The sequence below is a fragment of the Salmo salar genome, chromosome 06, assembly GCF_965601325.2.
Source record: "Salmo salar chromosome 06, fSalSal1, whole genome shotgun sequence".
NCBI lineage: Eukaryota > Metazoa > Chordata > Actinopteri > Salmoniformes > Salmonidae > Salmo > Salmo salar.
Window position 1 is genome coordinate 91,780,968 of NC_138296.1, and position 144,179 is coordinate 91,925,146.

Below are 144,179 nucleotides of genomic sequence, written 5' to 3' on the forward strand. Positions count from 1 at the left end.
ATGGTCTCACAAGGGGTCTGAGGATCTCATCTCAGTACCTAATGGCAGTCAGGCTACCTCTGGCGAGCACATGGAGGGCTGTGTGGCCCCCCAAAGAAATGCCACCCCACACCATGACTGACCCACCGCCAAACCGGTCATGCTGGAGGATGTTGCAGGCAGCAGAACGTTCTCCACGGCGTCTCCAGACTCTGTCACGTCTGTCACATGTGCTCAGTGTGAACCTGCTTTCATCTGTGAAGAGCACAGGGCGCCAGTGGCGAATTTGCCAATCTTGGTGTTCTCTGGCAAATGCCAAACGTCCTGCACGGTGTTGGGCTGTAAGCACAACCCCCACCTGTAGACGTCGGGCCCTCATACCACCCTCATGGAGTCTGTTTCTGACCGTTTGAGCAGACACATGCACATTTGTGGCCTGCTGGAGGTCATTTTGCAGGGCTCTGGCAGTGCTCCTCCTGCTCCTCCTTGCACAAAGGCGGAGGTAGCGGTCCTGCTGCTGGGTTGTTGCCCTCCTACGGCCTCCTCCACGTCTCCTGATGTACTGGCCTGTCTCCTGGTAGCGCCTCCATGCTCTGGACACTACGCTGACAGACACAGCAAACCTTCTTGCCACAGCTCGCATTGATGTGCCATCCTGGATGAGCTGCACTACCTGAGCCACTTGTGTGGGTTGTAGACTCCGTCTCGTGCTACCACTAGAGTGAAAGCACCGCCAGCATTCAAAAGTGACCAAAACATCAGCCAGGAAGCATAGGAACTGAGAAGTGGACTGTGGACCCCACCTGCAGAACCACTCCTTTATTGGGGGTGTCTTGCTAATTGCCTATAATTTCCACCTGTTGTTTATTCCATTTGCACAACAGCATGTGAAATTTATTGTCAATCAGTGTTGCTTCCTAAGTGGACAGTTTGATTTCACAGAAGTGTGATTGACTTGGAGTTACATTGTGTTGTTTAAGTGTTCCCTTTATTTTTTTGAGCAGTGTATATATATATGGCATGTAGAATTCACAAATACATCATGTTACAGATAGTATATTGTATTAAAATTGTGCTGTATTACTGTAAATTCTTCATACATATCTTACGGTACATTGTGATTTTCAGACTTGCATTTACCTTTGCAATAGTTGCTGTATTGTTGTATTGTATTGTATTGTAGCGTAGCCTAGTGGTTAGAGCATTGGACTAGTAACCGAAAGGTTGGTGGATTGAATCCCTGAGCTGACAAGGTTCAAATCTGTCATTCTGCCCCTGAACAAGGCAGTTAACCCACTGTTCCTAGGCCATCATTGTAAATAAGAATTTGTTCTTAACTGACTTGCCTAGTTAAATAAAGGTAAAATAAAAACTACATTCTGTAAGTAAAGAACGAGTACATATTTATCTGTTCTCCCGAACGGAATATTTGCACAATTGATGACACTGTGGACTGGCCCTGTTTTACATTAGGCTGTACTCTCTGACCAGCCTCTTCCATTGTAAGACCATGGTTTATGACATGGTCCAGAATTGTGGCTCTGATTTCATCAGGGACTCTTATTCTTTGCCTTCTACCTCTTCCTCTATGATGTCTTCCCCTAACACCACCACCATCACCACCCCAACAACACCACCCCAACACCACCACCATCACCACCCCCAACACCACCACCACCAACACCACCCCTACCCCTAACACCACCAACACCACCCCTAACACCACCACCCCCAACACCACCACCACCAACACCACCCCTACCCCTAACACCACCAACACCACCCCCAACACCCCTACCACCACCACCCCCAACACCACCACCACCAACACCACCCCCAATTGTATTTAAGAGGATTTTCAAATAATTATTTCAGATACTATTTTCAAATACCTGGGTTAAATGCATGGGAGTGTATTTGAGTCAGTGAATTTGCATTTTTCAAATACTTTCAATGTGCATATATCTATCTATCATCTATCTATCTATCTATCAATCATCTATCTATCTATCTATCTATCTATCTATCTATCTATCTATCTATCTATCTATCTATCTATCTATCTATCTATCTATCTATCTATCTATCTATCTATCTGTCTGTCTGTCTGTCTGTCTGTCTGTCATTCATATATATATATATATATATATATGTGTGTGTGTGTGTGTGAGAGAGACAGACAGATAGATATGAATATTTCCTTCGAATGTATGTGAAAGTAATTGAGATATTGTAACACAGGACTATGTCTGCCTTCCATATTGACTTTACCAAACAAAACCTTTGAATAGTACATAATAGCGGGGGATACATTGAAACGAATTTCAATCGAAAACAGACATCTGCGTTGTTTCTTTGAAATCCCAGCCACTAAAATACTAAGAGTTATATTTCCCGGAATGACCACCTCAACCGTTGTTTATTACCGGTTATGCCTACTCTCATATGTTTTAATGAAAATGAGTGGGTGAAATGAGGACATGGTAATCATTTTTTAGTCATCTAAAATGTGTTACGTTACCATTGACAATTCTTTACAATTCTATAATCTTTGCAACCTCGGTTTCATGTATTTCTCCAAACCGCCACGAGCACGCACAGCAGCAGGGCGCATCGCTGAGAATATCCGTCCCACTAAACCGCGTTTCCATCCACAGTTTTTTATGGAGTAAAGTCATAAATAAGGACAGCTGTGATGGAAACAGGTCGTTTTGGTACAATTGTATGAATGCAATACAGATACTTTGTTTGTTGGACAGGGTGGGATATTTTTGTTCGTGTCAGTAAAATTAATTCTGAGAGAAATGGTGGTGGAAACGCTTTTAATACTCAAATGTTGATATAATAACCATAATTTTGAAGTAAACATGGAGTCACGCGATGATATATTGTGTGGTCCTCCCACTACGACTCGGGAAACCATGCAGTTTATTAGGCTACATATAAAAAATAAGTTATTTATGAACTTCACAGGGACCTTCCAATAAATATTGAGTGTCTTATTCTGGTGACATGACAAATTATGCTTGACTGCCGTTTGATAAATAAAAATAGTCTCGCTCTTATCCATAATATTCTCAACATGTAGACTAGCTGCACAGGCTACCCACACTGTGTCTGTTTAGCTGTTGGCTAGAGCGCATATGCCAAGACCAGAGTGAGCACGTTTGCTATTTAACTCAACAGTTTTTGTGACAAAACTATCCGTTGAGTTAAAAAATGACGTTGAACTTTAGATTTGTATTAAGTACATGAACATTTAAGCGAAAAAAGTACATTTTGTGTGCACTACGTCATCACGCAAATCCGTTTGGTATAAACACCGCTGGTGGGAAAAATGCGCATTCTTTCTTTATGCGGATGTAGAATAATTCGCATGAAAATCTGTCTCCAATTGAATGTAAACCTCGCTACCTTTCTAAAAAAAAAAAAATTCGCGCACAGTACAAGATTGTAGGTTGCAACACGAGTCACATCTTTTGACTCCAGCAAAGAGCCTGTGCTGTGCGTACTGCCATTAATTCCTTCCCTCGTTCTAACGATAACCGCTGCGGGAGAAAAAGCTTCTTCATTTAACCAAGGTGTTGTCAGGTTGCAGTTGTAACCTGCTATACCAGACTCGCAATAACCTCTCCGCGGTGTACTGGCTGAACATGTGTGGATACCGCGCGAACATACACATACCGTGCAGACAGTGACAGAATGCTGTTGCAATCAGGCTTGGTGGAACTTGTATTGCACTTCACAGCAAAACAGTTCGCAAACTGGACTGTCTAATTTGGAAAAAGAAAGACGACAATACATACAGTATTTTGGGATTAATATAAAAAAAAAAAATGTTAAAGCATCCTCTGAAATTGTCTTTCTGAACATAAAAAAAGTACTTCTGTTTGTAAAAGAAATAAACTAATGTATTAGAACCCTGACGATCAGAACAGAGAAGTAGAGACTCGTGTCGTTCTAAAAAAAAATTTTTTTTATCCAAGTGGTTTGGTGCAAATTTATTCTTCTATATCAATCACCACGCCGAGACCCATTCGTGTCTCTCATTGGAGAGATCGCAGTGAAATAACGGACTCCTTAACAGACGCGATCACGTCAGATGAGTCCTTTTCAAAGAGGACCAGGCTATCACTGAGCTCACACATCAACCCACAATAATGCCTACAGAAATACAAGCAAGTGGCTGTACATGTCAAACTACGATTGGATTGTCAGGAATTCGCAGCTAAGGTATTGTATTTTAGATCTTATTTTACAATGTGACCAAGTCGTTCTTTACGCATACAACAACATTGCATGGGATTTTGGTGTTTACAATCACAGCCTGCAGGTAAGTACATCATGTCTCAGCGCGGAGTGAATGGAGTGCTTTTTGATTTCTGAGAAGATTTATCAACTGCCTAAATGTACATTATCAACTCAAATCGATATAAAAACTATAGCCTATGTTCAATCTTCGGATTTTACTGTTGCTTTTTAGGTAAACCAATATACAGCACACGCATTGCACATAGGTTATGATGTGTCTGTGTGTCGGTGGCAGAACGGCGCTGATAAAGACCTGGTTTATAGGATGCTCCCGCGCTTTGTCTCGGTGATTTTTCAAGTCTACCTGCTGCCAAGTGTTGTGCAATTGTCTACCCCATCAGTGCATTGTAATGTATTGTATTACTGCATTAGATAAGGATAGTTTAATTACTTGGTTTATAGGATTGTGAAACACTGAGAGTTACTTTTGGAATGTTAGTAGTCGTCTCAGGTGGTTTGAGAGGTGAGTGACAAAAGCATGTCATTCATCCGCAAAAGCCTATGCATGAATACATGAAATAGAAACAAATATGCCACTCTCTAATTGTTTTACATTGTGTCAGGAAATGCAGCTCTGTCTCAGGTTCTGCTGTTGTGCAGTGGTTGCACAGCCTTTCCTCTACAGGGAGCCAGGTTTTCCTCTTGTCTACCCTTCTCAATGGCAAGGCTGTGCTCACTGAGCCTGTACTTTGTCGAGGTTTTTCTAAGGTTTTGATCAGTAACCATGGTCAAATAGTTTGTCATGGTGTACTGTCGATTTAGAGACAGATAGCACTGCATTTTGCTTTGTGCTTGTGTTTCTCAATAGGTAATGTCATTTTGTTTTGACTGTGTCGTAATTTGGTTTATTCTGATTGATTGGATGTTCTAGTCCTGAGACTTCAGTGTGTTAGTAGAACAGGTTTGTGAACTCAGCCCCAGGACCAGCTGGATGAGGGTCCTGAGGCTTCAGTGTGTTAGTAGAACAGGTTTGTGAACTCAGCCCCAGGACCAGCTGGATGAGAGTCCTGGGGCTTCAGTGTGTTAGTAGAACAGGTTTGTGAACTCAGCCCCAGGACCAGCTGGATGAAGTGACTCTTCTTTGCTCAGCTCTTGGTATTGAAGTTCTTGATAATTATATTAGACGGGGTCACTGTATTTTAGATGTTTCCAAAACTGAATTGCTCTTTGAGTTTTTATTATTAATGGATGTTGGCTTAGTTTTCCTCTGTACATGTAGGAGAATCATCCAGGACTCTGCATGCATGGTTTCAATGGAGTGTTTGTCCCAATGGGTGAAATCTTGTTTTGCAAGTGGACCCCACACCTCGCTGCCATCAAGTGCATTTGGTTCAATGACATATTCAATTAGTTTTAGCCTAATTGTAATCGGTATTTCAATTTGAATTCATTTTTTAATGGTGTAGAATGCTCTCACGCACACACACACATACACACACACACACACACACACACACACACACACACACACACACACACACACACACACACACACACACACACACACACACACACACACACACACACACACACACACACACACACACACACACAGCACTGAAATACATCCCTCCTCTCAGGGCTAATACCAGAGAATGGACGGATAATACTCCCAGTGTGTGTGTGTGTGTGTGTGTGTGTGTGTGTGTGTGTGTGTGTGTGTGTGTGTGTGTGTGTGTGTGTGTGTGTGTGTGTGTGTGTGTGTGTGTGTGTGTGTGTGTGTGTGTGTGTGTGTGTGTGTGTGTGTGTGTTAAAAGGAACAGCAGCAGTATACAACATCCGTCTCTTCTTAGATCTACCCAGAGAAAGGAGGGAGGTTTTCTCAATCCAAAACAGAGCTGTATATCCAAAGAATTCCGATCCAGAAGGATTTCGTTATAAAATAGTTTTTCTAACAGTAGAGGAGGAAATGTTTCAGATAGAAGATACGTATCCAACTCATTTAACTCATTCAGATGTAGGACCTTAATTTGATCACTCTTTTGCTGCTGCAAATTTTTGCTGCACAGCAGGAAATGCAAACTTGTAGTGTATCCAAGGTAAAAAAGGTTTCTAAAGTTTGTAATTTCCACTTTAAAATATCAGACTTGATTTACCCTAATGAAAAATCCCTAGAAAAAATGTCCACATAATAATTAAAAGCTCCTGTTGCTGAAGGAGTACTGTGCATTTGGAAAGTATTCAGACCCCTTGACTTTTTCCACATTTTGTCTTACGTTACAGCCTTATTCTAAAATGTATTAAATAATTTTTTTCCCTCGTCAACCTACACACAATACTCCATAATGACAAAGTGAAAACACATTTTCTTTTAGGGGGGGGGGGGGGGGGGGCACCTTGGGCAGCAATTACAGCCTCGAGTCTTCTTGGGTATGACACTACAAGCTTGGCACACCTGTATTTGGGGAGTTTTTCCCATTCTTCTATGCAGATCCTCTCAAGCGCTGTCAGGTTGGATGGGGAGCTTCGCTGCACAGCTATTTTCAGGTTTCTCTAGAGATGTTTGATCAGATTCAAGTCCAGGTTCTGGCTGGGTCACTCAAGGACATTCAGAGACTTGTCCTGAAGCCACTCCTGCGTTGTCTTGGCTGTGGTGTGCTTAGCGTCGTTGTTCTGTTGAAAGGTGAACCTTCACCCCAGTCTGAGGTCCTGATCGCTCTGGAGCAGGTTTTCATCAAGGATCTCTCTGTACATTGCTCCATTAATCTTTCCCTCGATCCTGACTAGTCTCCCAGTCCCTGCTGCTGAAAAAACATTCCCACAGCATGATGCTGCCACCACCATGCTTCACCGTAGGTATGGTGCAAGGTTTCCTCCAGACGTGACGCTTTGCATTCAGGCCAAACAGTTCAATCTTGGTTTCATCAGACCAGAGAATCTTGTTTAGATGCCTTTTGGCAAACTCCAAGCGGGCTGTCATGTGCCTTTTAATGAGGAGTGGTTTCCTTCTGGCCACTCTACCATAAAGGCCTGATTGGTGGAGTGCTGCAGAGATGGTTGTCCTTCTGGAAGGTTCTCCCATCTCCACAGAGGAACTCCAGAGCTCTGTCAGAGTGACCATCGGGTTCTTGGTCACCTCCCTGACCAAGGCCCTGCTCCTCTGATTGCTCAGTTTGGCCGGGTGGACAGCTCTTGGAGGAGTCTTGGTGGTTCCAAATGTCTTCCATTTAAGATTGATGGAGGCCTCTGCGTTCTTGGGGTCCTTCATTGCTGCAGATTTTTTGGGTACCCTTCCCTAGGTCTGTGCCTCGACACAATTCTGTCTCGGTGCTCTATGGACAATTCATTCCACATCATGGCTTGGTTTTTGCTCTGAAATGCACTGTCAACTGTGGGACCTTATACAGACAGGTGTGTGCCTTTCCAAATCATGTCCAATCAATTGAAATGACCACAAGTTGTAGAAACATCTCAAAGATGATCAGTGGAAACAGGATGCATTTGAACTAAATGTTGAGTCTCATAGCAAAGGTTCTGCATACTTATGTTAATAAGGTATTTCTGTTTTTTATTTGTAATACATTTGCAAAAAATTCTAAAAACCTGTTTTTGTTTTGTCATTATTTGATATTGTGTTTAGATTGTTGAGGGAAAACAAATATTTAATCTATTTTAGAATAAAGCTTTAACGTAACAAAATGTGGAAAAAGGGACGGGGTTTAAATATATTCCTAATGCATTTTATTTTCCTCCTTTAGCAAACTGTCTCAAATTCAGATTCTACATCTCTAGGGAATAAGTGCCGTTTTGGCCGTATCCCTAGTCAGACATTTCAGAGGGTGTAGTGTTGAACTGGATAATGGAGTCCCTCCTCCCTGTCTTTCAGAGGGTCTTGTGTTGAACTGGATAATGGAGTCCCTCCTCCCTGTTATCACCAGGGGAACTGTAATCAATGGCCAATAAAAGCATGTCCATACATACTGGGCACTCTGCAACAGCCCTGGAACAACCTTGTGGCTACACACATGCAGAGGGATGGACAAACACACACACTCCTCCCTTTAAATCATTCACACGAGTGTGTGCGTGAGACGCATGCCCGTGTGTGTGTGTGTGTGTGTGCATCTGTGTGTGTGAGACACATGCCTGTGTGTGTGTGTGAGACACATGCCTGTGTGTGTGTGTGTGTGTGTGTGTGTGTGTGTGTGTGTGTGTGTGTGTGTGTGTGTGTGTGTGTGTGTGTGTGTGTGTGTGTGTGTGTGTGTGTGTATGAGAGACACATGCCTGTGTGTGTGTGTGAGACGCATGCCTGTGTGTGTGTGTGTGTGTGTGTGTGTGTGTGTGTGTGTGTGTGTGTGTGTGTGTGTGTGTGTGTGTGTGTGTGTGTGTGTGTGTGTGTGTGTGTTTGTGTGTGTGTGTGTTTGTGTGTGTGTGTGTGTGTGACGCATGCCGTGTGTGTTGTGTGTGTGTGTGTGTGTGTGTGTGTGTGTGTGTGTGTGTGTGTGTGTGTGTGTGTGTTAGAGCTGTAAGGTTAAAGAGCTTCTGAAGGTCCCTAGTAAGTGGCCCTGTGGTAGCAGGAGTTGTAATATTGTGCTATTTTATGTTCTACACGGAGATGACATGGGCAGACTATCAGTGATGTGTGTGTGTGTGTGTGTGTGTGTGTGTGTGTGTGTGTGTGTGTGTGTGTGTGTGTCTGTCTGTGTGCTGTACAGGAAGATGAGAGAGCAAGGCTATCAGTGATGATGGCTCCTGATAACATCATTAGAAAGGATTCAATTCTAGTGGATTATGACTTAGTGTTGCCACTGTTTCCTTTGATGACTGTAGTAGTTCCTAAAATGATCAATCTACATGTTACCTATTCCATTATCCACATATGTGTGTGTTAAGAGATTGGATCATACTGTAGGACTACAGCAGTCTTTAACCCTATCAGTCCAGAGATCCCAGCAAAAATCAGCGTTTCCATTTATCTGAATGTCCAGCCCTTATATTTAGCCTCAAGATGAAGTGGTTTACCGTTTTATTTTCAGGACAACCAGGGATACAAGTGAAACACAAAACAATTTGACATAAAACAGTTGTATTCATGAGCTTTATTGACAAAATGTCAATAAAAAAAAGGTCAGCCAAAAACAAAAGCCTAATGAAAATGAAAATTAATTTATATGAATGCTGTAAGTACAGACATGAAAATTAATTTATATGAATGCTGTAAGTACAGACATGAAAATTAATTTATATGAATGCTGTAAGTACAGACATGAAAATTAATTTATATGAATGCTGTAAGTACAGAAATGAAAATTAATTTATATGAATGCTGTGAGTACAGAAATGAAAATTTATTTATATGAATGCTGTGAGTACAGAAATGAAAATTTATTTATATGAATGCTGTAAGTACAGAAATGAAAATTAATGTATATGAATGCTGTGAGTACAGAAATGAAAATGTATTTATATGAATGCTGTAAGTACAGAAATGAAAATTAATTTATATGAATGCTGTGAGTACAGAAATGAAAATGTATTTATATGAATGCTGTAAGTACAGAAATGAAAATTAATTTATATGAATGCTGTGAGTACAGAAATGAAAATCCAACAAGTCAGTGACAACTGTGTGGAGTTTGTCACTGCAGCTATGTGAGGTTATTACAGTATTATAGATTTCCTATTATCTTCTATGTAGAAGAACCCCTTACAGTATTATAGACATTATGACCTGGGATTTCCTATGATCTATGTAGAAGATCCTCTTACAGTATTATAGACACTGTGTCCTGGGATTTCCTATAATCCAGAAGAACCCCTTACAGTATTATAGACATTATGACCTGGGATTTCCTATGATCTATGTAGAAGATCCTCTTACAGTATTATAGACACTGTGTCCTGGGATTTGCTATGATCTATGTAGAAGAACCTCTTACAGTATTATAGACACTGTGTCCTGGGATTTCCTATAATCTAGAAGAACCTCTTACAGTATTATAGACACTGTGTCCTGGGATTTCCTATAATCTAGAAGAACCTCTTACAGTATTATAGACACTGTGTCCTGGGATTGCCTATAATCTATGTAGAAGAACCTCTTACAGTATTATAGACACTGTGTCCTGGGATTGCCTATAATCTATGTAGAAGATCCTCTTACAGTATTATAGACACTGTGTCCTGGGATTGCCTATAATCTATGTAGAAGAACCTCTTACTGTCATAATCTTCGTCTTCTGAGGAGTAAGAAATATCGGACCAATACGCAGCGTGGTAAGTGTCCATACTTATACTTTTATTTTTTAAACGTGAACACAAAACAAAACAAGAAAACGAATGACAGTCCTGTAAGGCTAACCAGCTATACAAAGAAAGAACCACCCACAAACACAAGAGAAAATAAACCCACTTAAATATGGCCTCCAATTAGAAGCAACGACAACCAGCTGCTTCTAACTGGAGGTCGTTCCCAAAACTAACATAGAAAGAGACAAACTAGAAAACCCACATAGAAATAGAAAACATAAACCACACAGAACCCCTTACAGTATTATAGACATTATGACCTGGGATTTCCTATGATCTATGTAGAAGAACCTCTTACAGTATTATTGACACTGTGTCCTGGGGTTTCCTATGGTCTATGTAGAAGAACCTCTTACAGTATTATTGACACTGTGTCCTGGGATTTCCTATAATCTATGTAGAAGAACCTCTTACAATATTATAGACACTGTGTCCTGGGATTTCCTATGATCTATGTAGAAGAACCTCTTACAGTATTATAGACACTGTGTCCTGGGATTTCCTATGATCTATGTAGAAGTACCTCTTACAGTATTATAGACACTACAATTTATGAACCACCCTCGTCGAACAAACACTGCGGCTCTATGGATGCAGAAGAAATAGACAAATCCAATTGTACAACCCAGAAGTCTGTAGCTCAAACACAGTATGTTTATTGTAAGGGGTTAGAAGCGTGCGTTACGGTGGTGGTCATTGGGTTAAATTATGGTATAGGAGAGCTGTAAGAGAACCATTTTGGAAGATAATTTGTGATGTGTTTGATTCATGTTCTTTAGCATTGTGTTTAGAAAATCTTCTGCTTCTTCTTCTGCTTTGTCTTCTTCTTTATCTTCTTCCTCTTCTTCATCTTCGTCTTCATCTTCTAACATAGGCCAGGCCCTGTTGTTACGTCATATCCCAGCGATAATGCCTTACATTACGGCTGGGAAGAAAACACTTGAATTTGCTGAACTTGCTATTGGCTCAACTTACCCCATGGCCATTGGCTCAACTTACCCCATGGCCATTGGCTCAACTTACCCCATGGCCATTGGCTCAACTTACCCCATGGCCATTGGCTCAACTTACCCTATGACCATTGGCTCAATTTACCCCATGGCCATTGGCTCAATTTACCCCATGGTCATTGGCTTAACTTACCCCATGGTCATTGGCTCAACTTACCCCAGGGCAAACATTTTGACTATATTAGCCAACACAGCTACAATGATGCACTTCCATGCTAGGTTTAGGACGTCATATTGAAGCTTAAAGAGACCGCAACTGATGTACAGAACAATCATATAGGTACTTTGATTTAGATACAAGCATCATGAAACCTCTAACACAATAAATTAGTTTTTTTGGACATAACTTGCTTCCCAAATTTTTCCATGTGATTTCTTCCTTCAAAGACTCCCTGAAATGATGACTTCTTCCTAATGATTCGTTTTTGTGTATGGTTTCCTTGAAATAATGCCTCAACTTACCCCACCGTCTCCTATGTACCAAGCCTGCTGGTTACAGTGGCCCCACTGGTATAGGCTTGAGTAGGTAACACCTTTATGCTGCTTACAGGTGGAGGTGAAACCTCTCCTCAGTTGTGTTGTCACCTGTCATCCACCAGCTACTGATGCCAGACAACAAAACCCAGGTTATGTAGGCTACATATAGCTCACTGTCTCTGTCTCCTTCTCACTCACTCACTCACTCACTCACTCACTCACTCACTCACTCACTCACTCACTCACTCACTCACTCACTCACTCACTCACTCACTCACTCACTCACTCACTCACTCACTCACTCCACACACACACACACACACACACACACACACACACACACACACACACACACACACACACACACACACACACACACACACACACACACACACACACACACACACACACACACACACACACACAGAGAGATACATAGTCATATAAATACTTTTTCCATCACCATCGGCATGGTGTATCTACTGTATCCTGCATCAGCCAGCCTCCCTTCACACAACTCAGCTCCATCCATCCATCAGCCAGCCTCCCTTCACACAACTCAGCTCCATCCATCAGCCAGCCTCCCTTCACACAACTCAGCTCCATCCATCAGCCAGCCTCCCTTCACACAACTCAGCTCCATCCATCAGCCAGCCTCCCTTCACACAACTCAGCTCCATCCATCAGCCAGCCTCCCTTCACACAACTCGGCTCCATCCATCAGCCAGCCTCCCTTCACCCAACTCAGCTCCATCCATCAGCCAGCCTCCCTTCACACAACTCAGCTCCATCCATCCATCAGCCAGCCTCCCTTCACACAACTCAGCTCCATCCATCAGCCAGCCTCCCTTCACACAACTCAGCTCCATCCATCAGCCAGCCTCTCTTCACACAACTCAGCTCCATCCATCAGCCAGCCTCCCTTCACCAAACTCAGCTCCATTCATCAGCCAGCCTCTCTTCACACAACTCAGCTCCATCCATCAGCCAGCCTCCCTTCACACAACTCAGCTCCATCCATCAGCCAGCCTCTCTTCACACAACTCAGCTCCATCCATCAGCCAGCCTCCCTTCACACAACTCCGCTCCATTCATCAGCCAGCCTCCCTTCACCCAACTCAGCTCCATCCATCAGCCAGCCTCCCTTCACCAAACTCAGCTCCATTCATGTGTGCCTAACCCATAAACCTCAATTTCCAGGTCCTGCCTGTCTGGCTCCATGATGAAGTGTATGGGTTTTAGGCTGTTGTGCTGTCCCAAACTGATTCTACACACATCACTGGGAGGTAATAGCATGGATATAAACATGATGTAGATGGCTAGCTCTGTAACACACACACACACACACACACACACACACACGCAAGCTGGTGTAGATGGCTAGATCTTTAACAGACATCACTGAGTATGAATGGGATTTACAATAACAGACAGCACTGAGTATGAATGTGTTTTACAGTAATAGACAACACTGAGTATGAATGGGTTTTACAATAATAGACAACACTGAGTATGAATGGGTTTTACAGAAATAGACGTCACTGATTATGAATGGGTTTTACAATAATAGACAGCACTGAGTATGAATGGGTTTTACAATAACAGACAGCACTGAGTATGAATGGGTTTTACAATAACAGACAGCACTGAGTATGAATGGGTTTCACAGAAATAGACGTCACTGATTATGAATGGGTTTTACAATAATAGACAGCACTGAGTATGAATGGGTTTTACAATAACAGACAGCACTGAGTATGAATGGGTTTTACAATAATAGACAACACTGAGTATGAATGGGTTTTACAATAACAGACAGCACTGAGTATGAATGGGTTTCAAAGAAATAGACGTCACTGATTATGAATGGGTTTTACAATAATAGACAGCACTGAGTATGAATGGGTTTTACAATAACAGACAGCACTGAGTATGAATGGGTTTTACAGAAATAGACATATCACTGAGTAAGAATGGGTTTTACAGTAATAGACATTACTGAGTAAGAATTGGTTTTACAGTAGTAGACATCACTGAGTATGAATGGGTTTTACAGTAGTAGACATCACTGAGTATGAATGGGTTTTACAGTAATATATATATCACTGAGTATGAATGGGTTTTACAGTAATATACATATCACTGAGTATGAATGGGTTTTACTGAAATATACATATCACTGAGTATGAATGGGTTTTACGGTAATATACATACCACTGTGTATGAATGGGTTTTACTGTAATATACATATCACTGAGTATTAATGGGTTTTACAGTAATATACATATCACTGAGAATGAATGTTTTTACGTTAATAGACATAGCACTGAGTATGAATAGGTTTTACAGTCATAGACACCACTGAGTATGAATGGGTTTTACAGTGATAGATTCTGAACTGGGTATGAATGGCTTTTACAATAATAGACAAATCACTGAGTGTGAATGGGTTTTACAGTAATAGACATATCACTGAGTATGAATGGGTTTTACAGTAATATACATAGCTCTGAGTGTGAATGAGTTTTACAGTAATACACATCTATGAGTATGAATGGGTTTTACAGTAATAGAAACTGCACTGAGTATGAATGGGTTTTACAGTAACAGACAGCACTGAGTATGAATGGGTTTTACAGTAACAGCCACTGAACTGAGTATGAATGGGTTTTCAGACACTGTGTGAAAATTAAGGTTTGTTCTGAGTCCCAAATGGCACCCTATTCCTTATATAGTGCATTCCTTTGACCAGAGCCCTATGGGTGCGGCGCACTACATAAGGAATAGGGTGCCAATTGGGACGTAGATTAGTCTACCAGCAGCTTCCAGACAAGACCACAAGCTTGGTGATGTGCCGGCCTGTTGGCTGTCTATTTAGGAACAGATTCGAATGGAAGAGTGAGTTAGTCATTATCATTAATTGATGTTCAATATGTGCAGAATAGCATTCAGCATCATCACTGTCTGAAAGGGGAACCACGATGATGAGGAGGAAGAGCTTTAACTAATTCTGACCAGCTTCTGTCTCTTGGTTGGGTCGAACTGGTACTCTGAAGACCTCCCATTGGAAAACCCTTTTTGGTTCCAGGTTGAACCCTTTTTGTTTCCATATGTGGAAAGGGTTCTACATGGAACCAAAAGGGTTCTACCCTTGAACAAAAAAGGGTTCTTCAAAGGCTTCACCTATGAGGACAGCCCGAAGAACTCCTTTAGGTTCTAGATAGCGCCTTTTGTTGAAGGTAGTGTCAGACAGGAAGGAATGGGGAGTAACAACACCAGCAGGGTGAGACAAAGCTTATCCAACCAATTGTATCCGGTATGAAGGTGCATTGTCTGTGGCCAATTCATGCCCTCCATGACGTGAGTGTGGAAGCACGTAGCGTAGCGCCAAGCAGGAAGGAATGAGTTGAAACAACAGTGTCATTATGACGGCCAGCATGGCAACACAAAGCTAATCCAGCATGAACCCCTGAGGAGTGTGCTGTGTTCAACCATGCCCCAGTGCTTCCTGGGACCAAAGACCTGCTGGTTTATTCATGGGGGGGGGGGGGACTATGTGGAAGCCAGTGGGGGCAAGAGGATGAAGAGTGAGTGGGTGGAAGGAGAGAGAGAATGAGAGACAAGTGAAAGAAAGAGGGAGAGGCAGGGGAAGGAGTAAAGGAGAGGTAGTGAAGAAAGAGAGAGAGAGAGAGAGAAGAAGAGAGATGGACTGAAAACCCAGAAAGGTAGACAGAAAGGAAGAGAGAGAGAACGAGAGAGAGAGAGTGAAAGAAAAGAAAGAGAGAGTGAGAGAGAGAGAGAGAGAGAGAGAGAGACGGGGGGAGGGGGATTAATAGGTGAACCACTTCAGACTGAAAACCTAGAGACTGACGTAAAAATGAGGGATAGTGAGCTGTGTGGTCCCCTGATAGTGTTCCCAGGCTGTGGTGAATGAGGCATGGATAAAACGCCAGGGTTTAGAAGGTCACTGGATACATAATCAATCTTCTCTTTAGGTGGTCATCCCACGGTGACTGGCTGCTTCAGTTCCATAGGCAGCCAGCCAAGCAGGCCAGACCTGCCCCAGATTCCTTTACTTATTCATCTAGTACTGAATGTCTATGACAGATACATGGTAGTTTATGGGATACATGTATGACATGGTAGTTATGGGCTACATGTATAACATGGTAGTTATGGGCTACATGTATAACATGGTAGTTATGGGCTACATGTATAACATGGTAGTTATGGGATACATGTATAACATGGTAGTTATGGGATACATGTATAACATGGTAGTTATGTGATACATGTATAACATGGTAGTTATGGGATACATGTATAACATGGTAGTTATGGGATACATGTATAACATGGTAGTTATGGGATACATGTATAACATGGTAGTTATGGGATACATGTATAACATGGTAGTTATGGGATACATGTATAACATGGTAGTTATGGGATACATGTATAACATGGTAGTTATGGGATACATGTATAACATGGTAGTTATGGGCTACATGTATAACATGGTAGTTATGGGGTTCATGTATAGCATGGTAGTTATGGGATACATGTATAACATGGTAGTTATGGGATACATGTATAACATGGTAGTTATGGGATACATGTATAACATGGTAGTTATGGGCTACATGTATAACATGGTAGTTATGGGATACATGTATAACATGGTAGTTATGGGCTACATGTATAACATGGTAGTTATGGGCTACATGTATAACATGGTAGTTATGGGATACATGTATAACATGGTAGTTATGGGCTACATGTATAACATGGTAGTTATGTGATACATGTATAACATGGTAGTTATGGGATACATGTATAACATGGTAGTTATGGGCTACATATATAACATGGTAGTTATGGGATACATGTATAACATGGTAGTTTATGGGATACATGTATGACATGGTAGTTATGGAATACATGTATAACATGGTAGTTATGGGCTACATGTATAACATGGTAGTTATGGGATACATGTATAACATGGTAGTTATGGGATACATGTATAACATGGTAGTTATGGGATACATGTATAACTTGGTAGTTATGGGATACATGTATAACATGGTAGTTATGGGATACATGTATAACATGGTAGTTATGGAATACATGTATAACTTGGTAGTTATGGGATACATGTATAACATGGTAGTTATGGGATACATAATGACATTTTTTTTAAATAACCTTTATATAACTAGGCATAGGACCGACTCAGTGGCCTTGTGGTTAGAGTGCCCGCACTGAGATTGGAATGTTGGAAGTTTGTGCCCCTGTCATATCAAAAGACTGTAATACTGTGACCCACTGCGTATCTGCGTGGCACTCAGCATTGAAGTACCACAAGAAAATAAATACCAGAGCTTACCTATGATGTTGCACAGTGATTGAAGTCAGCAAGTCATAATTTTAGTCAAAAGTAGGATATATGTGGGAAATCTGAAGTGGGGACTACTGACTTTTTCTGTGTCAATGCCATGTGTTTCCCTTACGATATGACGTGCTAATATTTTTGTCTATGTTTCTTTTCAGGGTTGGGTGTTATTTGAATGTTACCACACACAAGCATGGCATTGTTTAATCATCAGAAACACCTACAAAGTGTTCCCTCTTCACAAGCCATGACTGAGCTGAACCTAATAGCTTTTCGCTGTAGTTTACACTGAGCCATGGAGCAAATTAAAATACAAGGTGTATGTTTTTGCACCTCCAATTTTTACCAGAAAATGAACTATCCATTGGGTCATTTGTAAATGTTCACTTATTTTTGTGCTAGTCTGTATAAAAAATGTAGCATCTGACCATTTTATAAATGGTATATTTGCGTGATATGATTACATTTTGCAACCCTGCTCCCACCGTCACCCAAAGATTAATGGTTTTGACCACTAAAGTCTTGCTTCACTGCTTTGATTGGTGCAGCTAAACCACTAGTGTCTATCCTGTAATGAACAGGTTCACGTGATATAAAACTCAAGGAACCGGTTTATCTATACTGAACAAAAATACAGTACCGAAAAAGTTTGGACACACAACTACTCATTCAAAGGTTTTAAATTTATTTTTGCAGTTTTCTACATTGTAGAATAATAGTGAAGACATAAAAACTATGAAATAACACATATGGAATCATGTAGTAACCAAAAAAGTGTTAAACACATCCTTCAAAGTAGCCACCGTTTGACTTGATGACAGCTTTGCACAATCTTGGCATTCTCTAAATCAGCTTCACATGGAATGCTTTTCCAACAGTCTTTAAAGAGTTCCCACATATGCTGATCACTTGTTGGCTGCTTTTCCTTCACTCTGCGGTCCAACTCATCCCAAACCATCTCAATTCGGTTGAGGTCGGTTGATTGTGGAGGCCAGGTAATCTGATGCAGCACTCCACCAATCTCCTTCTTGGTCAAATAGCCCTTACACAGCCTGGAGGTGTGTTGGGTCATTGTCCTGTTGAAAAACAAATGATAATCCCGGATGGGATGGTGTAGCGCTGCAGAATGCTGTGGTGGCCATGCTGGTTAAGTATTCCTTGAATTCTAAATAAATCACAGACAGTGTCACCAGTAAAGCACCCCCACACCATCACACCTCCTCCTCCATGCTTCATGGTGGGAACCACACATGCGGTGATCATCCGTTCACCTACTCTGCGTCACGGTGGTTGGAACCAAAAATCTCAAATTTGGACTCATCAGACGAAAGGACAGATTTACACCAATCGAATGTCCATTGCTCATGTTTCTTGGCCCAAGCGAGTCTCTTCTTCTTATTGGTATCCTTTAGTAGTGGTTTCTTTGCAGCAATTCGACCATGAAGGCCTGATTCACGCGGTCTCTACTGAACAATTAATGTATCTGTTACTTAGCATTTATTTGGGCTGCAATCTGAGGCCACGGTTGCCCTTAGTTTGAAGATGTAATCCGGAGACAGGTGTTTTCTCCATCTTTTTAGCTATCATACTCTAATTCCACTGATTTCAAAACTTCCAGAAAGTGGAGAGCAGCTCCACTACACAATACATTATAAAAAAAAGGTTGCGTTCGACAGGATTACCAATGTATCAGTATGGCTTCTATCCCTCTCCTCGCCCCAACCTGGGCTCGAACCATGGACCCTCAGGACACATCAACAACTGGTTCCCACGAAGCATCGTTACCTATCGCTCCACAAAAGCAATGAGTAGGTGTGTACAAACCTTTGACTGGTACTGTATGTGTTTACATACCTGTTAGTGAGCATTTCTCCTTTGCCAAGATAATCCATCCACCTGACAGGTCTGGCATATCAAGAAGCTGATTAAACACCATGATCATTACACAGGTCTACCTTGTGCTGTGGACAATAAAAGGCCACTCTAAAATGTACAGTTTTGTCACACAACACAATGTCACAGATGTATCAAGTTTTGAGGGAGTGTGCAATTGATATGCTGACTGCAGGAATGTCCACCAGAGTTGTAGCCAGAGAATGTAATGTTTATATCTCTACCATAAGCCACCTCCAAAGTTATTTTAGAGAATTTGGCAGTACGTCCAAACAGCCTCACAACCACAGGCCACGTGTAATTACGCCAGCCCAGGACTTCCACATTTGGCTTCTTCACCTGTGGGTACGTCTGAGACCAGCCACCCGGACAGATGATGAAACTGTGGGTTTGCAAAACTGAAGAATTTCTGCACAAACTGTCAGGAAGCGTCTCAGGGAAGCTCATCTGCATGCTCATTGTCCTCACCAGGGTCTTGACCTGATTGCAGTTCGGGGTCGTAACCGACTTCAGTGGGCAAATGCTCACCTTCAATGGCAACTGGTACGCTGGAGAAGTGTGCTCTTCATGGATGAATCCCAGTTTCAACTGTACCGGGCAGATGGTGTTGTGTTGGCGAGCGGTTTGCTGATGTCAACGTTGCAAACAGAGTGCCCCACGGTGGCGGTGGGGTTATGGTATGGGTAGGCATAAGCTACGGACAATGAACAGAATTGCATTTTATCGATGGCAATTTGAATGCACAGAGATGCCGTGACAAGATCATGTGGTCCATTCATCCGCCACCATCACCTCTTGTTTCAGCATGATAATGCACGGCGCCATGTCGTAAAGATCTGTACACAATTCCTTGAAGCTTAAAATGTCCCAGTTCTTCCATGGCCTGTATACTTACCAGACATGTCACCCATTGAGCATGTTTGGGATGCTCTGGATCTACGTGTACGACAGCGTATTCCATATCCCGCCAATATCCAGCAACTTTGCACCACCATTAGGAGAGGAGTGGGATAACATTCCACAGGTTACAATCAACAGCCTGATCAACTCTATGCGAAGGAGATATGTCAAGGTGATCACACCAGATAGTTACTAGTTTTCTGATCCACGCCCTTACTTTTTTTTATGTATCTGTGACCAAGAGATGCATATCTTTATTCCCAGTCATGTGAAATCCATAGATTAGTGCCTAGTTCATTTATTTCTTTCAATCTTTGAAATTGTTACGTGTTGTGTTTATTTTATTGTTCAGTGTATTTTGTTGTGCTCTTGTTACATTTGTATTGGTGTTTCATGACTGATGCTCTCAGGTTTTTGTTAAAGTCATTGAAGCCTATCATTTCACTTCCCTTGTAAGAACCATGAGCACGGGTTGACTTGGCTTTGCTCTCCCGCAGCCAAAGCCTGCCAGCAGCCTACCTACCAAAGGTTGCCCTGTGTCCATTACGATGTAGAAAAACGCATGTATTTTATGGAAGATGCCAAAACTTTGGATATAACAATAGATGGCGAAGTCAAAGTTTACTGGTTTTCGTCTGAGGCGAAGATTTCACTAAATGCTTATGACAAATCCAGCTCCAGAACCAGAACTAGCCACAGAGCCAACTGGCTAATCTTATGAATATGGTGTAGTTAAAGAAAACCCAGCAACAACAGATAACATTAGCTAGCTAGATAAGGTTAGCATGAAAGCTAGCTAAGGTTAGCATTAGAGGTCGACCGATTAATCGGTTTCAAGTTTCACAACAATCGGTAATCTGCATTTTTGGACACCGATCATGGCCGATTACATTGCGCTCCACGAGGAGACTGCGTGGCAGGCTGACCACCTGTTATGCGAGTGCAGCAAGGAGCCAAGGTAAGGTGCTAGCTAGCATTAAACGTATCTTATAAAAAACTATCCATCTTAACATAATCACTAGTTAACTACACATGGTTGATGATATTACTAGTTTATCTAGCTTGTCCTGCATTGCGTATAATCGATGCGGTGCCTGTTAATTTATCATTGAATCACAGGCTACTTTTCAAACGGGTGATTTAACAAGCGCATTCGCGAAAAAAGCACTGTCGTTGCACCACTGTGTACCTAACCATAAACATCAACGCCTTTCTTAAAATCAATACACAACTATATATTTTTAAACCTGCATATTTAGTTAATATTGCCTCCTAACATGAATTTCTTTTAACTAGGGAAATTGTGTCACTTATCTTGCGTTCTGTGCAACAGACTCAGGGTATATGCAGCAGTTTGGGCCGCCTGGCTCGTTGCGAACTGTCTGAAGACTCTTTCTTCCTAACAAAGACAGCCAACTTTGCCAAACGGGGGATGATTTAACAAAAACTCATTTGCAAAAAAAGCACAATTGTTGCACGAATGTACCTTTCCATAAACATCAATGCCTTTCTTAAAATCAATACACAGAAGTATATATTTTTAAACCTGCATATTTAGTTAAAAGAAATGCATTTTAGCAGGCAATATTAAACTACGGAAATTGTGTCACTTCTCTTGCGTTCATTGCACGCAGAGTCAGGGTATATGCAACAGTTTGGGCTGCCTGCCACGTTGCGAACTAATTTGCCAGAATTTTACGTAATTATGACATAACATTGAAGGTTGTGCAATGTAATTTAGACTTATGGATGCCACCCGTTAGATAAGATACGGAACGGTTCCGTATTTCACTAAAAGAATAAACATTTTGTTTTCGAGATGATAGTTTCCGGATTTGACCATATTAATGACCTAAGGCTCGTATTTCTGTGTGTTATTATATTATAATTAAGTCTATGATTTGATAGAGCAGTCTGACTGAGCGGTGGTAGGCAGCAGCAGGCTCGTAAGCATTCATTCAAACAGCACTTTACTGCATTTGCAAGCAGCTCTTCACAATGCGTAAAAGCATTGCACTGTTTATGACTTCAAGCCTATCAACTCCCAAGGTTAGGCTGGCAATACTAAAGTACCTATTCGAACATCCAATAGTCAAAGGTATATGAAATACAAATGGTATAGAGAGAAATAGTCCTATAATAACTACAACCTAAAACTTCTTACCTGGGAATATTGAAGACTCATGTTAAAAGGAACCACCAGCTTTCATATGTTCTCATGTTCTGAGCAAGGAACTTAAACGTTAGCTTTTTTACATGGCACATATCACTTTTACTTTCTTCTCCAACACTTAGTTTTTGCATTATTTAAACCAAATTGAACATGTTTCATTATTTATTTGAGACTAAATTGATTTTATTGATGTATTATATTAAGTTAAAATAAAAGTGTTTATTGTTTATTCAGTATTGTTGTAATTGTCATTATTACAAATATATTAAAAAAAAAATCGGCCGATTAATCTGTATCGGCTTTTTTTGGTCCCCCAATAATCGTTATCGGTACCGGTGTTGAAAAAAAAATCATAATCGGTCGACCTTTAGTTACCATGTTAGCTAGCTACGCTGACAGCTGTCAGTTCCCCTATTTTATTGATGTTCCTCCCCGCCACGTGGAAAGCACCATGACGTTCTTTCCCACCCCCAATTCGTGAATATGTTTAAGTAGCCTGCATCATCGTTAAGAAACCAATTTAACTAGCCTGCTAACATTGTTGCACTCGCTAAGTCTAGCGGTCTTAGGCCTAGTTAACTGGTCTGTAACCTGAATGAAAGTGTGCAGGGAGACAGAAAACTTACCTTAGATCCAGGGACAGCTCTGTCTTGTCTCTTTTGGGAAACCAAGAGGATTAATATGTTCAGATGGTGACGGAAACAAATAGATACAAAAAGGAAAACAACGAACAGGCATGCCTTAACTAAAGATACAAAAACAAATAAAAGGTCTCGTGGCCACCAAACCAATCAGCAGCCTCACGACTCGCAAGCCGCAACAACAACAGACGATCACCCTAATTGGAAGCACCATAATGTGCTTATCCACCAGGCTCAGCACCTAGACCTAGCACCTGCTGCCCCCTGGGGGATGGAGTTTGGATGGAGTGTGGAAGTGTTTCATGGACAGTGTGTTTGACTATGTCCTAACACTAACCTTCCCCAAGTTCCCACATATCATAACAGTCATTCTTCAGAGGTGGAACTTAAACAAGCATTTCTGCTCTAGGGCAGGAATTATCTATAGATATAGGGGCGGCGTTGCCCTCTAGTGGGCACCTTTAAGGAGATAGATTGGGGGTATGGCCCTGCGATAGACTAGCGTGCTGTCCAGGGGTGTACTGGTACGTCAAGTGAGTGATAGCATCCATCTATTCATCAATCCATTCACTGTCCATTCACCGTCCATTAATCCATCCATTCATCATCCATTAATCCATCCATTCACCATCCATCCATTCATCCATTCACCATCCATTCACCATCCATCCATTCACCATCCATCCATTCATCATCCATTAATCCATCCATCCATTCACCGTCCATTCATCATCCATTAATCCATCCATTCACCATTCATCCATTCACCATCCATTCATCATCCATCCATTCATCATCCATTCACCATCCATTAATTCATCCATTCACCATCCATCCATTTATCCATTCATTCACCATCCATTCATTCATTCATCCATCCATCCATTCATCATCCATTCATCTATCCATTCATCATCCATTAATCCATTCATTCACCATCCATTCATCATCCATTAGTTCATCCATCCATCCATCCATTCATCATCCATTCATCATCCATTAATCCATTCATTCACCATTCATCCATTCACCATCCATTCATCCAAACAAGCCTTAAGGATGAGAGCATCGACATCTGTGGGGAGGGAGGTGCACACACTCACTCACTCACTCACTCACTCACTCACTCACTCACTCACTCACTCACTCACTCACTCACTCACTCACTCACTCACTCACTCACTCACTCACACATATATAAATACATGTATACACACACACACACACACACACACACACACACACACACACACACACACATACATACATACATACATACATACATACATACATACATACATACATACATACATACATACATATACACATACATATATATATATACACATACATACATACATACATACATACATACATACATACATACATACATACATACATATATATATACACACACACACACACACACACACACACATACATCACACATATACAGTGGCTTGCGAAAGTATTCACCCCCTTGGCATTTTTGCTCTTTTGTTGCCTTACAACCTGGAATTAAAATAGATTTTTGGGGGGTTTGTATCATTTGATTTACACAACATGCCTACCACTTTGAAGATACAAAATATTTTTTTATTGTGAAACAAACAAGAAATAACTATTCACGCCCCCAAAGTGAAACACAAAAGAAAACCGAGAAAACTTGAGCGTGCAGAATGATTCACCCCCCCAAGTCAATACTTTGTAGAGCCACCTTTTGCAGCAATTACAGCTGCAAGTCTCTTGGGGTATGTCTCTATAAGCTGGGCACATCTAGTCACTGGTATTTTTGCCCATTCTTCAATGCAAAACTGATCCAGCTCCTTCAAGTTGGATGGGTTCCGGTGTACAGCAATCTTTAAGTCATACCACAGATTCTCAATTGGATTGAGGTCTGGGCTTTGACTAGGCCATTCCAAGACATGTAAATGTTTCCCCTTAAACCACTCGAGTGTTGCTTTAGCAGTATGCTTAGGGTCATTGTCCTGCTGGAAGGTGAACCTCCATCCCAGTCTCAAATCTCTGGAAGACTGAAACAGGTTTCCCTCAAGAATTTCCCTGTATTTAGCGCCATCCATCATTCCTTCAATTCTGACCAGTTTCCCAGTCCCTGGGAAACATCCCCACAGCATGATGCTGTCACCACCTGTCACGATTCCCACCTCCGTCCGGATCGCCCTGCGCCTCGCCCTCCGGGTCGACCTCGAGGCCGGTGTCGGCGTGCTGCGGGAGCCGCGCGTCAGGAGGGGGGTACTGTCACGATTCCCACCGACGGTGGCGCCCCCTCCTGCTCGGGTGGCGCTCGGCGGTCGTCGTCACCGGCCTATTAGCTGCCACCGATTCCCTTTTGCTTTTCCCTTTTTTTATTTTGTGACACCTGTGGTCAATTAGCCATTAGAGGGGCTATTTAGTTTAGCTGGCCCGCACCTGTTCGTGCGGGATTAATGATTGTTTCTTGTGAGACGGCTTGTGTTCGTGTCGACGTTGTTGGACGCCGTATGTATTTTCTCCCCTGTGTGTGGGAACATTTGTTTTTTTGTGTGAGTGTATATTAAAAACACCACTAAACCTGTGTTCGCTGCTTCCTGCGCCTCATTCCTCCTCCACAATTACCAAGCCGTAACACCACCATGCTTCACTGTAGGGATGGTGTTCTCGTGGTGATGGAAGGTGTTGGGTTTGCGCCAGACATAGCGTTTTCCTTGATGGCCAAAAAGCTTACGTGTTTGTTAGTTTTCTACTTTAAGCAATGGCTTTTTTTCTGGCCACTCTTCCGTGAAGCCCAGCTCTGTGGCGTGTACGGTGGTCCTACGGACAGAAACTTCAATCTCTGTGTAGAGCTTTGCAGCTCCTTCAGGGTTATCTTTGATCTCTTTGTTGCCTCTCTGATGAATGCCATCCTTGACTGGTCCGTGAGTTTTGGTGGGCAGCCCTCTCTTGGCACGTTCCATTTATTTTATAATGGATTTAATGGTGCTACGTGGGATGTTCAAAGTTTCTGATATTTTTTTACAACCCAACCCTGATCTGTACTTCTCCACAACTTTGTCCCTGACCTGTTTGGAGAGCTCCTTGGTCTTCATGATGCCGCTTGCTTAGTGGTGCCCCTTGCTTAGTGGTGTTGCAGACTCTGGGGCCTTTCAGAACAGGTGTATATATACTGAGATCATGTGACAAATCATGTGACACTTAGATTGCACACAGGTGGACTTTATTTAACTAATTATGTGATTTCTGAAGGTAATTGGTTGAACCGGATCTTGTTTAGGGGCTTCATAGCAAAGGGGGTGAACACATATGCATGCACCGCTTTTCTGTTTTTAATTGTAATTTTTGTATTTCACTTCACAAAATTGGACTATGTGTGCATGTCCATTACATGAAATCCAAATAAAAATCTATTTAAATTAGAGGTTGTAATGCAACAAAATAGGAAAAACGCCAAAGGGGATGAATACTTTTGGGCACTGGAAACACACACACACACATATATACACATATACTCACACACACATACATCTTGCTCTCGTGTTTAATTACGATGCCTCTGTTATTATGATACAGGTTCCAAAAGTTGGGCTTTGTGGGATTGTATGTGTGTGTGCGTGTGTGCATGCATGTGTGTGTGTGTGTGTGCTTCTGCACACTTCTGTAGGTTTGTTCATGTTTGTTTTTAAGGGAGGCAGATTGAAGTGTGTAAATAGCGGGACACTTGCCAGGTGTTGTGAGGTTTGTAGCTGTGGGAGAGGAGAGCAGGTAACCTGTAATGAAAATGGAGTTCAACGTGTTGGGAGAACTCGTGGTGGATGTTGGATAGATGTCTAACATTTTTTATATATTCTTGTGAAAATTCTGTGTTAAAATGCAGTGTTGTCTCTTGCTAGCCCAGTATGTGTTGTGTTTATACTAGTTTCACTGAGACGAAAAAAAACCCTGATCAAAGTGAGTTTACTAACTCTCCTCTCCTCCCCATTCTCTCTCTTATCCTCTCCTCTTTGCAGCTCTCTTCCCGTTGAGCAACATCAGTAGCTGTCACCTCCCTCTCTCCATCCCTCTCTCCTTCCGTGAGGTCCTGTTACGCCACTCCCACTGACCTCCTGACACCTCGTTGCCATGGAAAGCCTGAGCGAGCTCCAGAACCCGCTCTTGGACAAGAACAGCAAGCACGTCGTCAACGGTTACGGGGGCGACTTCCCTAACAACCAGTACCAGGAGAATATTATCAACTACTTCGTAACCGGCGGGAACGGAGGAGGAGGTGGAGGAGGTAACACTAACAACGGTGCCGTGGCCCACGTGGGACAAAACAACAGCAACGGCAAAATGAAAGCTCAACAACTCCTGGACGCCACCTCCCTCCATCTGGCCGTCGAGGCCTTCTACAGGCCGAATTTCATCCTGTACAAGGAGGATGGGGGAGGAGGCGGCGTCAAGGCCAAGGATTATAAGAGCGAGTGCTGCGAGACTACCTTCACAGAGAAGAAAGAGAAGGAGAGGGAGGCGTCTGTAGCAGTGGAGACCCCCGGAAGCACAGAGGACCCTCAGGCCAAGCTGCTAGAGGACGGAGACAACGTTAAGATACAGACTGTCTCCTATGAGGTGGAGGAGGAGGAGTACGTAGAGTATGAGGTAAGACCATAACCAAACTGTAGTTAACGTGATCATGATAGACAGTAGAGGAGGAGGTCAGACCAGAGGTATACTGTAGTTAATGTGATTATGATAGACAGTAGAGGAGGGGGTCAGACCAGAGCTATATTGTAGATAATGTGATCATGATAGACAGTAGAGGAGGAGGTCAGACCAGAGCTATACTGTAGTTAATGTGATTATGATAGACAGTAGAGGAGGAGGTCAGACCAGAGCTATACTGTAGTTAATGTGATCATGATAGACAGTAGAGGAGGAGGTCAGACCAGAGCAATACTGTAGTTATTTTGATCGTGATAGACAGTAGAGAAGGAGGTCAGACCAGAGCTATACTGTAGTTAATGTGATCATGATAGACAGTAGAGGAGGAGGTCAGACCAGAGCTATACTGTAGTTCATGTGATCATGATAGACAGTAGAGGAGGAGGTCAGACCAGAGCTATACTGTAGTTCATGTGATCATGATAGACAGTAGAGAAGGAGGTCAGACCAGAGCTATACTGTAGTTAATGTGATCATGATAGACAGCAGAGAAGGAGGGCAGACCAGAGCTATACTGTAGTTATTGTGATCATGATAGACAGTATGTAGAGGAGGAAGGAAGGACATACAGTCGTGGCCAAAAGTTTTGAGAATGACACAAATATTAATTTTCACAAAGTCTGCTGCCTCAGTTTGTATGATGGCAATTTGCATATACTCCAGAATGTTATGAAGAGTGATGAGATGAATTGCAATTAATTGCAAAGTTTCTCTTTGCCATGCAAATGAACTTAATCCCCCAAAAACATTTCCACTGCATTTCAGCCCTGCCACAAGAGGACCAGCTGACATCATGTCAGTGATTCTCTCATTAACACAGGTGTGAGTGTTGACGAGGACAAGGCTGGAGATCACTTTGTCATGCTGATTGACTTTGAATAACAGACTGGAAGCTTCAAAAGGAGGGTGGTGCTTGGAATCATTGTTCTTCCTCTGTCAAACATGGTTACCTGCAAGGAAACACGTGCCGTCATCATTGCTTTGCTCACAATTTTAGCTAAGAACACAGCCATGAATAAAGAATGGTACCAACACATCCTCCGAGAGCAACTTCTCCCAACCATCCAGGAACAGTTTGGTGACGAACAATGCCTTTTCCAGCATGATGGAGCACCTTGCCATAAGGCAAAAGTGATAACTAAGTGGCTCGGGGAACAAAACATTGATATTTTGGGTCCATGGCCAGGAAACTCCCCAGACCTTAATCCCATTGAGAACTTGTGGTCAATCCTCAAGAGGCAGGTGGACAAACAAAACCCCACAAATTCTGACAAACTCCAAGCATTGATTATGCAAGAATGGGCTGCCATCAGTCAGGATGTGGCCCAGAAGTTAATTGACAGCATGCCAGGGCAGATTGCAGAGGTCTTGAAAAAGAAGGGTCAACACTGCAAATATTGACTCTGCATCAACTTCATGCAATTGTCAATAAAAGCCTTTGGCACTTATGAAATGCTTGTAATTATACTTCAGTGTAACATCTGACAAAAATATCTAAGGACACTGAAGCAGCAAACTTTGTGGAAATTAATATTTGTGTCATTCTCAAAACTTTTGGCCACGACTGTGCACGACTGTACACTCTGCTGCATATTTTATTTTAACAGATATTTGGTCTGTCTATGAGACATTTGTTTGTCCCTTGCACCTGCAGTGTTATTGGATGTACTCACTGTGGCTCTAGCAAATATTGTGGTGGCTAGGGGAACCAGTGAGATTGGTTAGGGTTGGGCCATAGTGCAGAGCACTGGGTTGGGCAGTAGTCCAGAGAAGAGGGACTCTCTCTGTCTCTCTCTCTCTCGCTCGCTCGCTCGCTCGCACACACACACACACACACACACACACACACACACACACACACACACACACACACACACACACACACACACACACACACACACACACACACACACACACACACACACACACACACACACACTGACTGACTGACTGACTGTATCTCTCTATCTCTCTCACACACACACTGACTGACTGTATCGCTCTCTCTCTCTCTCTCTCTCTCTCTCTCTCTCTCTCTCTCTCACACACACTGACTGACTGACTGTCTCTCTCTCACACACTGACTGACTGTCTCTCTCTCTCTCTCTCACACACACTGACTGACCGTATCTCTCTCACTCAATGACTGACTGACTGACTGTCTCTCTCACACACACACACTGACTGACTGCTTTGCTTTTAGCGCCTCTCTCCAGATACACAGTCAGAGAGCGAGATATAGAGAGACAGTCAGAGAGAGCAAACAGAGAGAGAGAGAGAGAGAGATAGACAGAGAGAGAGCTAGAGAGAGAGAGAGAGAGACAGTCAGAGAGAGAGATAGAGACAGTCAGAGAGAGAGATAGATAGACAGTCAGAGAGAGAGATAGATAGACAGTCAGAGAGAGATAGATAGAGACAGTCAGAGAGAGAGATAGATAGACAGTCAGAGAGAAAGATAGAGAGTCTTATAAGATGCTTCCCAGCATCTTCTTCCTTGTAGTGGACCAATGATATTACAGCTACCGGGCACTTGACCAATGGATATTAGAGCAATACTCCACATTTAGACTGAGGTTTTCACCGCTCTGCTGTCTACCTATGCTGTGTGTGTATACACACTGTACTGTATCTCACACATGGAACATTGCATCTCCTAAAAAATACATGATAGGTCCTAGCACGACTCTTTACCCGGTTGACATTTAAAGTGATAGTGCAGTATTTTGGCAATCAAGACCTCCTTTCTACTTGTGAGACGAACTCATGGATACAATTTTTTTTATCTCTGCATGTAGTTTGAAGGGAAGTTGCTATCTCGTGTTAGCGCAATTGCTAACTAGCGTAAGCACAATGACTGGGAATCTACAGGAACAGATAGCATGCTAGCAGTTGTTATCGTTCCTGGTATCACTGTCTGCAAACACAGGAAAAAGTGCTTTGTGCTATTTTGAGTGTTTTTCTATGGGTATTTTCACAATCTTTTCAGGTTCAGCCAGAATCAGACATCCGGTCGAAACAGTCACCATAGATTTTCTATAGACATCCCTATCTATACTCTGAACAAAACACTATCCAAATCTATCCAATATGTGTCTCGGTTGTGGTCCTTTCAAATCTGCTTGATATTCTGTGTGTGTGTGTGTGTGTGTGTGTGTGTGTGTGTGTGTGTGTGTGTGTGTGTGTGTGGTGTGTGTGTGTGTGTGTGTGTGTGTGTGTGTGTGTGCGCACAGCCAGGTCGCTCAAGATTCACGCTGGCTCAATCTATTGTTTTTCTCAGATTATAATTGTAATTGGTTGTGTAACAGAACAGGCATTGAATAATAAAACAAAATATGATCCCATTTTGGTTTTAGAAATGTTTGCAAATGTATAAAAATAAATTACATTTACATAATTATTCAGACCCTTTGCTCAGTACTATGTTGAAACACCTTTGGCTGCGATTGCAGCCTCGAGTCTTCTTGGGTATGACGGTACAAGCTTGGCTCACCTGTATTTGGGGAGTTTCTCCCATTCTTCTCTGCAGATCCTCTCAAGATCTGTCAGGTTGGATGGGGAGCGTTGCTGCACAGCTATTTTCAGGTCTCTCCAGAGATGTTTGATCAGGTTTAACTCCGGGCTCTGGCTGGGCCACTCAAGGACATTCAGAGACTTTTCCTGAAGCCACTTCTACGTTGTCTTGGCTGTGTGCTTAGGGTCGTTATCCTGTTGGAAGGTGAACCTTCGACCCAGTCTGAGGTCCTGAGCGCTCTGGAGCAGGTTTTCATCAAGGATCTTTCTGTACTTTGTTTCGTTCATCTTTCCCTCGATCCTGACTAGTCTCCCAGTCCCTGCCTCCAAAGAGTTCAATCTTGGTTTCATCAGGCCAGAAAATCTTGTTTTTTCATGGTCTGAGAGTCTTTAGGTGCCTTTTGGCAAACTTCAAGCAGGCTGTCATGTGCCTTTTACTGGCTTCCGTCTGGCCACTCTACCATAAAGACCTGATTGGCGGAGTGCTACAGAGATGGTCGTCCATCTGGAAGGTTCTTCCATCTCCACAGAGGAACTCTAGAGCTCTGTCAGAGAGACCATCGGGTTCTTGGTCACCACCCTGACCAAGGTCCTTCTTACCCGATGGCTCAGTTTGGCCGGGCGGCGAACTCTAGGAAGAGTCTTGGTAGTTCCAAACTTGGTGGAACCAAATTTCTCCAATCAAGTTGTAGAAACATCATCTCAAGGATGATCAATGCAAACAGGATGCACCTGAGCTCAATTTCGAGTCTAATAGCAAAGGGTCTGAATAAATGTAAAAAAGAGTTTTCTAATTTGTATAAAAAAACAATTCTTCTAAAACCTGTCATTATGGGGTATTGTGTTTAGATTGCTGAAGAAATTGTTTTATATAATACATTTTAGAATAAGGCTGTAACATAAGAAAATGTGGGAAAAGTCAAAGGGTCTCAATACAATTTGTCAATCCGTCTGTCACGGATTCAGTCCATAGATTTACCATTGATATTCTTAGTTTAGGCCGGGATTCTCTCTCTCTGCATACAGTCTAGACAGCGCTGTCGGGTTCCTACCCGCCCTTTTGTGGATCAACGACCTGCTCAAGACACCTTGTTGTCCTGACATCCTCTACTCTATTTCACCTAGGTGAAGGAGGGATTTTAGGGGGATGGATAAAACTGGGGTCAATTAAGGATCTAATTCGCAGTTTTTTGAGAGACAGAATACTATTTTTCTCCGTTTTCTGGGCTTGTGATTCAAATGTAATAAATCATTAAAATGTTTGTGAAGCACTGTGCAAGTGATACATTTGTGACATCATCAATATTATTCCTATTATTTTTCAACTTGACACAGTCACAGGATGCCACCTTCTCCAAACAAGTCAGTTCGTCAAATGTATGCCCTGCTAGAACTGCCCCGGTCACCTGTAAGTGCTGTTACTGTGAAGTGTAAACGTCTAGGAGCAACAACGGCTCAGCCACTAAGTGGTAGGCCACACAAGCTCCTATGACTACTACTCTGGCTCGTCGGATGTGGAAGGGCTTGCAAACTATCATGGATTATAAAGGGAAACTCAGCCGTGAGCTGTCCAGTGACGCAAGCCTACAGTTGAAGATGTAAGTTTACATACACTTAGGTTGGAGTCATTAAAACTCGTTTTTCAACCACAAATTCCTTGTTAACAAACTATATTTTTGGCAAGTCGATTAGGACATCTACTTTGTGCATGACACAAATCATTTTTCCAATAATTGTTTACAGACAGATTATTTCACTTATAATTCACTGTATCACAATTCCAGTGGGTCAGAAGTTTACATTCACTAAGTTGACTGTGCCTTTAAACAGCTTGGAAAATTCCAGAAAATGATGTCATGGCTTTAGAATCTTCTGATAGGCTAATTGACATAATTTGAGTCAATTGGAGGTGTACCTGTGGATGTATTTCAAGGCCTACTTTCAAACTCAGTGCCTCTTGGCTTGACATCATAGGAAAATCAAAAGAAATCAGCCAAGACCTCAGAAAAAAATGGTAGACCTTCACAAATCTGGTTCATCCTTGGGAGCAATAAAAACGAGTCCTATATCGACATAACCTGAAAGGCCGCTCAGCAAGGGAGAAGCCACTGCTCCAAAACCGCCATAAAAAGCCAGACTACGGTTTGCAACGGCACATGGGGACAAAGATTGTACTTTTTGGAGGAATGTCCTCTGGTCTGATGAAACAAAAATAGAACTGTTTGGCCATAATGACAATTGCTATGTTTGGAGGAAAAAGGGGGAGGCATGCAAGCCGAAGAACACCATCCCAACCGTGAAGCACGGAGGTGGCAGCATCGTGTTGTGGGGGTGCTTTACTGCAGGAGGGACTGGTGCACTTCACAAAATAGATGGCATCATGAGGTAGGAAAATTATGTGGATATATTGAAGCAACATCTTAAGACATCAGTCAGGAAGTTAAAGCGTGGTCACAAATGGGTTTTCCAAATGGACAATGACCCCAAGCATACTTCCAAAGTTGTGGCATAATGGCTTAAGGACAACAAAGTCAAGGTATTGGAGTGGCCATCACAAGCCCTGACCTCAATCCTATAGAAAATGTGTGGGCAGAACTGAAAAGGCGTGTGCGAGCAAGGAGGCCTACAAACCTGACTCAGTTACACCAGCTCTGTCAGGAGGAATGGGCCAAAATTCACCCAACTTATTGTGGGAAGCTTGTGGAAGGCTACCCAAAACGTTTGACCCAAGTTAAACAATTCAAAGGCAATGCATCCAAATACTAATTGAGTGTATGTAAACTTCTGACCCACTGGGAATGTGATGAAAGAAATAAAATATGAAATAAATCATTCTCTATACTATTATTCTGACATTTCACATTCTTAAAATAAAGTGGAGATCCTATCTGATCTAAGACAGGGAATTTTTACTAGCATTAAATGTCATGAATTGTGAAAAATTTAGTTTAAATGTATTTCACTAAGGTGTATGTAAACTTCCGACTTCATCTGTATATACCTTCTATGCTTGCTTCGAAGCAAGCAACACTGAACCATGCATGAGAGCACCAGCTGTTCCGGACATCTGTGTGAGCACTCTCTCCATAGCCGATGTGAGTAAGACCTTTAAACAGGTCAACATTCAGAAGGCCGCAGGGCCAGATGGATTACCAGGACGTATACTCAGAGCACATGCTGACCAGCTGGCAAGTGTCTTCACTGACACTTTCAACCTCTCCCTGGCCCAGTCTGTAATACCTACATGTTTCAAGCTGACCACCATAGTCCATGTGCTTAAGATCACCAAGGTAACCTGTCTTAATGACTATCGCCCCATAGCACAAACATCTGTAGCCCAGAAATTCTGTAGCCATGAAAGGCTGGTCATGACTCACATCAACATTATCATCCCAGACACCTTGGACCCACTCCAATTCGCATACTGCCCCAACAGATCCACAGATGATGCGATCTCTATTACAAAAACCTCTTCTTCAACGTCAGCAAGACAAAGGAACTGATCGTGGACTACAAGAAATGGAAGGCCGAGCACACCCCCATCCACATCGATGGGACTGTAGTGGAGCAGGTCGAGAGCTTCAAGTTCCTCGGTGTCCATATCACTAAGGAAATATCATTGTCCACATACACCAACTCAGGTGTGAAGACAGCACGACAGCACCTCTTTCCCCCCAGGAGGCATAAAATATTTGTCATGGGCTCCTTGGATCCTCAAAAAGTTGTACAGCCGCACCATTGAAAGCATCTTAAAACCTGTTGGGGCTACAGGTTAGCAATGAACCCCGAGTCGGGATTGCTAACAAGGCTGGAAATTCAAAACATCAAAAATCTAATAATTTCAATTTCTCAAACCATCAACTATTTTACACAATTTAAAAGATAAACATCTCCTTAATCTAACCACATTGTTCGATTTTCAAAGAGGCTTTACGGCAAAAGTATAAAGTTAGATTATGTTAGGACAGTACATAGCCACAAAAGTACAAACATCCATTTTCAATTCAAGGTCAGGCGTCACCAAAAGCAGAAACCAGCTAGAATTATGCACTAACCTTTGTCAATCTCCATCAGATGACACTCCTAGGACATTATGTTATACAATACATGCATTTTTTGTTCCATCAAGTTCATATTTATATCCAAAAACAGCATTTTACAGTAGCGTGAAATTCAGATTTTTTTCTTCTCTGAAATGCTTCCGGTGAACATAACAAAATTACTATTCGACAACATTGGTAAATTATAATATTGTCATTCAAAGAATAATATATTATCATCTCGTAATTGCTACCGAATGGCCAGATCTCAAAATAACTTTACTGGGAAATCACATTTTGCAATAAACGGGGTGCTATGCTAAGAACAACAGGCTATGCTATACAGTTAGCATCATCTAAAATCGATAATAACATTGTAAATACCCCCTTACCTTTGATTATCTCCATCAGAAGGCAGGATCCCAGGTCCGGAAGGCATTCCAGGTCCGGAACAAATGTGGTTTCTTTTGACAAAGTTCATAATTTATGTCCAAATAACACCAAGTACTTAGCGTTCATTATGCTCCCACAAAACGTGGTTGGGGGGCTGGTAAAATCACGCCGAAAAGCTAAAAAAACCTAGTAAATAATCTATTTATGTTCGTTCAAACATGTCAAATGTTGTTTAGCATTAATCTTTTGGTCCATTTTTAACATTAAACATCAGTAATATTTTCACACAACCTATCCTATGTCTAGATAAAAAATGATGACAAACTCACGTTTCTCAGATTTATGCGCAGGCGCAAAAAAATGAAGTGATGACATGTCAACTTCCTTGGATTCTAATTTGCTCTCTGTTTATCATAGACGCTTCAAACAACTTTATAAAGATCGTTGACATCTAGTGGAAGCCGTAGGTGTTGCGAAATGAATCCTTTCTCACTATGGTATCTATAAAACAATGACACTAAATAGTACAGTCACAAAATTCACATTTCTTTTAATCTATTTTTCACAGGTTTTTGCCTGCAATATGAGTTTTGTTATACTTACAGACACCATTCAAACTGTTTTAGAAAATTCAGAGTGTTTTCTATCCGAATGTGTTAATAATATGCATATCCTAGCTTCTGAGTTGGTGTAGGAGGCAGTTAAAAATGGGCACATATTTTTTTCAAAATGTCTCAATACTGCCCCCGAGCCCCAACAGGTTAACTGTCTGCATCACCGCCTGGTATGGAAACTTATTGGCATTCGACCGCAAGGCGCTACAGAGGTTAGTGTTGATTGCCCAGTTCATCCCGAGGGCCAAGCTCCCTGCCACCCAGGACATCTATACCAGGCAGTGTCAGAGGAAGACAATAAAAATTGTCAAAGACTCCAGCCACCCAAGTCATAGACTGTTCTCTCTACTACTCCTGAACAGCTTCTAGCCCCCAAACCATAAGACTGCTAAATAGTTAGTCCTGGTAGATATTAGTTAACTATTTAACTATCTGCATTGACCCTTTTTGCTCTAACTCTTTTGACTTATCACATACACTGCTGCTGTTTATTATCTATCCTGTTGCCTAGTCACTTTATCCCTACCTATATGTACATATCGACCTCAATTACCTCCTACACCTCCACATTGACTCAGTACTGGTACCCTGTATATAGTATATACTGTATATAGCCAAGTTATTGTTACTCATTGTGTATTTATTGCTTGTTATAATTTTGTATTATTCAAAAAATATATATATTCTCTGCATTGTTGGGAAGGGCCCGTAAGTAAGCATTTCACTGTTAGTCGGGGGAGAGAGAGAGAGAGAGAGAGAGAGAGACACTACAAGCAAATAGCACAAAAGGATGAGAAAAGCGAAACACATCCTGTTAGTAGTGTGAGACTGAATTGCTCCGTTGAAGGGTCCTCATCAGAGCACAATGGCCATGGTTTTCACCGTGGTGAGTGTCTATCTTAGGAGGAAGAAGGGCACTAAAGTGGATCTACTTTAATCTCCGGAAAGATGATGATGAAACAGTTTACTATTAGCTTCATCTCTGTGTCTCAAATGGCACCCTATCCAGAGCCATGGTCAAAAGTAGTGCACTAGGTACAGAGATGTAGGACCTTCATAAAAGTTTGTAATTTCCACTTTGAAATTTCAGACTTGATTTGCCCTAATGAAAAATGTATCAACCCCTGTAAAAAGTTGCATGAATTATATTCAACATAATTCACATTTCCTGCTCAAAGTAAGATACTACATCTGTAGGGAATAGGGTACCATGTGTTATTCCAAGCAGGAACTAGTGATGGCCGGAGACGGACTGGAATACATACTATAAGGCATTTGCCAATGTTTGGGTGGCATCACATGTACAGAATTAGAATGAAAAGAAGAATGGGATTCTTCTCCAGAATGGTTTTTCCTCCGGCCACCCAATGGGGTTGTGTCTCAAAGGAATGTTCATGTACTGTAGAACACTGAGAAAGGATTCTAGAATTCGGTAAGATTATGTTAAATTTCCAGATGGTACATCCAATATGGCCACTGGTCCACACACCACAGAATGTTACTTTGAACCTGGATGTCTGCTGTGTTCTGATCCTGTGGCCATATGTACAGCACAGATGTAGGATCTTAATTTGAGCCAGTTTGCTACATCAGGAAATTAATCCTGCAGCAACAGGAAATGTGAATTATTATGTTGATTATAATTAATGGATATTTATGTAGGGTTTGATACATTTTTCCAAAGTGAAAATCAAGTTTTACATTTCAAAATGGAAATTACCAACTTCAGAAGCCTTTTAACCCCTAAAATACACTACCTTTGTTTTTTGTTCCTGTTCTCCTCCAACAGGGTGATCAAATTAACATCTGTAGATGTACAGTGCTAGTGGTAGTGTCCTGAAGCGTAAGTCATAAGCTGTGGCCCTCTTTGATCTCCTATGAAACATTCAGAGAATTCACAGATGTATCTTAGAGTTACTTTTTCCTCCAGTATGGAACATTTCAGTTGATCTGTTAAGGCTAGGGAAGGGAAGTGCAACAGTATACAGTGTATGTAGACACCTCTTCAATTTAGTGGATTGGGCTATTTCAGCCACACCCATTGCTGACAGGTGTATAAAATCGAGCACACAGCCATACAATCTCCATAGACAAACATTGTCAGCAGAATGGCCTTACTAAAGAGCTCAGTGACGTCTAGGAGCAACAACGGCTCGGCCGCAAAGTGGTAGGCCACACATGCTCACAGAATGGGACTGCCGAGTGCTGAAGCGCGTAGTGCGTAAAAATTGTCTGTCCTCGGTTGCAACACTCACTACCGAGTTTCAAACAGCCTCTGGAAGCAGCGTCAGTACAATAATTGTTTGTCGGGAGCTTCATGAAATGGGTTTCCATGGCCAAGCAGCCTCACACAAGCCTAAGATCCTCATGCGCAATGCCAAGCGTCGGCTGGAGTGGTGTAAAGCTCACTGCCATTGGACTCTGGAGCAGCGGAAACGCGTTCTCTGGAGTGATGGATCACGCTTCACCATCTGTCAGTCCGACAGAGGAATCTCGTTTTGGCAGATGCCAAGAGAAGGCTACATGCCCCAATGCATAGTGCCAACTGTAAAGTTTGGTGGAGGAGGAATAATGGTCTGGGGCTGTTTTTCATGGTTCGGGCTAGGCCCCTTAGTTCCAGTGAAGGGAAATATTAATGCTACAGCATACAATGACATTCTAGATGATTCTGTGCTTCCAACTTTGTGGCAACAGTTTGGGGAAGGCCCTTTCCTGTTTCAGAATGACAATGCCCCCATGTACAAAGCAAGGTGCATACAGAAATGGTTTGTTGAGATCGGTGTGGAAGAACTTGACTGGCCTGCAGAGAGCCCTGAATTCAAACCCATCGAACACCTTTGGGATGAATTGGAACGCCGACTACGAGCCAGGCCTAATCGCCCAACATCAGTGCCCGACCTCACTAATGCTCTTGTGACTGAATGGAAGCAACTCCCCGCAGCAATGTTCCAACATCTAGTGGAAAGCCTTCCCAGAAGAGTGGAGGCTGTTATAGCAGCAAAGGGGGGACCAACTCCATATTAATACCCATGATTTTGGAATCAGATGTTGAAGGAGCAGGTGTCCACATACTTTTGGTCATGTAGTGTATTTGTCTGCCATCTGCCACACCATTTCCAATGCATTACATTTGCATTTATAGGCAGCTTTCAGATGTCCATTTCTTAGATGGAAATGTTTTATGTGTAGTCGGAATGCAGTGATCTTTTCATGGAAATGGCCCTGCTCCAACTCCAACCTCTTGCTCCTGGCAATTTCCAAAAAACACAGACACACTCCAATGCAGACTTCACCAGAGCATGATCAATACAGGATGTGTCCTAAATGACACCCTATTCCCTATAATGGGCTATAGGGCTCTGGTCAAAAGGAGTACAGGAAATAGAGTGCCATTTTGGACGCATCCAGATAAATCCATTTTTGAAACAGATCCATTAAAAAGTAACTTTTCTTTGTTCTCTGCTCTCTGGTGCAGTGTTGATCAGAACCGGTTTGGAAAGGGGGAAGAAAAGGTACCGTTATCCATTCTGTCTCAATCTGCTCTCTGGTGCAGTGTTGATCGGAACCGGTTTGGAAAGGGGGAAGAAATGGTACCGTTATCCATTCTGTCTCAATCTGTTTTCTGGTGCAGTGTTGATCAGAACCGGTTTGGAAAGGGGGAAGAAAAGGTACCGTTATCCATTCTGTCTCATTCTAAAGGGATGCAAATAGACCTGGCTTCTTCAAACAATCTAGAATGTTCCTCGCTCCACTGCTCCCATTTCATTCCATTATAGGCCAGCGAGACATCCCAGGGAAATCTTTCAGGGATATCCCCCCCCCCCTCCTCCATTTTTCATTTAGAAGCAAATGACAAACCAATCGTTCTGTACCAGTTGTAATCTCTCAAATCATTTGGATTTGGCATCGAGAGGGACTGGTCTGTTACATTTCAATGGCCTTCGTTTATTGGTAAAATTGTAATCAAATCAAATGTATTTTGTCACATGCGCCGAATACAACAGTTGTAGTAGACCTGTGAAATGCTTACTTACAAGCCCTTAACCAACAATGCAGTTCAAGAACTAGTTAAGAAAATATTTACTAAATAACTAAAGTAAAAAGTAACATAATAAAATAAGAATAACAAGCCTATATACAGGGGGTACCGGTACCTAATCAATGTGCAGGGGGACAGGTTAGTCCAGGTCATTTCTACATGTAGGTAGGGGGAAAGTAACACTTTCAGTGTTGGGTTTCTGTGTCTTCCTCATATATTAGTTGTAAGAGAACGATGTATTCAGGTTTTCCCAGATAGCAATAAGTAATATGCTTGATATTGAGGGCTGATACTGTCAGTGTAGCCTCCACTCAGAAAGAGGTTTGATCACAAAATGCTCTCCTTAATGCTCTCCTTGATGCTCTCCTCTGCAAATGTACTTTGCACTTTGCAAATGTCACATCAGATGCTAGTAAACAGTAGAAGTAAACCTCACATGCATTCTCCATGCTTCACCCAAACACTCCCACACTTTCTCATACAGCTGTCCCAAACACTGCCACAATCTCTTATACAGCTGTCCAAAACACTCCCACAATCTCTCATACAGCTGTCCCAAACACTCCCACATGTTCTCATTCAGCTGTCCCAAACACTCCTGCATATACAGCACACTAGTAAACAAACACTTTCTAATGTCTTTGTTGGTAGTGTGTCATCTTTCTGCTCAAGTTCAGTGGTAGAAAAAGTACCTAATTGTCATACTCGAGTAAAAGTAAAGATACCTTAAAACCTCTAGGGGCTAGGGGGCAGTATTTTCACGGCCGGATGAAAAACGTACCCAATTTAAACAGGTTACTACTCTGAACCAGAAAATAGAATATGCATATTATTAGTAGATTTGGATAGAAAACACTCTGAAGTTTCTAAAACTGTTTGAATGGTGTCTCTAAGTATAACAGAACTCATATGGCAGGCAAAAACCTGAGAAAAAATACAAGCAGGAAATGAAAATCTTGTGGCTGTACTATTTTCAAGTCATTGCCAATAAAACACACAGTGACAAAGGATTCATTTTGCACTTCCTATGGCTTCCACTAGATGTCAACAGTCTTTATAAAGTTGTTTGAAGCGTCTATGATGAACATAGACCGGATGAGAAGGAAGGGAAGTTGATGTCCCTGGGATGTCGTCACTTCATTATTGCGCGTTCATGCGCATTCATGTGAGATGAGACCTTTTTCAAAACGTTTTTCAAGACACAGGAAAGGTCCGGTTGAAATATTACTGATGTTTCACGTTAAAAATGGCCCTAAAGATTGATGCTAAACAACGTTTGACATGTTTGAACGAACGTAAATAGATATTTTTTTTTACTTTTTGTCGTGACTTTTCCCTCCCGCACCCTACATTTTGAGTAGCCTACTGAACGCGCTAACAACACGGAACAACATGGAGTTATTTGGACATAAATTATGAACTTCATCGAAAAAAACAACATTTGTTGTGTACCTGGGATTCCTGGAAGTGCCTTCTGATGAAGATTATTAAAGGTAAGGGAATATTTCTAATGTTATTTATGATTTTAGATGATTCCAACATGGCGGCTATCTGTATTGCGTAGTGTATTTTTCTGAGCAGAGTACTCAGATTATTGCAAAGTGTGCTTTCCCAGTAAAGTTATTTTGAAATCTGTCAATGCGGTTGCATTCAGGAGATGTTAATCTATAATTCTTTGAATAACAGTTTAATACTTTAACCATGTTTTATAATGAGTATTTTTTGTAAATTCACTGGCAGATTTGGGGGAGACACATTTTCTCAACGACACGCGCCGATGTAAAATACTGTTTTTGGATATAAATATGAAGTTGATAGAACAGAAAATGCATGTATTGTCTAACATAATGTCCTAGGAGTGTCATCTGATGAAGATTGTCAATGGTTAGTGCATAATTTTAGCTGGATTTCTGCTTTTGGTGACGCCTGTCCTTGAATTGAAAATGGATGTGTGTACTTTTTTGGCTATGTACTCTCCTAACATAATCTAACTTTATGCTTTCGCCGTAAAGCCTCTTTGAAATCTGACAATGTGGTTCGATTAAGGAGATGTTTATCTTTCAAATGGTGTAAAATAGTTGATTGTTTGAGAAATTGAAATTATTAGATTTTTGCTGTTTTGAATTTCCCGCCATGCTAGCAATCCCGTCAGTGGGATTCTATCCCCAAGAGGTCCCTAACAGGTTTTAATAGAAAATGACTCAAGTAAAAGTGAAAGTCCCCCAGTAAAATACTACTTGAGTAAAATTATAAAAGTATTTGGTTTTAAATATACTTAAGTATTTACAGATAGCCAGGGGCACACTCCAACACTCAGACATAATTTACAAACAAATAATTTGTGTTTAGCAGTGGTATAAAGTAATTAAGTAAAAATACTTGAAAGTACTACTTAAGTAGTTTTTTAGGGTATTTGTACTTTACTTTACTATTTTACTATATTTTTTACAACTTTTACTTTTACTTCACTACATTCCAAAATAAAATATATTGTCCCTGACACCCAAAAGTACTTGTTACATTTTGAATGCTTAGCAGGACAGGAAAATGGTCCAATTCACACACTTTTCAAGAACATCCCCGGTCATCCCTACTACCTCTGATCTGGCGGGCTCACTGAACACATGCTTAGTTTCTAAATGATGTCTGAGTGTTGGAGCGAGCCCCTGGCTATCTCTTTAAAAAAAACAAGAAAATGCTACCGTCTGGTTTGCTTAATATAAGGAACTTTAAATGATTTATACTTTTACTTCTGATACTTAAATTTGAGCAATTACATTTACTTTTGATACTTTAAGTATATTTAAAACCGAATACTTTTGGACTTTTACTCAAGTAGTATTTTACTCGGTGACTTTCACTTTTACTGAGTATGACAATTGGGTACTTTTTCCACCACTGGTGTCCAGTGAGTCCACCAGATCAGAGGCAGTAGGGATGAACAAGGAAGTTCTCTTGATAAGTGCGTGAATTGGACAATGTAACAAGTACTTTTGAGGGTCAGGGAAAATGAAAGGAGTAAATCGTACATTATTTTATTTAGGAATGTAGTGAAGAAAAAGTTTAATTTGTCAAAAATATCAAGTGCAGATACCCCCACAAAAATACTTTTTTACTTAAGTAATTTACACCACTGCTCAAATTGGCCAATATTTCAGCACAAGTTGGTGAGGGAGAGAGAGCGAATTAGGCAGATACCAGCTACTTAAAGCTGTTAAATTCTACAACCACCTAAAAGGAAGTGATTACCAAACCTTCCATTACAAAGCTATCATGTAAAGAGAGATTAACCTAGAGAAGAGTCCCCTAAGCAAGCTGGTCCTGGAGCTCTGTTCTCAAACACAAACAGACCCTACAGAGCCCCAGGACAGCAACAGCAACACAATTAGACCCAACCAAATGATGAGAAAACTAAGAGATAATTAATTGACACATTGGAAAGAATTCACCAAAAAACTGAGGAAACTGGAATGCTATTTGGCGCTAAACAGAGAGTACACAGTGGCAGAATACCTGACCACTGTAACTGACCCAAAATTAAGGAAAGCTCTGACTATGTACAGACTCAGTGAGCATAGCCTTGCTATTGAGAAAGGCCGCCGTAGGCAGACCTGGTTCTCAAGAGAAGACAGGCTATGTGCACACTGCCCACAAAATGAGGTGGAAACTGAGCTGCACTTCATAACCTCCTGCCAAATGTATGACCATATTAGAGACACATATTTCTCTCAGATTACACAGACCCACAGTGTCCAATCACACCAGCAAGATTTGTGACCTGTTGCCACAAGAAAAGAACAAACACCATTGTAAATGCAACCCATATTTATGTTTATTTATTTTCCCTTTTGTACTTTAACTATTTGCACACCGTTATAACACTGTATATAATATGACATTTGAAATGTCTTTATTCCTTTGGAACTTTTGTGAGTGTAATTTTTACTGTTCATTTTTTATTGTTTATTTCACTTTTGTACATTATCTATTTCACTTGCTTTGGCAATGTAAACATATGTTTCCCATGCCAATAAAGCCCCTTGAATTGAATTAAATTGAAAGAGAAAGAGAGTCCTTTACTTAGCGGAAAACACTTCGAATCTAGTAAGCTCAAAATGCCCCCAAAAACATATATTTTGTTTAGATCAAGTATCAAGAAAGACAATGTTTTGATCCAAACTAAACATTGTCAGGTCACAAAGTCTGACAAATATGACAACATTCCACAGAACAGTCAATTACCATGCAGCATTGCATGATGTGTACTTGTGATGTGTTAAGCGGTCTGACAGTGTGATGTGTACTTGTGATGTGTTAAGCGGTCTGACATTGTGATGTGTACTTGTGATGTGTTAAGCGGTCTGACATTGTGATGTGTACTTGTGATGTGTTAAGCGGTCTGACATTGTGATGTGTTAAGAGTCCTGGTCTGACATTGTGATGTGTTAAGAGTCCTGGTCTGACATTGAGTGATCCTCTCGTATCCCTCCAGATCCTCATTGATTCAAATCTTTTTTCGGTCTGTCGAAGACGGTAAATGCGCTACTTTTAATGTCACGGCCGTCACCTAGAGGGCTCGTCATCTCATCTCTTGTCCTTGTTGATTTTGCTCTCTGATTGGCTGATGTGAATTTGCAATAAGTCAGCTGATTGGTTGTGAATGTCTAATATGACTGCTAGTAGGCTGTGAATATGTAATATGTCTGTTGATTGGCTGAGGTGAATATGTAATATGTCTGTTGATTAGCTGAGGTGAATGTGTAATATGTCTGTTGATTGGCTGAGGTGAATATGTAATATGTCTGTTGATTGGCTGAGGTGAATATGTAATATGTCTGTTGATTGGCTGAGGTGAATATGTAACATGTCTGTTGATTGGCTGAGGTGAATATGTAATATGTTTGTTGATTGGCTGAGGTGAATGTGTAATATGTCTGTTGATTGGCTGAGGTGAATATGTAACATGTCTGTTGATTGGTTGAGGTGAATGTGTAACATGTCTGTTGATTGGCTGAGGTGAATGTGTAACATGTCTGTTGATTGGCTGAGGTGAATGTGTAACATGTCTGTTGATTGGCTGAGGTGAATATGTAATATGTCTGTTGATTGGCTGAGGTGAATATGTAATATGTCTGTTGATTGGCTGAGGTGAATATGTAACATGTCTGTTGATTGGCTGAGGTGAATATGTAACATGTCTGTTGATTGGCTGAGGTGAATATGTAACATGTATGTTGATTGGCTGAGGTGAATGTGTAATATGTCTGTTGATTGGCTGAGGTGAATATGTAATATGTCTGTTGATTGGCTGAGGTGAATGTGTAATATGTCTGTTGATTGGCTGAGGGGAATGTGTAATATGTCTGTTGATTGGCTGAGGTGAATATGTAATATGTCTGTTGATTGGCTGAGGTGAATGTGTAACATGTCTGTTGATTGGCTGAGGTGAATGTGTAACATGTCTGTTGATTGGCTGAGGTTGATTGGTTGATTGAATGTGTAATATGTCTGATTGGCTGAGGGGAATGTGTAATATGTCTGTTGATTGGCTGAGGTGAGGTGAATATGTAATATGTCTGTTGATTGGCTGAGGTGAATGTGTAATATGTCTGTTGATTGGCTGAGGTGAATGTGTAATATGTCTGTTGATTGGCTGAGGTGAATGTGTAACATGTCTGTTGATTGGCTGAGGTGAATATGTAATATGTCTGTTGATTGGCTGAGGTGAATATGTAATATGTCTGTTGATTGGCTGAGGTGAATATGTAACATGTCTGTTGATTGGCTGAGGTGAATATGTAATATGTCTGTTGATTGGCTGAGGTGAATATGTAACATGTCTGTTGATTGGCTGAGGTGAATATGTAACATGTCTGTTGATTGGCTGAGGTGAATGTGTAATATGTCTGTTGATTGGCTGAGGTGAATATGTAACATGTCTGTTGATTGGTTGAGGTGAATGTGTAACATGTCTGTTGATTGGCTGAGGTGAATGTGTAACATGTCTGTTGATTGGCTGAGGTGAATGTGTAACATGTCTGTTGATTGGCTGAGGTGAATATGTAATATGTCTGTTGATTGGCTGAGGTGAATATGTAATATGTCTGTTGATTGGCTGAGGTGAATATGTAACATGTCTGTTGATTGGCTGAGGTGAATATGTAACATGTCTGTTGATTGGCTGAGGTGAATATGTAACATGTATGTTGATTGGCTGAGGTGAATGTGTAATATGTCTGTTGATTGGCTGAGGTGAATATGTAATATGTCTGTTGATTGGCTGAGGTGAATGTGTAATATGTCTGTTGATTGGCTGAGGGGAATGTGTAATATGTCTGTTGATTGGCTGAGGTGAATATGTAATATGTCTGTTGATTGGCTGAGGTGAATGTGTAACATGTCTGTTGATTGGCTGAGGTGAATGTGTAACATGTCTGTTGATTGGCTGAGGTTGATTGGTTGATTGAATGTGTAATATGTCTGATTGGCTGAGGGGAATGTGTAATATGTCTGTTGATTGGCTGAGGTGAGGTGAATATGTAATATGTCTGTTGATTGGCTGAGGTGAATGTGTAATATGTCTGTTGATTGGCTGAGGTGAATGTGTAACATGTCTGTTGATTGGCTGAGGTGAATATGTAATATGTCTGTTGATTGGCTGAGGTGAATATGTAACATGTCTGTTGATTGGCTGAGGTGAATATGTAATATATTTGTTGATTGGCTGAGGTGAATGTGTAATATGTCTGTTGATTGGCTGAGGTGAATATGTAACATGTCTGTTGATTGGCTGACGTGAATGTGTAACATGTCTGTTGATTGGCTGAGGTGAATGTGTAACATGTCTGTTGATTGGCTGAGGTGAATGTGTAACATGTCTGTTGATTGGCTGAGGTGAATATGTAATATGTCTGTTGATTGGCTGAGGTGAATATGTAATATGTCTGTTGATTGGCTGAGGTGAATATGTAACATGTCTGTTGATTGGCTGAGGTGAATATGTAACATGTCTGTTGATTGGCTGAGGTGAATATGTAACATGTCTGTTGATTGGCTGAGGTGAATGTGTAATATGTCTGTTGATTGGCTGAGGTGAATATGTAATATGTCTGTTGATTGGCTGAGGTGAATGTGTAATATGTCTGTTGATTGGCTGAGGGGAATGTGTAATATGTCTGTTGATTGGCTGAGGTGAATATGTAATATGTCTGTTGATTGGCTGAGGTGAATGTGTAACATGTCTGTTGATTGGCTGAGGTGAATGTGTAACATGTCTGTTGATTGGCTGAGGTTGATTGGTTGATTGAATGTGTAATATGTCTGATTGGCTGAGGGGAATGTGTAATATGTCTGTTGATTGGCTGAGGTGAGGTGAATATGTAATATGTCTGTTGATTGGCTGAGGTGAATGTGTAATATGTCTGTTGATTGGCTGAGGTGAATGTGTAATATGTATGTTGATTGGCTGAGGTGAATGTGTAACATGTCTGTTGATTGGCTGAGGTTGATTGGTTGATTGAATGTGTAATATGTCTGATTGGCTGAGGGGAATGTGTAATATGTCTGTTGATTGGCTGAGGTGAGGTGAATATGTAATATGTCTGTTGATTGGCTGAGGTGAATGTGTAACATGTCTGTTGATTGGCTGAGGTGAATTTGTAACATGTCTGTTGATTGGCTGAGGTGAATGTGTAACATGTTAAATGTATGCAGGCATGACTCTGTGTCTTTGGATTAAAAGCGTCTGTCAGGTGACATGTATTATTATGTTATTCATACAACTGATTGGTCTGTTCAGTCAGGTCTGATTGGTTATGCATGTGTAATATGGCTGTTGATTGGCTAAAGTGAATGTGTAATATGGCTGCCATGACAGGCCATATTCCATATAAAATGCCAAGGGCCAGCGTATAATCAATTACCTACCGAATTATTAATCAAGCGTTTCTCTGTAATGCCAAGGCAATTTCAGTAAGATGGATATTACACTACACTAATGGTACACTGCAGGGTTGTGTGTGTGTGCGTGGTGTGTGTGTGTGTGTGCGTGTGTGCATGTGTGCATGTGCGCCCGTGTGTGCGTGTACATGGTGTGTGTGTGTTTGTGTGTGTGTGTGTGTGTGTGTGAGAGAGGGACCTTACACTAAACACACTAGGCAGAGCGGTGGAACTGCAGAATAGTGTTGAAATCCCAGGTGACATGCATGACTGTTTATACTGCTGAAGTCCTTCACTTAGGTAACTACACTGTTAAAATGAAGTGTTTTGTAACACTTCAACGAGTGGAAACGGAGCTGCCGCCTACGTTAACCTCGAACAGGATCGATGTCACCCCCGCGCGGGACTGTTGAGCTAATGTTATAGATCAAATCAAATCAAAATGTGATTAGCATGAGGTTGTAAGTAACAAAAACATTTCCCAGGACATAGACATATCTGATATGGACAGAAAGCTTCAATTCTTGTTAATCTAACTGCACTGTCCAATTTGCAAGGAACATTTGCTGGAGTTTTGAAACACATGGGTGTAAAGGGGTTATGAGATATGACATGGTGTGTTGTAACACCACTGAATCAAGAGTTGTGCAACACCTTGCCAGGGACTGGGAACACTAAACCTGGAAAAGGTTGAAAACACTATTGTGGTGCTTCGAGTCCTGTTGAGTGCAAAATTAGATATCTTCTTCTAGAGTTTACAAGCACTGTAAATGGTAGTCTCGCTTCTTATTGTGTGTTCCCTGCTCTGATACGGTGAGTTGTGTTCCCTGTTCTGATACGGTGTGTTGTCAAATCAAATCAAATTTCAAATCAAATCAAATGTATTTTTATATAGCCCTTCGTACATCAGCTGATATTCTCAAAGTGCTGTACAGAAACCCAGCCTAAAACCCCAAACAGCAAGCAAAGCATGTGAAAGAAGCACGGTGGCTAGGAAAAACTCCCTAGGAAAAACTCCCTAGAAAGGCCAAAAACCTAGGAAGAAACCTAGAGAGGAACCAGGCTATGAGGGGTGGCCAGTCCTCTTCTGGCTGTGCAGGGTGGATATTATAACAGAACATGGTCAAGATGTTAAAATGTTAAAATGTTCATAAATGACCAGCATGGTCAAATAATAATAATCATAGTAGTTGTCGAGGGTGCACAAGCACGTCCGGTGAACAGGTCAGGGTTCCATAGCCGCAGGCAGAACAGTTGAAACTGGAGCAGCAGCATGGCCAGGTGGACTGGGGACAGCAAGGAGTCATCATACCAGGTAGTCCTGAGGCATGGTCCTAGGGCTCAGGTCCTCCGAGAGAAAGACAGAAAGAGAGAATTAGAGAGAGCATATTTAAATACACACAGGACACCGGATAAGACAAGAGAAATACTCCAGATGTAACAGACTGACCCTAGCCCCCCGACACATAAACTACTGCAGCATAAATACTGGAGGCTGAGACAGGAGGGATCAGAAGACACTGTGGCCCCATCCGATGATACCCCCGGACAGGGCCAAACAGGCAGGATATAACCCCACCCACTTTGCCAAAGCACAGCCCCCACACCACTAGAGGGATGTCTCCAAAAACCAACTTACCGTCCTAAGACAAGGCTGAGTATAGCCCACAACGATCTCCGCCATGGCACAACCCAAGGGGGGGGGCGCCAACCCAGACAGGAAGACCACATCAGTGACTCAACCCACTCAAGTGACGCACCCCTCCCATGGACGGCATGGAAGAACACCAGTAGGCCAGTGACTCAGCACCTGTAAAAGGGTTAGAGGCAGAGAATCCCAGTGGAAAGAGGGGAACCGGCAAGGCAGAGACAGCAAGGGCGGTTCGTTGCTCCAGCCTTTCCGTTCACCTTCACACTCCTGGGCCAGACTATACTTAATCATAGGACCTACTGAAGAGATAAGTCTTCAGTAAAGACTTAAAGGTTGAGACTGAGTCTGCGTCTCTCACATTGGTAGGCAGACCATTCCATAAAAATGGAGCTCTATAGGAGAAAGCCCTAAGCCCTAATTTAACATTATGTTTTCGAATGACATCCCCAAGATGTAAAATATATAGTGAAAACAATAGTGGTCCTAAAACGGAACCTTGAGGAACACCGAAATTTACAATTGATTTGTCAGAGGACAAACCATTCACAGAGACAAACTGATATCTTTCCGACAGATAAGATCTAAACCAGGCCAGAACTTGTCCATGTAGACCAATTTGGGTTTCCAATCTCTCCAAAAGAATGTGGTGATCGATGGTATCAAAAGCGGCACTAAGATCTAGGAGCACGAGGACAGATGCAGAGCCTCGGTCTGACGTCATTAAAAGGTCATTTACCACCTTCACAAGTGCAGTCTCAGTGCTATGATGGGGTCTAAAACCAGACTGAAGCGTTTCGTATACATTGTTTGTCTTCAGGAAGGCAGTGAGTTGCTGTGCAACAGCTTTTTCAAAATGTTTTGAGAGGAATGGAAGATTCGATATAGGCCGATAGTTTTTTATAATTTCTGGATCAAGATTCGGCTTTTTCAAGAGAGGCTTTATTACTGCCACTTTTAGTGAGCTTGGTACACATCCGGTGGATAGAGAGCCGTTTATTATGTTCAACATAGGAGGGCCAAGCACAGGAAGCAGCTCTTTCAGTAGTTTAGTTGGAATAGGGTCCAGTATGCAGCTTGAGGGTTTGGAGGCCATGATTATTTTCATCATTGCGTCAAGAGATATAGTACTAAAACACTTTAGTATCTCCCTTGATCCTAGGTCCTGGCAGAGTTGTGTAGACTCAGGACAATGGAGCTTTGGAGGAATACCCAGATTTAAAGAGGAGTCTGTAATTTGCTTTCTAATGATCATGATCTTTTCCTCAAAGAAGTTCATAAATTTATTACTGCTGAAGTGAAAGCCATCCTCCATTTGCGAAGGCTGCTTTTTAGTTAGCTTTGCGACAGTATCAAAAAGAAATTTCGGATTGTTCTTATTTTCCTCAATTAAGTTGGAAAAATAGGATGATCGAGCAGCAGTGAGGGCTCTTCGATACTGCACGGTACTGTCTTTCCAAGCCATTCGGAAGACTTCCAGTTTGGTGTGGCGCCATTTCCGTTCCAATTTTCTGGAAGCTTGCTTCAGAGCTCGTGTATTTTCTGTATACCAGGGAGCTAGTTTCTTATGACAGATGTTTTTAGTTTTTAGGGGTGCAACTGCATCTAGGGTATTGCGCAAGGTTAAATTGAGTTCCTCGGTTAGGTGGTTAACTGATTTTTGTCCTCTGACGTCCTTGGGTAGGCAGAGGCAGTCTGGAAGGGCATCAAGGAATCTTTGGGTTGTCTGAGAATTTATAGCACGACTTTTAATGCTCCTTGGTTGGGGTCTGAGCAGATTATTTGTTTCAATTGCAAATGTAATAAAATGGTGGTCCGATAGTCCAGGATTATGAGGAAAAACATTTAGATCCACAACATTTATTCCATGGGACAAAACTAGGTCCAGAGTATGACTGTGGCAGTGAGTAGGTCCAGAGACATGTTGGACAAAACCCACTGAGTCGATGATGGCTCCGAAAGCCTTTTGGAGTGGGTCTGTGGACTTTTCCATGTGAATGTTAAAGTCACCAAAAATTAGAATATTATCTGCTATGACTACAAGATCCGATAGGAATTCAGGGAACTCAGTGAGGAACACTGCATATGGCCCAGGAGGCCTGTAAACAGTAGCTATAAAAAGTGAGTGAGTAGGCTGCATAGATTTCATGACTAGAAGCTCAAAAGACGAAAACGTCATTGTTTTTTTTTTGTAAATTGAAATTTGCTATCGTAAATGTTAGCAACACCTCCGCCTTTGCCGGATGCACGGGGGGTATGGTCACTAGTGAAACCAGGGGGTGAGGCCTCATTTAACACAGTAAATTCATCAGGCTTAAGCCATGTTTCAGTCAGGCCAATCACATCAAGATTATTATCAGTGATTAGTTCATTGACTATAACTGCCTTGGAAGTGAGGGATCTAACATTAAGTAACCCAATTTTGAGATGTGAGGTATCACAATCTCTTTCAATAATGGCAGGAATGGAGGAGGTCTTTATACTAGTGAGATTGCTAAAGCGAACACCGCCATTTTTAATTTTGCCCAACCTAGATCGAGGCACAGACACGGTCTCAATGGGGAAAGCTGAGCTGACTACGCTGACTGTGCTAGTGGCAGACTCCACTAAGCTGGCAGGCTGGCTAACAGCCTGCTGCCTGGCCTGCACCCTATTTCATTGTGGAGCTAGAGGAGTTAGAGCCCTGTCTATGTTCGTAGATAAGATGAGAGCACCCCTCCAGCTAGGATGGAGTCCGTCACTCCTCAACAGGCCAGGCTTGGTCCTGTTTGTGGGTGAGTCCCAGAAAGAGGGCCAATTATCTACAAATTCTATCTTTTGGGAGGGGCAGAAAACAGTTTTCAACCAGCGATTGAGTTGTGAGACTCTGCTGTAGAGCTCATCACTCCCCCTAACTGGGAGGGGGCCAGAGACAATTAATCGATGCCGACACATCTTTCTAGCTGATTTACACGCTGAAGCTATGTTGCGCTTGGTGACCTCTGACTGTTTCATCCTAACATCGTTGGTGCCGACGTGGATAACAATATCTTTATACTCTCTACACTCGCCAGTTTTAGCTTTAGCCAGCACCGTCTTTAGATTAGCCTTAACGTCGGTAGCCCTGCCCCCTGGTAAACAGTGTATGATCGCTGGATGATTCGTTTTAAGTCTAATACTGCGGGTAATGGAGTCGCCAATGACTAGGGTTTTCAATTTGTCAGAGCTAATGGTGGGAGCCGTCGGCGTCTCAGACCCCACAACGGGAGGAGTAGAGACCAGAGAAGTCTCGGCCTCCGACTCCGACTCGCTTAATGGGAGAACCGGTTGAAAGTTTCTGTCGGCTGAATAAGCGACACCGGTTGAGCATTCCTACAGCGTTTCCCTCCAGAAGCCATGAGAAAGATGTCCGGCTGCGGGGACCGTGCGAGGGGGTTTATACTAACGTTACTATCTGTACTTACTGGTGGCACAGACGCTGTTTCATCCTTTCCTACACTGAAATTACCCTTGCCTAACGATCGCGTCTGAAACTGGGCTTGCAGCACAGCTATCCTTGCCGTAAGGCGATCGTTCTCCTGTATATTATAAGTACAACGACTGCAATTAGAAGGCATCATGTTAATGTTACTTAGCTTCGGCTGTTTGAAGTCCTGACGAACCATGTCCAGATAAAACCTCCGGGGTGAAAAAGTTGAATGAAAAAAGTTGAGTGAGGGAAAAAGTAAAAATATACGGTAATGAAAAAGTAAAAAACCGTCAGGTAGCAAAGTAAGATCGGCAACAAAACCCACAGCAGCGTAAACAAGTCTGCAAGTTGTGACCGGAAACAGGCTGCTGTAAACTCACTGTTAACCAGAGACAGTCCTATAGGCCAGTTGTGTTCCCTGCTCTGATACGGTGTGTTGTGTTCCCTGCTCTGATACGGTGTGTTGTGTTCCCTGCTCTGATACGGTGTGTTGTGTTCCCAGCTCGGATATGGTGTGTTGATAAACTCCTCATAGATAATTCCAAAAGGTCATATTTATAGTATTATGCTCAAACAGAGGACCCGAGAAAATATAGTTTTATGAAAATACTAATTAATACATTTGTCCAGGATAATAAATAATGAGTACAAAATAACTGTTTTAAGACATTATTTTGAAGCTTCAAATGCTTCATCTTTTCTTTGCAAATGATCAAATAACAACATTAACATGTACAGGTCTTTCACATTTTTAAAGATCTGAAAGGTAATTATCATATTCTTCAATATCAACAGAAATATGTTGTTATATTTCACATTCATGGAAAAACTAAAAATACAAACAGGAAGTTTCGGTACAATAAATGCCATCGGATAATCTGTTCGTTTGGAATGGTGTGATCTTTTTGTGTCAGTAAAATTACTTATGTGAGAAATGGCGATGGAAACGCCAAACACCTTTGTATATCATTATTTCATTTTTTTTACCTTTATTTAACTAGGCAAGTCAGTTAAGAACAAATTCTTATTTACAGTGACGGCCTACCAGGGAACAGCGGGTTAACTGCCTTGTTCAGGGGCAGAACGACAGATGTATACCTTGTCAGCTCGGGGATTCGAAATTGCAACCTTTCGGTTACTAGCCCAACACTCTAACCACTAGGCTACCCTGCTGCCCCATAAACAAAATCTAATTGTATTGGTCAGATACACATATTTAGCAGATGTTATTACAGGTGTAGCGAAATACTTGTGTTTCTAGCTCCAACAGTGCAGTAATATCTAACAATTCACAACAATTAACAAATCTAAAAGTAGAAGAATTGAATTAAGAAATATATAAATAATAGGATGAGCAATGCCGGGGGGGCATTGACTAAAATACATTAGAGTAGAATACAGTATATACATATGAAATTAGTACTAGCAGTATGTAAACATTATTAAAGTTGCAGAGGGAGCTGTTCATTCCCAGGTTCCTTAGCTTAGTGATTAGCTTGGAGGGCACTATGGTGTTGAACGCTGAGCTGTAGTCAATTAACCACATTTTCACATAGCTGTTCCTCATGTTCAGTTGGGATAGGGCAGTGCGGAGTGCAATAGAGATTGCATCGTCTGTGGATCTGTTGGAGCGGTATGCGAATTGGAGTGGGTCCAGGGTGTCTGGGATGATGGTGTTGATTTGATCCATGACCAGCCTTTCAAATCATTTCATGGCTAAAGATGTGATTGCTGATGGCTAAAGATGTGATTGCTACAGACTATCTGTTTGAAGGTATTACAGACTGGGTCAGGCAGAAGGTTGAAAATGTCTGTGAAGACACTTGCCAGATGGTCAGCGCATGCTCTGAGTATGCATCCTGGTAATCCGTCTGGCCCTGCAGCTTTGTGAATGTTAACCTTTTTAAAGATCTTACTCACATCAGCTACGGAGAGTGTGATCACAGTTATCCTGAACAGCTGGTGCCCTCATGGATGGTTCAGTGTTGCTTGTCTCGAAGCAAGCATAGAAAGCATTTCGCTCATCTGGTAGGGTCATGTCACTGGGAAGCTCGCCGCTGTTTATATCTGTCCTGTTTCAGTGGGTAGCCTGTACCTGTTTCTCTCTCTGTGTCTCTGTCTCTCGCTGTGCCTTTGTCCCTCTCTGTGTCTCTCTCTCTCTGTGTCTCTGTCTCTCGCTGTGCCTTTGTCCCTCTCTGTGTCTCTCTCTCTCTGTGTCTGTCTCTCTCTGTGTCTCTGTCGCTCTCTCTCTGTGTCTTTGTCTCTCTCTGTGTCTCTCTCTGTGTCTCTCTCTGTGTCTGTGTAAGTATAAAGCTATCTGACATGTGAACCGAGTGTGTTGCCTTAGCCTCAGATTTTGTCATATCTCTCACCTCATATGTTAATATGCATATATTTTCTGTATCTGTTGATTAAGTAGTGGGGGTTGTATTGAGAAACATTAATTACGGTGTAAAAACAGACAGTCAAGTAGCAGGTTGTGAAGTATCATTACTCATATTGTATGAGATACATACACCATTTACATAGAGAGACAGCTGTCTAAGCATCGATCATCTGGAAAAACATTTACATAAAGAGACAGCTGTCTAGGCATCGATCATCTGGAACATGAGAAGTGTTATTCAGAACATTGAGGTGAGAGACTGTGACACAGAGTGCAACAGGGAAGGAAGGAGAGATGGGAGGAAGGGGAGGAGAAAAAGTGATAGAGAGCCAGACGGAGAGGTGGGAGATGGAGAGGTGGGAGATGCAGAGTGAAAAGGGGGAGAGGGGGAGGGAAAGAGAGGAGAGAGTTATTTGGTGAAAAGAGGAAGAGGAGGAGGAGGGAGCAGAGAGAGGAGAAGGGAAGGGGAGAAGAGTCACAGAGTGGAAAGATAGAGATGAGGAGGAGGGAAAGAGAGAGTCACAGAGTGGAAAGAGGGAGAGGAGGAGGGGAGGAGAGTCACCGAGTGGAAAGAGGGATAGGAGGAGGGAAGGAAGGGGAGGAGAGAGTCACAGAGTGGAAAGGGGGAGAGGAGGAGGAGGGGAGGAGAGAGTTACAGAGTGGAAAGAGGAGGAGGGGAGGGGAGTCACAGAGTGGAAAGAGGGGTAGGAGGAGGGAAGGAAGGGGAGGAGAGAGTCACAGAGTGGAAAGGGGGAGAGGAGGAGAGAGTTACAGAGTGGAAAGAGGAGGAGGGAAGGGGAAGAGAGAGTTACAGAGTGGAAAGAGGAGGAGGAGGGAAGGGGAGGAGAGAGTCACAGAGTGGAAAGAGGAAGAGGAGGGAAGGGGAGGAGAGAGTCACAGAGTGGAAAGAGGGAGAGGAGGAGGGAGCTATGGAGCGACAGAGGCGGAAGGAAGGAGGAAAGATCAACAGTGGAACGAGGCAGGGAGGGAAAGGAGGAGGAAGTGAAGAGTGAAGGAGTGAGGCAAAGAAAGTAGTGATGGAAAAAATGTGGTATTGTTACATATCGCAATAGTATTTTGGACAATATTATATTGATATTTGACTGCAAGTATCGATTTGTAAGAAAACAGATATAATACAAAAAGTAAGTCTTCAGACCCCTTCAGGATAGATATTAGTAAGGTATTTGAGGTAGATACACTTCATTCAGAAAGTCTTCAGACCCCTTCAGGATAGATATTAGTAAGGTATTTGAGGTAGATACACTTCATTCAGAAAGTCTTCAGACCCCTTTAGGATAGATATTAGTAAGGTATTTGAGGTAGATACACTTCATTCAGAAAGTCTTCAGACCCCTTCAGGATAGATATTAGTAAGGTATTTGAGGTAGATACACTTCATTCAGAAAGTTTTCAGACCCCTTCAGGATAGATATTAGTAAGGTATTTGAGGTAGATAACTTCATTCAGAAAGTTTTCAGACCCCTGGGCTTTTCCCACATGTTGTTACATTACAGCCTTATTCAAAAATATATAACATCGTTTTTTTCCCCACATCAATCTACACACAATACCCCATAATGACAAAGCAAAAACAGTAGTTATATTTTGGGGGGTAATTTATTAAACAGACATTTACATAATGTAATTTGTTGAAGCATCTTTGGCAGCGATTACAGCCTCGAGTCTTCTTGGGTATGACACTACAAGCTTATTTGGGGAGTTTCTCACATTCTTCTCTGCTGATCCTCTCAAACTCTGTCAGGTTGGATGGGGTGCATTGATGCACAGCTATTTTCAGGTCTCTCCACAGATGTTCGATCAGGTTCAAGTCCGGGCTCTGGCTGGGCCACTCAAGGACATTCAGAGACTTTTCCTGAAGCCACTCCTACGTTGTCTTGGCTGTGTGCTTAGGGTCATTGTCCTGTTGGAAGGTGAACCTTCGTCCTAGTCTGAGCGCTCTGGAGCAGGTTTTCATCAAGGATCTCTCTGTACATTGCTCTGTTCATCTTTGCCTCAATCCTAGTTTCCCAGTCACTGCTGTAGAAAAACATCCCCACAGCATGATGATGCCACCACCATGCTTCACCGTAGGGATGGTGCCAGATTTCCTCCAGACGTGACGATTGGCATTTAGGCCAAAGAGTACAAGCTTGGTTTCATCAGACCAGAGAATCTTGTTTCTCATGGTCTGAGAGTCTTTAGGTGCATTTTGTCAAACTCCAAGCAGGCTGTCATGTGCCTTTTAATGAGGAGTGGCTTCTGTCTGGCCACTCTCCCATAAAGGCCTGATTGGTGCAGTGCTGCAGAGATGGTTGTCCTTCTGATAGGTTCTCCCATCTCCACAGAGGAACTCTAGAGCTCTCTCAGAGTGACTATCGGGTTCTTGGTCACCTCCTTGACCAAGGACCTTCTCCCCCGATTGCTCAGTTTTGGTCGGGTGGCCAGCTCTAGCAAGAGTCTTCGTTGTTCCAAACTTTTGCTGTTTAAGAATGATGGAGACCACTGTGTTCTTGGGGACCTTCAAAGATGCAGAATTGTTTTGGTACCCTTCCCCAGATCTGTGCCTCGACACAATCCTGTCTCAGAGTTCTACGGACAATTCCTTCGAGCTCATGGCAGGGTTTTTTGCTCTGACATGCACTGTCAACTGTGGGACCTTATATAGACAGGTGTGTGCCTTTCCAAATCATGTCCAATCAATTGAATTTACCACAGGTGGACTCCAATCAAGTTGTAGAAACATCTCATGGATGATCAATGGAAACAGGATTGACCTGAGCTCAATTTCGATTCTCATAGCAAAGGGTCTGGATACTTATGTAAATAAGGTTTTATTCGTTTGAAACTATTTCTGAAAACCAGTTTTCACTTTGTTATTATGGGGTATTGTGTGTAGATTGCTGAGGATAAAAAAAAAATATATATATATATAATCCATTTTAGATCAAGGCTGTAACGTAACAAAATGTGGAAAAAGTCAAGGGGTCTGAATACTTTTTTTGTGTATATTTATTGGTAGCATTAGCTGGCTGTAGTTGGCTGTACCTGTACCAAAACTACGGTATTTTCAATCCTATAGTTTTTTTCTACTGAATTCTTTTAAAAGGTGAGCCAACATGTTTTAATTCACCTTAATTTCCATGACTGATCAAAACAAATGTTCTCATGATCTCTCTGCAGCAGACATATAGTTAGAAATATGTTTGCAACTTCAAATCCCAATATCGAATCCCAAAACATATAGAATCGTGAGAATTGTAATACATTTCATATTGGCACCAAATTATCTTGATAATATTGTATTGTGAGGTCCCTGGCCTAAAAGAAAGGAGCGGGTCGTCTCATGTCACCCACGCCGTGGAGGCAATTTGGCAACATAAATTACCCAGACCTCTCACTGTTTCTGCTGTCATGGCGATGGAATGGAGCCATCTATTACTCTGTGGTTACTTGTCAGGACGCTAGCTACACCGCGTGACAGTGAACTGGGTGGGTGTCTGTCTGCATGTGTGTGCAGGATGTTATGTTCTCTCTCTCTCTCTCTCTCTCTCTCTCTCTCTCTCTCTCTCTCTCTCTCTCTCTCTCTCTCTCTCTCTCTCTCTCTCTCTCTCTCTCTCTCTCTCTCTCTCTCTCTCTCTCTCTCTCTCTCTCTCTCTCTCTCTCTCTCTCTCTCTCTCTCTCTCTCTCTCTCTCTCTCTCTCTCTCTCTCTCTCTCTCTCTCTCTCTCTCTCTCTCTCTCTCTCTCTCTCTCTCTCTCTCTCTCTCTCTCTCTCTCTCTCTCTCTCTCTCTCTCCTGTAGAAATAAATGAAAAGTATAGATCATCTCGGCTGGGTTATATTGTGTTAAGAAATTCATAAAGCACAGATGGAACTCAGGTGGTTAAAACGATTTTGACTGTATATCCCTCAACCTCGTGTCTATTTGTGTAGGACAATCAGAGGGTCTTGCCCTCCAATGACTGGCTGTGGGTTTTATGATAAAACAGTACACTTAGACTTTTTTGCTATTTACCTCTTCTTCTCCTCTCTCTCCTTCAGTCCCCTCTCTCCCTCCTTCCTCTCTCTGTATCACACACACACACACACACACACACACACACACACAACACACACACACACACACACACACACACACACACACACACACACACACACACACACACACACACACACACACACACACACACACACACACACTCTCTCTTTCTCTTTCTCTTTTCATTGCCTCTCTCTATATTCCCCTTGTCTTTGCTACATCCTCCCTTCCCACAGGGTTGGGCTCAGTTCAGAATGGAATTCAGAATGCCTAATAAGTTCTTGATTTTCAATTGAAGTAGTAAACATAATTTAAATATGAATTTGTATTAAGGGAAATAGAATTGAATGCAATGAAATCCAAATGCTTCTTCTATTCTATATTAGGTATAGTCTATACAAATATACAGTTGAAGTCAGAAGTTTACATACACATAGGTTGTAGTCATTAAAACTCGTTTTTCAACCACTCCACATATTTCTTGTTAACAAACTATAGTTTTGGCAAGTCAGTTAGGACATCTACTTTGTGCATTACACAAGTAATTTTTCCAACAATTGTTTGCAGACAGATTATTTCCCTTATAATTCACTGTATCACAATTCTAGTGGGTCAGAAGTTTACATACACTAAGTTGACTGTGCCTTTAAACAACTTGGAAAATTCCAGAAAATTATGTCATGGCTTTAGAAGCTTCTAATAGGCTAATTGACATCATTTGAGTCAATTGGAGGTGTACCTGTGGATGTATTTCAAGGCCTACCTTCAAACTCAGTGCCTCTTTGCTTAACATCATGGGAAAATTAAAAGAAATCAGCCAAGATCTCAGAAAAAAAATTTGTAGACCTCCACAGGTCTGGTTCATCCTTGGGAGCAATTTCCAAACGCCTGAAGGTACCATGTTCATCTATACAAACAATAGTATGCAAGTATAAACACCATGGGGCCACGCAGCCGTCATACCGCTCAGGAAGGAGATGCGTTCTGTCTCCTAGAGATGGACGTACTTTGGTTCGAAAAGTGGAAATCAATCCCAGAACAACAGCAGTGTCACGACTTCTGCCGAAGTCGATGCCCCTCCTTGCACGGGTGGTGCTCGGCCGTCGACGTCACCGGTCTTCTAGCCATCATTGATCAGTTTTTCATTATCCATTGGTTTTGTCTTGTCTTCCATCACACCTGTTTCCAATACCATTAATTACTTGTGTATTTAACCCTCTGTTTCCCCTCATGTCCTTGTCAGTGATAGTTTGTATGTTATGTTACGTGGATTTGTGTCTCGGTGTGCGACTGGTATACTTTACCCATTTTATTTTGTACTTTGGTTATGGAGTTTGTTTTTTCATTAAATACTCCATATTTAACCAACTTGGTTTACCCTGCGCCTGACTTCCCTGCCACCTACATTCACGAATATGACAAGCAGACCATGTGAAGATGCTGGAGGAAACAGGTACAAAAGTATCTATATCCACAGTCAAACGACTCCTATAGTTACATAACCTGAAAGGCCACTCCGCAAGGACGAAGCCACTGCTTCAAAACCGCCATAAAAAAGCCAGACTACGATTTGCAACTGCTCATGGGGACAAAAATCACACTTTTTGGAGAAATGTCCTCTGGTCTGATGAAACAAAAATAGAACTGTTTGGCCATAATGACCATCGTTATGTTTGGAGGAAAAAGGGGAGGCTTGCAAGCCGAATAACATAATCCCAACCGTGAAGCACAGGGGTGGAAGCATCATGTTGTGGGGGTGCTTTGCTGCAGGAGGGACTGGTGCACTTCACAAAATTGATGGCATCATGAGGTAGGAAAATTATGTGGATATATTGAAGCAACATCTCAAGACATCAGTCAGGAAGTTAAAGCTTGGTTGCAAATGGGTCTTCCAAATGGACAATGACCCCAAGCATACTTCCAAAGTTGTGGCAAAATAGCTTAAGGACAACAAAGTCAAGGTATTGGAGTTGACATCACAAAGCCCTGACCTCATCCTATAGAAAATTTGTGGGCAGAAGGGAAAAAGTGTGTGTGTGCAAGGAGGCCTACAAACCTGACTCAGTTACACCAGCTCTGTCAGGAGGAATGGGCCAAAATTCACCAACTTATTGTGGGAAGCTTGTGGAAGGCTACCCAAAACATTTGACCCAAGTTAAACAATTTAAAGGCAATGCTACCAAATACTAATTGAGTGTATGTAAACTTCTTACCCACTGGGAATGTGATGAAAGAAACAAAAGCTGAAATAAATCATTCTCTCAACTATTATTCTGACATTTCACATTCTTAAAATAAAGTGGTGATCCTAACTGAACTAAAACAGGGAATTTTTACTAGCATTAAATGTCAGGAATTGTGAAAAACGGAGTTTAAATGATTTTGACTAAGGTGTATGCAAACTTCCGTCTTCAACTGTACATCATGTCCAAAACATCAAACATGTCATGATATACATACATATAAAACAATTGATTATCAGGACAAACTTAAAATGAGTGATCAGGGAAAACAAAACCTGTATGTGGATATTCTAAGTTATTACATTTCATTAATCAATATGGAGTAAAATACTACATTTCCCAAAATGCATTCGTTCCCAATTTGAAAATCAACACAAATGGCTGCCCTGTCACAACAAGCTTAGAGATGTGATCTGGTTGATGTTACTTACCACCCTCAAATTCACTAAGAGGGCTTTGGATGCAAGGACTTTTGGGCCCAATTGCTCTGTCATTACAAAACACAATACCTAAGGTAAGGTCTAATATAATGGCATTGGTTGTCGAGAAAATAGAATTGGCTATTGTAAGCACTTAGGTTAAAAGTGTATGTGAATATTGTTTCCGGAGAAAAGTGATATAATCTTTGGTATCTGGAAGTTGTGACCTGTCAGAGTCAATGAAACTCTCATGTTCTACGACTGAGTGGAATATCTTTGAATTGCACTGAATGAAAAATTATATTTTCTGTCACTCAAAGACAAAAAAAATCAAATTTTGCGTCCTGTGGGGTGTGGCCAATTCAATTTTGAATTTCAACTCATGAGTTGAATGGGAGTCAATTCCAAAATTCTGAATTGAGCGCAACCCTGCTATATAGTGCATTATGGGCCCTGGCCAGAAGTAGCGTACTATATAGGACATAGGGTTCCATTTGGAACAGATACACACTATATTTTGCAGGTAAATTTGACCCATTTCCACGTTTGAGTTGCCCAAAATACTAGTTAACCTCTTTTTTTCTCCATGAAATTAAATAACTTTTCCTCATTTAGGGTCATGAACTTAACTTCAAAATGCGGACACACTGATGTGTTGATTTTGTATACAAACATGGATGTTGTGGGTTATTTTGACCCGGGGGTTTTCATGTGTATAGATATTTGCACAGGTCCAAAATAAACAACTGTCTCTGATGTTTTATTGTTTTGACTGCTTCTGCATGCACTTTTATAATTATGTTTGGATGAAAGTGAGCTTTCCCAAGTTTCTCTTTCTCAGTGCGAAAGCAGCAGATCTCTGACACCGACACTCAAAAATGAGCTCCAAACAGAAAATGGTTGTTTGTGAGAAAGGAAATATGTTTAACAAAATAGTTAAATGTATAGTTTTGAAATCAAATGTTCTTGTATTTCTTCTTTCTGAAAGGTCTGACAAGACAAAATCAAGTTTTGGCTGTTTTTACTTTGACTGTCTTGAGTGTGTTTAAACTTAACTGTGCGGGTCAGTCTGACCCATACCACAATGGGATGCCGTTTTTTTCTCAGCAATGCACAAGGGTTAATGTCACTCCTGGAATGATGGAACTGAAAAATGAAAATCCTTGCATCATAAATCCCCAATCCCCAGTTCCCAGCTACAGTACAAAGGACTTCTGTAATGACTAGGATTTATAGTTCAGGTATACATCACACAGTCATATAACTGGTATTCTGGCACAGGACATTGCTAGTCTCTTCCCTAGAGGATTGGGAATTTATTATGAGGATATTGGATGTAAAATGTTTTTGGCTCTGGCCAAAAAGTATTGTCATTTCAGATTCACCGTATATGACCCTGCAATGTCAGTGAAGGGTGAACTGTCCCATTAACAGTGTATCTTTCCTCCTGTAATGTGGGTGAACTGTCCTTTTAGCAGTTTATCTTTCCTCCTGTAATGTGGGTGAACTATCCCTTTAACAGTGTATCTTTCCTCCTGTAATGTGGGTGAACTATCCCTTTAACAGTGTATCTTTCCTCCTGTAATGTGGGTGAACTGTCCTTTTAGCAGTTTATCTTTCCTCCTGTAATGTGGGTGAACTATCCCTTTAACAGTGTATCTTTCCTCCTGTAATGTGGGTGAACTATCCCTTTAACAGTGTATCTTTCCTCATGTAATGTGGGTGAACTGTCCCTTTAAATCCAAACCAATGTTGTATGAGTATGTTATCTTTTGAACTATCCATCTAATATCTCTCCCTGTAATGTGGGTCAACTGACAGAGATGGTGCTGCAGTGGATAGCAGCTGTTTTACGTGCTTGCAATTTTTTATTTTTTTTTAAACGCTAATCGTAATTTTCTTTGTACATAAAATACCTGTCATCATTTCCTATGACTGAAACAGCTTCCGGATATCAGAACAGCGATTACTAACCTCAATTTGGACAAGCATTTCTACTTCAACAAGTTGGCAGCTCTGGACGTTCTGCTTTCTCTGGAGCAGAAGCCCTGATCCCCGGGACTCAAAAGAGAAAACGGCGGCGAAAGAAACGCAGGCGAGCCGGAACCCTAATCAGACTACGTTGGTGAGCAAATTGTCCTCTGTTCTATTGGCAAACGTGTAATCACTGGAGAACAAACTGGATAGGAGCTCCTATCCTATCTACAAGACCTATGTTTCTCAAGAGTAGTGGCTGAACGAGGACATGGATATGCGTCTCAATGGTTTTTCTATGCATCGTCGGCGTTTCTCGTGGTTGGTGATTTTAAGGAAACTGACATCCGTTTTACCTCATTTTTACCAGCACGTCTGTCACGGCTGTCGGAAGGATCGGACCAAAATGCAGCGTGTTCGTAGTTCCACATATTTATTTAGACTGTGAAACTTAATGCAATACAAAAATAAACTGAAGGACAAAACAACAAACCGTGACGCAGGAGAAACAAACACTACTCACAAAGTATAATCACCCACAAAAACAGGTGGGACAAATATCAACTTAAATATGACCTCCAATTAGAGACAACGACAACCGATGCCTCTAATTGGAGGTCATGCCAAACAAAAACCAACATAGAAATACAAAACTAGAAACTGAACATAGAAATAGAAAAACAGACAAACACCCCCTGTCATGCCCTGACCTACTCTACCATAGAAAATAACAACTTACTATGGTCAGGACGTGACAACGTCACCCGTGCAAATAGAGGTGACAAAATGCTACAGTGAGGGAAAAAAGTATTTGATCCCCTGCTGATTTTGTACGTTTGCCCACTGACAAAGAAATTATCAGTCTATAATTTTAATGGTAGGTTTATTTGAACAGTGAGAGTGTCACGATTCTCTAAAGCTGAACCCAGAAGCAGACCAGGACAAGGTGAGTAAAATGAAGGTGAGTATTTATTTACAGACTCGAGGTGAAAATAGAATAATCCAGGAGACGGAGCGGCAGCGGAGGTGAGTTGATGAGAGTGAATAGGCAGATCCAATGATGTCACTGAAACCACCGACGACCAGGCAAGGGGGGTGAATGTTCTGGGAGGATGACTGTAGACAGAGTAAACGGGGGTGAGTAACCGGCAAAAAGTACAGAACAACAAAACTAACTCTGGTAACATGAGGCTGATACGCTGACACAACATACTGTTCACTGCTAACGATCCGGCAGGGAATGGATGTCAGGTCAGAGCTTATGAAGAGAAGAGGTGATGATCAGGACTAGGTGTGCAGATGGCTGATGAGATGCAGGTGCGGGTAATCGAGAGATCTCCCGCCTAGCTTCGTCGCCCGGCAACCAGACAGGGTGTGTTCAGAAACCTCAGGAAACAACTCCAGAAAACAGGCAGCTCAGGCAGAAAACAGACTCAGGAAGCGGGATTCATGACAGAGAGACAGAATAACAAAAACAAAATCCTGAAAAACGCATGTCAAAAATGTTATAAATTGATTTGCATTTTAACGAGGGAAATAAGTATTTGACCCCCTCTCAATCAGAAAGATTTCTGGCTCCCAGGTGTCTTTTATACAGGTAACAAACTGAGATTAGGAGCACACTCTTAAAGGGAGTGCTCCTAATCTCAGCTTGTTACCTGTATAAAAGACACCTGTCCACAGAAGCAATCAATCAATCAGATTCCAAACTCTCCACCATGGCCAAGACCAACGAACTCTCCAAGGATGTCAGGGACACGATTGTAGAGCTACACAAGGCTGGAATGGGCTACAAGACCATCGCCAAGCAGCTTGGTGAGAAGGTGACAACAGTTGGTGCGATTATTCACAAATGGAAGAAACACTAAAGAACTGTCAATCTCCCTCGGCCTGGGGCTCCATGCAAGATCTCACCTCGTGGAGTTGCAATGATCATGAGAACGGTGAGGAATCAGCCCAGAACTACACTTGGAGGATCTTGTCAATGATCTCAAGGCAGCTGGGACCATAGTCACCAAGAAAACAATTGGTAACACACTACGCCGTGAAGGACTGAAATCCTGCAGCACCCGCAAGGTCCCCCTGCTCAAGAATGCACATATACATGCCCGTCTGAAGTTTGCCAATGAACATCTGAATGATTCAGAGGGCAACTGGGTGAAAGTGTTGTGGTCAGATGAGACCAAAATGGAGCTCTTTGGCATCAACTCAACTCGCCGTGTTTGGAGGAGGAGGAATGCTGCCTATGACCCCAAGAACACCATCCCCACAGTCAAACATGGAGGTGGAAACATTATGCTTCGGGGGTGTTTTCCTGCTAAGGGGACAGGACAACTTCACCGCATCAAAGGGACGATGGACGGGGCCATGTACCGTCAAATCTTGGGTGAGAACCTCCTTCCCTCAGCCAGGGCATTGAAAATGGGTCGTGGATGGGTATTCCAGCATGACAATGACCCAAAACACATGGCCAAGGCAACAAAGGAGTGGCTCAAGAAGAAGCACATTAAGGTCCTGGAGTGGCCTAGCCAGTGTCCACACCTTATTCCCATAGAAAATGGAGGGAGCTGAAGGTTCGAGTTGACAAACGTCAGCCTCGAAACCTTAATGACTTGGAGAAGATCTGCAAAGAGGAGTGCGACAAAATCCCTCCTGAGATGTGTGCAAACCTGGTGGCCAACTACAAGAAACGTCTGACCTCTGTGATTGCCAACAAGGGTTTTGCCACCAAGTACTAAGTCATGTTTTGCAGAGGGGTCAAATACTTATTTCCCTCATTAAAATGCAAATCAATTTCTAACATTTTTGACATGCGTTTTTCTGGATTTTTTGTTGTTATTCTGTCTCTCACTGTTCAAAAAAACCTACCATTAAAATTATAGACTGATCATTTCTTTGTCAGTGGGCAAACGTACAAAATCAGCAGGGGATCAAATACTTTTTTCCCTCACTGTAGATCACCTTTATTCCACACACAGAAACACGTACAAGGCCCTCCCTCGCCCTCCATTTGGTTATTCTGACCATAGCTCTATCCTCTTACTTCCTGCTTACAAGCAAAAACTCAAAACAGGAAGTACCAGTGACATGCTCAATACTGAAGTGGTCTGATGAAGTGGATGCTAAGCTACAGGACTGTTTTGCTAGCATAGACTGGAATATGTTCATACGATAACATTGAGGAGTTTTACCACATCGGTCACCGGCTTCATTAATAACTGCATGGACGACTTCATCCCCACAGTGACCGTACGTACATACCCCGGTGTCAGAGGAAGGCCGCCCCAAAAAATCAGACTCCAGCCACCCATAGACTGTTCTCTCTACTACCGCACGGCAAGCGGTACCGGTGCATCGAGTCTGGAACCAAAAGGAGCTAAGCCATAAGACTGCGAAACAAGACTGCTAAATAGCTAATCAAAAGGCTACCCGGACTACCTGCATTGACCCTTTTTTGCACTGACTCTATGCACACACACTGGACTCTACCCACACATTGGACTCTACCCACACACTAGACTCTACCCACACACTAGGCTCTACCCACACACTGGGCTCTACCCACACACTGGGCTCTACCCACACACTGGACTCTACCCACACACTAGATTCTACCCACACACTGGGCTCTACCCACACACTGGACTCTACCCACATACTGGGCTCTACCCACACACTGGGCTCTACCCACACACTGGGCTCTACCCACACACTAGACCTCCCACACACTGGACTCTACCCACACACTGGACTCTACCCACACACTGGACTCTACCCACACACTAGACTCTACCCACACACTGGGCTCTACCCACACACTGGACTCTACCCACACACTCACACATACTTACACTGCCCCCACACACACACACACACACCACACACACACACACACACACACACAAACTATATACGCCCACACACACGTAACATGCACACACATGCATAGTGACGCCACACACACACACACACACACACACACACACACACACACACACACACCACACACACACACACACACACACACACACACACACACACTCACACTTTCACACTCACCACATGCGCTGTTGCTACAGATCAGTCTATTATCTATCCTGTTGCCTAGTCACTTTACCCTTACCTACTTATATGTACATTGCTACTTCAATTATCTGGTACCCCTCCACACGGACTCAGTACAGGTACTCCCTGTATGTTATTACCTCACACCCCTGCACATTGACTCAGTACAGGTACTTCCTGTATATAGCCGTGTTATTACCTGGTACCCCTGCACATCGACTCAGTACTGGTTCTTCCTGTATATGGCTGTGTTATTACCTGGTACCCCTGCACATCGACTCAGTACAGGTACTCCCTGTATGTTATTACCTCCTACCCCTACACATCGACTCAGTACAGGTACTCCCTGTATATAGCTATGTTATTACCTCGTACCCCTGCACATCGACTCAGTACAGGTACTTCCTGTATATAGTTGTGTTATTACCTCGTACCCCTGCACATCGACTCAATACAGGTACTCTCTGTACGTTATTACCTCGTACCCCTGCACATCGACTCAGTACAGGTACTTCCTGTATATAGCCGTGTTATTTTTACAAGTTATTGTTAGTTGTTGTTCACTCTGTATTTATTCCTCTTGTCACTATTTCTATTTGTATTGTATATTTTTGTCCTTTATCTTTCTCTCTGCATTGTTGTAAAAGGACCCATCAGTAAGCATTTCACTGTTAGTCTACACCTGTTGTTTCCCAAGCGTGTGAAAAATAAAATGTGATTTTAGTATTTGATTGAACTATCGCTTTAACTGTATCAATGAGAGCCCCCTGACAGTTTCTCTCTCCCCTCCTCCCCCCTGCCAGATGGACTGCTCCAGTGACAGTGAGGACAACTTCATCATGTTATAGACAGTATAAGAACTATAATGTTGGTGAATTAATATTTACAGCGTTTGTCTCTTTCAGACGGACTGCTCCAGTGACAGCGAGAGTGAAGATAACTTCATAGTGATCCCACCCAGAGACCACCTGGGCCTGGCCATCTTCTCCATGTTATGCTGCTTCTGGCCCCTGGGCATCGCTGCTTTCTACTTCTCCCAGGGGGTAAGCAGGACACACACACACACACACACTAACATACACACACTGTATACCTGCCATACACCACCTTTCCTGGGGTTACAGTTTCTTTTTTTTATCGCTTTGGTACTATTTTCACAAGTATGCAGTGAATTTTCAAAACTCTCAGTACAAAAAACTACAAACTGGTAACAGCTGTAACACAGCCAGTCTTACATTCAAAACCTTTGATTTTACATAAACAAGATGTTGGTAGACATCGTTCACAGCCATTGATCTAAAATATACGTTTACTGTGAAATATAAATCTGTACATTGGTTTAATCACCAAAACACTACATAATGAAATATTCTCTATTTAGTTATATTAACATCAACTTAATCTATTAACAAAACCAATGTTTCAAAATTGTCCTTTGAATGTAGTATGCTACAATACTGTAAATTACAGTACACTACACTGTTTTCACATTAGGTAATACACTTGCACTACCCATTAAAGTTGACTGAACATCAACATTCCATAATTGAAGACGTATTTCACAATGTAATCAAATTAAAGAAAGAATGTTTAGCAGGCAATAGTTTGCATCAAGCCTGTCTTGAGCATTTGGCTGTAAGTTCTGGTCGAAATCTGGGGGGGAAAAAAACTTTTGGCACGGCCAATCCAATCCTGAAATAGGTCTTGATTGAAATCATTGCATCCCTCGTCCATGGCCTGAAGGAGGGTGGTACGCTCATGGGGATGGCAATCATACATCTTCCACCTGTATTGTAATCGTGTATTGTATTTTATTTTAAAGAATTGTATTGTACTTATGTATTTTAGTGTCCATGTACGTGGCTCAGTTCATAACAGCATGGCACTAGCAACACCAGAGTTATGGGTTCAATTCCCAGTGGGGTCTCATACCAAAATGCTTGGACTGTTGTCATTTTGGATTAAACTGTCTGCTACGTATATGGCATATATTACAGTATTACAGTACTGTAATGGCTTATATTACAGTATTACAGTACTGTAATGGCCTATATTACAGTATTACTGGACTGTATTGGCCTATATTACAGTATTACAGTACTGTAATGGCCTATATTACAGTATTACAGTACTGTATTGGCCTATATTACAGTATTACAGTACTGTAATAGCCTATATTACAGTATTACTGGACTGTATTGGCTTATATTACAGTATTACAGTACTGTAATGGCCTATATTACAGTATTACAGTACTGTAATGGCCTATATTACAGTATTACAGTACTGTAATGGCCTATATTACAGTATTACAGTACTGTAATGGCCTATATTACAGTATTACTGTACTGTAATGGCCTATATTACAGTATTACTGGACTGTATTGGCCTATATTACAGTATTACAGTACTGTAATGGCCTATATTACAGTATTACAGTACTGTAATGGCCTATATTACAGTATTACTGGACTGTATTGGCCTATATTACAATATTACAGTACTGTATTGGCCTATATTACAGTATTACTGGACTGTAATGGCCTATATTACAGAATTACAGTACTGTAATGGCCTATATTACAGTATTACAGTACTGTAATGGCCTATATTACAGTATTACAGTACTGTAATGGCCTATATTACAGTATTACTGGACTGTATTGGCCTATATTACAGTATTACAGAACTGTAATGGCCTATATTACAGTATTACAATACTGTAATGGCCTATATTACAGTATTACTGAACTGTATTAGCCTATATTACAGTATTACTGGACTATAATGGCCTATATTACAGTATTACTGGACTATAATGGCCTATATTACAGTAGTACAGTACTGTAATGGCCTATATTACAGTATTACTGGACTGTATTGGCCTATATTACAGTATTACTGGACTGTATTGGCCTATATTACAGTATTACAGTACTGTATTGGCCTATATTACAGTATTACTGGACTGTATTGGCCTATATAACAGTATTACTGGACTGTTTTGGCCTATATTACAGTATCACTGGACTGTATTGGCCTATATTACAGTATTACTGGACTGTATTGGCCTATATTACAGTATTACTGGACTGTATTGGCCTATTTTATGGTATTGCAGGACTGTTTTGGCCTATTCTATGGTATTACAGGACTGTATTGGCCTATATTACAGGACTGTATTGGCCTATATTACAGTACTGTAATGGCCTATATTACAGTATTACTGGACTGTATTGGCATATATTACAGTATTACAGTACTGTAATGGCCTATATTACAGTATTACAGTACTGTAATGGCCTATATTACAGTATTACTGGACTGTATTGGCCTATTTTACAGTATTACAGTACTGTAATGGCCTATATTACAGTATTACTGGACTGTATTGGCCTATATTACTGTATTACTGGACTGTATTGGCCTATATTACAGTATTACTGGACTGTATTGGCCTATTTTATGGTATTGCAGGACTGTTTTGGCCTATTTTATGGTATTTTGTTATGGTAAGGGTGGCTACTTTGAAGAATCTAAAATCCAAAATATATTTTGATTTGTTTAATGATTCCATATGTGTTATTTCATAGTTTTGATGTCTTCACTATTCTTCTACAATATAAAAATAAAGAAAAACTCTTGAATGAATAGGTGTTTCCAAACTTTTGATTGGTACTGTAGGTATTCCTATTGTTCAGGTGGGTGAGGGCAATGTGGAGTGCAATCGAGATTGCGTCATCTGTGGATCTGTTGGTGTGGTATGCGAATTGGATTGGGTCTAAGGTGACTGGGATGATCGTGTTGATGTGAGCCATGACCAGCTTTTCAAAGCATTTCATGGCTATAGATGTGAGTGCTATGGGGCGATAGTCATTTAGGCAGGTTACCTTGGTGTTCTTGGGCACGGGGAATATGGTGGTCTGTTTGAAACAAGTTGGTATTATAGATATTACAGGGATAGGTTGAAAATGTAATTGAAGACACCTGCCAGCTGGTCAGCGCATGCTCTGAGTACGTGTCCTGGTATTCTGTCTGGCCCCTTGGCCTTTGCGAATGTTAACCTGTTTAAAGTCTTACCACGTGATCACAAAGCCATCTGGAACAGCTGGTGCTCTCATGCATGGTTCAGTATTGTTTGCTTAATTTAGCTCGTCTGGTAATTTTGCGTCGCTGGGCAGTTCGCGGCTGGGTTTCCTTTTGTAATCTGTGATAATGTGCAAAACCTGCCACATCCGTCGAGTGTCAGAGCCGGCGTAGTAGGATCTTAGTCCTGTCTTGTAGCGGGATATCTTATGAGCGTCTGGATTAGTGTCCAGCTCCTTGAAAGCAGCAGCTCTAGCCTTTAACTCAGTGCGGATGTTGCCTGTAATCCATGGCTTCTGGTTGGGATATACATGCGGTCACTGTGGGGAAGACGTCATCGATGAACTTGTTATTGAAGCCGGTTACTGATGTGGTAACCTCCTCAATGTTATCAGATGAATCCCGGAACATGTTCCAGTCTGTGCTAGCAAAACAGTCCTGTAGCTTAGGGAAAGTGGGAAACCTAGTCAGTTGTACAACTGAATGCCTTCAGCTGAAATGTGTCTTCCGCATTTAACCCAACCAACCCCTCTGAATCAGAGAGGTGCGGGGGACTGCCTTAATCGACATCCACGTTTTCTTGCCCAGGGAACAGTGGGTTAACTGCCTTGCTCAGAACAACACATTTTTACCTTTACAGCTCGGGGATTCGATCCAGCAACCTTTCGGTTACTGGCCCAACGCTCTAACCATTAGGCTACCTGCTTAGAATTCACTTCATCGGACCATTTACATTTTAGTCATTTAGCAGATGCTCTTATCCAGAGCGACTTACAGTACTGAATGCATACATGTCATACAATTTCATACATTTTTTTCTGTGCTGGCCCCCTGTGGGAATCGAACCCACAACCCTGGCGTTGCAAACACCATGCTCTACCAACTGAGCTACAGGGAAGGCGACCACTTCCGCATTGAGCGTGTCACTGGTACTTCCTGTTTGAGTTTTTGCTTGTAAAAATGAATCAGGAAGATATAGAGTTATGGTCATATTTGCGGGGGGCTTTGTGTGTGTTTCTGTGTGTGGAGTGAAGGTGGTCTAGTTTTGAGGTAAAACAGATTTCAGTTTTCCTGCATTGGAGAAACAGAAGAAGTTCCCTGCATTATATTCACCGGCCACTTGAGGGCTGCCTCATCATGTGCATTTTCTAGTTTGCTTTGCCCTATACAGCTCGTTGAGTGCGGTCTTGGTGCCAGCATCAGTTTGTGGTGGTAAATAGACAGCTATGAAAAATGTTGATGAAAACTCTCCTGGTTAATAGTGTGGTTTGCAGCTTATCATGAGGTATTCTATCTAGTAGACCAACCAGTTTACATGTAAAATCAATAGGTTACTAAATGTTTAAGTAATTAACCTCTATGGGCTAGGTGGGACGCTTGCGTCCCACCTACGTAACAGCCACTGCCAGCCTGTGGCGCGATTTTCAAAACCTTAAAAATCCTATTACTTCAATTTCTCAAACATATGACTATTTTACAGCCATTTAAAGACAAGACTCTCGTTAATCTAACCACACTGTCCGATTTCAAAAAGGCTTTACAACGAAAGCAAAACATTAGATTATGTCAGCAGAGTACCAAGCCAGAAATGATCAGACACCCATTTTTCAGGCCAGCATATAATGTCACCAAAACCCAGAAGACAGCTAAATGCAGCACTCACCTTTGATGATCTTCATCAGATGACAACCCTAGGACATTATGTTATACAATACATGCATGTTTTGTTCAATCAAGTTCATATTTATATCAAAAACCAGCTTTTTACATTAGCATGTGACGTTCAGAACTAGCATAGCCCCCGCAAACTTCCGGGGAATTCGCTAACATTTTACTAAATTACTCACGATAAACGTTCACAAAAAGCATAACAATTATTTTAAGAATTATAGATACAGACCTCCTCTATGCACTCGATATGTCCGATTTTAAAATAGCTTTTTGGTGAAAGCACATTTTGCAATATTCTAAGTACATAGCCCAGGCATCACGGGCTCGCTATTTAGACACCCGGCAAGTTTAGCACTCACCATAATCATATTTACTATTATAAAAGTTTGATTACCTTTTGTTGTCTTCGTCAGAATGCACACCCAGGACTGCTACTTCAATAACAAATGTTGGTTTGGTCCAAAATAATCCATCGTTATATCCGAATAGCGGCGTTTTGTTCGTGCGTTCCAGACACTTTCCGAAATAGTAAAGAAGTGTCACGCGCATGGCGCAATTCGTGACAATAAAATTCTAAATATTCCATTACCGTACTTCGAAGCATGTCAACCGCTGTTTAAAATCTATTTTTACGACATTTTTCTCGTAGAAAAGCGATAATATTCCGACAGGGAATCTCCTTTTCGGCAAACAGAGGAAAAAATCCCAAAGGCGGGGGCGGTCGGGGTCACGCGCATAAGCCCAGTGTCCCTTGATCGGCCACTTGAGAAAGGCGATAATGTGTTTCAGCCTGGGGCTGGAATGACGACATTCTGTTTTTTCCCGGGCTCTGAGCGCCTATGGACGACGTGGGAAGTGTCACGTTAGAGCAGAGATCCTTAGTAAATGATAGAGATGGAAAAGAAGTTCAAGAAATGGTCAGACAGGCCACTTCCTGTAAAGGAATCTCTCAGGTTTTGACCTGCCATTTGAGTTCTGTTATACTCACAGACACCATTCAAACAGTTTTAGAAAATTTAGGGTGTTTTCTATCCATATGTAATAAGTATATGCATATTCTAGTTACTGGGTAGGAGTGGTAACCAGATTAAATCGGGTATGTTTTTTATCCAGCCGTGTCAATACTGCCCCCTAGCCCTAACAGGTTTTAAGAGCATCAATTGAGAGCAGTCAGACTATGTAATAGTTAAATGTCTTTTAACAAAAGAGAAGAGACATTATTTGTAATATGATTGAGTATTGCATTTCGAAAGACAATTACTTTATACGAACATGTATTGCAATGTGAAACGTATTTCAAAAAACACTGATTTAAGTTTGGTGAAAAAAGTGCCAGGTTTCCTCCAGACGTGACGCTTGGCATTCAGGCCAAAGAGTTCAATCTTGGTTTCTGCAGACCAGAGAATCTTTCGGTGCCTTTTGCCGAACTCCAAGCGGGCTGTCATGTGCCTTTTACTGAGTAGTGGTTTTTGTCTGGCCACTCTACCAATACGGCCTGGTTGGTGGAGTGCTGCAGAGATGCTTGTCCTTCTGGAAGGTTCTCCTATCTCCACAGAGGAACTCTGGAGCTCTGTCAGAGTGACCATCAGCTTCTTGGTCACCTCCCTGACCAAGGCCCTTCTCCCCTGATTGCTCAGCTTTAGGAAGAGTCTTGGTGTTTCCAAACTTCTTCCATTTAAGAATGATATAGGCCACTTCGTTTTTGGGGACCTTCAGTGCTGCAGAACATTTGTGGTACCCTTCCCCAGGTCTGTGCCTTGACACAATCCTGTCTCGGAGCTCCATGGACAATTCTTTCGAACTCATGACGTGGTTTCTGCTCTGACATGCAGTCAAGTGTAAATTATGTCTGAGTGTTGGAGTGTGCCCCTGGCTATTGTTCCATCTGGTTTGTTTAATATAAGGAATTTTAATATATTTGTACTTTTACTTTTAATTCTTAGGTACATTTTAGCAATTCCGTTTACTTTTGATACTAAAGTATAGTTAAAATCAAATACTTTTAGACTGTTATTCAAGTGGTATTTTACTGGGTAACTTTCACTTGAGTCATTTTCTATTAAGGTATCTGTACTTTTACTCAAGATTGGACAATTTAGTACTTTTTCCTCCACTGCACACACTTGTCACTACCTGGACACATCAGTGCTTTTTACTTCTCAGGGCTATAACACAGCCAGGCTGTTGATGGCCAAGTCTATCTCAAATGTGAAGTCTTTTTAACGAAGGCTAAACATCCAGTCTCCTCATATGTTTGTGTGACCACGGAACTTGGTAGGCAGACGGAACTTGGCTGTCTGTGAATTATCTTAGCAGCTTATTTAGTTCTTCCTCAGTAATTATAGGAAATGTTCTAGTGTAATGATTAGAGATGGCTGATTCCTTCAGCGTGTCAATCTACTGTGAGTGAAGCAGCAGGAGAGGGGCATGGCAGGAGAAGGGAATGGCAGGAGAGGGGCATGGCAGGAGAAGGGCATTGCAGGAGAAGGGCATTTTTTAACCCCTACATGATCGGTGGGACCCCGCGGGACGGTTGAGCTAACGTAGGCTAATGCGATTAGCGTGAGGTTGTAAGTAACAAAAACATTTCCCACGACATAGACATATCTGATATTGGCAGAAAGCTTCAATTCTTGTTAATCTAACTGCACTGTCTAATTTACAGTAGCTATTACAGTGAAATAATACCATGCTATTGTTTGAGGAGAGTGCACAGTTATGAACTTGAACAGTTATTAATAAACCAATGAAGCACATTTGGGCAGTCTTGATATAACATTTTGAACAGAAATACAATGGTTCATTGAATCAGTCTACAACTTTTCACATACACTGCTGCCATCTAGTGGCCAAAATCTAAATTGCGCCTGAGCTGGAATAATACATTATGGCCTTTCTCTTGCATTTCAAAGATGGTACAAAAAAATGCATGTTTTTTTCTTTGTATTAGTTTTTACCAGATCTAATGGGTTATATTCTCCTACATTCATTTCACATTTCCACAAACTTCAAAGTGTTTCCTTTCAAATGGTATCAAGAATATTCATATCCTTACTTCAGGTACTGAGCTATAGGCAGTTAGATTTGGGTATGTCATTTTAGTCGAAAATTGAAAAAATGCATGGGGAAGAAAAGGCGCAAATTAACTACTAAACACTTGAGATGATTTAAACGTCAATCTACCAGGAACCCATTATCCTCCAGTACCACCATATTCCTGAACTGCAACCTACCTGGAGTGTCCAGAAGTACAAGGTGTCAAGTGCTCAGAGACATGGCCAAGGTCAAGATGGCTGAAACACGGCCACCACTGAATAATATTCACAAGTTGAAGCGTCAAGATTGGGCAAAGAAATACCCGAAGACAGATTTTTTATAAAGGTTTTATGGACAGATGAAATGAGAGTGACTCTTGATGGACCAGATGGATGGGCCCGTGGCTGGATCAGCAAGGGACACAGGGCACCACTTCGAGTAAGGCGTCAGTAAGGTGGAGGAGGAGTGCTGGTATGGGCTGCTATCATTAAGGATGAGGTAGATGGACCTTTTCGGGTTGAAGATGGACTGAAACTCAACCCCCAAACTTACTGCCAGTTTCTGGAATATTCTTTCTTCAAGGCAGTGGTACAGGAAGAAGTCCTCAGCATTCAAGAAGGCCATGATCTTTATGCAGGACAATGCTCCATCACATGCATCCAAGTACTCCACTGCTTGGCTAGCCAGCAAGGGCCTCAAAGATTCCCCAATAATGACATGGCCCCCTTCCTCACCTGACTTAAATCCTATTGAGAACTTGTGGGCCCTTCTCAAACGTGAGAATTAAAGTGAGGGAAGACAATACACCTCTTTGAACAGCATTTGGGAGGCTGTGGTTGCTGCTCCAGTGAAAGTTGATCGTGAACAGATCAACAAACTGACAGCCTCCATGGATGGAAGGCCCATGGCAGTTATTGAAAAGAAGGGTGGCTATATTGGCTATATCATTTTGTGTTACTTATTTCTTACACTTACTTTAAAAATACACACCCACTGTACATACACACATACACACATATATACATACATACATACACTACTGTTCAAAAGTTTGGGGTCACTTAGAAATATCCTTGTTTCCATGAAAACATACATGAAATGAGTTGCAAAATTAATTGGAAATATAGTCAAGATGTTGACAAGGTTATAAATAATGATTTTTAATTGAAATAATAATTGTGTCCTTCAAACTTTGCTTTTGTCAAAGAATTGTCCATTTGCAGCAATTACATCCTTGCAGACCTTTGGCATTGTAGTTGTCAATTTGTTGAGGTAATCTGAAGAGATTTCACCCCATGCTTCCTGAAGCACCTCCCACAAATTGGATTGGCTTGATAGGCACTTCTTACGTACCATCAAGCTGCTTCCACAACAGCTCAATAGGGTTGAGATCTGATGACTGTGCTGGCCACTCCATTATAGACAGAATACCAGCTGACTGCTTCTTCCCTAAGTAGTTATTGCATCGTTTGGAGCTGTGCTTTGTGTCATTGTCTTGTTGTAGGAGGATATTGGCTCCATTTAAGCGCCGTCCACAGGGTATGGCATGGTGTGGCAAAATGGAGAGATAGCCTTCCTTCTTCAAAATCCCTTTTACCCTGTACAAATCTCCCACTTTTCCACCACCAAAGCACCCCCAGACCACCACATTGCCTCCACCATGCTTAACAGATGACATCAAACATTCCTCCAGCATCTTTCATTTTTTTTGCATCTCACGAATGTTCTTCTTTGTGATCCGAACACCTCAAACTTAGATTTGTCTGTCCATAACACTTTTTTCCCAATCTTCCTTTGTCCATCGTCTGTGTTCTTTTGCCATCTTAATCTTTTGTTTTTATTGGCCAGTCTGAGATATGGCTTTTTCTTTGCAACTCTGCCTAGAAGGCCAGCATCCGAAAGTCGCCTCTTCACTGTTGAGGTTGAGACTGGTGTTTTGCGGGTACTATTTAATTAAGCTACCAGTTGAGGACTTGTGAGGCATCTGTTTCTCAAACTAGACACTCTAATGAACTTGTCCTCTTGCTCATTTGTGCACCGGGGCCTCCCACTCCTCTTTCAATTCTGGTTAGACCCAGTTTGCGCTGTTCTGTGAAGGGAGTAGTACACAGCGTTGTACAAGATCTTCAGTTTCTTGGCAAGTTCTCGCATGGAATAGCCTTCATTTTTCAGAACAAGAATAGACTGACGAGTTTCAGAAGAATGTTCTTTGTTTCTGGCCATTTTGAGCCTGTAATCGAACCCACAAATGCTAATGATCCAGATAATCAACTAGTCTAAAGAATGCCTTCTTTTAATCACCACAACAGTTTTCAGCTGTGCTACCATAATTGCAAAAGTGTTTTCTAATGATCAATTAGCCTTTTAAAATTATAAACTTGGATTAGCTAACACAATGTGCCATTGGAACACAGGAGTGATGGTTGCTGATAATGGGCCTCTGTACGCCTATGTAGATATTCCATTACAAATCATCCGTTTCCAGCTGCAATAGTCATTTACAACATTAACAATGTCTACACTGTATTTCTGATCAATTTGATGCTATTTTAATGGACAAAAAATGTGCTTTTCTTTCAAAAACAAGGAAATGTCTTAGTGACCCCAAACTTTTGAATGGTAATGTACATACATACATACATACATACATACATACATACATACATACATACATACATACATACATACATACATACATACATACATACATACATACATACATACATACATACATACATACTGTGTGTGTATATATATATATATATATATATATATATATATATATATATATTTTTTTTTATATATATATATATATATATATATATATTTATATATATCCACATACACATCATACACACATACATACATACATACATACATACATACATACATACATACATACATACATACATACATACATACATACATATATATATATACAGGTAAATAAATACAGAAAAAGTAAAGGGGAAAACTAAACAGAAGTCACTTGAACCCAGTCTGGCACAAAGAGAAGATTCATATGGTAGACAAGCCTGTACACAATCTATATACACACACACCATTAACCATATATAAGATAAATATTTATTTACAATTTATTTATAGGTATCCCTTTTACTTTTATTCCAGGCTTTATCTAAATATTCAGCGAACTGAAATACACAATGGACCAAAAAAAACATTTCAATTTCTCCTCATCGCTCAGCCACATAATACCAAGGTATATTACATTTACATTTACATTTAAGTCATTTAGCAGACGCTCTTATCCAGAGCGACTTACAAATTGGTGCATTCACCTTATGATATCCAGTGGAACAACCACTTTACAATAGTGCATCTAAATCTTTTAAGGGGGGGGGGGGGGTTAGAAGGATTACTTTATCCTATCCTAGGTATTCCTTAAAGAGGTGGGGTTTCAGGTGTCTCCGGAAGGTGGTGATTGACTCCGCTGTCCTGGCGTCGTGAGAGAGCTTGTTCCACCATTGGGGTGCCAGAGCAGCGAACAGTTTTGACTGGGCTGAGCGGGAACTGTGCTTCCTCAGAGGTAGGGGGGCCAGCAGGCCAGAGGTGGATGAACGCAGTGCCCTTGTTTGGGTGTAGGGCCTGATCAGAGCCTGAAGGTATGGAGGTGCCGTTCCCTTCACAGCTCCGTAGGCAATCACCATGGTCTTGTAGCGGATGCGAGCTTCAACTGGAAGCCAGTGGAGAGAGCGGAGGAGCGGGGTGACGTGAGAGAACTTGGGAAGGTTGAACACCAGACGGGCTGCGGCGTTCTGGATGAGTTGTAGGGGTTTAATGGCACAGGCAGGGAGCCCAGCCAACATCGAGTTGCAGTAATCCAGACGGGAGATGACAAGTGCCTGGATTAGGACCTGCGCCGTATATCTGGTGTATCGTATATCCGTATATCTGGTGGTCTGTCTCCTCATCACTCAGCCACATAATACCAGGGTATATCTGGTGGTCTGTCTCCTCATCACTCAGCCACATAATACCAGGGTATATCTGGTGGTCTGTCTCCTCATCACTCAGCCAAATAATACCAGGGTATATCTGGTGGTCTGTCTCCTCATCACTCAGCTACATAATACCAGGGTATATCTGGTGGTCTGTCTCCTCATCTCTCATTCACATAATACCAGGGTACATCTGGTGGTCTGTCTCCTCATCGCTCAGCCACATAATACCAGGGTATATCTGGTGGTCTGTCTCCTCATCACTCAGACAGATAATACCAGGGTATATCTGGTGGTCTGTCTCCTCATCACTCAGCCACATAATACCAGGGTATATCTGGTGGTCTGTCTCCTCATCACTCAGCCACATAATACCAGGGTATATCTGGTGGTCTGTCTCCTCATCGCTCAGCCACATAATACCAAGGTATATCTGGTGGTCTGTCTCCTCATCGCTCAGCCACATAATACCAAGGTATATCTGGTGGTCTGTCTCCTCATCGCTCAGCCACATAATACCAGGGTATATCTGGTGGTCTGTCTCCTCATCACTCAGCCACATAATGCCAGGGTATATCTGGTGGTCTGTCTCCTCATCTCTCATTCACATAATACCAGGGTATATCTGGTGGTCTGTCTCCTCATCGCTCAGCCACATAATACCAGGGTATATCTGGTGGTCTGTCTCCTCATCTCTCATTCACATAATACCAGGGTATATCTGGTGGTCTGTCTCCTCATCACTCAGCTACATAATACCAGGGTATATCTGGTGGTCTGTCTCCTCATCTCTCATTCACATAATACCAGGGTACATCTGGTGGTCTGTCTCCTCATCGCTCAGCCACATAATACCAGGGTATATCTGGTGGTCTGTCTCCTCATCTCTCATTCACATAATACCAGGGTATATCTGGTGGTCTGTCTCCTCATCGCTCAGCCACATAATACCAGGGTATATCTGGTGGTCTGTCTCCTCATCACTCAGCCACATAATACCAGGGTATATCTGGTGGTCTGTCTCCTCATCGCTCAGCCACATAATACCAGGGTATATCTGGTGGTCTGTCTCCTCATCTCTCATTCACATAATACCAGGGTACATCTGATGTGCCTTCTGGAATAAGAGCGAGTGTATATCGTGGTAGAAAGGGCAATAGAGGATAAAATGAGTTTCATTCTCTATTTCTTCAAGGTCCCAATAGTTACATAGTCTTTCCTCTTCCGTTTCACCACAATACCGACCTTTTTCAATATGCAGAGGCAATATCCGTGATCTTACCTGTTTCAATACGCAGAGGCAATATCCCTGATCTTACCTGTCTGTGCACATAGCGATCTCTTGCTTTTAGGTAGGTTATACATAATATATCTCTCATAGACCAATTCACCCTTAATCAAACAAAAGGTTGGGTTTATGATTCATCTCCTCCAGCCATTTTTGTTTTCATGTTGCATCAACAGTTGTTTTTTAATCATGTCTATGTCAACCTTAATTTGGTTTTCGTACAGATGTTCACAGTCAGACTCTTGGAAAAAGGTCAGACATTTCAGTTGCCCAGGCTCCCCCTATGGATAAATCCCATAGAACAACTGTATTAGCTTTTCTGGCAGTTGGCATATCCAACAGTCTATTCCAAAGTCTCACCATACACGCCTTCCATCTCACATCACAGGGTTTCCAGCCCGTGTCCCCTGTTATTGCAAATATAGGTGCAAACTTGTGGACATCTAAAAAAATAGTCCAGATCAGGACCTCTCAGCACCCCACACTCCTACTGAATAGTCCAGATCAGGACCCACCCCACACTCCTACTGAATAGTCCAGATCAGGACCTCTTAGCACCCCACACTCCTACTGAATAGTCCAGATCAGGACCTCTTAGCACCCCACACTCCTACTGAATAGTCCAGATCAGGACCTCTTAGCACCCCACACTCCTACTGAATAGTCCAGATCAGGACCTCTTAGCACCCCACACTCCTACTGAATAGTCCAGATCAGGACCTCTTAGCACCCCACACCCCTACTGAATAGTCCAGATCAGGACCCACCCCACACTCCTACTGAATAGTCCAGATCAGGACCTCTTAGCACCCCACACTCCTACTGAATAGTCCAGATCAGGACCCACCCCACACCCCTACTGAATAGTCCAGATCAGGACCTCTTAGCACCCCACACTCCTACTGAATAGTCCAGATCAGGACCTCTTAGCACCCCACACTCCTGCTGAATAGTCCAGATCAGGACCCACCCCACACTCCTACTGAATAGTCCAGATCAGGACCTCTTAGCACCCCACACTCCTACTGAATAGTCCAGATCAGGACCCACCCCACACTCCTACTGAATAGTCCAGATCAGGACCTCTCAGCACCCCACACTCCTGCTGAATAGTCCAGATCAGGACCTCTCAGCACCCCACACTCCTACTGAATAGTCCAGATCAGGACCCACCCCACACTCCTGCTGAATAGTCCAGATCAGGACCTCTTAGCCCCCACACTCCTACTGAATAGTCCAGATCAGGACCTCTTAGCACCCCACACTCCTACTGAATAGTCCAGATCAGGACCTCTTAGCACCCCACACTCCTACTGAATAGTCCAGATCAGGACCCACCCCACGCTCCTACTGAATAGTCCAGATCAGGACCCACCCCACACTCCTACTGAATAGTCCAGATCAGGACCTCTTAGCACCCCACACTCCTACTGAATAGTCCAGATCAGGACCTCTTAGCCCCCCACACTCCTACTGAATAGTCCAGATCAGGACCCACCCCACACTCCTACTGAATAGTCCAGATCAGGACCTCTTAGCACCCCACACTCCTACTGAATAGTCCAGATCAGGACCTCTCAGCACCCCACACTCCTACTGAATAGTCCAGATCAGGACCTCTTAGCTTCCCACACTCCTACTGAATAGTCCAGATCAGGACCCACCCCACACTCCTACTGAATAGTCCAGATCAGGACCCACCCCACACTCCTACTGAATAGTCCAGATCAGGACCTCTTAGCACCCCACACTCCTGCTGAATAGTCCAGATCAGGACCTCTTAGCACCCCACACTCCTACTGAATAGTCCAGATCAGGACCTCTTAGCACCCCACACTCCTACTGAATAGTCCAGATCAGGACCTCTCAGCACCCCACACTCCTACTGAATAGTCCAGATCAGGACCTCTCAGCACCCCACACTCCTACTGAATAGTCCAGATCAGGACCTCTTAGCACCCCACACTCCTACTGAATAGTCCAGATCAGGACCCACCCCACACTCCTACTGAATAGTCCAGATCAGGACCCACCCCACACTCCTACTGAATAGTCCAGATCAGGACCTCTTAGCACCCCACACTCCTACTGAATAGTCCAGATCAGGACCTCTTAGCACCCCACACTCCTGCTAAATAATCAAATCAAAGTTTATTTGTCACGTGCGCCGAATACAACAGGTGTAGACCTTAAAGTGAAATGCTTACTTACAGGCTCTAATAGTGCAAAAAAGGTATTAGGTCCAGATCAGGACACACGCATGTCTGATACAGTTTAGAATACGTAGCTTAACCAATATCTCGTCTGGCTCAGGGCTGGCTCAGGGCTGGCTCAGGGCTGGCTTCATCCATATTCCATTGGAGAGAGAATGGCCCTCGGCAGTAGGCTAATTGAACACATACAATACACCCTCTCCATCAAAGTGCTCTGAACGATTATAGTATGACTGCATGATCAATACCTGTAGCCGGGTTCGCAGATAACATTGTGTGTGTGTGTGTGTGTGTGTGTGTGTGTGTGTGTGTGTGTGTGTGTGTGTGTGTGTGTGTGTGTGTGTGTGTGTGTGTGTGTGTGTGTGTGTGTGTGTGTGTGTGTGTGTGTGTGTGTGTGTGTGTGTGTGTGTGTGTGACTGCATCATCAATACCTAGTCAGGGATACAGATCACAAACTAACCTCAGGCAGCGACAGAGACCCAATAATAAATGGATGATAGAATCTCTATGCACACTTTGATGTCTTCAAGAGGTGAACGTCTATACAACATGCATCCAATTCATTGTCTGTTCATGTAAGTATTCAATAGAGATGTGGATGGTCTGCGTGTTCAACTGGAGAGGCTGAAATGCAATAATAAAATCTACTTGCAGTGAAGCCTCTCAACATTAACGTTACATACATTCATTCATCTAGCAGACACTCCCAAACTAGAGCAACCCACAGGAGCAACCAGGGTCACATCGACAGATCTCCAACCATGTCGAATCGGGAACCCGAACCAGCAACCTCTCAACCATCGGCCCAAGCACCCAACCGCCAGGCCACCATTCCATCCAAGACCCACCCCTCCCACCGAAAAACCTCCCCCTCTAATCCCCACCCCCAAATCTCACAACAACGTTTTTTCTAGGGTCAATTTTAGATTTGATTAATGTTGTGCTTTTTCAGCCATTCCTGAACCTGAAACCAGAAACAGGCTCCCTGAGGGAAATACCAGAACAAATGGTCTATTGATTCTGTATCCTCACAACAAAATCTAAGATGATTGTATGCCCTAAATATTCAACATTTTGTTGGTGGAAAGAATTCTGTACAGAATTCTGGTTCGGGTTCCCGATTCGACATGGTGGGAGATCTGTCAATGTGCCCCTGGGGGGGGGGTGCTTGTTGGTGGAAAGAATTATGTACTATAATTTGAGCTGAAAAGCACAAAGTCTTGAATCCATATAACAACTCATACACCCAGTGCTATGGAATCAGTACATCAAAAATCTATTCCCAGCTATTTTGCAATCTGTATGGCACAGCTGTCAACATCTTGGTCTTCAAATGAAACTGGTATACTTTCCTATTTACATTATGCTATTTTTGTTTCTCCGTCAGTTTTGATCCTTTAAATTGGGCAGACAGACCAGTTCCCTACCTTCTCCCGCTGCCACCTCAATTACCTCGACTAACCGGTGCCCCCGCACATTGACTCTGTACCGGTACCCCCTGTATATAGCTTCACTTGTTATTTTACTGCTGCTGTTTAATTATTTGTTACTTTTGTTTTCTATTTTCAATTTTTTACTTAAGACTTACAGTGAGGGAAAAAAGTATTTGATCCCCTGCTGATTTTGTACGTTTGCCCACTGACAAAGAAATGATTAGTCTATCATTTTAATGGTAGGTTTATTTGAACAGTGAGAGACAGAATAACAACAAAAATATCCAGAAAAACGCATGTCAAAAATGTTATAAATTGATTTGCATTTTAATGGTGGAAATAAGTATTTGACCCCCTCTCAGTCAGAAAGATTTCTGGCTCCCAGGTGTCTTTTATACAGGTAACGAGCTGAGATTAGGAGCACACTCTTAAAGGGAGTGCTCCTAATCTCAGTTTGTTACCTGTATAAAAGACACCTGTCCACAGAAGCAATCAATCAATCAGATTCCAAACTCACACATAGACAGTAGTAACACACTTGATATAATAACTGTAGTGGTGCAGTTGGTAGAGCATGGTGTTTGCAGCGCCAGCATGGTGTGTGCAACGCCAGGGTTGTGGGTTCAATTCCCACAGGGGGCCAGTACAAAAAATGCATGAAATGAAATGTATGCATTCACTACTGTAAGTCACTCTGGATAAGAGCGTCTGCTAAATGACGTAAATGTGTGAGGGTTGGAGCTATAGTAGTTATGTTGCTGTGACTAGTAGCTCTAAGTATTATGTATCTGTGACTAGTAGCTCTAAGTATTATGTATCTGTGACTAGTAGCTCTAAGTATTATGTATCTGTGACTAGTAGCTCTAAGTATTATGTATCTGTGACTAGTAGCTCTAAGTATTATGTATCTGTGACTAGTAGCCTTAAGTATTACAGTTTTAGCTGTGACTAGTATCCCTAAGTAAGAGAGCAACATCCATGCCAATATTTCCACCCTCAGCCCAGCATCAAGCCAGCTACAACTTGTGTAAAAACATCAGACTCCTTAATCCAATAACTTTAGAGCTACAGTATGAATTAGTTGTCCCTACAGTGAAGGGAGAGAGAGACGGAAAGAGAGAGGGAGAGGTGTTGGAGAGAGAAAGACTATTTAACTTCAGTAACTTTAAAGTTTATTCTACGGTTTAAATCACCATCCCCTCACTGCTCTATACACATATAGAGAGTGATAATACAGTGACTAGAGTATCCGAGTCTGAGATGATCCCTTCTTATAGACCCTGATGCTTTGTTAGAATATATATATTGATAAATGCAGCCTTAAGATTTAGAAAAGCACAACCTCCAAACTGTGCTGCTTCTGAGTTTGTAGACTGCAATTTATTCATTGATAATGCAAATAAGATACTTAAAGAGTTTATCTCGCTAATAAACTCTGAATTATAATACATTCAGAGTCTAAATAAACTCATGAGTCATAATCAAACAAATTATGGTTATTTAATCAATGCAGTGATGCGTTGAAATATCTCTCTCTCTATCTCATGCTTCAGCAGTTTACTTCTCAAAAAAGGATTCAAGGAAAAATTTGAACATTGTAGTTACTCATAGAGGTACTCTTATTCACTAGTCACACACACTGTACTGGACAATATACACACTGTTACACACAATGTACACACACTGTACTAGACAATATACACACTAATACACAATGTACACACACTGTACTAGACAATATACACACTAATACACAATGTACACACACTGTACTAGACAATATACACACTAATACACAATGTACACACACTGTACTAGACAATATACACACTAGTACACAATGTACACACACTAATACACAATGTACAGTACACACACTGTACTAGACACTATACACACTGTTACACACAATGTACACACACTAATACACAATGTACAGTACATACACTGTACTAGACTATATACACACTGTTACACACAATGTACACACACTCTAATACACAATGTACAGTACACACATTGTAATACACTGTGTACACATACACAATGTACACACACTGTTACACACAATGTACACATACAGGTAATGTCATACACAGGTATGCATACACAGAACTCATACTGTCACGCACACACACACACACACACACACACACACACACACACACACACACACACACACACACACATACACTCCGTCCATTCACTACGTCCCTCTAAGCCTGACAATCAGCACTGTAAGTCTGTCCAAAGGGAGACCAGCCTCACGCTACAACATAATTATGAATCTGAAGCCAAGCTACGGATTGATTAATCAATTACATGCTGTTTAATTAACGGCTTCATTAAAGAAATTCAATTAGGGGCCTTTATTGTGTGGGTCCACTGCCCTTCAACATTGATCAGTCCCCTGTCTGTCTGTGTGTGCGTGTCTGTGTGTGTGTCTGCGTGTGTGTGTGTGTGTGTGTGTGTGTGTGTGTGTGTGTGTGTGTGTGTGTATGTAGACCAAATAAAGATATCTGCTGTCACATTAAAACGCTGTCTAAAAACCCCTAGAGTCTATTGGTCGCACCGGTGCTTCAATCCCTATCAAAATTCATCAGTTTCGCCTCCCGAGTGGCACAGTGGTCTAAGGCACTGCATTGCAGTGTTGCGGTGTCACTACAGCCTGGGGTTTTGACTATATCAGCAATTTGAGTGACATTCATTTTCCTCAGCAAAATCAGTTGCCCACAACTGTCACTTTCTATGCCAGGGTTTATAGTAAAATGCAACTATGAGCTTCAGTAGCATCACATCTGTGGCCATGACCAAATGACCAAATGACCAAATGACCTAATGTCCTAATGTCCTAATGACCTAATGACCAAATGACCAAATGACCAAATGACCAAATGACCTAATGTCCTAATGATCTAATGATCTAATGTCCTAATGACCTAATGTCCTAATGTCCTAATGTCCTAATGTCCTAATGACCAAATTACCAAATGACCAAATGACCTAATGACCTAATGTCCTAATGTCCTAATGACCTAATGTCCTAATGACCAAATGACCAAATGACCAAATGACCAAACGTCCTAATGACCTAATGTCCTAATGTCCTAATGTCCTAATGTCCTAATGACCTAATGACCTAATGTCCTAATGACCTAATGACCTAATGTCCTAATGTCCTAATGTCCTAATGACCTAATGACTTAATGTCCTAATGTCCTAATGACCTAATGACCTAATGACCTAATGTTACCTCATAATGAGTTAACAGAAGACAGTCCATAATATATAAACAGAAGACAGTTATCTGACAGGATTTAGTTCTCCAGCGTGATAATTCATTGTTTCCATCCTTACACATTACTCGCTGACTGCATTATCAGGCTTAACACATTATTTACTGACTGCATTATCAGGTCTAAGACCTTGTTTACTGTCTGCATTATCAGGGTTAACACATTACTCGCTGACTGCATTATCAGGGCTAACACAGTACTCGCTGACTGCATTATCAGGGCTAACACATTATTTACTGACTACATTATCAGGTCTAAGACCTTGTTTACTGTCTGCATTATCAGGGTTAACACATTACTCGCTGACTGCATTATCAGGGTTAACATTACTCACTGGCTGCATTATCAGGGCTAACACATTACTCGCTGTCTGCATTATCAGGGCTAACATTATTCGCTGACTGCATTATCAAGGCTAACACATTACTCACTGACTGCATTATCAGGGCTAACAAATACCTAGGTGTCTGGTTAGACTGTAAACTCTCCTTCCAGACTCACATTAAGCATCTCCAATCCAAAATTAAATCTAGAATCGGCTTCCTATTTCGCAACAAAGCATCCTTCACTCATGCTGCCAAACATACCCTCGTAAAACTGACCATCCTACCGATCCTCGACTTCAGCGATGTCATTTAGAAAATAGCCTCCAACACTCTATTCAACAAATTGGATGAAGTCTATCACAGTGCCGTCCGTTTTGTCACCAAAGCCCCATATACTACCCACCACTACGACCTGTACGCTCTTGTTGGCTGGTCCTCGCTTCATATTCGTCGCCAAACCCACTGGTTCCAGGTCATCTACAAGTCTCTGCAAGGTAAAGCCCCGCCTTATCTCAGCTCACTGGTCACCATAGCAGCACCCACCCATAGCACACGCTCCAGCTGGTATATCTCACTGGTCACCCCCAAAGCCAATTCTTCCTTTGGCCGCCTCTCCTACCAGTTCTCTGCATCCAATGACTGGAACGAACTGCAAAAATCTCTGAAGCTGGAGACCCATATCTCCCTCACTAACTTTAAGCACCAGCTGTCAGAGCAGCTCACAGATCACTGCACCTGTACATAGCCCATCTGTAAATAGCCCATCCAACTACCTCATCCCCATACTGTATTTATTTATTTATCTTGCTCCTTTGCACCCCAGTATCTCTACTTGCACATTAATCTTCTGCACATTCTACCATTCCAGTGTTTAATTGCTATATTGTAATTACTTCACCACCATGGCCTATTTATTGCCTTACCTCCCTTATCCTACCTCATTTGCACATGCTGTATATATACTTTTTTGTACTGTATTAATGATTGTATGTTTGTTTACTCCATGTGTAACTCTGTGTTGTTGTATGCGTCGAACTGCTTTGCTTTATCTTGTCCAGGTCGCAGTTGCAAATGAGAACTTGTTCTCAACTAGCCTACCTGGTTAAATAAAGGTGACACACTTTTTGTTGTTGTTTTAAATAAATAAACACATTAACCACTGACTACATTATCAGGGCTAACACATTAACCACTGACTACATTATCAGGGCTAACACATTAACCACTGACTACATTATCAGGGCTAACACATTAACCACTGACTACATTATCAGGGCTAACACTTTTGTCTCATACATCAAATGTATTGAGAGCCAGAAGAACTAACTCCACTTGTATTGGTCAGTAAGCACTACACCCAACGCAGCTAGTAGAAGAATATAAGAGTCATGAAAGGAACGTGTGTATTTTACTAATAAAACAGATACAAAATCAAACCCCACCCCCCCAAAAAATAAAAATACAAATAAAACCAACTCAAAAGTATGGTTCTAAAACACAAATGAAAAGCTGAACTTTAGACAGCCAACTAACTCCACTGATGGAAGTAAAGATAAAGCATGTATTTTCAGCTTCGCTGTTCAGGAAGGGAATTCTAGCTAACATGGGTATTTTATTTTGAAGGACAGGTAGGTTATTTCATACAAAACTGTCAGCTGGAAGGGGTAATGGTTAGCTAACAAATAAATCATTTTAGCCTCTTATGTGCATCCCAAATGGCACCCTATTCCCTACATAGTGCACATACTGTAGGACACTGGTCAAAAGTAGTGCACTATAAAGGGAATATGGTGACATTTGAGACACATACATGATGTTAAAATTAGTGTTAGCTAATCGTTACTCTTCCATGTGTAAATACTCGAGCAGACAGTTGTGTATGAAATAACTTACCTGTCCTTTAAAATAAAATGCCCATGTTTTTCAATGCAATTGAATTGGCTATTAAGAATGAAAAACATAATTATTTATGAAAACATGTTTAGTTTGCCTTGAAATCTCTTGAAACATGCAGAATAAGAAGTCTACATTAGTTTTCAAAAGGATTCATTGTTTAGGAGTCGTTCATCACTCCAGTAGGATTTGTATTCTATCCCTGTCCTCAGAAAACCCACCTGCTATGTACATGTTTAAAGGAATTTAAAATGAATGACACATCCAAAATCATCGTTCGTCATTCTCAAAATATCTTAAAACATGTTTTCTTCAGAATAACTGGCAGGATTTTACTGACAGACAGCTAGCTATTCATGGTTCAGGTAAGAGTCATCCATAGCTCCAAGAGGAATTGGTGTTTTCTCCATCACCTCTCAGAAAAACTCACTAGTCATGTAAAATTATTACGCTGAAAATGAATGCAACGTCAGTAGACATCGTTCATTGTTCACCAATCTATTCTCTGGCTTCTATCTGAGACTGCCCCTACAGGTAACAGTCCAGATAAAGAAAACACCAGTTAGCCTAAGGGGTTGGGTTAAATGCAGAAGACACATTTCAGTTGAAGGCATTCAGTTGTACAACTGACTAGGTATCCCCACCCCCCTTTTCCCTTTCTTAATAGAAATAAAGATAACACCAACATGAAGTGTCTTAACAGGGCGTTGGGTCACCACGAGCCAAAACAGCTTCAGGGTGCCTTGGCATAGATTCTACAAGTGTCTGGAACACAATAGGAGGGATGCAACACTGACAATCTAACATTCTATGTGTTCTGTCAGTCTAACATTCTAACATTCTATGTGTTCTGACAGTCTAACATTCTATGTGTTCTGTCAGTCTAATGTTCTAACATTCTATATGTTCTGTCAGTCTAATATTCTAACATTTTATGTGTTCTGTCAGTCTAACATTCTAACATTCTATGTGTTCTGTCAGTCTAACATTCTAACATTCTATGTGTTCTGTCAGTCTAACATTCTAACATTCTATGTGTTCTGTCAGTCTAACATTCTAACATTCTATGTGTTCTGTCAGTCTAACATTCTAACATTCTATGTGTTCTGTCAGTCTAACATTCTAACATTCTATGTGTTCTGTCAGTCTAACGTTCTAACATTCTATGTGTTCTGACAGTCTAACATTCTATGTGTTCTAACATTCTATGTGTTCTGACAGTCTAACATTCTATGTGTTCTAACATTCTATGTGTTCTGACAGTCTAACATTCTAAGTGTTCTGTTAGTCTAACATTCTAACATTCTATGTGTTCTGTCAGTCTAACATTCTACGTTGATGGTGATGGAAAACAGTCTCAGGCGCCACTCCAGAATCTCCTAGGAGTGTTCAATAGGGTTGAGATCTGGTAACTGAGACGGCCATGGCATATGGTTTATATCATTTTCGTGCTCATCAAATCATTCAGTGACTGCTCGTGCCCTGCGGATGGGGGCCATTGTCATCCTATGGGCACATAGCCATGGTAGCCAAAAGAATGGTCAAGCGTTCTATACATTTTAATGCTAAATATAATGGGATGTTAATTGCTTAGGAATTGCTCAGGAACCACAGCTGTGTGAAAGCACCTGCTTTCAATGTACTTTGTATCCTTTATTTACTCAAGTGTTTCCTTTATTTTGGCAGTTACCTGTATCGCACAAGGCTTGACTACTCCTAATTGCCAGTTTTAAAATCTTATGTCCGAAGACTTGTTTAGTCCTAACTACCATTTTCACATGTCTTACATCATATGACAAGACTCCTAACTGCGATTTTTCAAACCCACAATCCATGATGAGCTTTTCCACAGTTCTATTGTGTTTCCAAGGCGATATCTCACTCATCTCTCTCTCCTCTGTTCCCTTCTTCCAGACCAGTAAGGCGGTGACGAAGGGTGACTTCCCGCTGGCGAGCATCGCATCCCGGAGGGCACTATTCCTAGCAGCCCTTTCCATCACCATTGGGACAGGGGTCTACGTTGGGGTGGTGGTGGCCCTCATCGCCTACCTCTCCAAGCCTGGACACGTATAGCAGTGCCTGACCTCCCGGACCAGACCACCGGGGAAAAGCAGGACAACTAGGAACTGTCTCTTCCTGGAATGGAACACTGCCACTGGCATGGAAACTTTTTGGGGACATATTCCTCCTTCTCCCTCCATCCCTCCATTCTTCTCCTGGACAACCAGAGGAACCACAGAAGAGGAAAGGAAGGATGAACCACCACTCTCAATGAACACAGCTAATGCCAGAGGTTAGAACTGCCAACTCTCCGGAACATAACAGCGCTCCTAACAATGGAAACAGTTTTTGGGGCATGTTCCTCTGTCTTTTTCTCTCTCATCCATACATCTGTCTATCCTCCCCCTTTAGCTTCCCTACGGGTGGTCCCCGTCAGCAAAGATTAGATGAACAGACTGAGAAGGGCAAGGCAGGAAGGGAGGAGGAGGAGGAGGAGGAGAGCAAGGCGAAACCAGGACAGACTGAAAACAGACATATTTCTCTGGGAAAAGTTACCTGAGTGAAGTTGAAGAGAATTGAGTTCTGCCGTTCCGCTGTTCTGCTCCGTTGTCTTCACCCCCCTGTAGGGTGTTTGAACTCTGCTGTGTTCCTCCAACATTCTACAAACCATTACAGAAACAGAGACAGACAGGGGAGGGAACAGACATGGAAAAACATGGACACCAATTACTGAGACTTTAGGGAATGGAGGAACTTCAAGGGGCCCCAGTGTCTGGAGGACTCACTGAAAACATAAGCTGAAACACTAAAAACCTTGAGTTCTCTGTGTCATCTGAACTTCTAAACAGGTTTTGAAAATGTTGACTATTTGGATCCCCTGCTACTGACTGACTATCCATTTTTTTGAATATACCATCAAATGCTTCTTCAATTGGCCTGGTTCTAGGCCTAATGCTGGGTGGTTTTCTGTCAACATGAAGACCCTCGTCTGAGATCCTTTTAGACTAGAGAGAGAGATAGAGACAGAGAGCCCTCTTCCCACTGATGGGGTAGTCATGTAACAGGTCCTTATTGCTTTCTGACTTTCAGAACTTTAAAGTCAGATCAAACATTTGTCTGGCCAAAGGCATGTTTTCATCTTAATAAAGGAGACTATCTGGGCTATTGTCAACACACTCAGAACTGTTAATTACTGTTTGTTGAAATGACAACAAGAAAGCAAAGCTGCCAAACATTGACAGATCTCACAATTCTATAATTAATTAATAACATAATTATTGTGTGTGTGTTTTTCTAACTGAACAAACTGTGTTGGCAGAAATTGAATTATCTAAATTCAAAAGGGGAGAAAAAGCTAATTTCCTGCTTTCTGCAGATGAACTGGACAGATACTGGAGAGAGATGCATAGTGCTGAAGTTGTTTCCCTCCCTAAAGCGGCATCAATATCAGTCCATCAAAGAGAAACGCCATAAGATCTATCTAATAATGTCTTGTTTTGGTCCGTTAGGGTTCTGCCTTCCCTCCATACATCCGAGCTAGTGTTTCTATGTGGTTCCCCCTCTAACTTTCTATGGTACCTTCACTAAACCCTGCCTGAAGGTGTATTCAGATCTACTGGCATGGCCGAACAGTCCTCGAACAGTCCTCGAACAAAGCACTGGACACTTAGTAGTAGACAGAAGACTGTATTTATTTTGATGTTTCCAGTATTACAGTGTTACAGCAGAGGTGTCCTCACATCCGGTTCAGTTCCTCTTAAAGTCTTTTTCACTCAGAAAGAATAGGGCTTAACATAAATTGTAACAAAATGCAGAAAGAACAAAAATATATACAGTACCAGTCAAAAGTTTGGACACACCTACTCATTCCAGGGTTTTTCTTTATTTTTACTATTTTCTACATTGTAGAATAATAGTGAAGACATCAGATCTATGAACTAACTCATATGGAATCATGTAGTAACCAAAAAAAGTGTTAAACAAATAAAAATATATTTTATATTTGAGATTCTTCAAAGTAGCCACTCTTTGCCTTGATGACAGCTTTGCACACTCTTGGCCTTCTCTCAACGTTTCTCAAATATTGAAGGTGTTTTGGCAATAGCGCCACTTTTTAACCATCTCTATAATATACAGTGCCTTCGGAAAGTATTCAGACCCCTTGACTTTTGCCACATTTTGTTACGTTACAGCCTTATTCTAAATTTGTATTTTTTAATTTTTTATTGCATTAATCTACACACAATACCCCACAATGACAAAGCAAAAACATGTTTTTAGCAATGTTAGCTAATTTTTTTTTAAATAAAAAAACAGAAATATTAAATTTACATAGGTATTCAGACCCTTTACTCAGCACTTTGTTGAAGTGCCTTTGGCAGCGATTAAAGCCTCAAGTTTTCTTGGGTATGACGCTACAAGCTTGGCACACCTGTATTTGAGGAGTTTCTCCCATTCTTTCCTGCAGATCCTCTCAAGCTCTGTCAGGTTGGATGGGGAGCGTTGCTGCACAGCTATTTTCAGGTCAATTCAACAATGTTCGATAAGGTTTCAAGTCCGGGCTCTGGCTGGGCCACTCAAGGACATTCAGAGACTTGTCCCGAATCCACTCCTGCGTTGTCTTGGCTGTGTGCTTAAAGTCGTTGTCTTGTTGGAAGGTGAACCTTCACCCCAGTCTGAGGTCCTGAGAGCTCTGGAGAAGGATTTCATCTCTGTTCTTTGCTCTGTTCATCTTTGCCTCGATCCTGACTAGTCTCCCAGTCCCTGCCGCTGAAAAACATCCCCACAGCATGATTCTGCCACCACCATGCTTCACCGTAGGGATTGTGCCAGGTTTCCACCAGACATGACAATTGGCATTCAGGCCAGAGTTCAATCTTGGTGTTATCATGGTCTGAGAGTCTTTAGGTGCATTTTGGCAAACTCCACGCAGGTTTTTACTGAGGAGTGGCTTCCATCTGGCCACTTTACCGTAAAGGCCTGATTGGTGGAGTGCTGCAGAGATGGTTGTCCTTCTGGAAGGTTCTCCCATCACCACAGAGGAACTCTAGAGCTCTCTCAGAGTGACCATCAGGTTCTTGGCCACCTCCCTGACCAAGGCCTATCTCCCCTGATTGCTCAATTTGGCTGGGTGGCCAGCTCTAGGACGAGTCTTGTTGGTTCCAAATATCTTCCATTTATGAATGATGGAAGCCACTGTGTTCTTGGGGACCTTCAGTGCTGCAGACATGTTTTGGTACTCTTCCCCAGATCTGTGCCTCGACACAATCCTGTCTCGGAGCTCTACGGACAATTCCTTTAACCTCATGGCTTGGTTTTTGCTCTGGCATGCAATGTTAACTGTGGGAACTTATATAGACAGGTGTGTGCCTTTCCAAAAAATGTCCAATCAATTGAATTTACCACAGGTGGACCCCAATCAAGTTGTAGAAACATCTCAAGGATGTTCAATGGAAACAGGATGCACCTGAGCTCAATTTCATGTCTCATAGCAAAGGGTCTGAATACTTATGTAAACAAGGTATTTCTATTTTGAATGTTTTATAAAATTTCAAAAACATTTAAAAACCTGTTTTCACTTTGTCGTTATGGGGTATTTTGTGTAGAATTCTGAGGATTGTTTTTTAATTTAATCCATTTTAGAATAAGGCTGTAACGTAACAAAACGTGGAAAAAGTCAAGGGGTCTGAAAACTTTCCGAAGGCACTGTGTATGAGTTGGACCTCTGAGTGAAGGAAAAGCAGCCAACAAGTGGTCAGAATATGTGGGAACTCCTTCAAGACTTTTGGAAAAGCATTCCAGGTGACAACCTCATGAAGCTGGTTGAGAGAATGCCAAGAGTGAGCAAAGCTGTCATCAAGGCAAACGTTGGCTGCCTTGAAGAATCTCAAATATAAAATATATTTTGAATTGTTTAACACTGCTTTGGTTATTACATGGTTCCATATGTGTTATTTCATAGTTTTTATGTCTTCACTATTGTTCTACAATATAGAAAATAGTAAAAATAAAGAAAAACCCTTGAATGAGTAGATGTGTCCAAACTTTTGGCTGGTACTATATACACTACCGTTTAAAAAAGTTTGGGGTCACTTAGAAATGTCCTTGTTTTTGAAAGAAAAGCAGATTGTTGTCCATTAAAATAACATCAAATTGATCAGAAATATAGTGTAGACATTGTTAATGTTGTAAATGACTATTGTAGCTGGAAACGGCTGATTTTCTATGGAATATCTACATAAGCTAACAGAGGCCTATTATCAGCAACCATCACTCCTGGGTTCCAATGGCACGTTGTGTTAGGTAATCCAAGTTCATAAATTTAAAAGGCTAATTGATCATTAGAAAACACTTTTGCAATTATCTTAGCACACCTGAAAACTGTTGTTCTGAAGCAATAAAACTGGCCTTTAGTGTCAGGAGCGTCGTAAAAGGTGGACCAAAATGCAGCGGGTATATGAATACTCATCTTCTTTTATTAGAAGAAAAAAAAAAAAAAAACATTTATACAAAAAACAACGACGAAAAACAGTCCTGTAAGGCTCACAGCTATACACGGAACAACTACCCACAAAACCCATGGAAAAAAACACCCCAACTAAAAAGGACCTTCAATTAGAGGCAACGAGGAACAGCTGCCTCCAATTGAAGGTCAGCCCAATAAACTAAACATAGAAATATAAGAACTAGAACACACATAGAAATATATTAACATAGAACATAACCCAAAAACCCCCGAAACACACAAAACAAACACACCCCTGCCACGTCCTGACCAACTACAATAACAAAATGACCCCTTTACTGGTCAGGATGTGACATTTAGACTAGTTGAGTATCTGGAGCATCAGCATTTGTGGGTTTGATTACAGGCTCAAAATGGCTAGAAACAAAGATCTTTCTTCTGAAACTCGTCAGTCTATTCTTGTTCTGAGAAATGAAGGCTATTCCATGCGTGAACTTGACAAGAAACTGTAGATCTCGTACAACGCTGTGTTCTACTCCCTTCACAGAACAGCCAAAACTGGCTCTAACCAGAATAGAAAGAGGAGTGGGAGGCCCCGGTGCACAACTGAGCAAGAGGACAAGTACATTAGAGTGTCTAGTTTGAGAAACAGACGCTTCACAAGTCCTCTACTGGCAGCTTCGTTAAATAGTACCCGCAAACCACCAGTCTCAATGTCAACAGTAAAGAGGCAACTCCGGGATGCTGGCCTTCTAGGTAGAGTTGCAAAGAAAAAGCCATATCTCAGACTGGCCAATAAAAAGAAAAGATTAAGGTCGGCAAAGGAACACAGATGACGGACAGAGGAAGATTAGAAAAAAGTGTTATAGACAGACAAATCTAAGTTTGAGGTGTTCGGATCACAAAGAAGAACATTTGTGAGACGCAGAAAAAATGAAAAGATGCTGAAGGAGTGCTTGACGCCATCTTTCAATCATGGTGGAGGCAATGTGGTTGTCTGGGGGTGCTTTGGTGGTGGTAAAGTGGAAGATTTGTACAGGGTAAAGGGGATTTTGAAGAAGGAAGGCTATCTCTTCATTTTGCATCGTCATGCCATACCCTTTTGACGGCTTTAAGTGGAGCCAATTTCCTCCTACAACAAGACAATGACACAAAGCACAGCTCCAAATGTTGCAAGAACTACTTAGGGAAGAAGCAGTCAGCTGGTATTCTGTTTATAATGGAGTGGCCAGCACAGTCACCGGATCTCAACCATATTGAGCTTTTGTGGGAGCAGCTTGACCGTATGGTACGTAAGAAGTGCCCATTAAGCCAATCCAACGTGTGGGAGGTGCTTCAGGAAGCATGGGGTGAAATCTCTTCAGATTACCTCAACAAATTGACAACTACAATGCCAAAGGTCTGCAAGGCTGTAATTGCTGCAAATGGAGGATTCTTTGACGAAAGCAAAGTTTCAAGGACACAATTACTATTTCAATTAAAAATCATTATTTATAACCAACATCTTGACTATATTTCCTATTCATTTTGCAACTAATTTCATGTATGTTTTCATGGAAAACAAGGACATTTCTAACGGACTCCAAACTTTTGAACGTGTGTATATATATATAATATCCCCATCAGTCCTATAGCTATTTACCTGATGTAACTTCAAGATTTTACCATCCAGTTTTTGTTCTCTAAAACTGTCCTCTGCTCTAGGGCCAGTGTAGGCTGAGTCCCAAATATTCCCTATGTAGTGCACTACTTTTGACCAGGGCACATAGGGTTCCGGCCAAATGTAGTGTTATACAAAAGGAATAGGGTGCTGTTTGCTCAACTTCATAGTGTTCCTGTGGTCTAACTCAGTGTTCTGGTACAACACAGACAACTATTCAATACTATACATTCCCAGGACCCAGGTAGAGTGTGGGCAGTGAAGCATTGTAACCCAACTAGTAACCAATACACTTACAGCTCTCTCTCTCTCACCCTCCCTCTGCCTCCCTCCTTTCCCTCCCCTCTCTCACTTTCTCCCTCCCTCTCTCTCCATCTCCCTCCCTTCCTCTCCCTCTCACCCTCTCCCTAACTCCCTCCCCTCTCTCCCTCTCTTCCTCCCTCCCTCACCCTCTCCCTAACTCCCTCTCTCTCCCTCACCCTAACTCCCCCCTCTACCTCCCTCCCTCAAACTCCCTTTCTCTCCCTAACTCCCTCCCCTCCTTTCTCCCTCCCCCCTCTTCCTCTCTCCCTCTCTCCCCCTCTCCTCCCCTCTCTCGCTCTCTGCCTCTCCCCCACTCTCTCCTTCTCTCTCCCTCACTGGTCATGCATTAGTCATAACTGACATTTATCGGTCACAATTATCTCCCTATAATGGTTTTCTCTGTACGAGAGAATCAGCATCTCTCTAGACTAGAGCATAGCCCAACATAGTAGCTAATACATTTCAAATCTGGCCTGTTGGCCAGTTTTCCAGTTGTGGGTTGTTACAGTCGAGTGTAATGATGTGAAAAAAAAATGCATTTGCCTGTCCGTAGCTCTCAGATAACAAAACATTTGGTATTTGTCCCAAATGGCACCCTATTATCTATGGGCCCTGATCAAAAGTGGTGCACTATGTAGGGAATGGGGTTCTACTTGGGATGCAACCCTTGGAGATATAAACAGGAAAGACAATTTCAGCACCGTCCACTAATGAAGATGAACCATGTCGACTTGGCTCCCGAGGGAAATGGTTGGGAAGTTGTTTTGCTATAATGGCTACCATTAAAACTCATTCAATAGCAGCTGTAGGCAGTGGCAGTTATTTTAACAGCAGCAGTTAGCGGCCATCTTGTCTTCCAACTGCAATGGGCATTGTCTCGCCAGTTGGGACCACCAAGCTAATTTTGTCTGACCATTATCAATAGACAAACAGAGAGACTTCTTCACTAGGCTAGACACTGAGGCCATGCGCATGCAGATGCGCACACACACACTAGACAGACACACTAGACAGACACACACACTTACACACACTAGAAGCAGGCAGAAGGTGGATGGCAGACCCAGATAACAGCACATTTTGGCTTAATTGATTTGCTAGTGTTTTTGGCTATTAGCACTAGCGTCATTCACTACCCAATGAACTGAACCCCTTTGTTGTTTAGACCTGGTTACTTCCTGTTCCTGTTAGATGATCCACCCGGCCTTATCATCCACCCGTGACCCCTTTTACAGTGTGTCCCCATGGCAACCGTTTGGCCCCACCAGTTTGTGGCAGAGCTATCGATTTAAGATATGTGTCTCTTCGTCCATTGGATTCGTTCCCATCACCGTTATAAAATGTTGGTGCTTGAATATGTTATGCTGATGACTAACACTGTAAACTACTTCTGAGAGTTGGTGTTATGTGTTCTTATGTGTTTGTCACAGTGTTCATATTAGGACAATCATCTCCTCCTGAGACTGAGTCTGGCCTAATTATATATATATATATATATATATATATATATATATATATATATATATATACACCGTATTTTTGTTTGTTTGTTTACCTTTTTGAGAGAAAACATGTTATATTTCTGATACAGCTGATGAATGCTTTGTGTTCTGTTCTGTAGCGTTGTCATTCAAAGGATGTGTTTTATCGGGCTCTTTAGAGAACCTGGTATTGTTCTGTTCAATACGGTTTGACATTAATGTTGATGCTGTTGTTTCTCCCAACTTTAAACCTGATAGGCTGATGATCTCCGCCTATGTAACAATGCTCAATCTGATACGTTTATGGTTTCTGTGAACATAACTAATGACGTTTTAACAGGATGTTTCTGAGCATTCTTCAATACCAGGGTGGTCGTGCTTCTCTAGGTATTGTGATATTCTGGAAACAAAATACAACCAAATTTTATTTAGATTTTACTTTATGTTTGGGATATTCCCTACTTTCTGTATGTCTTGTGTGAGAAGACAATGTAAATATTGCTAATATAAAAATGTTCTGGGATGTAATGTAAAATAAAAACTACAGGAGAAAAATGACTTTTCTTTTCTTCAATCTTGAAAAACAAATCTTTCTCTGTGGTTTGTATGCAGATTTCTGTTCGTTTGACAACTACGAATATAGTGTCTTTTGTGACTTCAGTGAATCCAGAATATTTTCAAAAACAAAGCCAACTTCGAACACAAATACAAAAGATGGGTGTGTTTGGCTAAGTGCTTTGTGAGGCTGTGATTTGGTGCTTGCACTGCCCGGCTTCCACAAGGAAGTGTACATAATTAACTTGTTCAGGACGAGAAAGAAGGTCATTAATTGGTCTATTGATCCTGAATCCATTAGCATGCATCCCAGAGAGTACCAACCGACCCAATGACAAGTCACAGACATACCTCACTACCCAACCCACCCACTTACAAATCACAGACATACCTCACCACTAAGTGAATCTTATTTAACTTCAGTTTGCAGTGTGGACAAGTTACAATGACTTTTCTTGCCATGTATGTTGGGACCAGGTGATTTCATTATTGTATATACTATGTGTAGGCTGTGTGGACTCGCTGTGTGTAACTAAGGGAATGGCATCAACGATACACATTTAGAGCCAGCCAAACACAACAAGGTATACATTGAAGAAACACAAAAAAAATCTACGATCAAATCAATTACATAACTGTACATGTAAACCCAGGCTTACTGCTCAAGCAGGCAAATTCGTCCAAATAATATTCCCTCATTGTGAGCAATTAACTAACTCACGTGCAAATGGGTGCTGTCGTGTCTTTGGGGGTACCATTAAACGGAAGATATGTTTATCAATTAGCTCCCTGTAATTATTATCACGCGATTAAACTGATTAATCGTTTAATTGTAATTAACTAGGAGATCGGGGCACCAAGGAGAATATTCAGATTACAAAGCTATAATTTTCCTAATATAACTTTCCTGTACTATAATATTCTATTCTATTACAGTATAGGCCGACTATCTTCTAGTTTCAATGGTGTATTTACCTCTAGTCCAGTCTCATTCCAAACGTCGTAAATTGTTGTATCTGCACGAACCCAGTCTTTACTAAAATCATCCATACATCAATTGTCTTAAAATCATTTATTTACTACACTAAGTAATTAACAGAAAAACATACAAACAGTAATTATCGTCACAAAGGATTGGTATCGGAATGTGCCCTTGTGGGCTAAACAGGCTGGTCGGCCTGTTGAACAATGGTTCATAAATGGTCAGCTGAGAAGTTTACACAGAGTTCATTAATATTACAATTGACAATTGAAGGCTCACTCATTCGGGAACAATTGCAATCAATATATATTTACGCTCAGTGTGTCGTCGTTCTTTGTTGGAGAGTTCGGTTCTGTTGGAGAGTTTTGTCCGCGTTCTCTCTCTCTCTCTCTCTCTCTCTCGGTTAGAATGGATCTTTCAGAGCGACATTCATTAATGTCGTCATCGAATGGTTGCTTCGTTGGTCTTCGCGTTCAATGATATAATTTACTTAGCTGCAGACTAATAATTAATATCAAAGACTTGTTCTTATTCTGTCAGTATCGATAGTCTAAAAGTTAACCACGTGGTATGGTTCACTTTCAGTAGAGGAATTGGAAGGTAAAACCTATTAGCCAACGGAGTGTAGGCCTGGTCTGGAGAAATGTAAATCAGGGAATGTTTTATAGTGCCCATCGAACAGGCTTGTCAAATGACGCCTGGTCCTGTATGTGTCCCTGGGGCGTGCCTATGACTGACTTAGATTTGGTTACAGAAATACAATTCTATCACATTACATCAGTACATAGCATCTCAATGTCTTACAAAAGCTTTATCCTTATTAATACATTCCATACACCCATATGAGGCAAGTCTTAAACTGAGTCTATTATATAAACAGTTTTATGGTAATATTGCTATATTGTCTCTTCTGAGTATCACAAAATGGTACCAAGCAGATCAGTTCGTAGCTGGATTCTTCACCAATCTTCCATACCTTCTCCAGAACACAAAATGTCGCTTGGCTCTCCAATTCTATGAGTTGGAAGAATTTCCTGTGTCTCTCGATGGGCCATGTGGCCAGAGACTCTCCTGGAATTTTAGAGTTTTTACGACCCTTTACACACAGGGTGGATTGTGTGCAAAAGGGAGGGGTCAACTGTCCTCCCTGTACCAAAAGAGGCCAACGTCATGACAGTGCTAATAACATCGATGCGGTAGTTGGTCATATAAAAATATACCACTGCACTGGTATAACATGATTATTACAAAGTACATTATGTATAATGACAGTCTCACTTATTTCCATGGTTTATATTTTTATCCATATAGGCTAGGTTCGATTAAGATTCGCTTTCGTTGACGTTGATACCTTCAACGTTTACCTCAACTTGGGTGACCTTGAAGGAGACGTTTACTTCAACTTGGGTGACCTTGAAGGAGACGGGAAGGGTTCGGGTTAAACGTGTTTGACTCCACCCACATTGAGCCCGGCCCCCCGACGTTTGACTCCGCCCAATTTGAGCCGAGCCCTGAACTGCACACTGCAGTCAGGGGCTTCTCGTGATATTAACCTACCCTGTGACCCCAGCCTTTAGCCTTTAACAGACAGTGAATAATGCATGCTGGGTATTATGGCAAAACCCTTCCATCCTATACAGGGCATCCCAAATGGCACCCTATTCCATTAATAATGCCTTACTTTTGATCAGGCCCCATAGGACTCTAGTCAAAAGTAGTGCACTATGTGGGGAACAGGATGCCATTTGGAACGTATCCCATGTCTCTACTGGGAGGCTACACAGCACTGGGGCGAGTCTAAAGGAATCTTAAAGGAACTAGTCGCTCCGCTACGCCCATCGCCCTGCATCTCCTCGCCCTGAGAGGGTTTGCTTAGCACGGTAACACTAAGGTTGTCCTGCTTTCTGAGATGGTTTGCTTAGCATGGTAACACTAAAGCTTTCCTGCTTTCTTTCTATCCTCAGCTTTTATCCCATCTTTGACACACAAGATTTCAGGGAGGGAGGGAGGGAGGGAGGGAGGAGAGAGAAATACCTGAAAGAGACAATTTTCTTCTAAACCATGGGGAGGGCCTCAAACACCTCTGTAAAGATTTATTTATCAGTTGAGGAATAACAGAGCAAAATGAATACAAAAACACACACACACACACACACGCACACACACACACACACACACACACACACACACACACACACACACACACACACGCAAACACACACACACGCATGCACGCACACAAACACGCACGCACACAAACACGCACGCACGCACACACACACACACACACACACACACACACATAGTGGATAGGGAAGAAAACACTATGATGAGATAGTCCAAAGGGGTATGCGTGCATCTACTGCAATTCAGAGTCAGCAGGTATTAGACAACAGGTATTAGTCAGCAGGTAGTAGTCAGCAGGTAGTAGTCAGCAGGTAGTAGTCAGCAGGTATTAGTCAGCAGGTAGCAGTCAGCAGGCAGTAGTCAGCAGGTAGCAGTCAGCAGGTATTAGTCAGGAGGTAGTAGTCAGCAGGTAGTAGTCAGCAGGTAGTAGTCAGCAGGTAGTAGTCAGCAGGTATTAGTCAGTGGGTAGCAGTCAGCAGGTAGTAGTCAGCAGGTAGTAGTCAGCAGGTAGTAGTCAGCAGGTAGTAGTCAGCAGGCAGTAGTCAGCAGGTAGTAGTCAGCAGGTAGTAGTCAGCAGGTAGTAGTCAGCAGGTAGTAGTCAACAGGTAGCAGTCAGCAGGTAGCAGTCAGCAGGTAGTAGTCAGCAGGTAGCAGTCAGCAGGTAGCAATCAGTAGGTAGCAATCAGCAGGTAGTAGTCAACAGTCAGCAGGTAGTAGTCAACAGGTAGTAGTCAACAGGTAGTAGTCAACAGGTAGTAGTCAACAGTCAGCAGGTAGTAGTCAACAGGTAGTAGTCAGTAGGTAGTAGTCAACAGGTAGCAACCAGCAGGTAGCAGTCAGCAAGTGGTAGTCAGCAGGTAGCAGTCAGCAGGTAGCAGGTAGCAGTCAGCAGGTAGTAGTCAACAGTCAGCAGGTAGTAGTCAACAGGTAGTAGTCAACAGGTAGTAGTCAACAGGTAGTAGTCAACAGTCAGCAGGTAGTAGTCAACAGGTAGTAGTCAGTATGTAGTAGTCAACAGGTAGAAATCAGCAGGTAGCAGTCAGCAAGTAGTAGTCAGCAGGTAGCAGTCAGCAGGTAGCAGGTAGAAGTCAGCAGGTAGCAGTCAACAGTCAGCAGGTAGAAGTCAGCAGGTAGTATTCAGCAGGTAGCAGTCAGCAGTCAACAGTCAGCAGGTAGTAGTCAGCAGGTAGTAGTCAGCAGTCAACAGTCAGCAGGTAGTAGTCAGCAGGGAATAGTCAGCAGGTAGTAATCAGCAGGTAGCAGTCAGCAGGTAGCAGTCAGCAGTCAGCAGGTAGTAGTCAGCAGGTAGTAGTCAGCAGTCAACAGTCAGCAGGTAGTAGTCAGCAGGTAGCAGTCAGCAGTCAATAGTCAGCAGGTAGTAATCAGCAGGTAGTAGTCAGCAGGTAGTAGTCAGCAGGTAGTAGTGAACAGGTAGCAGTCAGCAGGTAGTAGTCAGCAGGAAACAGTCAGCAGTCAACAGTCAGCAGTCAACAGTCAGCAGGTAGTAGTCAGCAGGTAGTAGTCAGCAGGTAGAAGTCAGCAGGTAGTAGTCAGCAGGTAGTAGTCAACAGTCAGCAGGTAGCAGTCAGCAGGTAGCAGTCAGAAGTCAACAGTCAGCAGGTAGTAACAAAAGGTAGTAGTCAGCAGGTATCATTCAGCAGGTAGTAGTCAGCAGGTAGTAGGTAGTAATCAGCAGGTAGTAGTCAGCAGATAGCAGTTAACAGTCAGCAGGTAGCAGTCAGCAGGTAGTAGTCAACAGGTAGTATTCAGCAGTCAGCAGGTAGTAGTCAGCAGGTAGCAGTCAGCAGGTAGAAATCAGCAGTCAACAGTCAGCAGGTAGGAGTCAGCAGGTAGTAGTCAGCAGGTAGCAGTCAGCAGTTAGAAATCAGCAGTCAACAGTCAGCAGGCAACAGTCAGCAGGTAGTAGTCAGCAGGTAGTAGTCAGCAGGTAGTAGCCAGCAGTCAGCAGTCAGCAGGTAGCAGTCAGCAGGTAGTAGTCAGCAGGTATTAGTCAGCAGGTAGTAGTCAGCAGGTAGCAGTCAGAAGGTAGCAGTCAGCAGGTAGCAGACAGCAGGTAGCAGTCAGCAGGTAGTAGTCAGCAGGTAGCAGTCCGCAGGTAGCAGCCCGCAGGTAGCATCCAGCAGGTAGCAGTCAGCAGGTAGTAGTCAGCAGGTAGTAGTCAGTAGGTAGTCGTCAGCAGGTAGCAGTCAGCAGGTAGCAGTCAGCAGGTAGAAGTCAGCAGGTATTAGTCAGGAGGTAGTAGTCAGCAGGTAGTAGTCAGCAGGTATTAGTCAGCAGGTAGTAGTCAGCAGGTAGTAGTCAGCAGGTATTAGTCAGCAGGTAGCAGTCAGCAGGTAGTAGTCAGCAGGTAGTAGTCAGCAGGTAGGAGTCAGCAGGTAGTATTCAGCAGGTAGCAGTCAGCAGGTATTAGTCAGCAGGTAGTAGTCAGCAGGTAGTAGTCAGCAGGTAGCAGTCAGCAGGTAGTAGTCAGCAGGTAGTAGTCAGCAGGTAGTAGTCAGCATGTATTAGTCAGCAGGTAGAAGGTAGTAGTCAGCAGGTAGTAGTCAGCAGGTAGTAGTCAGCAGGTAGTAGTCAGCAGGTATTAGTCAGCAGGTAGCAGTCAGCAGGCAGTAGTCAGCAGGTAGCAGTCTGCAGGTATTAGTCAGGAGGTAGTAGTCAGCAGGTAGTAGTCAGCAGGTAGTAGTCAGCAGGTATTAGTCAGCGGGTAGCAGTCAGCAGGTAGTAGTCAGCAGGTAGTAGTCAGCAGGTAGTAGTCAGCAGGTAGTAGTCAGCAGGTAGCAGTCAGCAGGTAGTAGTCAGGAGGTAGTAGTCAGCAGGTAGTAGTCAGCAGGTAGTAGTCAGCAGGTAGTAGTCAGCAGGTAGTAGTCAGTAGGTAGTAGTCAGCAGGTAGTAGTCAACAGGTAGCAGTCAGCAGGTAGCAGTCAGCAGGTAGTAGTCAGCAGGTAGCAGTCAGCAGGTAGCAGTCAGTAGGTAGCAATCAGCAGGTAGTAGTAAACAGTCAGCAGGTAGTAGTCAACAGGTAGTAGTCAACAGGTAGTAGTCAACAGATAGTAGTCAACAGTCAGCAGGTAGTAGTCAACAGGTAGTAGTCAGTAGGTAGTAGTCAACAGGTAGCAACCAGCAGGTAGCAGTCAGCAAGTAGTAGTCAGCAGGTAGCAGTCAGCAGGTAGCAGGTAGCAGTCAGCAGGTAGTAGTCAACAGTCAGCAGATAGTAGTCAACAGGTAGTAGTCAACAGGTAGTAGTCAACAGGTAGTAGTCAACAGTCAGCAGGTAGTAGTCAAAAGGTAGTAGTCAGTATGTAGTAGTCAACAGGTAGCAATCAGCAGGTAGCAGTCAGCAAGTAGTAGTCAGCAGGTAGCAGTCAGCAGGTAGCAGGTAGAAGTCAGCAGGTAGCAGTCAACAGTCAGCAGGTAGAAGTCAGCAGGTAGTATTCAGCAGGTAGCAGTCAGCAGTCAACAGTCAGCAGGTAGTAGTCAGCAGGTAGTAGTCAGCAGTCAACAGTCAGCAGGTAGTAGTCAGCAGGGAATAGTCAGCAGGTAGTAATCAGCAGGTAGCAGTCAGCAGGTAGCAGTCAGCAGTCAGCAGGTAGTAGTCAGCAGGTAGTAGTCAGCAGTCAACAGTCAGCAGGTAGTAGTCAGCAGGTAGCAGTCAGCAGTCAATAGTCAGCAGGTAGTAATCAGCAGGTAGTAGTCAGCAGGTAGTAATCAGCAGGTAGTAGTCAACAGGTAGCAGTCAGCAGGTAGTAGTCAGCAGGAAACAGTCAGCAGTCAACAGTCAGCAGTCAACAGTCAGCAGGTAGTAGTCAGCAGGTAGTAGTCAGCAGGTAGCAGTCAGCAGGTAGTAGTCAGCAGGTAGTAGTCAACAGTCAGCAGGTAGCAGTCAGCAGGTAGCAGTCAGAAGTCAACAGTCAGCAGTTAGTAACAAAAGGTAGTAGTCAGCAGGTAGCATTCAGCAGGTAGTAGTCAGCTGGTAGTAGGTAGTAATCAGCAGGTAGTAGTCAGCAGATAGCAGTTAACAGTAAGCAGGTAGCAGTCAGCAGGTAGTAGTCAACAGGTAGTATTCAGCAGTCAGCAGGTAGTAGTCAGCAGGTAGCAGTCAGCAGGTAGAAATCAGCAGTCAACAGTCAGCAGGTAGCAGTCAGCAGGTAGTAGTCAGCAGGTAGCAGTCAGCAGTTAGAAATCAGCAGTCAACAGTCAGCAGGCAACAGTCAGCAGGTAGTAGTCAGCAGGTAGTAGTCAGCAGGTAGTATTCAGCAGTCAGCAGTCAGCAGGTAGCAGTCAGCAGGTAGTAGTCAGCAGGTATTAGTCAGCAGGTAGTAGTCAGCAGGTAGCAGTCAGCAGGTAGCAGTCAGCAGGTAGCAGTCAGCAGGTAGCAGTCAGCAGGTATTAGTCAGCAGGTAGCAGTCCGCAGGTAGAAGTCCGCAGGTAGCAGTCAGCAGGTAGCAGTCAGCAGGTAGTAGTCAGCATGTAGTAGTCAGTAGGTAGTCGTCAGCAGGTAGCAGTCAGCAGGTAGCAGTCAGCAGGTAGCAGTCAGCAGGTATTAGTCAGGAGGTAGTAGTCAGCAGGTAGTAGTCAGCAGGTATTAGTCAGCAGGTAGTAGTCAGCAGGTAGTAGTCAGCAGGTATTAGTCAGCAGGTAGCAGTCAGCAAGTAGTAGTCAGCAGGTAGTAGTCAGCAGGTAGGAGTCAGCAGGTAGTAGTCAGCAGGTAGCAGTCAGCAGGTATTAGTCAGCAGGTAGTAGTCAGCAGGTAGTAGTCAGCAGGTAGCAGTCAGCAGGTAGTAGTCAGCAGGTAGTAGTCAGCAGGTAGTAGTCAGCATGTATTAGTCAGCAGGTAGAAGGTAGTAGTCAGCAGGTAGTAGTCAGCAGGTAGTAGTCAGCAGGTAGTAGTCAGCAGGTAGCAGTCAGCAGGCAGTAGTCAGCAGGTAGCAGTCAGCAGGTATTAGTCAGGAGGTAGTAGTCAGCAGGTAGTAGTCAGCAGGTAGTAGTCAGCAGGTAGTAGTCAGCAGGTATTAGTCAGCGGGTAGCAGTCAGCAGGTAGTAGTCAGCAGGTAGTAGTCAGCAGGTAGTAGTCAGCAGGTAGTAGTCAGCAGGTAGCAGTCAGCAGGTAGTAGTCAGGAGGTAGTAGTCAGCAGGTAGTAGTCAGCAGGTAGTAGTCAGCAGGTAGTAGTCAGTAGGTAGTAGTCAGCAGGTAGTAGTCAGCAGGTAGCAGTCAGTAGGTAGCAGTCAGCAGGTAGTAGTCAGCAGGTAGCAGTCAGCAGGTAGAAGTCAGTAGGTAGCAATCAGCAGGTAGTAGTCAACAGTCAGCAGGTAGTAATCAACAGGTAGTAGTCAACAGGTAGTAGTCAACAGGTAGTAGTCAACAGTCAGCAGGTAGTAGTGAACAGGTAGTAGTCAGTAGGTAGTAGTCAACAGGTAGCAATCAGCAGGTAGCATTCAGCAAGTAGTAGTCAGCAGGTAGCAGTCAGCAGGTAGCAGGTAGAAGTCAGCAGGTAGCAATCAACAGTCAGCAGGTAGCAGTCAGCAGGTAGTATTCAGTAGGTAGCAGTCAGCAGTCAACAGTCAGCAGGTAGTAGTCAGCAGGTAGTAGTCAGCAGTCAACAGTCAGCAGGTAGTAGTCAGCAGGGAATAGTCAGCAGGTAGTAATCAGCAGGTAGCAGTCAGCAGGTAGTAGTCAGCAGGTAGTAGTCAGCAGGTAGTAGTCAGCAGGTAGCAGTCAGCAGGTAGTAGTCAGCAGGTAGTAGTCAGCAGGTAGTAGTCAGCAGGTAGTAGTCAGCAGGTAGTAGTCAGCAGGTAGAAGGTAGTAGTCAGCAGGTAGTAGTCAGCAGGTAGTAGTCAGAAGGTAGTAGTCAGCAGGTATTAGTCAGCAGGTAGCAGTCAGCAGGCAGTAGTCAGCAGGTAGCAGTCAGCAGGTATTAGTCAGGAGGTAGTAGTCAGCAGGTAGTAGTCAGCAGGTAGTAGTCAGCAGGTAGTAGTCAGCAGGTATTAGTCAGCGGGTAGCAGTCAGCAGATAGTAGTCAGCAGGTAGTAGTCAGCAGGAAGTAGTCAGCAGGTAGTAGTCAGCAGGTAGCAGTCAGCAGGTAGTAGTCAGGAGGTAGTAGTCAGCAGGTAGTAGTCAGCAGGCAGTAGTCAGCAGGTAGTAGTCAGCAGGTAGTAGTCAGCAGGTAGTAGTCAGCAGGTAGTAGTCAGCAGGTAGTAGTCAGTAGGTAGTAGTCAGCAGGTAGTAGTCAGCAGGTAGCAGTCAGTAGGTAGCAGTCAGCAGGTAGTAGTCAGCAGGTAGCAGTCAGCAGGTAGCAGTAAGTAGGTAGCAATCAGCAGGTAGTAGTCAACAGTCAGCAGGTAGTAGTCAACAGGTAGTAGTCAACAGGTAGTAGTCAACAGGTAGTAGTCAACAGTCAGCAGGTAGTAGTCAACAGGTAGTAGTCAGTAGGTAGTAGTCAACAGGTAGCAATCAGCAGGTAGCTGTCAGCAAGTAGTATTCAGCAGGTAGCAGTCAGCAGGTAGCAGGTAGAAGTCAGCAGGTAGCAGTCAACAGTCAGCAGGTAGAAGTCAGCAGGTAGTATTCAGCAGGTAGCAGTCAGCAGTCAACAGTCAGCAGGTAGTAGTCAGCAGGTAGTAGTCAGCAGTCAACAGTCAGCAGGTAGTAGTCAGCAGGGAATAGTCAGCAGGTAGTAATCAGCAGGTAGCAGTCAGCAGGTAGCAGTCAGCAGTCAGCAGGTAGTAGTCAGAAGGTAGTAGTCAGCAGTCAACAGTCAGCAGGTAGTAGTCAGCAGGTAGCAGTCAGCAGTCAATAGTCAGCAGGTAGTAATCAGCAGGTAGTAGTCAGCAGGTAGTAGTCAGCAGGTAGTAGTGAACAGGTAGCAGTCAGCAGGTAGTAGTCAGCAGGAAACAGTCAGCAGTCAACAGTCAGCAGTCAACAGTCAGCAGGTAGTAGTCAGCAGGTAGTAGTCAGCAGGTAGCAGTCAGCAGGTAGTAGTCAGCAGGTAGTAGTCAACAGTCAGCAGGTAGCAGTCAGCAGGTAGAAGTCAGAAGTCAGCAGGTAGTGACAAAAGGTAGTAGTCAGCAGGTAGCATTCAGCAGGTAGTAGGTAGTAATCAGCAGGTAGTAGTCAGCAGATAGCAGTTAACAGTCAGCAGGTAGCAGTCAGCAGGTAGTAGTCAACAGGTAGTATTCAGCAGTCAGCAGGTAGTAGTCAGCAGGTAGCAGTCAGCAGGTAGAAATCAGCAGTCAACAGTCAGCAGGTAGCAGTCAGCAGGTAGTAGTCAGCAGGTAGCAGTCAGCAGTTAGAAATCAGCAGTCAAAAGTCAGCAGGCAACAGTCAGCAGTCAGCAGTCAGCAGGTAGCAGTCAGCAGGAAGTAGTCAGCAGGTATTAGTCAGCAGGTAGTAGTCAGCAGGTAGTAGTCAGCAGGTAGTAGTCAGCAGGTAGCAGTCAGCAGGTAGTAGTCAGCAGGTAGTAGTCAGCAGGTAGCAGTCAGTAGGTAGTAGTCAGGAGGTAGTAGTCAGCAGGTAGTAAAAAGCAGGTAGTAGTCAGCAGGTAGTAGTCAGCAGGTAGTAGTCAGTAGGTAGTAGTCAGCAGGTAGTAGTCAGCAGGTAGCAGTCAGTAGGTAGCAGTCAGCAGGTAGTAGTCAGCAGGTAGCAGTCAGCAGGTAGCAGTCAGTAGGTAGCAATCAGCAGGTAGTAGTCAACAGTCAGCAGGTAGTAATCAACAGGTAGTAGTCAACAGGTAGTAGTCAACAGGTAGTAGTCAACAGTCAGCAGGTAGTAGTCAACAGTTAGTAGTCAGTAGGTAGTAGTCAACAGGTAGCAATCAGCAGGTAGCAGTCAGCAAGTAGTAGTCAGCAGGTAGCAGTCAGCAGGTAGCAGGTAGAAGTCAGCAGGTAGCAGTCAACAGTCAGCAGGTAGCAGTCAGCAGGTAGTATTCAGCAGGTAGCAGTCAGCAGTCAACAGTCAGCAGGTAGTAGTCAGCAGGTAGTAGTCAGCAGTCAACAGTCAGCAGGTAGTAGTCAGCAGGGAATAGTCAGCAGGTAGTAATCAGCAGGTAGCAGTCAGCAGGTATTAGTCAGCAGGTAGTAGTCAGCAGGTAGTAGTCAGCAGGTAGCAGTCAGCAGGTAGTAGTCAGCAGGTAGTAGTCAGCAGGTAGTAGTCAGCATGTATTAGTCAGCAGGTAGAAGGTAGTAGTCAGCAGGTAGTAGACAGCAGGTAGTAGTCATTAGGTAGTAGTCAGCAGGTAGTAGTCAGCAGGTATTAGTCAGCAGGTAGCAGTCAGCAGGCAGTAGTCAGCAGGTAGCAGTCAGCAGGTATTAGTCAGGCGGTAGTAGTCAGCAGGTAGTAGTCAGCAGGTAGCAGTCAGCAGGTATTAGTCAGCGGGTAGCAGTCAGCAGGTAGTAGTCAGCAGGTAGTAGTCAGCAGGAAGTAGTCTGCAGGTAGTAGTCAGCAGGTAGCAGTCAGCAGGTAGTAGTCAGGAGGTAGTAGTCAGCAGGTAGTAGTCAGCAGGCAGTAGTCAGCAGGTAGTAGTCAGCAGGTAGTAGTCAGCAGGTAGTAGTCAGCAGGTAGTAGTCAGCAGGTAGTAGTCAGTAGGTAATAGTCAGCAGGTAGTAGTCAGCAGGTAGCAGTCAGTAGGTAGCAGTCAGCAGGTAGTAGTCAGCAGGTAGCAGTCAGCAGGTAGCAGTCAGTAGGTAGCAATCAGCAGGTAGTAGTCAACAGTCAGCAGGTAGTAGTCAACAGGTAGTAGTCAACAGGTAGTAGTCAACAGGTAGTAGTCTACAGTCAGCAGTTAGTAGTCAACAGGTAGTAGTCAGTAGGTAGTAGTCAACAGGTAGCAATCAGCAGGTAGCAGTCAGCAAGTAGTAGTCAGCAGGTAGCAGTCAGCAGGTAGCAGGTAGAAGTCAGCAGGTAGCAGTCAACAGTCAGCAGGTAGCAGTCAGCAGGTTGTAGTCAGCAGGTATTAGTCAGCGGGTAGCAGTCAGCAGATAGTAGTCAGCAGGTAGTAGTCAGCAGGAAGTAGTCAGCAGGTAGTAGTCAGCAGGTAGCAGTCAGCAGGTAGTAGTCAGGAGGTAGTAGTCAGCAGGTAGTAGTCAGCAGGCAGTAGTCAGCAGGTAGTAGTCAGCAGGTAGTAGTCAGCAGGTAGTAGTCAGCAGGTAGTAGTCTGCAGGTATTAGTCAGTAGGTAGTAGTCAGCAGGTAGTAGTCAGCAGGTAGCAGTCAGTAGGTAGCAGTCAGCAGGTAGTAGTCAGCAGGTAGCAGTCAGCAGGTAGCAGTAAGTAGGTAGCAATCAGCAGGTAGTAGTCAACAGTCAGCAGGTAGTAGTCAACAGGTAGTAGTCAACAGGTAGTAGTCAACAGGTAGTAGTCAACAGTCAGCAGGTAGTAGTCAACAGGTAGTAGTCAGTAGGTAGTAGTCAACAGGTAGCAATCAGCAGGTAGCAGTCAGCAAGTAGTATTCAGCAGGTAGCAGTCAGCATGTAGCAGGTAGAAGTCAGCAGGTAGCAGTCAACAGTCAGCAGGTAGAAGTCAGCAGGTAGTATTCAGCAGGTAGCAGTCAGCAGTCAACAGTCAGCAGGTAGTAGTCAGCAGGTAGTAGTCAGCAGTCAACAGTCAGCAGGTAGTAGTCAGCAGGGAATAGTCAGCAGGTAGTAATCAGCAGGTAGCAGTCAGCAGGTAGCAGTCAGCAGTCAGCAGGTAGTAGTCAGCAGGTAGTAGTCAGCAGTCAACAGTCAGCAGGTAGTAGTCAGCAGGTAGCAGTCAGCAGTCAATAGTCAGCAGGTAGTAATCAGCAGGTAGTAGTCAGCAGGTAGTAGTCAGCAGGTAGTAGTGAACAGGTAGCAGTCAGCAGGTAGTAGTCAGCAGGAAACAGTCAGCAGTCAACAGTCAGCAGTCAACAGTCAGCAGGTAGTAGTCAGCAGGTAGTAGTCAGCAGGTAGCAGTCAGCAGGTAGTAGTCAGCAGGTAGTAGTCAACAGTCAGCAGGTAGCAGTCAGCAGGTAGAAGTCAGAAGTCAGCAGGTAGTAACAAAAGGTAGTAGTCAGCAGGTAGCATTCAGCAGGTAGTAGGTAGTAATCAGCAGGTAGTAGTCAGCAGATAGCAGTTAACAGTCAGCAGGTAGCAGTCAGCAGGTAGTAGTCAACAGGTAGTATTCAGCAGTCAGCAGGTAGTAGTCAGCAGGTAGCAGTCAGCAGGTAGATATCAGCAGTCAACAGTCAGCAGGTAGCAGTCAGCAGGTAGTAGTCAGCAGGTAGCAGTCAGCAGTTAGAAATCAGCAGTCAACAGTCAGCAGGCAACAGTCAGCAGTCAGCTGTCAGCAGGTAGCAGTCAGCAGGAAGTAGTCAGCAGGTATTAGTCAGCAGGTAGTATTCAGCAGGTAGTAGTCAGCAGGTAGTAGTCAGCAGGTAGCAGTCAGCAGGTAGTAGTCAGCAGGTAGTAGTCAGCAGGTAGCAGTCAGCAGGTAGTAGTCAGGAGGTAGTAGTCAGCAGGTAGTATTCAGCAGGTAGTAGTTAGCAGGTAGTAGTCAGTAGGTAGTAGTCAGCAGGTAGTAGTCAGCAGGTAGCAGTCAGTAGGTAGCAGTCAGCAGGTAGTAGTCAGCAGGTAGCAGTCAGCAGGTAGCAGTCAGTAGGTAGCAATCAGCAGGTAGTAGTCAACAGTCAGCAGGTAGTAATCAACAGGTAGTAGTCAACAGGTAGTAGTCAACAGGTAGTAGTCAACAGTCAGCAGGTAGTAGTCAACAGGTAGTAGTCAGTAGGTAGTAGTCAACAGGTAGCAATCAGCAGGTAGCAGTCAGCAAGTAGTAGTCAGCAGGTAGCAGTCAGCAGGTAGCAGGTAGAAGTCAGCAGGTAGCAGTCAACAGTCAGCAGGTAGCAGTCAGCAGGTAGTATTCAGCAGGTAGCAGTCAGCAGTCAACAGTCAGCAGGTAGTAGTCAGCAGGTAGTAGTCAGCAGTCAACAGTCAGCAGGTAGTAGTCAGCAGGGAATAGTCAGCAGGTAGTAATCAGCAGGTAGCAGTCAGCAGGTATTAGTCAGCAGGTAGTAGTCAGCAGGTAGTAGTCAGCAGGTAGCAGTCAGCAGGTAGTAGTCAGCAGGTAGTAGTCAGCAGGTAGTAGTCAGCAGGTAGTAGTCAGCATGTATTAGTCAGCAGGTAGAAGGTAGTAGTCAGCAGGTAGTAGTCAGCAGGTAGTAGTCAGCAGGTAGTAGTCAGCAGGTAGTAGTCAGCAGGTATTAGTCAGCAGGTAGCAGTCAGCAGGCAGTAGTCAGCAGGTAGCAGTCAGCAGGTATTAGTCAGGAGGTAGTAGTCAGCAGGTAGTAGTCAGCAGGTAGTAGTCAGCAGGTAGTAGTCAGCAGGTATTAGTCAGCGGGTAGCAGTCAGCAGGTAGTAGTCAGCAGGTAGTAGTCAGCAGGAAGTAGTCAGCAGGTAGTAGTCAGCAGGTAGCAGTCAGCAGGTAGTAGTCAGGAGGTAGTAGACAGCAGGTAGTAGTCAGCAGGCAGTAGTCAGCAGGTAGTAGTCAGCAGGTAGTAGTCAGCAGGTAGTAGTCAGCAGGTAGTAGTCAGTAGGTAATAGTCAGCAGGTAGTAGTCAGCAGGTAGCAGTCAGTAGGTAGCAGTCAGCAGGTAGTAGTCAGCAGGTAGCAGTCAGCAGGTAGTAGTCAGCAGGTAGCAGTCAGCAGGTAGCAGTCAGTAGGTAGCAATCAGCAGGTAGTAGTCAACAGTCAGCAGGTAGTAGTCAACAGGTAGTAGTCAGCAGGTAGTAGTCAACAGGTAGTAGTCAACAGTCAGCAGGTAGTAGTCAACAGGTAGTAGTCAGTAGGTAGTAGTCAACAGTTAGCAATCAGCAGGTAGCAGTCAGCAAGTAGTAGTCAGCAGGTAGCAGTCAGCAGGTAGCAGGTAGAAGTCAGCAGGTAGCAGTCAACAGTCAGCAGGTAGCAGTCAGCAGGTAGTATTCAGCAGGTAGCACTCAGCAGTCAACAGTCAGCAGGTAGTAGTCAGCAGGTAGTAGTCAGCAGTCAACAGTCAGCAGGTAGTAGTCAGCAGGGAATAGTCAGCAGGTAGTAATCAGCAGGTAGCAGTCAGCAGGTAGCAGTCAGCAGGTAGCAGTCAGTAGGTAGCAATCAGCAGGTAGTAGTCAACAGTCAGCAGGTAGTAGTCAACAGGTAGTAGTCAACAGGTAGTAGTCAACAGGTAGTAGTCTACAGTCAGCAGTTAGTAGTCAACAGGTAGTAGCCAGTAGGTAGTAGTCAACAGGTAGCAATCAGCAGGTAGCAGTCAGCAAGTAGTAGTCAGCAGGTAGCAGTCAGCAGGTAGCAGGTAGAAGTCAGCAGGTAGCAGTCAACAGTCAGCAGGTAGCAGTCAGCAGGTTGTAGTCAGCAGGTATTAGTCAGCGGGTAGCAGTCAGCAGATAGTAGTCAGCAGGTAGTAGTCAGCAGGAAGTAGTCAGCAGGTAGTAGTCAGCAGGTAGCAGTCAGCAGGTAGTAGTCAGGAGGTAGTAGTCAGCAGGTAGTAGTCAGCATGCAGTAGTCAGCAGGTAGTAGTCAGCAGGTAGTAGTCAGCAGGTAGTAGTCAGCAGGTAGTAGTCTGCAGGTAGTAGTCAGTAGGTAGTAGTCAGCAGGTAGTAGTCAGCAGGTAGCAGTCAGTAGGTAGCAGTCAGCAGGTAGTAGTCAGCAGGTAGCAGTCAGCAGGTAGCAGTAAGTAGGTAGCAATCAGCAGGTAGTAGTCAACAGTCAGCAGGTAGTAGTCAACAGGTAGTAGTCAACAGGTAGTAGTCAACAGGTAGTAGTCAACAGTCAGCAGGTAGTAGTCAACAGGTAGTAGTCAGTAGGTAGTAGTCAACAGGTAGCAATCAGCAGGTAGCAGTCAGCAAGTAGTATTCAGCAGGTAGCAGTCAGCATGTAGCAGGTAGAAGTCAGCAGGTAGCAGTCAACAGTCAGCAGGTAGAAGTCAGCAGGTAGTATTCAGCAGGTAGCAGTCAGCAGTCAACAGTCAGCAGGTAGTAGTCAGCAGGTAGTAGTCAGCAGTCAACAGTCAGCAGGTAGTAGTCAGCAGGGAATAGTCAGCAGGTAGTAATCAGCAGGTAGCAGTCAGCAGGTAGCAGTCAGCAGTCAGCAGGTAGTAGTCAGCAGGTAGTAGTCAGCAGTCAACAGTCAGCAGGTAGTAGTCAGCAGGTAGCAGTCAGCAGTCAATAGTCAGCAGGTAGTAATCAGCAGGTAGTAGTCAGCAGGTAGTAGTCAGCAGGTAGTAGTGAACAGGTAGCAGTCAGCAGGTAGTAGTCAGCAGGAAACAGTCAGCAGTCAACAGTCAGCAGTCAACAGTCAGCAGGTAGTAGTCAGCAGGTAGTAGTCAGCAGGTAGCAGTCAGCAGGTAGTAGTCAGCAGGTAGTAGTCAACAGTCAGCAGGTAGCAGTCAGCAGGTAGAAGTCAGAAGTCAGCAGGTAGTAACAAAAGGTAGTAGTCAGCAGGTAGCATTCAGCAGGTAGTAGGTAGTAATCAGCAGGTAGTAGTCAGCAGATAGCAGTTAACAGTCAGCAGGTAGCAGTCAGCAGGTAGTAGTCAACAGGTAGTATTCAGCAGTCAGCAGGTAGTAGTCAGCAGGTAGCAGTCAGCAGGTAGATATCAGCAGTCAACAGTCAGCAGGTAGCAGTCAGCAGGTAGTAGTCAGCAGGTAGCAGTCAGCAGTTAGAAATCAGCAGTCAACAGTCAGCAGTCAGCTGTCAGCAGGTAGCAGTCAGCAGGAAGTAGTCAGCAGGTATTAGTCAGCAGGTAGTAGTCAGCAGGTAGTAGTCAGCGGGTAGTAGTCAGCAGGTAGCAGTCAGCAGGTAGTAGTCAGCAGGTAGTAGTCAGCAGGTAGCAGTCAGCAGGTAGTAGTCAGGAGGTAGTAGTCAGCAGGTAGTAGTCAGCAGGTAGTAGTTAGCAGGTAGTAGTCAGTAGGTAGTAGTCAGCAGGTAGTAGTCAGCAGGTAGCAGTCAGTAGGTAGCAGTCAGCAGGTAGTAGTCAGCAGGTAGCAGTCAGCAGGTAGCAGTCAGTAGGTAGCAATCAGCAGGTAGTAGTCAACAGTCAGCAGGTAGTAATCAACAGGTAGTAGTCAACAGGTAGTAGTCAACAGGTAGTAGTCAACAGTCAGCAGGTAGTAGTCAACAGGTAGTAGTCAGTAGGTAGTAGTCAACAGGTAGCAATCAGCAGGTAGCAGTCAGCAAGTAGTAGTCAGCAGGTAGCAGTCAGCAGGTAGCAGGTAGAAGTCAGCAGGTAGCAGTCAACAGTCAGCAGGTAGCAGTCAGCAGGTAGTATTCAGCAGGTAGCAGTCAGCAGTCAACAGTCAGCAGGTAGTAGTCAGCAGGTAGTAGTCAGCAGTCAACAGTCAGCAGGTAGTAGTCAGCAGGGAATAGTCAGCAGGTAGTAATCAGCAGGTAGCAGTCAGCAGGTATTAGTCAGCAGGTAGTAGTCAGCAGGTAGTAGTCAGCAGGTAGCAGTCAGCAGGTAGTAGTCAGCAGGTAGTAGTCAGCAGGTAGTAGTCAGCAGGTAGTAGTCAGCATGTATTAGTCAGCAGGTAGAAGGTAGTAGTCAGCAGGTAGTAGTCAGCAGGTAGTAGTCAGCAGGTAGTAGTCAGCAGGTATTAGTCAGCAGGTAGCAGTCAGCAGGCAGTAGTCAGCAGGTAGCAGTCAGCAGGTATTAGTCAGGAGGTAGTAGTCAGCAGGTAGTAGTCAGCAGGTAGTAGTCAGCAGGTAGTAGTCAGAAGGTATTAGTCAGCGGGTAGCAGTCAGCAGGTAGTAGTCAGCAGGTAGTAGTCAGCAGGAAGTAGTCAGCAGGTAGTAGTCAGCAGGTAGCAGTCAGCAGGTAGTAGTCAGGAGGTAGTAGACAGCAGGTAGTAGTCAGCAGGCAGTAGTCAGCAGGTAGTAGTCAGCAGGTAGTAGTCAGCAGGTAGTAGTCAGCAGGTAGTAGTCAGTAGGTAATAGTCAGCAGGTAGTAGTCAGCAGGTAGCAGTCAGTAGGTCGCAGTCAGCAGGTAGTAGTCAGCAGGTAGCAGTCAGCAGGTAGTAGTCAGCAGGTAGCAGTCAGCAGGTAGCAGTCAGTAGGTAGCAATCAGCAGGTAGTAGTCAACAGTCAGCAGGTAGTAGTCAACAGGTAGTAGTCAGCAGGTAGTAGTCAACAGGTAGTAGTCAACAGTCAGCAGGTAGTAGTCAACAGGTAGTAGTCAGTAGGTAGTAGTCAACAGTTAGCAATCAGCAGGTAGCAGTCAGCAAGTAGTAGTCAGCAGGTAGCAGTCAGCAGGTAGCAGGTAGAAGTCAGCAGGTAGCAGTCAACAGTCAGCAGGTAGCAGTCAGCAGGTAGTATTCAGCAGGTAGCAGTCAGCAGTCAACAGTCAGCAGGTAGTAGTCAGCAGGTAGTAGTCAGCAGTCAACAGTCAGCAGGTAGTAGTCAGCAGGGAATAGTCAGCAGGTAGTAATCAGCAGGTAGCAGTCAGCAGGTAGCAGTCAGCAGGTAGCAGTCAGTAGGTAGCAATCAGCAGGTAGTAGTCAACAGTCAGCAGGTAGTAGTCAACAGGTAGTAGTCAACAGGTAGTAGTCAACAGGTAGTAGTCTACAGTCAGCAGTTAGTAGTCAACAGGTAGTAGCCAGTAGGTAGTAGTCAACAGGTAGCAATCAGCAGGTAGCAGTCAGCAAGTAGTAGTCAGCAGGTAGCAGTCAGCAGGTAGCAGGTAGGAGTCAGCAGGTAGCAGTCAACAGTCAGCAGGTAGCAGTCAGCAGGTTGTAGTCAGCAGGTATTAGTCAGCGGGTAGCAGTCAGCAGATAGTAGTCAGCAGGTAGTAGTCAGCAGGAAGTAGTCAGCAGGTAGTAGTCAGCAGGTAGCAGTCAGCAGGTAGTAGTCAGGAGGTAGTAGTCAGCAGGTAGTAGTCAGCAGGCAGTAGTCAGCAGGTAGTAGTCAGCAGGTAGTAGTCAGCAGGTAGTAGTCAGCAGGTAGTAGTCTGCAGGTAGTAGTCAGTAGGTAGTAGTCAGCAGGTAGTAGTCAGCAGGTAGCAGTCAGTAGGTAGCAGTCAGCAGGTAGTAGTCAGCAGGTAGCAGTCAGCAGGTAGCAGTAAGTAGGTAGCAATCAGCAGGTAGTAGTCAACAGTCAGCAGGTAGTAGTCAACAGGTAGTAGTCAACAGGTAGTAGTCAACAGGTAGTAGTCAACAGTCAGCAGGTAGTAGTCAACAGGTAGTAGTCAGTAGGTAGTAGTCAACAGGTAGCAATCAGCAGGTAGCAGTCAGCAAGTAGTATTCAGCAGGTAGCAGTCAGCATGTAGCAGGTAGAAGTCAGCAGGTAGCAGTCAACAGTCAGCAGGTAGAAGTCAGCAGGTAGTATTCAGCAGGTAGCAGTCAGCAGTCAACAGTCAGCAGGTAGTAGTCAGCAGGTAGTAGTCAGCAGTCAACAGTCAGCAGGTAGTAGTCAGCAGGGAATAGTCAGCAGGTAGTAATCAGCAGGTAGCAGTCAGCAGGTAGCAGTCAGCAGTCAGCAGGTAGTAGTCAGCAGGTAGTAGTCAGCAGTCAACAGTCAGCAGGTAGTAGTCAGCAGGTAGCAGTCAGCAGTCAATAGTCAGCAGGTAGTAATCAGCAGGTAGTAGTCAGCAGGTAGTAGTCAGCAGGTAGTAGTGAACAGGTAGCAGTCAGCAGGTAGTAGTCAGCAGGAAACAGTCAGCAGTCAACAGTCAGCAGTCAACAGTCAGCAGGTAGTAGTCAGCAGGTAGTAGTCAGCAGGTAGCAGTCAGCAGGTAGTAGTCAGCAGGTAGTAGTCAACAGTCAGCAGGTAGCAGTCAGCAGGTAGAAGTCAGAAGTCAGCAGGTAGTAACAAAAGGTAGTAGTCAGCAGGTAGCATTCAGCAGGTAGTAGGTAGTAATCAGCAGGTAGTAGTCAGCAGATAGCAGTTAACAGTCAGCAGGTAGCAGTCAGCAGGTAGTAGTCAACAGGTAGTATTCAGCAGTCAGCAGGTAGTAGTCAGCAGGTAGCAGTCAGCAGGTAGAAATCAGCAGTCAACAGTCAGCAGGTAGCAGTCAGCAGGTAGTAGTCAGCAGGTAGCAGTCAGCAGTTAGAAATCAGCAGTCAACAGTCAGCAGGCAACAGTCAGCAGTCAGCTGTCAGCAGGTAGCAGTCAGCAGGAAGTAGTCAGCAGGTATTAGTCAGCAGGTAGTAGTCAGCAGGTAGTAGTCAGCAGGTAGTAGTCAGCAGGTAGCAGTCAGCAGGTAGTAGTCAGCAGGTAGTAGTCAGCAGGTAGCAGTCAGCAGGTAGTAGTCAGGAGGTAGTAGTCAGCAGGTAGTAGTCAGCAGGTAGTAGTTAGCAGGTAGTAGTCAGTAGGTAGTAGTCAGCAGGTAGTAGTCAGCAGGTAGCAGTCAGTAGGTAGCAGTCAGCAGGTAGTAGTCAGCAGGTAGCAGTCAGTAGGTAGAAGTCAGTAGGTAGCAATCAGCAGGTAGTAATCAACAGTCAGCAGGTAGTAATCAACAGGTAGTAGTCAACAGGTAGTAGTCAACAGGTAGTAGTCAACAGTCAGCAGGTAGTAGTCAACAGGTAGTAGTCAGTAGGTAGTAGTCAACAGGTAGCAATCAGCAGGTAGCAGTCAGCAAGTAGTAGTCAGCAGGTAGCAGTCAGCAGGTAGCAGGTAGAAGTCAGCAGGTAGCAGTCAACAGTCAGCAGGTAGCAGTCAGCAGGTAGTATTCAGCAGGTAGCAGTCAGCAGTCAACAGTCAGCAGGTAGTAGTCAGCAGGTAGTAGTCAGCAGTCAACAGTCAGCAGGTAGTAGTCAGCAGGGAATAGTCAGCAGGTAGTAATCAGCAGGTAGCAGTCAGCAGGTATTAGTCAGCAGGTAGTAGTCAGCAGGTAGTAGTCAGCAGGTAGCAGTCAGCAGGTAGTAGTCAGCAGGTAGTAGTCAGCAGGTAGTAGTCAGCAGGTAGTAGTCAGCATGTATTAGTCAGCAGGTAGAAGGTAGTAGTCAGCAGGTAGTAGTCAGCAGGTAGTAGTCAGCAGGTAGTAGTCAGCAGGTATTAGTCAGCAGGTAGCAGTCAGCAGGCAGTAGTCAGCAGGTAGCAGTCAGCAGGTATTAGTCAGGAGGTAGTAGTCAGCAGGTAGTAGTCAGCAGGTAGTAGTCAGCAGGTAGTAGTCAGCAGGTATTAGTCAGCGGGTAGCAGTCAGCAGGTAGTAGTCAGCAGGTAGTAGTCAGCAGGAAGTAGTCAGCAGGTAGTAGTCAGCAGGTAGCAGTCAGCAGGTAGTAGTCAGGAGGTAGTAGTCAGCAGGTAGTAGTCAGCAGGCAGTAGTCAGCAGGTAGTAGTCAGCAGGTAGTAGTCAGCAGGTAGTAGTCAGTAGGTAATAGTCAGCAGGTAGTAGTCAGCAGGTAGCAGTCAGTAGGTAGCAGTCAGCAGGTAGTAGTCAGCAGGTAGCAGTCAGCAGGTAGTAGTCAGCAGGTAGCAGTCAGCAGGTAGCAGTCAGTAGGTAGCAATCAGCAGGTAGTAGTCAACAGTCAGCAGGTAGTAGTCAACAGGTAGTAGTCAGCAGGTAGTAGTCAACAGGTAGTAGTCAACAGTCAGCAGGTAGTAGTCAACAGGTAGTAGTCAGTAGGTAGTAGTCAACAGTTAGCAATCAGCAGGTAGCAGTCAGCAAGTAGTAGTCAGCAGGTAGCAGTCAGCAGGTAGCAGGTAGAAGTCAGCAGGTTGCAGTCAACAGTCAGCAGGTAGCAGTCAGCAGGTAGTATTCAGCAGGTAGCAGTCAGCAGTCAACAGTCAGCAGGTAGTAGTCAGCAGGTAGTACTCAGCAGTCAACAGTCAGCAGGTAGTAGTCAGCAGGGAATAGTCAGCAGGTAGTAATCAGCAGGTAGCAGTCAGCAGGTAGCAGTCAGCAGTCAGCAGGTAGTAGTCAGCAGGTAGTAGTCAGCAGTCAACAGTCAGCAGGTAGTAGTCAGCAGGTAGCAGTCAGCAGTCAATAGTCAGCAGGTAGTAATCAGCAGGTAGTAGTCAGCAGGTAGTAGTCAGCAGGTAGTAGTGAACAGGTAGCAGTCAGCAGGTAGTAGTCAGCAGGAAACAGTCAGCAGTCAACAGTCAGCAGTCAACAGTCAGCAGGTAGTAGTCAGCAGGTAGTAGTCAGCAGGTAGCAGTCAGCAGGTAGTAGTCAGCAGGTAGTAGTCAACAGTCAGCAGGTAGCAGTCAGCAGGTAGAAGTCAGAAGTCAGCAGGTAGTAACAAAAGGTAGTAGTCAGCAGGTAGCATTCAGCAGGTAGTAGGTAGTAATCAGCAGGTAGTAGTCAGCAGATAGCAGTTAACAGTCAGCAGGTAGCAGTCAGCAGGTAGTAGTCAACAGGTAGTATTCAGCAGTCAGCAGGTAGTAGTCAGCAGGTAGCAGTCAGCAGGTAGAAATCAGCAGTCAACAGTCAGCAGGTAGCAGTCAGCAGGTAGTAGTCAGCAGGTAGCAGTCAGCAGTTAGAAATCAGCAGTCAACAGTCAGCAGGCAACAGTCAGCAGGTAGCAGTCAGCAGGTAGTAGTCAGCAGGTATTAGTCAGCAGGTAGCAGTCAGCAGGTAGTAGTCAGCAGGTAGTAGTCAGCAGGTAGGAGTCAGCAGGTAGTAGTCAGCATGTATTAGTCAGCAGGTAGAAGGTAGTAGTCAGCAGGTAGTAGTCAGCAGGTAGTAGTCAGCAGGTAGTAGTCAGCAGGTAGTAGTCAGCAGGTATTAGTCAGCAGGTAGCAGTCAGCAGGCAGTAGTCAGCAGGTAGCAGTCAGCAGGTATTAGTCAGGAGGTAGTAGTCAGCAGGTAGTAGTCAGCAGGTAGTAGTCAGCAGGTATTAGTCAGCAGGTAGTAGTCAGCAGGTAGTAGTCAGCACGTAGTAGTTAGTAGGTAGTAGTCAGCAGGTAGTAGTCAGCAGGTAGAAGTCAGTAGGTAGCAGTCAGCAGGTAGTAGTCAGCAGGTAGCAGTCAGCAGGTAGCAGTCAGTAGGTAGCAATCAGCAGGTAGTAGTCAACAGTCAGCAGGTAGTAGTCAACAGGTAGTAGTCAACAGGTAGTAGTCAACAGGTAGTAGTCAACAGTCAGCAGGTAGTAGTCAACAGGTAGTAGTCAGTAGGTAGTAGTCAACAGGTAGAAATCTGCAGGTAGCAGTCAACAAGTAGTAGTCAGCAGGTAGCAGTCAGCAGGTAGCAGGTAGAAGTCAGCAGGTAGCAGTCAACAGTCAGCAGGTAGCAGTCAGCAGGTAGTATTCAGCAGGTAGCAGTCAGCAGTCAACAGTCAGCAGGTAGTAGTCAGCAGGTAGTAGTCAGCAGGTAGTAGTGAACAGGTAGCAGTCAGCAGGTAGTAGTCAGCAGGAAACAGTCAGCAGTCAACAGTCAGCAGTCAACAGTCAGCAGGTAGTAGTCAGCAGGTAGTAGTCAGCAGGTAGCAGTCAGCAGGTAGTAGTCAGCAGGTAGTAGTCAGCAGGTAGTAGTCAGCATGTATTAGTCAGCAGGTAGAAGGTAGTAGTCAGCAGGTAGTAGTCAGCAGGTAGTAGTCATTAGGTAGTAGTCAGCAGGTAGTAGTCAGCAGGTATTAGTCAGCAGGTAGCAGTCAGCAGGCAGTAGTCAGCAGGTAGCAGTCAGCAGGTATTAGTCAGGCGGTAGTAGTCAGCAGGTAGTAGTCAGCAGGTAGCAGTCAGCAGGTATTAGTCAGCGGGTAGCAGTCAGCAGGTAGTAGTCAGCAGGTAGTAGTCAGCAGGAAGTAGTCAGCAGGTAGTAGTCAGCAGGTAGCAGTCAGCAGGTAGTAGTCAGGAGGTAGTAGTCAGCAGGTAGTAGTCAGCAGGCAGTAGTCAGCAGGTAGTAGTCAGCAGGTAGTAGTCAGCAGGTAGTAGTCAGCAGGTAGTAGTCAGCAGGTAGTAGTCAGTAGGTAATAGTCAGCAGGTAGTAGTCAGCAGGTAGCAGTCAGTAGGTAGCAGTCAGCAGGTAGTAGTCAGCAGGTAGCAGTCAGCAGGTAGCAGTCAGTAGGTAGCAATCAGCAGGTAGTAGTCAACAGTCAGCAGGTAGTAGTCAACAGGTAGTAGTCAACAGGTAGTAGTCAACAGGTAGTAGTCTACAGTCAGCAGTTAGTAGTCAACAGGTAGTAGTCAGTAGGTAGTAGTCAACATGTAGCAATTAGCAGGTCGCAGTCAGCAAGTAGTAGTCAGCAGGTAGCAGTCAGCAGGTAGCAGGTAGAAGTCAGCAGGTAGCAGTCAACAGTCAGCAGGTAGCAGTCAGCAGGTTGTAGTCAGCAGGTATTAGTCAGCGGGTAGCAGTCAGCAGATAGTAGTCAGCAGGTAGTAGTCAGCAGGAAGTAGTCAGCAGGTAGTAGTCAGTAGGTAGCAGTCAGCAGGTAGTAGTCAGGAGGTAGTAGTCAGCAGGTAGTAGTCAGCAGGCAGTAGTCAGCAGGTAGTAGTCAGCAGGTAGTAGTCAGCAGGTAGTAGTCAGCAGGTAGTAGTCTGCAGGTAGTAGTCAGTAGGTAGTAGTCAGCAGGTAGTAGTCAGCAGGTAGCAGTCAGTAGGTAGCAGTCAGCAGGTAGTAGTCAGCAGGTAGCAGTCAGCAGGTAGCAGTAAGTAGGTAGCAATCAGCAGGTAGTAGTCAACAGTCAGCAGGTAGTAGTCAACAGGTAGTAGTCAACAGTCAGCAGGTAGTAGTCAACAGGTAGTAGTCAGTAGGTAGTAGTCAACAGGTAGCAATCAGCAGGTAGCAGTCAGCAAGTAGTATTCAGCAGGTAGCAGTCAGCAGGTAGCAGGTAGAAGTCAGCAGGTAGCAGTCAACAGTCAGCAGGTAGCAGTCAGCAGGTAGTATTCAGCAGGTAGCAGTCAGCAGTCAACAGTCAGCAGGTAGTAGTCAGCAGGTAGTAGTCAGCAGGTAGTAGTGAACAGGTAGCAGTCAGCAGGTAGTAGTCAGCAGGAAACAGTCAGCAGTCAACAGTCAGCAGTCAACAGTCAGCAGGTAGTAGTCAGCAGGTAGTAGTCAGCAGGTAGCAGTCAGCAGGTAGTAGTCAGCAGGTAGTAGTCAGCAGGTAGTAGTCAGCATGTATTAGTCAGCAGGTAGAAGGTAGTAGTCAGCAGGTAGTAGTCAGCAGGTAGTAGTCATTAGGTAGTAGTCAGCAGGTAGTAGTCAGCAGGTATTAGTCAGCAGGTAGCAGTCAGCAGGCAGTAGTCAGCAGGTAGCAGTCAGCAGGTATTAGTCAGGCGGTAGTAGTCAGCAGGTAGTAGTCAGCAGGTAGCAGTCAGCAGGTATTAGTCAGCGGGTAGCAGTCAGCAGGTAGTAGTCAGCAGGTAGTAGTCAGCAGGAAGTAGTCAGCAGGTAGTAGTCAGCAGGTAGCAGTCAGCAGGTAGTAGTCAGGAGGTAGTAGTCAGCAGGTAGTAGTCAGCAGGCAGTAGTCAGCAGGTAGTAGTCAGCAGGTAGTAGTCAGCAGGTAGTAGTCAGCAGGTAGTAGTCAGCAGGTAGTAGTCAGTAGGTAATAGTCAGCAGGTAGTAGTCAGCAGGTAGCAGTCAGTAGGTAGCAGTCAGCAGGTAGTAGTCAGCAGGTAGCAGTCAGCAGGTAGCAGTCAGTAGGTAGCAATCAGCAGGTAGTAGTCAACAGTCAGCAGGTAGTAGTCAACAGGTAGTAGTCAACAGGTAGTAGTCAACAGGTAGTAGTCTACAGTCAGCAGTTAGTAGTCAACAGGTAGTAGTCAGTAGGTAGTAGTCAACATGTAGCAATTAGCAGGTCGCAGTCAGCAAGTAGTAGTCAGCAGGTAGCAGTCAGCAGGTAGCAGGTAGAAGTCAGCAGGTAGCAGTCAACAGTCAGCAGGTAGCAGTCAGCAGGTTGTAGTCAGCAGGTATTAGTCAGCGGGTAGCAGTCAGCAGATAGTAGTCAGCAGGTAGTAGTCAGCAGGAAGTAGTCAGCAGGTAGTAGTCAGCAGGTAGCAGTCAGCAGGTAGTAGTCAGGAGGTAGTAGTCAGCAGGTAGTAGTCAGCAGGCAGTAGTCAGCAGGTAGTAGTCAGCAGGTAGTAGTCAGCAGGTAGTAGTCAGCAGGTAGTAGTCTGCAGGTAGTAGTCAGTAGGTAGTAGTCAGCAGGTAGTAGTCAGCAGGTAGCAGTCAGTAGGTAGCAGTCAGCAGGTAGTAGTCAGCAGGTAGCAGTCAGCAGGTAGCAGTAAGTAGGTAGCAATCAGCAGGTAGTAGTCAACAGTCAGCAGGTAGTAGTCAACAGGTAGTAGTCAACAGTCAGCAGGTAGTAGTCAACAGGTAGTAGTCAGTAGGTAGTAGTCAACAGGTAGCAATCAGCAGGTAGCAGTCAGCAAGTAGTATTCAGCAGGTAGCAGTCAGCAGGTAGCAGGTAGAAGTCAGCAGGTAGCAGTCAACAGTCAGCAGGTAGAAGTCAGCAGGTAGTATTCAGCAGGTAGCAGTCAGCAGTCAACAGTCAGCAGGTAGTAGTCAGCAGGTAGTAGTCAGCAGTCAACAGTCAGCAGGTAGTAGTCAGCAGGGAATAGTCAGCAGGTAGTAATCAGCAGGTAGCAGTCAGCAGGTAGCAGTCAGCAGTCAGCAGGTAGTAGTCAGCAGGTAGTAGTCAGCAGTCAACAGTCAGCAGGTAGTAGTCAGCAGGTAGCAGTCAGCAGTCAATAGTCAGCAGGTAGTAATCAGCAGGTAGTAGTCAGCAGGTAGTAGTCAGCAGGTAGAATTGAACAGGTAGCAGTCAGCAGGTAGTAGTCAGCAGGAAACAGTCAGCAGTCAACAGTCAGCAGTCAACAGTCAGCAGGTAGTAGTCAGCAGGTAGTAGTCAGCAGGTAGCAGTCAGCAGGTAGCAGTCAGCAGGTAGTAGTCAGCAGGTATTAGTCAGCAGGTAGCAGTCAGCAGGTAGTAGTCAGCAGGTAGTAGTCAGCAGGTAGTAGTCAGCAGGTAGTAGTCAGCATGTATTAGTCAGCAGGTAGAAGGTAGTAGTCAGCAGGTAGTAGGCAGCAGGTAGTAGTCAGCAGGTAGTAGTCAGCAGGTAGTAGTCAGCAGGTATTAGTCAGCAGGTAGCAGTCAGCAGGCAGTAGTCAGCAGGTAGCAGTCAGCAGGTATTAGTCAGGAGGTAGTAGTCAGCAGGTAGTAGTCAGCAGGTAGTAGTCAGCAGGTAGTAGTCAGCAGGTATTAGTCAGCAGGTAGTAGTCAGCAGGTAGTAGTCAGCACGTAGTAGTCAGTAGGTAGTAGTCAGCAGGTAGTAGTCAGCAGGTAGAAGTCAGTAGGTAGCAGTCAGCAGGTAGTAGTCAGCAGGTAGCAGTCAGCAGGTAGCAGTCAGTAGGTAGCAATCAGCAGGTAGTAGTCAACAGTCAGCAGGTAGTAGTCAACAGGTAGTAGTCAACAGGTAGTAGTCAACAGGTAGTAGTCAACAGTCAGCAGGTAGTAGTCAACAGGTAGTAGTCAGTAGGTAGTAGTCAACAGGTAGAAATCAGCAGGTAGCAGTCAACAAGTAGTAGTCAGCAGGTAGCAGTCAGCAGGTAGCAGGTAGAAGTCAGCAGGTAGCAGTCAACAGTCAGCAGGTAGAAGTCAGCAGGTAGTATTCAGCAGGTAGCAGTCAGCAGTCAACAGTCAGCAGGTAGTAGTCAGCAGGTAGTAGTCAGCAGGTAGTAGTGAACAGGTAGCAGTCAGCAGGTAGTAGTCAGCAGGAAACAGTCAGCAGTCAACAGTCAGCAGTCAACAGTCAGCAGGTAGTAGTCAGCAGGTAGTAGTCAGCAAGTAGCAGTCAGCAGGTAGTAGTCAGCAGGTAGTAGTCAGCAGGTAGTAGTCAGCATGTATTAGTCAGCAGGTAGAAGGTAGTAGTCAGCAGGTAGTAGTCAGCAGGTAGTAGTCATTAGGTAGTAGTCAGCAGGTAGTAGTCAGCAGGTATTAGTCAGCAGGTAGCAGTCAGCAGGCAGTAGTCAGCAGGTAGCAGTCAGCAGGTATTAGTCAGGCGGTAGTAGTCAGCAGGTAGTAGTCAGCAGGTAGCAGTCAGCAGGTATTAGTCAGCGGGTAGCAGTCAGCAGGTAGTAGTCAGCAGGTAGTAGTCAGCAGGAAGTAGTCAGCAGGTAGTAGTCAGCAGGTAGCAGTCAGCAGGTAGTAGTCAGGAGGTAGTAGTCAGCAGGTAGTAGTCAGCAGGCAGTAGTCAGCAGGTAGTAGTCAGCAGGTAGTAGTCAGCAGGTAGTAGTCAGCAGGTAGTAGTCAGCAGGGAGTAGTCAGTAGGTAATAGTCAGCAGGTAGTAGTCAGCAGGTAGCAGTCAGTAGGTAGCAGTCAGCAGGTAGTAGTCAGCAGGTAGCAGTCAGCAGGTAGCAGTCAGTAGGTAGCAATCAGCAGGTAGTAGTCAACAGTCAGCAGGTAGTAGTCAACAGGTAGTAGTCAACAGGTAGTAGTCAACAGGTAGTAGTCTACAGTCAGCAGTTAGTAGTCAACAGGTAGTAGTCAGTAGGTAGTAGTCAACATGTAGCAATTAGCAGGTCGCAGTCAGCAAGTAGTAGTCAGCAGGTAGCAGTCAGCAGGTAGCAGGTAGAAGTCAGCAGGTAGCAGTCAACAGTCAGCAGGTAGCAGTCAGCAGGTTGTAGTCAGCAGGTATTAGTCAGCGGGTAGCAGTCAGCAGATAGTAGTCAGCAGGTAGTAGTCAGCAGGAAGTAGTCAGCAGGTAGTAGTCAGCAGGTAGCAGTCAGCAGGTAGTAGTCAGGAGGTAGTAGTCAGCAGGTAGTAGTCAGCAGGCAGTAGTCAGCAGGTAGTAGTCAGCAGGTAGTAGTCAGCAGGTAGTAGTCAGCAGGTAGTAGTCAGCAGGTATTAGTCAGCAGGTAGCAGTCAGCAGGCAGTAGTCAGCAGGTAGCAGTCAGCAGGTATTAGTCAGGAGGTAGTAGTCAGCAGGTAGTAGTCAGCAGGTAGTAGTCAGCAGGTAGTAGTCAGCAGGTATTAGTCAGCAGGTAGTAGTCAGCAGGTAGTAGTCAGCACGTAGTAGTCAGTAGGTAGTAGTCAGCAGGTAGTAGTCAGCAGGTAGAAGTCAGTAGGTAGCAGTCAGCAGGTAGTAGTCAGCAGGTAGCAGTCAGCAGGTAGCAGTCAGTAGGTAGCAATCAGCAGGTAGTAGTCAACAGTCAGCAGGTAGTAGTCAACAGGTAGTAGTCAACAGGTAGTAGTCAACAGGTAGTAGTCAACAGTCAGCAGGTAGTAGTCAACAGGTAGTAGTCAGTAGGTAGTAGTCAACAGGTAGAAATCAGCAGGTAGCAGTCAACAAGTAGTAGTCAGCAGGTAGCAGTCAGCAGGTAGCAGGTAGAAGTCAGCAGGTAGCAGTCAACAGTCAGCAGGTAGCAGTCAGCAGGTAGTATTCAGCAGGTAGCAGTCAGCAGTCAACAGTCAGCAGGTAGTAGTCAGCAGGTAGTAGTCAGCAGGTAGTAGTGAACAGGTAGCAGTCAGCAGGTAGTAGTCAGCAGGAAACAGTCAGCAGTCAACATTCAGCAGTCAACAGTCAGCAGGTAGTAGTCAGCAGGTAGTAGTCAGCAGGTAGCAGTCAGCAGGTAGTAGTCAGCAGGTAGTAGTCAGCAGGTAGTAGTCAGCATGTATTAGTCAGCAGGTAGAAGGTAGTAGTCAGCAGGTAGTAGTCAGCAGGTAGTAGTCATTAGGTAGTAGTCAGCAGGTAGTAGTCAGCAGGTATTAGTCAGCAGGTAGCAGTCAGCAGGCAGTAGTCAGCAGGTAGCAGTCAGCAGGTATTAGTCAGGCGGTAGTAGTCAGCAGGTAGTAGTCAGCAGGTAGCAGTCAGCAGGTATTAGTCAGCGGGTAGCAGTCAGCAGGTAGTAGTCAGCAGGTAGTAGTCAGCAGGAAGTAGTCAGCAGGTAGTAGTCAGCAGGTAGCAGTCAGCAGGTAGTAGTCAGGAGGTAGTAGTCAGCAGGTAGTAGTCAGCAGGCAGTAGTCAGCAGGTAGTAGTCAGCAGGTAGTAGTCAGCAGGTAGTAGGCAGCAGGTAGTAGTCAGCAGGTAGTAGTCAGTAGGTAATAGTCAGCAGGTAGTAGTCAGCAGGTAGCAGTCAGTAGGTAGCAGTCAGCAGGTAGTAGTCAGCAGGTAGCAGTCAGCAGGTAGCAGTCAGTAGGTAGCAATCAGCAGGTAGTAGTCAACAGTCAGCAGGTAGTAGTCAACAGGTAGTAATCAACAGGTAGTAGTCAACAGGTAGTAGTCTACAGTCAGCAGTTAGTAGTCAACAGGTAGCAGTCAGTAGGTAGTAGTCAACATGTAGCAATTAGCAGGTCGCAGTCAGCAAGTAGTAGTCAGCAGGTAGCAGTCAGCAGGTAGCAGGTAGAAGTCAGCAGGTAGCAGTCAACAGTCAGCAGGTAGCAGTCAGCAGGTTGTAGTCAGCAGGTATTAGTTAGCGGGTAGCAGTCAGCAGATAGTAGTCAGCAGGTAGTAGTCAGCAGGAAGTAGTCAGCAGGTAGTAGTCAGCAGGTAGCAGTCAGCAGGTAGTAGTCAGGAGGTAGTAGTCAGCAGGTAGTAGTCAGCAGGCAGTAGTCAGCAGGTAGTAGTCAGCAGGTAGTAGTCAGCAGGTAGTAGTCTGCAGGTAGTAGTCAGTAGGTAGTAGTCAGCAGGTAGTAGTCAGCAGGTAGCAGTCAGTAGGTAGCAGTCAGCAGGTAGTAGTCAGCAGGTAGCAGTCAGCAGGTAGCAGTAAGTAGGTAGCAATCAGCAGGTAGTAGTCAACAGTCAGCAGGTAGTAGTCAACAGGTAGTAGTCAACAGTCAGCAGGTAGTAGTCAACAGGTAGTAGTCAGTAGGTAGTAGTCAACAGGTAGCAATCAGCAGGTAGCAGTCAGCAAGTAGTATTCAGCAGGTAGCAGTCAGCAGGTAGCAGGTAGAAGTCAGCAGGTTGCAGTCAACAGTCAGCAGGTAGAAGTCAGCAGGTAGTATTCAGCAGGTAGCAGTCAGCAGTCAACAGTCAGCAGGTAGTAGTCAGCAGGTAGTAGTCAGCAGTCAACAGTCAGCAGGTAGTAGTCAGCAGGGAATAGTCAGCAGGTAGTAATCAGCAGGTAGCAGTCAGCAGGTAGCAGTCAGCAGTCAGCAGGTAGTAGTCAGCAGGTAGTAGTCAGCAGTCAACAGTCAGCAGGTAGTAGTCAGCAGGTAGCAGTCAGCAGTCAATAGTCAGCAGGTAGTAATCAGCAGGTAGTAGTCAGCAGGTAGTAGTCAGCAGGTAGTAGTGAACAGGTAGCAGTCAGCAGGTAGTAGTCAGCAGGAAACAGTCAGCAGTCAACAGTCAGCAGTCAACAGTCAGCAGGTAGTAGTCAGCAGGTAGTAGTCAGCAGGTAGCAGTCAGCAGGTAGTAGTCAGCAGGTAGTAGTCAACAGTCAGCAGGTAGCAGTCAGCAGGTAGAAGTCAGAAGTCAGCAGGTAGTAACAAAAGGTAGTAGTCAGCAGGTAGCATTCAGCAGGTAGTAGGTAGTAATCAGCAGGTAGTAGTCAGCAGATAGCAGTTAACAGTCAGCAGGTAGCAGTCAGCAGGTAGTAGTCAACAGGTAGTATTCAGCAGTCAGCAGGTAGTAGTCAGCAGGTAGCAGTCAGCAGGTAGAAATCAGCAGTCAACAGTCAGCAGGTAGCAGTCAGCAGGTAGTAGTCAGCAGGTAGCAGTCAGCAGTTAGAAATCAGCAGTCAACAGTCAGCAGGCAACAGTCAGCAGTCAGCTGTCAGCAGGTAGCAGTCAGCAGGAAGTAGTCAGCAGGTATTAGTCAGCAGGTAGTAGTCAGCAGGTAGTAGTCAGCAGGTAGTAGTCAGCAGGTAGTAGTCAGCAGGTAGTAGTCAGCAGGTAGCAGTCAGCAGGTAGTAGTCAGGAGGTAGTAGTCAGCAGGTAGTAGTCAGCAGGTAGTAGTTAGCAGGTAGTAGTCAGTAGGTAGTAGTCAGCAGGTAGTAGTCAGCAGGTAGCAGTCAGTAGGTAGCAGTCAGCAGGTAGTAGTCAGCAGGTAGCAGTCAGCAGGTAGCAGTCAGTAGGTAGCAATCAGCAGGTAGTAGTCAACAGTCAGCAGGTAGTAATCAACAGGTAGTAGTCAACAGGTAGTAGTCAACAGGTAGTAGTCAACAGTCAGCAGGTAGTAGTCAACAGGTAGTAGTCAGTAGGTAGTAGTCAACAGGTAGCAATCAGCAGGTAGCAGTCAGCAAGTAGTAGTCAGCAGGTAGCAGTCAGCAGGTAGCAGGTAGAAGTCAGCAGGTAGCAGTCAACAGTCAGCAGGTAGCAGTCAGCAGGTAGTATTCAGCAGGTAGCAGTCAGCAGTCAACAGTCAGCAGGTAGTAGTCAGCAGGTAGTAGTCAGCAGTCAACAGTCAGCAGGTAGTAGTCAGCAGGGAATAGTCAGCAGGTAGTAATCAGCAGGTAGCAGTCAGCAGGTATTAGTCAGCAGGTAGTAGTCAGCAGGTAGTAGTCAGCAGGTAGCAGTCAGCAGGTAGTAGTCAGCAGGTAGTAGTCAGCAGGTAGTAGTCAGCAGGTAGTAGTCAGCATGTATTAGTCAGCAGGTAGAAGGTAGTAGTCAGCAGGTAGTAGTCAGCAGGTAGTAGTCAGCAGGTAGTAGTCAGCAGGTAGTAGTCAGCAGGTATTAGTCAGCAGGTAGCAGTCAGCAGGCAGTAGTCAGCAGGTAGCAGTCAGCAGGTATTAGTCAGGAGGTAGTAGTCAGCAGGTAGTAGTCAGGAGATAGTAGTCAGCAGGTAGTAGTCAGCAGGCAGTAGTCAGCAGGTAGTAGTCAGCAGGTAGTAGTCAGCAGGTAGTAGTCAGCAGGTAGTAGTCAGTAGGTAATAGTCAGCAGGTAGTAGTCAGCAGGTAGCAGTCAGTAGGTAGCAGTCAGCAGGTAGTAGCCAGCAGGTAGCAGTCAGCAGGTAGCAGTCAGTAGGTAGCAATCAGCAGGTAGTAGTCAACAGTCAGCAGGTAGTAGTCAACAGGTAGTAGTCAACAGGTAGTAGTCAACAGGTAGTAGTCAACAGTCAGCAGGTAGTAGTCAGCAGGAAGTAGTCAGCAGGTAGTAGTCAGCAGGTAGCAGTCAGCAGGTAGTAGTCAGGAGGTAGTAGTCAGCAGGTAGTAGTCAGCAGGCAGTAGTCAGCAGGTAGTAGTCAGCAGGTAGTAGTCAGCAGGTAGTAGTCTGCAGGTAGTAGTCAGTAGGTAGTAGTCAGCAGGTAGTAGTCAGCAGGTAGCAGTCAGTAGGTAGCAGTCAGCAGGTAGTAGTCAGCAGGTAGCAGTCAGCAGGTAGCAGTAAGTAGGTAGCAATCAGCAGGTAGTAGTCAACAGTCAGCAGGTAGTAGTCAACAGGTAGTAGTCAACAGTCAGCAGGTAGTAGTCAACAGGTAGTAGTCAGTAGGTAGTAGTCAACAGGTAGCAATCAGCAGGTAGCAGTCAGCAAGTAGTATTCAGCAGGTAGCAGTCAGCAGGTAGCAGGTAGAAGTCAGCAGGTAGCAGTCAACAGTCAGCAGGTAGAAGTCAGCAGGTAGTATTCAGCAGGTAGCAGTCAGCAGTCAACAGTCAGCAGGTAGTAGTCAGCAGGTAGTAGTCAGCAGTCAACAGTCAGCAGGTAGTAGTCAGCAGGGAATAGTCAGCAGGTAGTAATCAGCAGGTAGCAGTCAGCAGGTAGCAGTCAGCAGTCAGCAGGTAGTAGTCAGCAGGTAGTAGTCAGCAGTCAACAGTCAGCAGGTAGTAGTCAGCAGGTAGCAGTCAGCAGTCAATAGTCAGCAGGTAGTAATCAGCAGGTAGTAGTCAGCAGGTAGTAGTCAGCAGGTAGTAGTGAACAGGTAGCAGTCAGCAGGTAGTAGTCAGCAGGAAACAGTCAGCAGTCAACAGTCAGCAGTCAACAGTCAGCAGGTAGTAGTCAGCAGGTAGTAGTCAGCAGGTAGCAGTCAGCAGGTAGTAGTCAGCAGGTAGTAGTCAACAGTCAGCAGGTAGCAGTCAGCAGGTAGAAGTCAGAAGTCAGCAGGTAGTAACAAAAGGTAGTAGTCAGCAGGTAGCATTCAGCAGGTAGTAGGTAGTAATCAGCAGGTAGTAGTCAGCAGATAGCAGTTAACAGTCAGCAGGTAGCAGTCAGCAGGTAGTAGTCAACAGGTAGTATTCAGCAGTCAGCAGGTAGTAGTCAGCAGGTAGCAGTCAGCAGGTAGAAATCAGCAGTCAACAGTCAGCAGGTAGCAGTCAGCAGGTAGTAGTCAGCAGGTAGCAGTCAGCAGTTAGAAATCAGCAGTCAACAGTCAGCAGGCAACAGTCAGCAGTCAGCTGTCAGCAGGTAGCAGTCAGCAGGAAGTAGTCAGCAGGTATTAGTCAGCAGGTAGTAGTCAGCAGGTAGTAGTCAGCAGGTAGTAGTCAGCAGGTAGTAGTCAGCAGGTAGTAGTCAGCAGGTAGCAGTCAGCAGGTAGTAGTCAGGAGGTAGTAGTCAGCAGGTAGTAGTCAGCAGGTAGTAGTTAGCAGGTAGTAGTCAGTAGGTAGTAGTCAGCAGGTAGTAGTCAGCAGGTAGCAGTCAGTAGGTAGCAGTCAGCAGGTAGTAGTCAGCAGGTAGCAGTCAGCAGGTAGCAGTCAGTAGGTAGCAATCAGCAGGTAGTAGTCAACAGTCAGCAGGTAGTAATCAACAGGTAGTAGTCAACAGGTAGTAGTCAACAGGTAGTAGTCAACAGTCAGCAGGTAGTAGTCAACAGGTAGTAGTCAGTAGGTAGTAGTCAACAGGTAGCAATCAGCAGGTAGCAGTCAGCAAGTAGTAGTCAGCAGGTAGCAGTCAGCAGGTAGCAGGTAGAAGTCAGCAGGTAGCAGTCAACAGTCAGCAGGTAGCAGTCAGCAGGTTGTAGTCAGCAGGTATTAGTCAGCGGGTAGCAGTCAGCAGATAGTAGTCAGCAGGTAGTAGTCAGCAGGAAGTAGTCAGCAGGTAGTAGTCAGCAGGTAGCAGTCAGGAGGTAGTAGTCAGCAGGTAGTAGTCAGCAGGTAGTAGTCAGCAGGCAGTAGTCAGCAGGTAGTAGTCAGCAGGTAGTAGTCAGCAGGTAGTAGTCTGCAGGTAGTAGTCAGTAGGTAGTAGTCAGCAGGTAGTAGTCAGCAGGTAGCAGTCAGTAGGTAGCAGTCAGCAGGTAGTAGTCAGCAGGTAGCAGTCAGCAGGTAGCAGTAAGTAGGTAGCAATCAGCAGGTAGTAGTCAACAGTCAGCAGGTAGTAGTCAACAGGTAGTAGTCAACAGTCAGCAGGTAGTAGTCAACAGGTAGTAGTCAGTAGGTAGTAGTCAACAGGTAGCAATCAGCAGGTAGCAGTCAGCAAGTAGTATTCAGCAGGTAGCAGTCAGCAGGTAGCAGGTAGAAGTCAGCAGGTAGCAGTCAACAGTCAGCAGGTAGAAGTCAGCAGGTAGTATTCAGCAGGTAGCAGTCAGCAGTCAACAGTCAGCAGGTAGTAGTCAGCAGGTAGTAGTCAGCAGTCAACAGTCAGCAGGTAGTAGTCAGCAGGGAATAGTCAGCAGGTAGTAATCAGCAGGTAGCAGTCAGCAGGTAGCAGTCAGCAGTCAGCAGGTAGTAGTCAGCAGGTAGTAGTCAGCAGTCAACAGTCAGCAGGTAGTAGTCAGCAGGTAGCAGTCAGCAGTCAATAGTCAGCAGGTAGTAATCAGCAGGTAGTAGTCAGCAGGTAGTAGTCAGCAGGTAGTAGTGAACAGGTAGCAGTCAGCAGGTAGTAGTCAGCAGGAAACAGTCAGCAGTCAACAGTCAGCAGTCAACAGTCAGCAGGTAGTAGTCAGCAGGTAGTAGTCAGCAGGTAGCAGTCAGCAGGTAGTAGTCAGCAGGTAGTAGTCAACAGTCAGCAGGTAGCAGTCAGCAGGTAGAAGTCAGAAGTCAGCAGGTAGTAACAAAAGGTAGTAGTCAGCAGGTAGCATTCAGCAGGTAGTAGGTAGTAATCAGCAGGTAGTAGTCAGCAGATAGCAGTTAACAGTCAGCAGGTAGCAGTCAGCAGGTAGTAGTCAACAGGTAGTATTCAGCAGTCAGCAGGTAGTAGTCAGCAGGTAGCAGTCAGCAGGTAGAAATCAGCAGTCAACAGTCAGCAGGTAGCAGTCAGCAGGTAGTAGTCAGCAGGTAGCAGTCAGCAGTTAGAAATCAGCAGTCAACAGTCAGCAGGCAACAGTCAGCAGTCAGCTGTCAGCAGGTAGCAGTCAGCAGGAAGTAGTCAGCAGGTATTAGTCAGCAGGTAGTAGTCAGCAGGTAGTAGTCAGCAGGTAGTAGTCAGCAGGTAGTAGTCAGCAGGTAGTAGTCAGCAGGTAGCAGTCAGCAGGTAGTAGTCAGGAGGTAGTAGTCAGCAGGTAGTAGTCAGCAGGTAGTAGTTAGCAGGTAGTAGTCAGTAGGTAGTAGTCAGCAGGTAGTAGTCAGCAGGTAGCAGTCAGTAGGTAGCAGTCAGCAGGTAGTAGTCAGCAGGTAGCAGTCAGCAGGTAGCAGTCAGTAGGTAGCAATCAGCAGGTAGTAGTCAACAGTCAGCAGGTAGTAATCAACAGGTAGTAGTCAACAGGTAGTAGTCAACAGGTAGTAGTCAACAGTCAGCAGGTAGTAGTCAACAGGTAGTAGTCAGTAGGTAGTAGTCAACAGGTAGCAATCAGCAGGTAGCAGTCAGCAAGTAGTAGTCAGCAGGTAGCAGTCAGCAGGTAGCAGGTAGAAGTCAGCAGGTAGCAGTCAACAGTCAGCAGGTAGCAGTCAGCAGGTAGTATTCAGCAGGTAGCAGTCAGCAGTCAACAGTCAGCAGGTAGTAGTCAGCAGGTAGTAGTCAGCAGTCAACAGTCAGCAGGTAGTAGTCAGCAGGGAATAGTCAGCAGGTAGTAATCAGCAGGTAGCAGTCAGCAGGTATTAGTCAGCAGGTAGTAGTCAGCAGGTAGTAGTCAGCAGGTAGCAGTCAGCAGGTAGTAGTCAGCAGGTAGTAGTCAGCAGGTAGTAGTCAGCAGGTAGTAGTCAGCATGTATTAGTCAGCAGGTAGAAGGTAGTAGTCAGCAGGTAGTAGTCAGCAGGTAGTAGTCAGCAGGTAGTAGTCAGCAGGTAGTAGTCAGCAGGTATTAGTCAGCAGGTAGCAGTCAGCAGGCAGTAGTCAGCAGGTAGCAGTCAGCAGGTATTAGTCAGGAGGTAGTAGTCAGCAGGTAGTAGTCAGGAGATAGTAGTCAGCAGGTAGTAGTCAGCAGGCAGTAGTCAGCAGGTAGTAGTCAGCAGGTAGTAGTCAGCAGGTAGTAGTCAGCAGGTAGTAGTCAGTAGGTAATAGTCAGCAGGTAGTAGTCAGCAGGTAGCAGTCAGTAGGTAGCAGTCAGCAGGTAGTAGCCAGCAGGTAGCAGTCAGCAGGTAGCAGTCAGTAGGTAGCAATCAGCAGGTAGTAGTCAACAGTCAGCAGGTAGTAGTCAACAGGTAGTAGTCAACAGGTAGTAGTCAACAGGTAGTAGTCAACAGTCAGCAGGTAGTAGTCAACAGGTAGTAGTCAGTAGGTAGTAGTCAACAGGTAGCAATCAGCAGGTAGCAGTCAGCAAGTAGTAGTCAGCAGGTAGCAGTCAGCAGGTAGCAGGTAGAAGTCAGCAGGTAGCAGTCAACAGTCAGCAGGTAGCAGTCAGCAGGTAGTATTCAGCAGGTAGCAGTCAGCAGTCAACAGTCAGCAGGTAGTAGTCAGCAGGTAGTAGTCAGCAGTCAACAGTCAGCAGGTAGTAGTCAGCAGGGAATAGTCAGCAGGTAGTAATCAGCAGGTAGCAGTCAGCAGGTAGCAGTCAGCAGTCAGCAGGTAGTAGTCAGCAGGTAGTAGTCAGCAGTCAACAGTCAGCAGGTAGTAGAAGCAGGTAGCAGTCAGCAGTCAATAGTCAGCAGGTAGTAATCAGCAGGTAGTAGTCAGCAGGTAGTAGTCAGCAGGTAGTAGTGAACAGGTAGCAGTCAGCAGGTAGTAGTCAGCAGGAAACAGTCAGCAGTCAACAGTCAGCAGTCAACAGTCAGCAGGTAGTAGTCAGCAGGTAGTAGTCAGCAGGTAGCAGTCAGCAGGTAGTAGTCAGCAGGTAGTAGTCAACAGTCAGCAGGTAGCAGTCAGCAGGTAGAAGTCAGAAGTCAGCAGGTAGTAACAAAAGGTAGTAGTCAGCAGGTAGCATTCAGCAGGTAGTAGGTAGTAATCAGCAGGTAGTAGTCAGCAGATAGCAGTTAACAGTCAGCAGGTAGCAGTCAGCAGGTAGTAGTCAACAGGTAGTATTCAGCAGTCAGCAGGTAGTAGTCAGCGGGTAGCAGTCAGCAGGTAGAAATCAGCAGGCAACAGTCAGCAGGTAGCAGTCAGCAGGTAGTAGTCAGCAGGTATTAGTCAGCAGGTAGCAGTCAGCAGGTAGCAGTCAGCAGGTAGTAGTCAGCAGGTAGTAGTCAGCAGGTAGTAGTCAGCATGTATTAGTCAGCAGGTAGAAGGTAGTAGTCAGCAGGTAGTAGTCAGCAGGTAGTAGTCAGCAGGTAGTAGTCAGCAGGTAGTAGTCAGCAGGTAGTAGTCAGCAGGTAGTAGTCAGCAGGTAGTAGTCAGCAGGCAGTAGTCAGCAGGTAGTAGTCAGCAGGTAGTAGTCAGCAGGTAGTAGTCAGCAGGTAGTAGTCTGCAGGTAGTAGTCAGTAGGTAGTAGTCAGCAGGTAGTAGTCAGCAGGTAGCAGTCAGTAGGTAGCAGTCAGCAGGTAGTAGTCAGCAGGTAGCAGTCAGCAGGTAGCAGTAAGTAGGTAGCAATCAGCAGGTAGTAGTCAACAGTCAGCAGGTAGTAGTCAACAGGTAGTAGTCAACAGTCAGCAGGTAGTAGTCAACAGGTAGTAGTCAGTAGGTAGTAGTCAACAGGTAGCAATCAGCAGGTAGCAGTCAGCAAGTAGTATTCAGCAGGTAGCAGTCAGCAGGTAGCAGGTAGAAGTCAGCAGGTAGCAGTCAACAGTCAGCAGGTAGAAGTCAGCAGGTAGTATTCAGCAGGTAGCAGTCAGCAGTCAACAGTCAGCAGGTAGTAGTCAGCAGGTAGTAGTCAGCAGTCAACAGTCAGCAGGTAGTAGTCAGCAGGGAATAGTCTGTTGACTGCTGATTTCTAACTGCTGACTGCTACCTGCTGACTACTACCTGCTGACTGCTACCTGCTGACTGTTGACTGCTGATTTCTACCTGCTGACTGCTACCTGCTGACTACTACCTGCTGACTGCTGAATACTACCTGTTGACTACTACCTGCTGACTGCTACCTGCTGACTGTTAACTGCTATCTGCTGACTACTACCTGCTGATTACTACCTACTACCTGCTGAATGCTACCTGCTGACTACTACCTTTTGTTACTACCTGCTGACTTCTGACTTCTACCTGCTGACTGCTACCTGCTGACTGTTGACTACTACCTGCTGACTACTACCTGCTGACTGCTACCTGCTGACTACTACCTGCTGACTACTACCTGCTGACTGTTGACTGCTGACTGTTGACTGCTGACTGTTTCCTGCTGACTACTACGTGCTGACTACTAGTCAGCAGGTAGTAGTCAGCACGTAGTAGTCAGTAGGTAGTAGTCAGCAGGTAGTAGTCAGCAGGTAGAAGTCAGTAGGTAGCAGTCAGCAGGTAGTAGTCAGCAGGTAGCAGTCAGCAGGTAGCAGTCAGTAGGTAGCAATCAGCAGGTAGTAGTCAACAGTCAGCAGGTAGTAGTCAACAGGTAGTAGTCAACAGGTAGTAGTCAACAGGTAGTAGTCAACAGTCAGCAGGTAGTAGTCAACAGGTAGTAGTCAGTAGGTAGTAGTCAACAGGTAGAAATCAGCAGGTAGCAGTCAACAAGTAGTAGTCAGCAGGTAGCAGTCAGCAGGTAGCAGGTAGAAGTCAGCTGGTAGCAGTCAACAGTCAGCAGGTAGCAGTCAGCAGGTAGTATTCAGCAGGTAGCAGTCAGCAGTCAACAGTCAGCAGGTATTAGTCAGCAGGTAGTAGTCAGCAGGTAGTAGTGAACAGGTAGCAGTCAGCAGGTAGTAGTCAGCAGGAAACAGTCAGCAGTCAACAGTCAGCAGTCAACAGTCAGCAGGTAGTAGTCAGCAGGTAGTAGTCAGCAGGTAGCAGTCAGCAGGTAGTAGTCAGCAGGTAGTAGTCAACAGTCAGCAGGTAGCAGTCAGCAGGTAGAAGTCAGAAGTCAACAGTCAGCAGGTAGTAACAAAAGGTAGTAGTCAGCAGGTAGAATTCAGCAGGTAGTAGGTAGTAATCAGCAGGTAGTAGTCAGCAGATAGCAGTTAACAGTCAGCAGGTAGCAGTCAGCAGGTAGTAGTCAACAGGTAGTATTCAGCAGTCAGCAGGTAGTATTCAGCAGGTAGCAGTCAGCAGGTAGAAATCAGCAGTCAACAGTCAGCAGGTAGCAGTCAGTAGGTAGTAGTCAGCAGGTAGCAGTCAGCAGTTAGAAATCAGCAGTCAACAGTCAGCAGGCAACAGTCAGCAGGTAGTAGTCAGCAGGTAGAAGTCAGCAGGTAGTAGCCAGCAGTCAGCAGTCAGCAGGTAGCATTCAGCAGGTAGTAGTCAGCAGGTATTAGTCAGCAGGTAGTAGTCAGCAGGTAGCAGTCAGCAGGTAGCAGTCAGCAGGTAGCAGTCAGCAGGTAGCAGTCAGCAGGTAGCAGTCAGCAGGTAGTAGTCAGCAGGTAGAAGTCCGCAGGTAGTAGTCAGCAGGTAGCAGTCCGCAGGTTGCAGTCCGCAGGTAGCAGTCAGCAGGTAGCAGTCAGCAGGTAGTAGTCAGCAGGTAGTAGTCAGCAGGTAGCAGTCAGCAGGTAGCAGTCAGCAGGTAGTAGTCAGCAGGTAGTAGTCAGCAGGTAGCATTCAGCAGGTAGAAGTCAGCAGGTAGTAGTCAGCAGGTAGTAGTCATGAGGTAGTAGTCAGCAGGTAGCAGTCAGCAGGTAGAACGTAGTAGTCAGCAGGTAGTAGTCAGCAGGTAGTAGTCAGCAGGTAGTAGTCAGGAGGTAGTAGTCAGCAGGTAGTAGTCAGCAGGCAGTAGTCAGCAGGTAGTAGTCAGCAGGTAGTAGTCAGCAGGTAGTAGTCAGCAGGTAGTAGTCTGCAGGTAGTAGTCAGTAGGTAGTAGTCAGCAGGTAGTAGTCAGCAGGTAGCAGTCAGTAGGTAGCAGTCAGCAGGTAGTAGTCAGCAGGTAGCAGTCAGCAGGTAGCAGTAAGTAGGTAGCAATCAGCAGGTAGTAGTCAACAGTCAGCAGGTAGTAGTCAACAGGTAGTAGTCAACAGTCAGCAGGTAGTAGTCAACAGGTAGTAGTCAGTAGGTAGTAGTCAACAGGTAGCAATCAGCAGGTAGCAGTCAGCAAGTAGTATTCAGCAGGTAGCAGTCAGCAGGTAGCAGGTAGAAGTCAGCAGGTAGCAGTCAACAGTCAGCAGGTAGAAGTCAGCAGGTAGTATTCAGCAGGTAGCAGTCAGCAGTCAACAGTCAGCAGGTAGTAGTCAGCAGGTAGTAGTCAGCAGTCAACAGTCAGCAGGTAGTAGTCAGCAGGGAATAGTCAGCAGGTAGTAATCAGCAGGTAGCAGTCAGCAGGTAGCAGTCAGCAGTCAGCAGGTAGTAGTCAGCAGGTAGTAGTCAGCAGTCAACAGTCAGCAGGTAGTAGTCAGCAGGTAGCAGTCAGCAGTCAATAGTCAGCAGGTAGTAATCAGCAGGTAGTAGTCAGCAGGTAGTAGTCAGCAGGTAGTAGTGAACAGGTAGCAGTCAGCAGGTAGTAGTCAGCAGGAAACAGTCAGCAGTCAACAGTCAGCAGTCAACAGTCAGCAGGTAGTAGTCAGCAGGTAGTAGTCAGCAGGTAGCAGTCAGCAGGTAGTAGTCAGCAGGTAGTAGTCAACAGTCAGCAGGTAGCAGTCAGCAGGTAGAAGTCAGAAGTCAGCAGGTAGTAACAAAAGGTAGTAGTCAGCAGGTAGCATTCAGCAGGTAGTAGGTAGTAATCAGCAGGTAGTAGTCAGCAGATAGCAGTTAACAGTCAGCAGGTAGCAGTCAGCAGGTAGTAGTCAACAGGTAGTATTCAGCAGTCAGCAGGTAGTAGTCAGCAGGTAGCAGTCAGCAGGTAGAAATCAGCAGTCAACAGTCAGCA

At 43.9% G+C, this 144,179-nt stretch overlaps 1 protein-coding gene across 1 annotated transcript; it reads left to right on the forward strand.

Annotated features, from left to right (window-relative positions):
* The first annotated feature begins 3,350 nt into the window (after positions 1-3,350).
* syndig1l (synapse differentiation inducing 1-like) lies at positions 3,351-102,139 on the forward strand. The gene is made up of 4 exons (XM_014206116.3): positions 3,351-4,212; positions 27,033-27,660; positions 69,385-69,522; positions 93,598-102,139. The coding sequence occupies exons 2-4, from the start codon at positions 27,145-27,147 to the stop codon at positions 93,754-93,756; spliced, it is 813 nt and encodes a 270-aa protein (XP_014061591.1). The 5' UTR covers positions 3,351-4,212; positions 27,033-27,144; the 3' UTR covers positions 93,757-102,139.
* Positions 102,140-144,179: the final 42,040 nt, after the last annotated feature.

Excerpts from the sequence above, each read along its gene's own strand:
- syndig1l (XM_014206116.3), top strand. The coding sequence starts at position 27,145 with ATGGAAAGCCTGAGCGAGCTCCAGAACCCGCTCTTGGACAAGAACAGC. Across the intron at positions 27,661-69,384 it reads AGGAGTACGTAGAGTATGAG|ACGGACTGCTCCAGTGACAG; the intron begins GTAAGACCATAA and ends TGTCTCTTTCAG. Across the intron at positions 69,523-93,597 it reads CTTTCTACTTCTCCCAGGGG|ACCAGTAAGGCGGTGACGAA; the intron begins GTAAGCAGGACA and ends CCCTTCTTCCAG.